Below are 101,049 nucleotides of genomic sequence, written 5' to 3'. Positions count from 1 at the left end.
TGAAAATCGAATTGGAGGGGAATTTGGCCACACAGTCATAGGTGTATAAGGAGTATAATAGGGGGCTGAGAACACAGACTTGTGGGGCACCGGTGTTGAGGATGATCGTGGAGGAGGTGTTGTTGCCTATCCTTACCGATTGTGGTCTGTGAGTTAGGAAGTTCAGGAGCCAGTCACAGAAAGAGGTGCCAAGGCGCAGGCCACGGAGTTTGGAGATGAGTTTTGTGGGAATAATAGTGTTGAAGGCTGAGCTGTAGTCAATAAATAGGCGTCTGACATAGGTGTCCTTGTTATTTAGGTGTTCCAGGGTTGAGTGCAGGGCCAGGGAGATGGTGTCTGCTGTGGACCTGTTGCGGCGATAGGCAAACTGTAGTGGATCTAGGTAGTCTGGGAGGCTGGAATTGATTCGTGCCATGACTAGCCTTTCCAAGCACTTCATAATGATGGATGTCAGAGCCACCGGCTGATAGTCATTAAGGCACGCTGCTTGGTTTTTCTTAGGTACCGGGATGATGGTTGTCTTCTTGAAGCAGATAGGGACCTCAGATTGTTGTAAAGAGAGGTTGAAGATGTCTGTGAATACTCCCGCCAGCTGATCTGAATAGGATCTGAGTGCTCATCTGGGTACCCCATCCAGGCCAGTCGCTTTCCGTGGGTTGACCTTCGAGAAAGCTACTCTGACATCTGCAATGGTGACCCCAGATACAGGTTCATCCAGGACTACCAGGGTGGAGGGCATGCTCTCGTTGACCTCTTGCTCAAAACAGGCGTAGAATGCATTGAGCTCGTCAGGGAGAGGTGCGTTGGAGCCGGTGATTTTACATGTCTTCATCTTGTAGCCTGTTATGTCTTGCAGACCTTGCCATAGTCGGTGTGGCTACCCTGGGACTCTAGCTTGGTCCGGTACTGTCTTTTGGCATCTTTGATGGATCTCCTTAGATCGTATCTGGCTTTCTTGTATAGGTCAGTGTCACCTGACTTGAACGCCTCAGACCTGGACTTCAGCAAGCAGTGGATATCCCGGTTCATCCATGGTTTCCGGTTGGGGAACACACGGATTCGGGTGATTCTGAGCATCCTCTGCCATACCCACATTTCAAAAGCTGCTCGCATCTTCTTTCCTCAGAGCCCAACTTTCACATTCAGAGTGCAACACTCCACATTTGTGACTGTATTAGATGTTTTTTCAGCTTTGTGCTTACACTTTTGAACTTCCAAATGCTAGTTAAGTCACTGGTCACGCTGCTTGTCAGAACTAATCCAACCTGTATTTCATTCTTTGATGCAACCTCGATGTTTATCATCCAGCCAAGGTTGAAATCATCCACTGGTTCCATCTCGATGCTTCCAATCATGACTTTTCCATTACCATTTAGAGCCATAACTTTGGCCTTTGCCTCATTTATGTTCAACCCAGAAGACTCTCAAAAAACACTTTTTTTTAAAAAAACTGTCTCATCAATGGAAAAGCAGCAACATAACCAATTTTTAAAATTACGTTCAATCCAGAAGACTCACTATAGTCTCATGCTTTTTGTCCAAAATGTTTTTGAAGTTATTAAAATATGAAACAGAACAAATAGCAGACTATTTACGATTGTTGAAGAGTCAAGAATGGGAAGCTTTAGATATATGATTAAATATAGAGCAGAGTGGGCAGGTGACATTCCCCAAAGGAGAAAGTAAAGAGACTTATGAGGTTGGAATTCACTTAAAGGGCTACTGAATATGGCAGACAACATACCAATGCTCAATGAACAGGCGTGTGAAATAAGTGGTTGAAAGGATATGGGAACATTGTGGGTCAATGTGACAAAGAGTATTTGCTCAAGCAGAACATCAACACCAATATAGACTAGTTGGGTTTAATAATCTGCCTATAACTTTGATGTGAGTGTAAGGCCACCATCCTCCCACTCCAGACAAGCATATTCCATGGGAGTTAGAGGCACAAAACGTTAGCAACTGCTGCTTGCTTGCCTGCAACCCAATGACGGTAGGCGCCAAGGCTCATACACAAGTGTGTGCTTACACTCAGTCTTCAGTTTCCAGCAGCTGCCACATGTCCGTGTGCTCATATCAGCTATACAATGGACATCTGCTTTTAATGTGCTGGTGATCCTTTGCAGGTCAACTTCTCCTACTCGAAAGCTCTTTCTCCACAACTGGGCATTATTTCATTTGATGTGCATAGAATTTCATAGAATCCCTATACTGCAGGAGGCCATTCAGCCTATCGGGTCTGTGCCAACATTTCGACAGAACATTTTACCCACACCCTATCTCAGTAACTGCACGTATTTACCCCACTAATCCCCTAACCTACACATCTTGGGACACAGAGGCAATTTAGCATGGCCAATCCACCTAAACTGCACCTCTTTTCCAATTTCTTTTTGAAAGTCACTGTTAAACTTTTTTACCACCTCCCCACCACCCCTTAAAGACTGTTCATTCCAGATCATAAAATTACTTACTGCTTACAAATATTGTTTCTCCTCAGTGGTTTTTTCCTAATCTTAAATATGTGCTCGCTGATTGCTGATCTATCTGCCACTAAAGTTTTAAAGCTTCTTTATTAGTCACAAGTAGGCTTACATTAACACTGTAATGAAGTTACTGTGAAAATCCCTTAGTTGCCACACACAGGCACCTGTTTGGGTACACTGAGGGAGAATTTAGCATGGCCAATTCACCTAACCTGCACATCTTTGGACTGTGGGAGGAAATTGGAGGAAACCCACGCAGATACAGGGAGAATGTGCAAACTCCACACAGTGACCCAAGCTGGGAATTGAACCCGGGTTCCTGGCGCTGAAAATTAGTCTCTTCCTATTTACTCTTATCAAAATCCCGAGTTGTTAGGCATTTTATTAGAAGTCATTTGCTGAGTACAATAGATTTCTCTAGTTTGCCAAATATGCTCATGGTTAAGATGTGCAGCCTATCCAAGGTTCTATTCTATAGAAGGCCCACAATACATGTAATGTAGTTAAGGTCTCGGAATAAGATGTCAACTGATATGGGTCAAAATTAAATCCGTTAGGAAATAACTTAGAATAACATAGATTTCAAAGCTCTAAGGCCTCAAAATGAGAAATTCCCAAGAATTAAAAAATTGTGCTTATATACATGGATCTATGGTGTTAAAATTCTTTGTACAATCCAATGAAAATTAAGTAGACCTCTCTTCTATTAGCTGTTACATTTTCCTGTATCGATAGTAGGTGACATTCAAATATGAACTCCAGTTATAATTTTATGACACTTCTAATGGTTCTCTGATGCCCATTACCAAAACTGCTAATGCTTGAGGCGCCATCTGCTCCTGTATTGGAATTAAAAATTTTTAATTGTTAAATTTAAAAGTTCATCAATTTAATGCATCCTTGTTGAGAGCCCTAGCCATAACTTTTTTAAAAATATCTGCAACAGACCAAGGGCCTCCACTGCGTCCTGTCCAGTAACTCTCTAATGGCTCAATTCTGACTCTGATAATTGTAGGTCACGCTCCTGGATTGTCTACGTCTGACTACATGACCCAACCCCAAATATTTGCATTTTAAAAAACTATTTCGCAGGATATGGGTTTCACTGCCGAGGCCAGCATTTATTACCCATCCCTAATTGCCCTCGAGAGGATGGTGGTGAGATTCAAGTTAGGATGGTGTGTGGCTTGGAGGGGAAACTGCAGGTGGTAGTGCTGCTGCTGTTGTCCTTCCAGGTGGTAGAGGTTGCAGTTTGAAAGGTGTTGGTGAAAAAGCCGAGTTTACTGCAGCGTATCTTGTAGATGGTACACATTGCTGCCACTGTATCTCAGTGGTGAAGGGATTGAATGTCTGAAAGTGGTGGAGAGTGCGCCAATCAAGCAGGCTGCTTTGCCCTGGATGGCGTTGAGCTTCTTGAGTGTTGTTGGAGCTGCACTTACTTAGGCAAGTGGAGAATATTTAATCACATTTGGGGAATCAGGAGAGGAGTTACTTATCGTAGAATTTGCAGTCTCTGAGCTGCTCTTGTAGCTACAGTATTTATACAGCTGGTCCAGTTCAGTTCATGGTCAATGATAACCACCAGGAAGTAGATTGTGGGGGATGCACTGATGGTAATGCCATTGAATACCAAAGGGCGATGGTTGGACTCTCTCCTGTTAGAGATGGTCATTACCTGGCACCTGTGTGGCATTAATGTAACTTGCCACTTATAAGCTCAAGTTGGGTCTTGCTACACACGGACATAATCTGCTTCAGTATCTGAGGAGTCGCAAATTTGCAAGCCATCAGCACACATCCCCACTTCTGACCAGCTGAAGATGATTGGGCCCAGAACACGATCTTGAGGAACACCTGCAATGATGTCCTGGGACTAAAACGATTGAGCTCCAATCACCACAACCATCTTCCCTTGCACTAGATATGACTCTAATCAGTAGAGAATGTTCCTCCCAGATGCCCATTGATTCGAGTTTTGCTGGGGCACCTTGACGCCACACTTGGTCAAATGCTGCCTTGATGTTGAGGGCAATCACTTTCACTTCATGTCTTGAATTTAGCTAATTTTTCCATATCTGGACAAAGGCCATAACTTTCAAGGCCAAGAGCAAGTGTTGGAAATGGAATGTGTAGATTTAGAGCATTTTTGTTGGTGCAGACTTGATGAGCAGAAGGGACTCTTCTGTACTGGATGATTAACCCCTGCTTGATGGTAATGGTAGAGTGGGGATTGCTGGGCCAGGAGGTCTGTAGCTGCTGCTGGTGCACAGCCCCTCAAGGCTCAGTTCAAAATCTAACCCATTAAACACAGTGCCTATGCCTTACAACACTATGGAAGGAATGCTCAACTTGAAGACTTTGGCTCTACAAAGACTGCGTGGTGGTCACTCCTTTCAATAGTTATGGACAGATGCATCTGCTTCAGATAGATTGGTGAGGATGAAGCTTTTCCTTTCTTTTGGCTCCTGCCCGTATGCTGCTGGTGATTATGGGTCCACGAGGTAGGATTTTGTGAGTATGCATATATCAGGCTGTTACTCGACTAGTCTCTGGGACATCTCTACCACTTTTGTCACAAGCCCCCATGTCAGTAAGAACTTTACAGGGTCAACAGGTCTAGATGTACCGTTGTCATTTCCAGTGCCTAATTTGAAGCTGGGTGGTCTATCCAGTTTCTTTTTCTTTTCAGCTTCATAGCTGCTTGTCAAAACTGAATGGCTTATGTGTCAGAGGGATGTAAGAGTCAACCACTTTTTAGTTGGTGTGGAATCACATGTAGGCCTGACCAGGTGAGGACAGCAGATTTCCTTCCCTAAAGAACATTAGTGAACCAGATGGGTTCTTACAATAATTGATGATAGTCTCGAATTTATCTTTATAATTCCAGATTTCTTAATCAAATTTAAATTCTACCAGCTGCCATGTTGGATTTGTGAATGTCACCAAAGCAATAGTCTGGCCTCAGGATTACTGGCCCAGTGACATTACCATTAATCCACCACCTCCCCTCGAAGCTCCATTGGCCAATTTTCCACCTAATAGTCAAACTTCTATGACCCACCCACCCACCAGCAGTCTCTTCATGAACAATGGCCTCCCTGTGGACAGCTACAGATGAAGTGGGAAGAAACTAGGAGTCTCAGTCAACACAGTGCTCAGTATGTCTAACCAAGACACAGCAATAAAGCTAAATTAATGTTGAACTACATAGGTTGTAGTACATAGTATAACAGTTCAATATAACTTAGAAATCAATGATCAAGCTGTGCAGTGTTATGATCACACCACAGGGTCATGGCCTCCAGACAAACAAGGCTAGATCTTGGTATAGGAGGTCTAAAATGAAAACATATGAAATAGTAGGCCATTCAGCCCCTCAAGCTTGATTCATGGCTGATTTGTTTTTGTTTTGAATTCCACACCCATCTATCCCCAATATCAAAAAGTGATTCACGCAGGTGTTTCAGCCTGGAAAGGAGTCATCAGCAAAGAGATGCGCAAAATAGTATTTATTTATCCATTTACGGGATGCGAGCGTCACTGGCTGGCCAGCATTTATTCCCCATCCATTTCAGAGTCAACCACATTGCTGTGGGTCTGGAGTCACATGTAGGCCAGACCAAATAAGGACAGCAGATTTCCTTCCCTAAAGGACATTCGTGAACCAGATGGGTTTTTACAACAAACAACAGTACAAAGAACAAAGAACAGTACAGCACAGGAAACAGGCCCTTCAGCCCTCCAAGCCTGTGCCGCTCCTTGGTCCAACTGGACCAATCGTTCGTATCCCTCCATTCCCAGGCTGCTCATGTGACAATCCAGGTAAGTCTTAAACGATGTCAGCGTGTCTGCCTCCACCACCCTACTTGGCAGCGCATTCCAGGCCCCCACCACCCTCTATGTAAAAGACATCCCTCTAATATCTGAGTTATACTTCGCCCCTCTCACCTTGAGCCCGTGACCCCTCATGAACGTCACTTCTGATCTGGGAAAAAAACTTCCCACTGTCCACCCTATCTATACCCTTCATAATCTTGTACATCTCTATTAGATCTCCCCTCATTCTTCGTCTTTCCAGGGAGAACAAGTCCAGTTTACCCAATCTCTCCTCATAGCTAAGACTCTCCATACCAGGCAACATCCTGGTAAACCTTCTCTGCACTCTCTCCAACGCCTCCATGTCCTTCTGGTAGTGCGGCGACCAGAACTGGACGCAGTACTCCAAATGTGGCCTAACCAGCGTTCTATACAGCTGCAAAATCAGACTCCAGCTTTTATACTCCATACCCCGTCCTATAAAGGCAAGCATACCATGCCTTCTTCACCACCTGCGTTGCCACCTTCAAGGATTTGTGGACTTGCACACCTAGGTCCCTCTGTGTTTCTATACTCTTGATGGCTCTGCCATTTATTGTATAACTCCTCCCTACATTATTTCTTCCAAAATGCATCACTTCGCATTTATCTGGATTAAATTCCATCTGCCACCTCTGCCTAATTTTCCAGCCTATCTATATCCTGCTGTATTGCCCGACAATGCTCATCGCTATCCGCAAGTCCAGCCATCTTTGTGTCATCCGCAAACTTGCTGATAACACCAGTTACACCTTCTTCCAAATCATTTATTATATCACAAATAGCAGAGGTCCCAGTACAGTGCCCTGTGGAACACCACTGGTCACAGACCTCCAGCCGGAAAAAGACCCTTCGACCGCTACCCTCTGTCTCCTATGGCCAAGCCAGTTCTCCACCCATCTAGCCACTTCTCCTTGTATCCCATGAGCCTTAACCTTCTTAACCAACCTGCCATGTGGGACTTTGTCAAATGCCTTACTGAAATCCATATAGACGACATCCACGGCCTTTCCTTCGTCAACCGTTTTTGTCACTTCCTCAAAAAACTCCACCAAATTTGTAAGGCACGACCTCCCTCTTACAAAACCATGCTGTCTGCCACTAATGAGATTGTTCCATTCTAAATGCACATACATCCTGTCTCTAAGAATCCTCTAGTTTCATAGTCATCATTAGACTTTTAATTCCAGATTTTTATTCAATTCAAATTTCACCAAATGCCACGTTGGGATTCGAACTCGCATCTCCAAAGCATTCCCATGGGTCTCTGGATTATTAGTTCAGCGATACTACCACTATATCACTGCCTTTCGAAGGCATATTTGGAACGCTCAACATAAATTGTGGAAGTAAGTTTAAGGTATAATATCTGAAAGTACATTGACCAATATATGAAACAGATTCCCAGTTAGTGGAATTGAACATCTGAAATGCACGGATGCTGTAACAAGGGCACTTTTAGATTTTTTTGGATGGATTTATTTTATTCAATGGATGTGGGCATCAGTGACTGGGCCAGCATTTATTTCCCATCCCTAATTATCGTTTGAACCGAGTGGCTTGCTAGACCATTTCAGTCAACCATATTGATGTGGATCTGGAGCCATGATGTGGAGATGCCGGCGTTGGACTGGGGTAAGCACAGTAAGTAGTCTCACAACACCAGGTTAAAGTCCAACAGCTTTATTTGGCAGCTAGTGCTGCCAAATAAACCTATTGGACTTTAACCTGGTGTTATGAGACTTCTTCCTGATCTGGAGTCACACACAGGCCAGAGCAGGTAGGACAGCAGGTTCCCTTCCTTAAAAGTAATTCGTGAACCAGTTTCTAAATGACAGTCGACAATGGTTTAATGATCATTAGATTTTTAATTCCAGATTTTATTGGATTCAAATCTCACCATCTGCCATTGTGGGATTCAAACCTAGGTCCTCAGAACATTAGATTACAAGAGTCCAGTGACATATCACTTCACCACCGCCTCCCTTGGATTAATTGATTTGAGCCAAGTTGTCCTCAATAATTATGATCTTGTAAAAAGTAATTTGAAAACAGCTTCCTGGCTTTTGCTAGAAGCCGGGTTTTGAAAATGAGTAGGAGGAATGACCTAAAAATGCTTCCCTGTGACATGGGAAATCTCTTATTAGGCATTTCACCCAAGAACACTCTTTAGGGTACCTCAAACCTTCCAATATCAAAAGCAGGTTTCTGCTGAAGGCTTCTAACTAGTTTTAGAATTAATATGGAACCTCCTTGGTCCTAAATCTGAAACGAGTGCTCCCCTGCAAACAGGCTAATGTTCCCAATTCCATACACTGGGTACCCACTTTCACATTCCTCACCCTTTTCCCTGTCATCTCAGTCCCAAACACCAGTGCTTTCATATTCTTTCTCCAGCTGCTGGCTGATAAGAGCACACTACTTATCATTTCACTGCAAACATCTGTACCTTGTGCACCCTGTCCAACTGAGCAAATAGACGGCCTTAGTGTTAAGGTCTCAGCCTAAGGATAGCTCAGAATGCAACAGCTGCTCTGTACTCAACTGAAATTAGCTTCAAAAGAAAATCAAACCTGTTTAGGTAGCATAAATCTTCCTCCTTCTCCTCTGCAGTTTGTTCAGTTATACTTTCCATTGGATCAATGCCAGAAATATTAATCTGTCTGCTTCCCTTGTGTAATGCCAGTAGCTCCGATTTTATTGATGATTTCTGAATGTCTCATTTTCTTTTCTTTATTATTCAAGCTACTTTAAACCATTCAAAAAAGAATCATCTCGAGCAAGGTTTACATTGTATCGAGCTATCAACAGTGGTACAGATGGAGGCTAACTATAATATCAGCTTCTTTTAAACAATGAAGTATAATACAAAATAAAGTATTGAACAATATTGATCAATGGCATTTAGGTTTAGAGATGAAATTGGAAGTTTGGATTCTCAACTTTTAGAATAATCAAATTTATTTCATGAACCGAATAACAAATACGTTAAACTGCAATAAGGCCAGGCATAGGTAAACCACAGCACTATTTAGAACAAGTTCTCCTCTTGCTTGCTATTGCAGTGAAGCTGCACCACCGTTTAAAAGGAATTCAAAATGTTTATACATTTCCCATATTTCTGGAGATAAACTGCAATTACACAAGCTTTTAAATATCACAAAATCTCAATTGCACAACTTGTAATGTTCTTACCAAGGACTGCTCCAATGAATTGAAGGATGATTTGAAGCTCTGGACAGTCAACAGAAAAGCTTCAGAATGTTGGATAACTGCATGACACAAATGGAAAATCTGGCAAACAAGAACTGTAGTCCGTGAAGAAATTTAAACCCAACATAAGTATGAAAGTCACATTCAACAAATGAACAAAATTACTAGCAATCAGAACAATGGCTGCATTTTGGCACAAGTCTGTTAGTTTTCACCATGTTTCTGGAACATTTCAACAATAGTTTGTTGTTTTTTACCGCTTCTCAGTTCATTGACAGGAATCAATGCTGCAGAGTTAGCATCCATATCATTAAGTGGCCCCTGACGAAGAGTTATTTGACTTTTAACTTGTCCTGTTGGGTGCTGCCAGATTCTGCTTTTCTGTTTGTTTGTAGTAAATGAAGGAGCTCTGAGTACTCTATCCTTTCTACCTCGTGCAGAACGGCTAGGCTGTGATCTCTGCAACTTTCCAGAAGTTCGACTGCCGTTTCGTGTTCCCGCTGATGATTGGTTTTTGGCATGCACCCTTTTCTCACAATTTATGGGAGTTGATCTATTGGTCCGAAGCAGATATTCGTCAGGTGATCCTCTCTTTCTATCAACCACCAGCATCTCCTTGTCAAGTTGCCTCTGTAAGCGTAATGCTAACAATCTGTCCTGCTCTTCCATTCTGAGTTTTTCAGATTGCTTTTTCTCCCAATTGGAGAGTTGCTCTTCATGGAAGATTCCATGGGAAGTGCTTTCACACGATTCATTAGGGCAGACTTTTCTCTTTTTAACAGAAGAGTACATTTCTCCTACTGCTTCAGAGGAGTTCCATGTTTTTCTTTTCAGAACAGGTTTCAATTGAATGGGAGCTTGAGTCGCAATCTGACCTTTTGTACCTTGATCTTGGCTTGGTTTTTGTTTTAATGTAATGCCGTCATCAGAGTGTATTGTTGCACGGTCTATATTATCTAAACCACAACAGCTTGCACTATTGTGTGCATAATCATCAGGTTTGTGACCTAAAATTGGCAGAGTCGCAAACTCTAACTGATCATCTTCACCATTGCTATTGATGGCATTTAGCTCCAATTCTGCAAGTGGTACATCTTCCTTACGCCTCTCTCTGCCCTTCCATACACCACTGCAAACTCCCACCATCTCATTTTCATTGTCTCCAGTATCGTCGCCTTCTTGCTGATAATCTGTGATGTTTGCAACAGGAGTTTCTTCAGTATATTGGGCTAACTCTGACTGGGCTGAACTGCAGACTGGCTCCTGCTCATCTTCGTAATGAAAAGGAGAAATACCTTCAGTTGAATCACTGTTTGAAATTATGTCATCTGCATCAGTCGATTTGCTTTCCTGAATAAAAACATAAAAGAAATTCAGAAGTTTGCAGACCGTTCAGAAGCTTTCAGAGTGAATCGTATTAATTCAGTTGTATGCAAAACATCTTTTGCAAGGTAGATGAATTACCACTGGATTTATTTCTACATCTAGAATCATAGAATTCCTACAGTGCAGAAGAGGCCATTCAGCCCATAGATAGGATCCAGATAAGATCTATTTTAAAATATGGTTCAAGTCAAACATTCCTCAAAAACAAATTAAATTCTTAGGAGAGCCCACTGCTGTTCAAATCTAAAAATCAGCATATTAACCACCCTTTAGCTGCTTGCCTCAGACACCTAACAAATCAGTAGCATGTCTTGGTAAGAACCTTGTACCCTCTGTGTTTGTTCAATGAAGAGATCAAAATCCTCCAATCAGAAATATAACAGGACAGGGGGACCAAGGAGGCTGTACAGTTTTTGTAAAGTAAGCTCCATTGGTAATAAAATACTGCAGAGTAATTCTGCTCCAGGACAGGACAGAACAGAATGCAGAAATTGCTCTGTTTAAATAAGTCAACTCAAATAAGCATCACATTTTCTTTTCTCAGTCACAAAATAAATATAACTTCTACTACTTGAATTAATCTATTCTGATCATATCAATTGTTCTGTACTTTGGAATAAACCAGTTTATAAGGTTGAATCAGAATAAAAAAACCATAATTGCCTGAACTTTAATATGGCTCACGGTGACAATGAAGGAATATTTATTGAAAAGTCAGATCTGGTTCAGATCATAATGGATTTTCATTGTTACACTCGAGTTCTGCTACCATTTTAGTGGCTAGAGGGCAGTTCAAGCCAACTTGTAACAGTAGGAGACTTGGACCCAAATCATTAAATCCAACAAGGTTTATTTTTGTATTCTTTCGTGGCATTTGTTGCTCATCCCTAATTGCCCTTGAAACTATGGTGATGTACATTCCTGAACTCCTGTACTCCATCTGGTGTAAATACACCTACAGTGCTGTTAAGAAGGGAGTTCCAGGATCTTGGCCCAGTGACAGTGAAGGAATAGTGATATATTTCCAAGTGAGAATCATGTATGGTTTGGAGGACAACTTGCAGATGGAGATGTTACCAAGTATCTGCCGTCTTCCTCTTCACAGTGGTAGAAGTCACAGGTTTGGAAGGTTTTGACGATGGAGATGGTACTACTGCCATTGTTGGAGATATAGGAAGTGAATGTTTAAGCTGATGGATGGGGTGCCAATAAAGTGAGCTACTTTGGCGGTCCTGGATGGTGTCAGGCATCCAAGTGCTGTTGGAGCTGCACTCATCCAGGCAAGCGGAGAACATGCCATCACACTGTAGGCTGTGCCTTGTAGATGGTGGACAGGCTTTGTGGAGTTATATGGCTGGTCCAGCTAGGATTCTGGCTCATAGCATCCCTCAAGATGTTGATAATGGGGGATTCAGCAATGGTAACGTCACTGAATATCAAGAGGAGCTGGCTAGATTCTCTCCTATTGGAGATAGTTATTGCCTGGTACTTGTGGGGCATAAATGTTAATTGCCACTTATCAGTCCAAGCCTGAATATTGTCCATATGGGCATGGACTGTTTCAGTATCTGAGCAGTCATCAATGGTATTGAATATTCTGTAATCATCAACGAACATTCCAATTCCTGACCTTATGATGGAGCGAAGGTCATTGATGAAGCAGCTGAAGATGGCTGAGCCCAAGACACTACCCTGGGGAACTCCTGCAGTGGTGTCCTGGGGCTGAGATGCTTGACCTCTAACAAACTCAACCATCATCCTTTTCACTCGGCATGACCCCAACCAATGGTTTTCCTTCTGATTTCCACTGATTTCAATTTTGCCAGGACTCCTTGATGCCAAATTTGGTCAGATGCTGCCCCAATGTCAGGGGCAGTGACTCTCACCAAATTCAGCACTTTGGTCTAAGTTTGAATCAGGGCTGAAATGTCAGAAGCCAAGTGGCCCTGGTGGAAACCAAAGTGAGCATCAGTGACCAGGTTATTGCTGTGAAAATGGTGCTCGATAGCACTAATGGCACTTGATGGTGATTATGGGGCAGTAATCAGTCAGATTGACTTTGCTTTGCTTTTTGTGATTAGGACATACCTGGGCAATTTTCCATATTATTGGGTAAATTCAAGTTGTTGCTGTACTGGAACAGCTTGGCTAGAGGGGTAGCTAGTTCTGGGTCACAAATCTTCTGTATTGCTGCTGGGATGTTGGATTTTTTGCTGAATCCATTCGCGGGAACTAAAACAGGTAACTGCAACAGACTTGAAATTGTATCAATAGAAAACTACTGCAATTTTGGATCCACATCTAACATGGGAGTTTTCCCTTCCTTTAAAATAAAATAATAGTGTAGCTTTTGCACGCATGTAAATGTTAAAACTAAACTTTCTCAAAAACACTCACTGTAGCAGATGCATCACTTCGCCGTCCACTGGTTTCAACTATTTGATGCTTTTGTGAAGTGGGAGATAAGTACCTAAAAAGAAAGCTAAAGTGAAATAACATCTCAAATAACTCAAGCCGAGTAGTAGTTGTAGAAATGGCAGCAATGTAAACCTATAGCAGAATCAATGTCCATGTAAACATCCTATATAACTGCAGAAGGTGCTGCCACCAAAGCAAGATTTCGTGAAACAAATAAATGTGGTATCTACATGCAAAAGATACACTTCAGATATAAGCAACTTCATTTTATACAAGAATTTTATTACAACACCTATAAAAGAGATTCAGGGATACATGTACAGAAATCTATGAAGGTGGTAGGACAAGTTAAAAACAAAAAGGGGATTTTGGATCCTTGTCTTTATTAAGGGAGACAAAGTGCTGAACCTTTATAAAACACTGGTTTGGTCTCAGCTGGAGTATTGTATCAATTCTGGGCACCACATTTAGAAAGTATGTGAAAACCTTGGAGAGGGTGCAGAAAAGATTTTCTAGAATAGTACTAGGGTTAATAGGCAAAAACAGAAAATGCTATCAATATTCAGGAGCTCAAGCAGCATCTGTGGAAAAAAGTTAGCATTTCAGGTTGATGGTTTGCATCTGATTTGAGGTCATGGAGCTGAAACATTTCGACTCTGACTCCCTCTCCACAGATGCTACCTCATCAGCTGAGTATTTCCAATATGTTATTTTTAAAAATTCAGATTTCCAGAGGGACCAGTTATTTCCTTTTTGCACATAAAAGAGCTGTGTTTGTATCGGGCCTTTCATGACTACTGATGTCAAGAGTTACAGCCAATCAAATATTTTATAACAATGACAACACTTCAAAATGGAGGAAATTTTGCATAAAGCAAGCTCCCACGAACAACACTGATAATGACCTGTGAGGTTGCCTGAGGGATAAAAATTGAACAGGACACCAGAGATAATTACTCTTGCTCTGCTTCAAAATAGTACTATGGGATATTTTCCACACATCTGAGTGGGCAGAAGAGGTTTCAGTTTAACTCTCATCCAAAAGATGGCACATCCAAACAACACAGCAGTCCCTCAGTACTGCACTGGAGCTTCAGCCCAAATGGCTGCATTCAGGTGATCTTGGGACAGGACTTGAACACACAATCTTCTGATTCAGAAGAGAGAGTGCTACCAACTGAACCTTTGCCAACATTGTAGAAACTGTGATTGTTCTCTTTTTTAAAAGAGATGTTCAAAATCACAAACTATCAATGGTAAATAAGAAGCTGTTTCCAGTGACAAAAGAGTTAGCACTGGAGGGCACAGATTTAAGGTGATTGGCAAAGAATCAGAGGTGACAATAAACATTTTTTTAAACATAGCAAGTTATAATGATCTGGAATCCACTGTCTGAAAGGATGATAGAAGCTGATTGAATAGTATCTTTCAAAGGGGAAAGGATGAATGATTGAAAGGAAATTCCAAAAACCTGACATGCAAGTTCAGCTTGCAATAGGAAAGGTAAATGGGATGTTAACCTTTATTTCAACTGCCATGGTGGGATTTGAACCCATGTCCCCAGAGCTCCCCCTGTGGTATAATTTCTTTTAGTTAAAACTGGAACTATGGAACTTTGAATTTCCTTTTCAAATTTAATGGTCACCCTCAAGATAATAACAGTCGCAGCAACTCAGCCAGCTGTCTAGTGACAGCATCTTTAAACCAGTGACCTCTACCACCGAGGTGGTTAGGGCAGCAGATATATGGGAATACCACCACCTGTAAGTTCCTTTCCAAACCACACAACACCCTGATGTTAGCCTAGCTAGCGATATGCACATCCCAAGAATGAAGAAAACAAAATTACCTCAGCAGTCCATCAAGAATCCACTCTTGCTGCTTCCTTCTCTTCCTCATTTACATTCTGCCACATGGCCACAACAACCAAAGCCACGGTACACTGATTGCATCTGGTTCTACCACTCCATCACCCCTTTCTCTCACTCTCCACTGTTTCTTACCCTTAACCAACATGCAGTCCTAGTTGAGGCACAATTTTCTTAGTTCAACATTGTCAAGACCAACATCACCTTTGGCCATTGCCACAAACCTGATACCATCGCCATTCATTCCAAACCCCTCCCTGGTCAGTCTCTGGGTGAAGATGATTGCTTACAACCATGGCATCCAAGTCCATATTTTCCCCAATCACAATGTTTTACTTCCACCTCTATGGCATTACTTACCTCAATGCAGTTGCTGTTGAAATCTGCACTGATATACCTACACTAGCTCCCAACTGCACATGCCGTTGACACCATTGATTGAAAAATTACATTTAAATATATCCATGGCCTTGCTCCTCCCTATCTAACCCTCCCAGCACTACAAATTTGCTCTTCTCCAATTCTGACCTTTTGTGCAACCCCTACTCCTTTCAACAAATTAATGGCATCTATGTCTTCATGCTTCCACAATAAGCTCTGGAATACAGTGGTTCGCACTGCTGCCTCAGCGCCTGGGACCTTGGATCAATTCTGGCCTCGGGTGACCAATTGTGTGGAGTTTGCACATTCTCCCCATGCCCGTGAGGTTTCCTCTGGGTGCTCCGGTTTCTTCTCTCAGTCCAAAGATGTGCAGGTTAGGTGCATTGGCCATGCAAAATTGCCCCTTAGTATCTAAAGATGTGTAAATTAAATGGATTAGCCATGGCAAAAGCGCTGAGTTATGGGGATGGGGTTGGGGGGGGGAAGACAGTTTGTTGGAGTGTCAATGCAAACTCGATAGGCCAAATGGCATCCTTCTGCACTATTGGGTTACTATGATTCTAAACCTCTCTGCCTCCCTTTCCTCTTTTAAAGCTCTCCTTAAATGTAATCTCTATATCCCAAGATTCATTATCTTCCTGTTGTGGGGGAATTAAAGTGATGGACACAAAATGGTTACCTGGGAAGGGACATGAACAGGCACTGGCTTTTAGCACAGACAGTTACACAAAAAGTTAAAACATGCAGGATCCGAAATGCTGCAGGAAGCTGGTCAGAGCTTGAGGCACTTTAGATAAGGGCAGACCCAGAACAATGAGTCTGATAATAAGGTCAGCCACAGGTGGGGTCATAAATACATAAATGTAACAAGATCAGCCACTGAATGTATAGATCGAAGCCAGTCATTGATAGAAGACATAACTGCATAAATGTATCCATTCTATGAACAGTGATATGTTAACTGTCCATGTCCGTACCTGTCTGCTTGTAACGATGTGTTAACTATCGATGTCCGTATCTGTCTACTCAACTTGTAACGATGTGTTAACGGCTAATGTCCATACTACCTATTGTCCAAAAGGTATAAAAATGATCAACTACCATTGTGTAATTGAGAAGGTAGCTGCCAAGTACTGCGGAGTGCCAGTGCTTTCTCCCAAAGCTTTGTCCGAAATAAAACTATATTGTTGAAACCTCCAAGTCTGACTCCGAAGTGGTAAATTTCCCACAACATTCCCAAGCCCCAACTATTTCCTTCCATCTCCTCAACTGTTCAAGGCCCCAAACACTCCTTCCAAGTGTAGCAGTAACTTACGTATACTTCATTCAATCTGGTGTACTGTATACACTGTTCAAAACGTGATCTGCTCTACAATAGGGAGAACAAACACAGATCAAGAGACTGCTTTGCGGAATACCTCTGCTCAGTCCGCAAGCATGACCGCAAGTTTTCCAGTGGCGTGTCATTTTAATTCTTCAACTTGCTTTCATACAAACATCTCTATCCTCAGCCTACTGCAACGTTCCAGTGAAGTTCAATGGGAGCTTAAGGAATAACAATTCATCTTTTGATTAGACACTTTACAGCCTTCCAGACTCAACACTGAGTTCAACAATTTCAGATTATTATCTGTTCTATGTTGTTTCCTTTGCTAGTTTGCACATCTTTTGTTTCTTGTCCCATCACCATTTCCCTTCACTCCTAACTTCCACCCCATCACAGACCTTCCTTTCTGCCATGTCCTGCCACCCGTGTTCAAAACATATTTACATTTCATTCTGATGAAAGGTCTTGGGTCTGAAACATTGTTTTTCTCCTTAGATGCTGCCATAAATAACCTGCTGAATATTTCCAGCATTTTCTGCTTTTATTTCCTTTTATGTCTTACTGCATAACTGCAATTGGACAGAACTCTATGAAGTCCCTTGATATCATTTTCTACATTGAAAGGCATAAATGCAAGCTGTTGCCATTTTATAGCCACAGATATAAACAGAATTCTGTACCAGACAACACTGTCTTCTTTGTGTCAACTACTGTTGTCACAAGCAAATCGAAAGGACGCCCAAACAAGTATGTTGATCGTCGACCATCGATCTTATTCTCAAACTTAGCCCTATGTCCAAGTTGGAAAAGGTTAAGCAACGATACTTTGCACTATATCTGCCATGACCTGAACATTTCATCAACCCAAAAGGTTTGAACATCACTTATAAATAACAAAATAAACTACCAATTACATGAAACATGAAGCTACATCTTAAAACATAACCTATAGTAATTTCCTCATTCAGAATCCAAGTTTATTCTTGCTTTATGTAGAAGATACAGGAACGAATAAGAGTGATCCCTTCAATAACCACATATAGCTGGATTAGGGAACCCCTTTGTAACTCCACTTACTTCTGTATATTTCCTGCATGGCTGGGACTGTGTGCAGTCAGTTTGATTCCCCGGTTGACTGATGAAGAATTGGATTTTGAGGAAGTCCGTCTTGTATGAACGTTCAGGTTTTCTGGAAAAGTCTTGGATATTGAATTCTGCAGAGAAAACAGACAGCTATAAAATAAACACGATATAACAAAAATATTTACAGGTATGCACTGCATTTCATTACCTATTTGTGGGAATAAATACTTTATTTATTTAAACAGCTCACCATAATTGCATCCACTCAGTCACTGACCTACTGCAGAATTAAGGCCTTCAGCTGGCCACAATGCTCGAGGATCAAAGTTGATTACATCATAAAATACATTGAGATTCATGTCGCTTGGGTTAATACATTAAGAACTAAGGCAGACGGTTCTGGAGTTTGCAAATCAAATTTACTCTATCATTTAGCCTTTATCATTTGAGACCATAATATACTGGTTCAAACAGAACATCTCAAGATCAACCTTGCAAGAGATATAGCTGCAACCAATTGAAGGAATTTTGTATCAAGAACAATATAACTGCTGACAATCAATCCTAGGATCCAAGAATAGGGTTGCAGTGTAAGTTCACCATTTTAAGAGCCATCACTGATGGTTAAATGATAGCGAGAAGTGTCTGGGATCACGCAATAAAAAGGAAACCCTGCAGCAGCTTTTGTTATGGCCATCAGAGAATGCTTCCAGTCTGGGGCAACGACATTGATTGAAAGCCTTTACATGACTTTTCAGAGGGAGGTGTCACTGGCTGGAGCCCTGATGGCTTGTGTTACAGACTCCACGTTACAACATTATATTGGCAGTCCATAAGCAGCACCAGTTTTCAGTTAGCAGTCAGGGAGAGAACTTGACAGCCAACAGATAGGGCTGTCAGCATTTTAAGGTAGTCAGATTAACAAGCAATTCTGATTGTGGCTTTGACAGTTCAGACACTACGGTGGTGATTCTCCCAGCCTGGTATGTTGCTCTAGCAGCACAGCGAGCCCCCTCAGGAGTGTTTTACAACAGCTCCCCACTAACGGGAAGCTGGCAGCCTGACCCCGCTGGAGTGAAGGGGGGGGCCATAGAGGCACAGATATGTAAGAAATTGTCAAAGCAACTTTGGTGAATTGTAGTGTATCTTATAGATAGTATGCACTGCAGATCACACTCTTTATTAATACACGGAGTGAATGCTTAAGGTGGTGGACGGGGTTTCAATCAAGTGTGACTAAGCACGATTTCCTTATTTTTTATTCAATGCCCTTACTCACAAAGCTACAAGTATTCTATACATTTTCATAACCACCTCAACTTGTGCTTCCACCTTCAAAGTTCTGTAAACATGCATCCAAATTCCTTTGCTTTTGCATCCCCCTGAAAATTATACAATTTAGATTTCTCGTGCCCTTCCATGTTGTTCCTCCATAATGTCATTTATCCACATTAAATTTCACCTCACATGTCTGCCCATTTCAGAGTTTACGTTCTCCTGTAATCTCCTTCCGTCCTGTACATTAATTACATTGGCAAGTGCTGTATCATCCACAAACTTCAAAACCGTACTCCTGGACCCAACTCCAGGTCATTTAGAGATAATAAGATCCTATGTAATGATATCTGGGTTCTATTTGTGAGAGAAATGACAACTGGAGCCTTAAGGTGACCGGGGAAACTGTGCAAGTAAACAGGGAAATAGTTAGCAGGACTCAGTACAGAATAGTACATGGATAATATAGTTTGATGAGCTGAGGTATGGTAGTGGAAGTAGTCCTTCGGATAGAAAGGATATGGAAATTGAACTCAGTTTGGAGGTCAAATAAGATAGGCTCTGAATGGTGTAATTCAGTCTGATATGGTGGCCAAGGGAGTCATTAGGACAGGAATTGGGTTTGTGGCTGGGGCTGAAGATACTGATTTTGGTCCTCACAATGTTTAATTGTCAAAAACTCTGATCATCCAAGTCCTTTTTTTAAAAAAAACTTTCTTTCACAGAGTGGGGCATCACCAGCAAGATCAGCATTTGTCTGTCCCAAGTTGTCCTTAGACAGTGATGATGGGCTGTCTTCTTCAACCACTGCAATTGTTGTAGCAATTTCATACAATTGAACGAGTGCTAGAAGCCTTCACAGTCACATTACGTGACTGAATCACACATACAGATCTTCTAAAAATGGCAGGTTTCCTCTGCTAAAAGACATACTGAACCAGTTTTGTTTTTAAGACAATCTAACAGCTTCATGGTTACTTTCACTGACGCCAGCTTTTTAGTTAAATTTTTTTGAATATAATAACTAAATTCAAATTCTTAAACTATCAGCCAAATGCCCAGGTATACGTGAAAGCTGGCCCCATATTTGTGTTTTCAATGCCAAGTCAAAGCATTTGGAAGAGGAATAGGAAGGGGCTAAGGATGGACGCTGTGGAAGTCCCAGGGTGAAGTTGCAGGTTTAGGTGATACCATTGGAGATGATTTTCCACTATACATGGATTTGACAGAGAAAGATGGTGGGGTTGATGGTGCATGGTAACACAATCCAACTGCAGTTGCAGAGAATGTCTTTTGTTATTTCAGTTAGATCTATTTTGGGGGACAATTTCAATGTTTACAGATGACGCAAAACTTGGAAGTATCGTAAACTGTGAAGAGGACAGTGTAGAACTTCAAAGGACAGACAAGTTGGTGGAGTGGGCAGATAGGTGGCAGATGAAGTTCAATGCGGAGAAGTGTGAGGTGATACATTTTGGTAGGCAGAACATGGAATGACAATGTAAAATAAGGGGTAAAATTCTTATAAGGGTTCAGCAGCAGAGAAACTTGGGTGTTAGAGGTCACGAAAGTGGCAAGAACATATAGTATTCTGGACTTCAATAATAGGGGCATAGAGTACAAGAGCAAGGAGATTATGCTGAACTTTCACAAGAAACCAGTTAGACCCGAGCTGGAATATTGTGTACAGTTCTGGGCACTACATTATAGGAAGGATGTGAAAGCACTGGAGTGCAGGAACAATTTACAAAAATGGCTCCAGGGATGAGAAACTTCAGTTATGAAGACAGATTGGAGAGGTTGGGACTGTCCCCCTTAGAGAGAAGGCGGCTAAGTGGAGATTTGATAGAGATGCTCAAAATCATGAGGCAGCTGGACAGAGTAGATGGGGAGAAACTGTTCCGACTCGTAAAAGGATCAAGAATGAGAGGACACAGATTGAAATGATATGCAGAAGAAGCAAATGTGACGTGAGAAAAAACTTTTTCACAAAGTGAGTGGTTGGCGTCTGGCCTGGTAGTGTCGTGGAGCCAGGTTCAATCAAGGCATTCAAGAGTGATTTCAAGTAGGTGATTACTTGAACACAAACAATGTGCAGGGGTACAGGGAAAAGGTACTAAGTCATGATGCTCGTTTGGAGAGTTGGTGCAGACATGATGGTCCAAAAGGCCTCCTTCTGTATCATTCTGTGGGAGGGATGAAAATCTGAGTCTGAAATAGGGAGTTAAGAAAGATTTAGTTGGAAATACTTTAAAGGGTGAGAAGGATGAGAGGTAAAATATTCAGCTATTCAAAAATTCTAACTGACATTGACCAAGAGAAAATTGACAAAATCATTACTGACTGAAGCAACACTGCAATTAAAACAAGCTTGAACCCTAAAAAAAAATGAACTGGAATTCTGCCAAAGTCAAAATTTTAAAAGAACATATCGCTTCTCGGCCTTTTGGCTAAGATCAAGTGTAGTATGGACAGGCTGCACTTGGTTGAGGTCATTAGGTTACATTTAAGCTTCATTTGAAGCAACTTTTAAAAGCGGCATCTCGGCCTTTTGGCTAAGATGCAAATGAGATCAAGCCTTGGAGGTGGAGAGTCTGCACCTACTCCAATCAGCTTGGCTCATGTAGATCAGGCCCAAGACAGGAGTGTAGGCCCTGTTTTGTCAGCTTGGATCGGGAATGTCTCAACTTGTTGAGACTCTGAATTGGGCTTGAAAACACCTATCTTTTGAATGCCACAATATTAACAATACCCATAAACGTATCCAGTTCCCATTTAATTATTTACAGCAAATCTGCACTTGGTGTGCAAGCCAAACATTTATTCCAAAGGTTCCCGGCTCTTCAACAAAAGTTCTGAAGAGAAACCTTAAAATACATAATAAAGGCTCATATAAATCAACTACTTCTCTTGAGCAATATTGTGTTCCTTTAATGAAAAGCTCTGAATTAATTGAGGTTCATCAGCTCACAGCTTGAAAGCATCCAAGGTCATCAGTGGACAGTTACTTACCATCTCCTCGCTTAACATTTTAGCTAGTTTTTCATCTTTTTTTAATTGTTCATCCAGTTGTTTCCTCTGCTGTTCTTCATATACGAGTTGCTCCTTTTCCTCTGCCAATATCTTCTGAATTAAGTCTTCACTGGCTCGGAATTCTTCCTCTTCACGAGCATGGCGTTCTGCCTTCAACTGTGAAGTAATTCCAGCATGATCATCTCATTATCTATGGCTGAAGAAACTGTATTCAGATTCTAATCTTGCCATTAATCTGGTCAACCACAGGCAATTCTGAACCCCATTTTAAAGCAGTCCTTTCATAACTCTCACTGGTGCCATTTACCAAGAGGGCCAATATACTTATTATAGAGCATCTTTAATAATTTCCACACAAATTATTCTCCCGATTAATTCTAAACAGACCAACAAGCACACACATTTCTGAGATGGCCGTACAGAAATTTGCAGCAATACTTGGAAACTTCTACTGCAGCTTGCAGAAACCAGTATTCTCAGGTAAACAAAATCTCAACGTTGACGGACAGCCAAAATAAAAGAATAAATACTGAAAAAATCAGATACATTGTGCTGGCTACAGTCCATTTTTTTCCCATCCAAATACAATATCACATGAAAAATCTCCAAGTACTATATTCACTTTCAATTCAGCAACACCTTGAAATTACCAGTTAATGAAATAATTCTTTGGAAAGGATATACTCTGTCACAAAACTCAGTTGGCAATGTATACCAAGCTTTATAATAGCCTGAATTTCTCAGGTAATTCATCAGAATCACTGTACAGTGGTAGTGTAGTTGCAAGCTTCTCTGGGGAAGGATCTTGCATGCTTGTAGACATATTCAACATTACAGCAGAAGCGATGTAAAATTCAACATGTTCCAATGTAATGGCTCTTTGCATGATTAACAATCACTAAACATTAACCAAACTCAATAGCCCAAGTACGGTTAAATACCTATTGTTGAGCAGGATCAATATCACATGTGAAAGCATCTGTTTGGAACCACCGTGACTCCATAAATACACAAATGCCTCTCTAGAGCATCAAAAACCTATTATTGCCTTGTTTCAAAGATGATTAATGATCTTGTATTGGAGAGGCAAATCAAGAGGGAAAATATCCCAGAAACCTTCAAGAATTTTCCAAAAACAGATTCAACATTGTTCATTAAGAGAATCCAATTCCTCATTGGCCATTAGAAAGTGTTTAATATTTTTAAAACAACGTTAAATGGGGATTCTTTAACAACGTTAAATGGGAAAAGAGTACTTTTATAAGAACTTAAGTACTTTTTCCAACTTTTATAAAATGGCAGAAGTGAAAAGCTTCAAGAATTTCTTTTTCATTTACAGGATATGGGTGTTGCTGGCTCGGCCAATATTTATTGTCCATCCCCAATTGCCCTCGAGAGGTGGTGGTGAGTCGCTTTCTTGAACCACTGCAGTCCCTGTGGTGTAGGTACATGTACAGTGCTGTAGGGAGGGAGCTCCAAGATTTTGACCCAGTGACAGTGAAGGAACTGCAATGTATTTCCAAGTCAAGGTTGTGAGTGACTAGGAAGGGAACTTCCAAGTGGTGGTGTTCCCATGTGTCAGCTACTCATGTCCTTCGAAATGATGTAAGAAGTTTAACAACACCAAGTTAAAGTCCAACAGGTTTATTTGGTAGCAAAAGCCACACAAGCTTTCAGAGCTCCAAGTCCCTTCTTCAGGTGAGTGGGAATTCTGTTCACAAACAGGGCATATAAAGACACAGACTCAATTTACATGAATAATGGTTGGAATGGGAATACTTACAGCTAATCAAGTCTTTAAGATACAAACAATGTGAGTGGAGAGAGCATCAAGACAGGCTAAAAAGATGTGTATTGTCTCCAGACAATCCAGTATTCGCATTCCAACCATTATTCATGTAAATTGAGTCTGTGTCTTTATATGCCCTGTTTGTGAAGGGGCTTGGAGCTCCGAAAGCTTGTGTGGCTTTTGCTACCAAATAAACCTGTTGGACTTTAACCTGGTGTTGTTAAACTTCTTACTGTGTTTACCCCAGTCCAACGCCGGCATCTCCACATCACTTCTAAATGATAGCAGCCATGAGTTTAGAAGGTCCTCTCTTAAGAGCCTTCACCCAGGAAATTGGAGGGCGATTTCCTCCAATGCTTCCTGTAGATGGTACACACTACTGTGATTGTTTGCTGGTGGTGGAGAGTGTGAATGTATGTGGAACGGGTAGCAATCAAGTGGACTGCTTTGTCCTGGATGGTGTGGAGTTACTTAAGTGTTGTTGGAGCTGCACTTATCCAGGCAAGTTGAGAGTATTCCTTCACACTCCTGACTTGCACCTTGCAGATGGTGGACAAGAGTCAGGAGATGGGTTACTCGCTGCAAGATTCCCAGCTTCTGACCAGCTCTTGTATCCACAGTAATTATATGGTTAGTCCAGTACAGTTTCTGGTCAATTGTAGCCCCAGGTTGTTGATAGTGGGGGATTCAGCAATGGTAATGCCATTGAATGTCAAGAAACGATAGTTAGATTCTCTCTTGTTGGAGATGGTCATTGCCTGGCACTTACATGGCACAAATGTTACTTGCCACTTATCAGCCCAAACCTGGATATTGTCCACAGAATTGCTACAGTGCAGAAGGAGGCCATTTGACCCATTATGTCTGCATCAGCTCTCCAAATGACCATTATGACTGAGTGCCATTCTCTTGCCCTTTCCCCATACCTTTGCATATTGTTTCTATTCAAATAATTATCTAATGCCCTTTTGAATGCTTCAATTGAACCTGCCTCCACTAGTTCCAGGCAGTGTATTGCAGACCCTCAGTGTGTGCAAGTTTTCTCCTCAATCACATTTGCTTCTTTTGCAGATGACTAGATCTGGCATGAATGTTACCTACCGCTTAAAAGCCCAAACCTGGACAATGTTCAGATCTTGCTGCATTTGGACTTGGACAAATTAGTATCTCATCTTCTATAGATGCTAAATAATCTTCTATAGATGCTAAAATTGGCTTTCACAAATGTATCATAACTGGGCACATACATGGATTAAATGCTGCTATTAGGCATAACTAATATTTAGTGGGTTTTACCGATCAGTTTCAGCTTAGTGAAATCTTTTGATAAAAGGGAAAGAGGTAAAATACCTAAAGATTAAATTTACATGTAATAGGATTGCATGGGCTTACCTCTCCTCACTGAACAATACTCAGAACAGGCAATATAGTTAGATTTACGTTTAACTTTTAGACATTTTCTCTTAATTATTTTTTAATTAAAAAATTCAGGAATTGAAAACTAGTCTCCGTAACAGTGACAATGAGAACTATGATCAATTGTTGTAATCCATCTAGTTCATTAATGCCCTTTAGGGAAGGAAATCTGCCATCCTTACCTGGTCTATATGCGACTCCAGACCCACAGCAATGTGGCTGACCATTATCTGCACTTAGGGGCACTTGGAGAGGCCAACAAATGCTGACCTTGTCAACAACACCCACATCCCATAAACAAATTTTAAAAATGTCTTCCAGTGGGCTTTAACTAAATATTTTATTCACCATAAACATTCTGAATGGTGTTTAGACAAATTAGCAACAGCTTGAATTCCTGATTTGCTGCTGGAACTACGCAGCCATCACCTTTAGATGTAATAATCACTTGGAGCATGTCCAAATTGCAGTGTATCTATCCAGTGAAGTACTGGACCCGTATTCTTTTGCGCATATATAGAATTGAAAACCAGGCAAACAGGTGGCCATTTTGCTCTCTCTCCTGCTCATGGCATTGACTTTTTCTGAAATACAATTTCACAAGAGTGGGCACTCACCTAAATAACAACTTTGTGTGAACCTGTTAATGTAAAGACTAACTTAATAACCAACATATTATTTCACTCTGTTCTATCGCTGCCTGTATTTTACTTGGGAAAATGACTAATTGTAGAGCTTACCTTAACTTGGCTCTTAGCCATGACAGAAGTTCATTTTAAATAAATAAACCTTTGAAGAAAAACAAACTTAACAGAGTGAACACCACAGGCATTCAACTGCACGTAACAATGGCCAAAATCATCTTATCCCCAAATGTGTGCTCTTCACAAGCGTCACTGGATACTGATTAAGAGATATAATTCTCTCCAATTCTTTTCAGCTCCTTTATTATTGGTATGACTGGTCAGCTAAGCACAGATTGGGAATTGAATTTAAGATCTTCGTAATCTATAGAGCTCAACTACACAGAGCCTTAATCAGCTAAATCAATGAAAGTTAATTTTGCAGATGTGACGAGGATTGCCAGCTATTTAGTCAGTGTACACTTTCTGAACGACATTTCTAACATCTATGCCTATTGAATGCAGAACATCACAGAAATGTTTAATTTCTCTATTGTATGTTGAGCCAATATGGTAAACTGACACACTCCTCTGCTTCAATGCGAGGAGCGTAACGGGTAAGACAGATGAACTTGGGGCCTTAATGCTTACGCGGAATTTGGATGTGGTTGCGGTGACGGAGACATGGTTAAAAGGACAGGACTGGCAGCTGAATATTCCGGGGTATGTGTTTTAGGCGAGACAGAGGAGGGGCTAAAAAAGGTGGGGGAGTGGCAGTAACAGTTAGGGAGCATATTACAGCAGTGCAGAGGGTGGACAATTTAGAGGGGTCATGTAATGAGTCGCTGTGGGTGGAGCTCAGAAACAGGAAAGGTGCAATCACTATGCTGGGGGTATACTACAGGCCACCCAACAGCCCACGGGAAGTGGAGGAACGGATATGTCAGGAGATTCTGGATATGTGCAGAAAAAATAGGGTTGTTGTAGTGGGAGACTTCAATTTCCCTGGTATTTCCCTGGGGGTCTGGACAGGGAGGAATTTGTAAAATGCATACTGGAAGGTTCTTTGGAACAGTATGTAGATAGCCCAACTAGAGAGGGGGCTATACTGGATCTAGTTCTGGGAAATGAGCCCGGTCAGGTCGTCAAAGTTTCGGTAGGAGAACATGTGGCAAATAGTGACCACAACTCTGTTAACTTTAGGATAGTAATGGACAAGGACGAGTGTTGTCCTAAGGGTAGGGTGCTAAATTGGGGGAAGGCTAACTATAGCTGGATTAGGCAGGAATTGGTGGCCGTTGATTGGGAGAGGCTGTTCGGGAGTAAGTCCACGTCTGGCATGTGGGAGTCTTTTAAGGAACAGTTGATAAGGCTGCAGGACAGGCATGTGCCTGTTAAAAGTAAGGATAGGAAAGGTAGGATTCGAGAGCCGTGGATAACCAGGGAAATTGAGGATCTGATCAAAAAGAAAAGAGAGGCGTACGTTAGGTCCAGGCAACTGAAAACAGATGGAGCTCTGGAGGAATACAGAGAGAGTAGGAAAGAACTCAAACGGGGAGTTAGACGGGCAAAAAGAGGTCACGAAATGTTCTTGGCAGACAGGATTAAGGAGAATCCTAAGGCATTTTATTCATATGTTAGGAACAAAAGAGTTGTCAGGGAAAAAGTCAGACCTCTCAGGGACAAAGGAGGGGAATTATGCTTAGAACCCAAGGGAATAGGGGAGATCCTAAATGAATACTTTGCATCGGTATTCACAAAGGAGAGGGACTTGTTGACTGGGAGTGTCTCAGAGGGAGGCGTTGACCCGTTAGAGAGAATCTCCATTACAAGGGAGGAAATGTTAGGTTTTTTAGGTACCATTAAAACTGACAAATCCCCAGGGCCTGATGGCATCTATCCTAGACTGCTCAGGGAGACAAGAGATGTAGTTGCTGGGCCTCTGACGGAAATCTTTGTCTCTTCATTGGACACAGGTGAGGTCCCTGAGGATTGGGGGATAGCGAATGTGGTACCGTTATTTAAGAAGGGTAGCAGGGATAACCCAGATAATTATAGGCCAGTGAGCTTGACGTCCGTGGTAGGGAACTTGTTGGAGAGGATTCTTAGAGACAGGATGTATGCGCATTTAGAACGGAACAATCTCATTAGTGACAGACAGCATGGTTTTGTAAGAAGGAGGTCGTGCCTTACAAATTTGGTGGAGTTTTTTGAGGAAGTGACAAGAACGGTTGACGAAGGAAGTGCTGTGGATGTCGTCTACAGTAAGGCATTTGACAAAGTCCCTTATGGCAGGTTGGTTAAGAAGGTTAAGGCTCATGGGATACAAGGAGAAGTGGCTAGATGGGTAGAGAACTGGCTTGGCCACAGGAGACAGAGGGTAGCAGTCGAAGGGTCTTTTTCCGGCTGGAGGTCTGTGACCAGTGGTGTTCCACAGGGCTCTGTACTGATTTGTGATATATATAAATGATTTGGAAGAAGGTGTAACTGGTGTTATCAGCAAGTTTGCGGATGACACAAAGATGGCTGGACTTGCGGATAGTGATGAACATTGTTGGACAATACAGCAGGATATAGATAAGCTGGAAAATTGGGCAGAGAAATGGCAGATGGAATTTAATCCAGATAAATGCGAAGTGATGCATTTTGGAAGAACTAATGTAAGGGGGAGTTATACAATAAATGGCAGAGCCATCAAGAGTATAGAAACACAGAGGGACCTAGGTGTGCAAGTCCACAAATCTTTGAAGGTGGCAGCACAGGTGGAGAAGGTGGTGAAGAAGGCATATGGTATGCTTGCCTTTATAGGACGGGGTATGGAGTACAAAAGCTGGAGTCTGATGTTGCAGCTGTATAGAACGCTGGTTAGGCCACATTTGGAGTACTGCGTCCAGTTCTGGTCGCCGCACTACCAGAAGGACGTGGAGGCTTTGGAGAGAGTGCAGAGAAGGTTTACCAGGATGTTGCCTGGTATGGAGGGTCTTAGCTATGAGGAGAGATTGGGTAAACTGGACTTGTTCTCCCTGGAAAGACGAAGAATGAGGGGAGACCTAATAGAGGTGTACAAAATTATGAAGGGTATAGATAGGGTGAACAGTGGGAAGCTTTTTCCCAGGTCGGAGGTGACGATCACGAGGGGTCACGGGCTCAAGGTGAGAGGGGCGAGGTATAACTCAGATATCAGAGGGACGTTTTTTACACAGAGAGTGGTGGGGGCCTGGAATGCACTGCCAAGTAGGGTGGTGGAGGCAGACACGCTGGCATCGTTTAAGACTTACCTGGATAGTCACATGAGCAGTCTGGGAATGGAGGGATACAAACGAATGGTCTAATTGGACCAATGAGCGGCACAGGCTTGGAGGGCTGAAGGGCCTGTTTCCTGTGCTGTACTGTTCTTTGTTCTAGTTGTTGTGATGTAATTGGTGTAAAGGTTTTGCCTGTGTCTTCGTTTCTATAAAATCTGACAACAATGCAGTAGTTTTCCTTTGGTTGAATTAGACCTCCCCTTGAAGAAAGATAGCTACACTCCACAGAGTTGCCCCTGTACCAGGTAACAAAGACTAAGAGGAGGAGCCTGTTCATTTGTCAGATAAAGCTTTGAGAAAGCAACCCACCAACCTTTCCCAAGATCAAGATGTTAAAGGAAAGGCACAGACTTATGAAAGGGAAAACATGTCTGACAAACCTATTAGAGTTTTTTGAGGCTGTAATTAGTAGAATAGAGAAGGGAGAACCAGTGAATGTGGTGTATTGAGATTTTCAGAAAGCTTTTGATAAAGCACCATACAAGAGAGACTAGGATGTATTGTGAAAATGGGACTCGGGTTTCTTCTGATTAGTAAGAAACTGATGAAAAGTGTAAATGTCATTCAAGTCTTTTGGAAGAGATTAAGGACCTCAATGAATCTTACTATATCTATGTTATTAACTAAATATCACTTTTATGTACCTTTGATGCACTGTGATTTAGTGGTAGTATATATGGAATGTAGCAATCAAGCAAAACGGTGGTATAAAAGTTTGCATATATGTTGGGTTGTGTAACACGATGTATCAGTACTTGTGCTCGATTTAGAATGTGTCGGAGCTGAGCACTTTATGTTGTATTGTGTAATGTGAGCTCAGTAAAGACTCATATACGTACATCAGAAGTGCGATGTGCCTGACAGAACCTGTAATGTACTACTTCATTAAAGACCAAATTATGTTTGGTATAACTGATGCCTGTGTACTCCAGTATTTGAATTAAAACTAATTACAGAATCATAGAATCCCTACAGTGCAGAAAGAGGCCATTCAGCCCATCAAGTCTGCACCAACAACAATCCCACCCAGGCCCTATTTCCATTACCCCACATGTGTACCCGGCTAGCCCCCTGACACTAAGGGGCAATTTAATATGGCCAATCCACCTAACCTGCACACCTTTGGACTGAGAGGGGAAACCAGAGCACCTGGAGGAAACCCACGTAGGCACAGGAAAACGTGCAAATTCCGCACACAGTCACCCAAGGCCAGAATCAAACCCGGGTCCCTGGTGCTGCAAGGTAGCAGTGCCAGCCACCATGCCACCATGCTGCCTACAGAGAGGAGAGGAAACTTAATGTACAAATCTTACATCAACTGCATAAGCACAGACCATATTGTTATAGTTAAATGTTTTCTGCATGGAATAGAAACCCAAACAATCTACTTCTCACCTTACTGATCTGTTCTTCATATTCCTGTCGAACCTCACCAGGTTTGGATAATTGAGGTCGTAAGCGCAATCTGTCAACTTTAAAAAAACGGATTGGTCAGTTTTCCAGTGCATTACTCATTCCCTGACATTTCCACCAAATCCTAGGATCCCTGTGTTTCCAGAGAGGTAAAAAGGATATTTGGGGGGGGAAGGGAAGGGAGGAGGAGGAGAGAAAATCGGGGAAATCAGTCTACTGAGTTGAATGATTGGCCATGATCATAATGAGTGGCAGAGCAGGCTTGAAGGGCCAAATGGCCTACTCCTGCTATTTTCTATGTTTCCATTCATGTTCCTTAATACAGAAGTGACCCTGCTACTAAAAATATCATAGCACCACCAATGGCTAACTCACGTTATGGATCTAACAAGCAGCGAAAAAAAAAGCTTAACCCTGAACAATTATTATGCATCTAAATTCTATATGCTAAACTTAAAATAAACTAAATTTGGCTCAATTTATGATTTAGGCTTGATATACACATTTTGCAGAGTTATGTCATTTGATAAATTAGCAGTTACATAATCCCCTCCACTTATGCATACCGGCCATTTGCCTGTTGTACACAACAGCTCGGTAATATCACTTCAATTCTGAAGAACGGCCCGTGAACTGCAACATTAACTCTATTTCTCTCTCCACAGATGCTGCCAGATCTGCTGAGTATTTCCATCATTTTCTGATTTCATTTCAGATTTCCAACTTCTGCAGTATTTTGCTTTTTGATGGCCAGTTATTATTACATTTATCATTTTATGACAAATGAGCACAACTTCTAACACACCCGATAGGTGTTTAAAGTCTTGAACCAGATGTTGTCACAGCTGGCACAGCTTTTTAATTTGACTCAAAAAGCTGAGAAATATGTCTAGCAGATAGCAATTAAAAGGAACAGCACTTAGCTTTGTGCGAATTATACAGAAAATGCCAGCCAGCTACATGGAGAGCATGATATCAATTGACATGGCTGAACTAATTGGTGAAAGATTTACATTTCTGGAACGATCTCCGATTGAATGAAAAAACTACATTCAGACCAGCGTAAAGCAAACAACCAGCATTCTGGTTATCCTTGATAAGTCCAGCCTCGGTGATTGATGATCACTCCTGTGCAGAATATCTACGATTTTACATTAGCCTGTACCAGTGCATTGCTATTAGGCACAGATGTTGCACACACTTGACATATTTTTGCTACTAAGATTTCATTACAACTGCTACAACATAAGGATGGCGTTTTATTTTTAATATTGTATACCGTAAAGACAGCTGTTTCTGCCTAAAATGAACACCACGTAAGGTGCTATAAGGCAATTAGATAAGTATTTAAAAGTGGAAAAAACTTGGAGGGCCTCGGGGAAATGGTAGGGGAGTGTGACTAATTGGATAGCTCTTTCAAAGAGCAAACATAGGCACAAGTAGTTTGAATGGGCTCCTTCCGCTTCTCTACAACGACACGAAAAACTTGCTTGCATCACAAGTGGTTGAAATTGGGAATACACTGCCCGAATATGGTAGAGACAGATACAATCATGACCTTCAAAAAATAATTTGATTATGCAAAGAGAACAAATTTACAGGGTTATGGGAAAGTGGTACGTGGTGAATTGCTCTTGCAGAGAGTGATTACAGACATGACAGGCCTAAGACCACCTTTTGTGCTGCAACCATTCTCTGACTCTGTGTTGCATCATCCTATGATTCTAAATTGGATTTTTGGTTTATATAAATGACTGTCCCTTGTGAGTAGTGGGAATTGTACATTATGGACAAAAAAGGTTTGTGGTTACTTGTGGCAAAAAGTAGACCTCAAACATATATGCTCTACTGAAATAAATGAAGCAAAAACAGTAAACATCAGTATGACCAAGTATAACCATAACTCAGGAAAATGGGTTATAAACTTGAAATAGGGAGTATCACAAGTTGAGAAAAGCTACCATCACAAAAAGTACCTAAAAATACATATACACCCACAAAAGATCACTAGTTTGGTTTAACAAAGTTCTGCAAATTTGTATGACATGGAGACCTCAGGGTTCAGGGGGGTTGGTGAAGATCCCAACATGTGAGACTGGCGTGAGTGGTTCCTCTCACAGAAAATAGGAGCAGGAGTATGCTATTTGGCCCTCCGTGTCTGCTCTGCCATTCAACATGATCCTGTGGGACCGCACTCATCACCACCTATCACTTTCTGGTGTGTCTGCGAACCAATTCTCAATCCACACCAACATCTGCCATTGTGCTGTTGCTAATTTGATTTGCCCAATCTCCAACTAGATTGAAGTTGACCATGATTACTGTCGCACCCTTGTCCTCTTTTTAGGTCAAACCAAACCAAGTAAACAAACTCAGAATAAATCAGGACAAAGTAAAAGGGGCAGCTCCCCAAAAAGGAGGGGGAACAGCCCGAACAGAAATCAAAGTACAAAGGAAACTTAAAAACATCAAATTAAAATGTGATTATTAGGGTCAATAATGCACCCCAACCCCTACGGTGCCCAGCGGGCGCGGAAAGCGTCAACCGCGCCCGTGGACACCGCATGCTCCCTCTCCAGGGACACCTGGCCGCGAAAGAGGGGAAGACAGTCAGGATGGACGGCCCCCTCGATCGCCCGCTGCCTGGACCGGTAAATGGCGCGTTTCGCCAGGCCCAGGAGCAGGTTCACGAGGAGGTCGCCATCCCGACCCTCCCCTCTCCACACCGGGTGTCCGTAGATCAGGAGCGTAGGACTGAAGTGCAGACAAAACATCAACAAAAGGTTCTTTAGGAAAACATAAAGGGAGTGCAGCCTAAGACACACAACATAGACATGGTCCACGGACTCCACAAGGCCGCAGAAAGGGCAGTCTTCAGAGCCCGTGAACCAGTGAATCCTACGGTTGTGCGGAACTGCTGCATGCATCACCCTCCACCCCAGGTCCCCGACGTAATTGGGGGAGATCCCTCCGTAGAGGGACCTCCAGCGGGGACCTCCGCCGCCCGGCGGCAACAAGGCCTACCAAGGTGCATCCGGGCGACAGGCGAGGAGGCAGTAGTGGAAGGTGTGCAGCAGCAGCCCGCACAGGAAACGCCTCCGCGCGGTAGAAAAAGGCACAGAGGGCATTTCCGCGAGGCGGCTCAGGCTGTGGGGCACCTCACCCAGGGAGGGGGGCTGAGGCTTTGGGCCAATGTGGAATTCCGCCCGAACAGGGGAACGCTCGGGCGGGATCCCACCGCACGCCTGCGCCGTCTCGAGTTTGCGTGCAGTTTCGGGGCCGAGCACGACCGTCCTAAGGTCTAGGATGGCTTTGGTCGCGTGCCGGACGGACGTCCCCGCGCACTCAGCCAGCACGCGGGGACTCATCCAGCCCGCTCCTCCGCCATCGAGCACGTCCCCAATTCTGGTCACCCCGGCGTCCACAGCCCTCCTCTCCGCCAGCCACCTGAAGTTATACGGCTGGAGGAGCGGATTCCTGAGCAGCGGCTCTCGCACGAGAGCCGCTACTCCTGACGGGGGAGAGCTGCGTCGCGAGGCGACCTTGTTCCAGACAGTGAGGAGGTCCTGGTAAAAGACGGGCAACTCCTGCAGGGCGGTCGAAGCACGCCCCAGTTCGATATGCAGGAGCTGCACGTCATAATTGAGGCCGTGCCAGTGGCGGAAGAAATACGTCGCCATGGCACACCACTGTGGAGGGGGCTCAACGTAAAGATACCTCTGCAGGGCCTGGAGGCGGAAGGTCGCTATCTGAGTGCGGAGGCACACCAGACCTTGTCCGCCCTCCTCAAGCGGGAGATACAGGACCACAGCAGGGACCCAGTGCAGTCGATTGTCCCAGAAGAACTGCAGGAGGGTTCTCTGGATATCGGCGACAAAGCCAGGGGGAGGGGTCAAAGGGACCAGCCGGTACCACAGCATGGAGGCGACCATCTGGTTTATGACGCGACAGGACAGCACTCAGAGCAGTCCTGTCCAGCGACTCAGGCGGGCGGAGACTTTGGCCTCCAGCTCCCGCCAGTTTGGCGGCCAGGATTCCTCGGCTGGGCAGAGATGGGCCCCCAAGTAGAGGAGGTTGGTCCTGCTCCAGGTGAAAGGCCTGAGCTCCTCCGGAAGGGGGTCCGTCTCCCAAGGACCGACAAGGAGTCCGGAGCACTTGGCCCAGTTGATCCTGGCGACGGAGTACACCGCCTGGCATTCTCGCATCCTCCGCAGGTCAGCCGGGTCCGTGAACATGAGGAGCACGTCGTCGGCGTAAGCTGACAGGACCACACCTACGTCCGGTCCGCGCAGGGCCAAACCTGACAACCTCCTCCGCAAGAGGCGCAGGAATGGCTCCACGCATACGGAATACAGTTGGCCGAACAAGGGGCAGCCCTGCCGTACTCCTCTCCCAAAGCGAAGGGGCGCCGTCGGGGACCCGTTAACCTTAATCAGACACTCTGCGGCAGAGTACAGTAATCGGATCCGGGCGACAAAATGCGTCCCGAATCCGAATGCCCGCAGAGTCCCGAGTAAATACTCGTGCTCCACCCTGTCGAACGCCTTCTCCTGATCTAATGACAAGAAGGCGCTCGACAGACCAGTCCTCTGGGTGTGATGTATTAGGTCCCGGACCAGGTGGAGATTATCATGTATACAACGGCCCGGGACCGTGTAGGACTGGTCAGGGTGGATCATGTGGTCCAGCACGGATCCAAGGCGTGAAGCTGTAGCCCTGGCAAAGATTTTATAATCCGTGCTGAGGAGGGAGACCGGGCGCCAGTTCTTCAGCAGGTGGAGATCCCCCTTCTTGGGCAACAGGGCAATGACGGCCCTGCGTCACGAAAGGGGCATCTCCCCGGTAGCGACGCTCTCCCCCAGGACCCCCGCGTAGTCGCTCCCCAGGACGTCCCAGAACGCCCTGAAGAACTCTACTGTCAGCCCGTCCAGCCCAGGGGCCTTGCCCCGGCTGAGGCCATTTAGGGCGCCGGTCAGCTCGGCCATGGTGGTAGGGGCCTCGAACCTGCCGACGCCCTCCGGGCTGACCTGCGGCAGGTCCTCCCACAGAAGGTCTGCGGGCATCCTCGCTGGACGGATCCGGAGAGAAGAGCGAGGTGTAATACTCCCGGGCAATGGCCCGGATGCCCTCCGGATCCGAGACGGGGGAACCGTCGTCGGCCAGCAGCGTAAGGAGCTGCTGACGGTTAGCCCGCCCTCTTTCCAGCGAGTAGAAGAAGGGGGAGCCGTGGTCCAGGTCCACCTGGAACTGGAGCCGCGACCTCACGTACGTGCCGCGAGACCTGGCAAGCTGCAGGTCCCGCAGCGCGCCCTTCTTCTCCCTGTACTCCGAACGCAGGGCCGGGTCCGCGTCAGGCTGACTGAGACGTGCCTCCAGGTCGAGCACCTCCTTCTCCAACTCCTCGAGCCTGGATTTCCGCCTCTTTGTCGACCCCCTCGCGTACCCCTGACAGAAGGTACAGACGTGAGTCTTGCCCACATCCCACCAGAGCCTCAAGGAGGGGAAGCCTCCCCGCTTCCTTCTCCAGCCGGCCCAGAATCGACGGAACGAGTCCAGGAAGCGCTCGTCCTCCAGCAGCGTGTTGTTAAAGTGCCAGTACGCGGACCCCTGCCGGATGCGAGACGGCGCAAAGTCCGCCCACACCAGGTTGTGGTCCGTGCACGACACCGACCGCATGGAGACCGAAGACACGCCGGACACGTGCGCCTTCGAAATGTAAAGGCGGTCGAGCCTGGACGCTCCGACTCCAGGCCTCACGTAAGTGAAGGCGCTGGAGCCAGGATGGAGATGTCTCCAGACGTCCACCAAGTCGTGGGACCCGAGCAGGTCCCGCAACTTCACCACCGCCGGAGTGCGCAGCCAGGGGCCGGTGCGGTCCCGTGCCTCGAGGATGCAGTTGAAATCTCCCCCGAGGATAATGCATTCGCCCCCTGCGATGGTGTCGATGTGAGCGGACACTTTCTCGTAGAAAGTCGTTTGCTGCGGTCCGCCGCCCGGGGCGTAGACATTCAGCAAGTGAATGACCACGCCCCCCTCACGGACCGTCAAGTGCAGCAACCGGCTCCTTGACCCCCAAGATCTCCGGCTTATAACGCGGGGCCAACAAGATAGCCACCCCGCTAGAAGCGAGCGTGAGGTGGCTCATGTAGACCCCCCCTCGCCACTCCAGGAGCCATTGGGCTTCGTCTCCCGGAACGGTGTGGGTTTCCTGCAGGAAACACCGCATACTTCCCGTCACGGAGGACCGAGAAGTTCTGGAACCTGCGGTGTGGCTCACTGCTGCCGTTGATGTTGAGGCTGGCTATGGTCACCTTCATGTCAGCAGCTTTGTGCCACCGTCACCACTTAACTAGGTGTGTGGGGGGGCGCTGGCGCAATTTTCGCCAGTCCGCCCCCCACCTTTTCGAGCCCGTGGAGGAACCGCAGTACCCAGCGCCGCTCTATTTTCTCCAGGCCCGGGGAGGCATGCGAGCATGCCCTCACGGACCGGACGAGCCACGCCAGGTCCGGCCAGCGGCCGAGGGCTAGCCGGATTATGTCGGAGCGACCAGAATGGTTACGGACAAAGACCTTGAGGTCCTTGGAGGGGATGACGGACGACTCGGTGGGGGGCACGAGGGAGGCCCCCGCCTCGCTCTGGGCAGACTCCAAAAGTGTCCCCGTGCCCTCCACCGAGCCGCTGACCTTCTCAGGGCGGTCGCCCCTCGACTCAGAGTCCCCCGCCGCAGGACGTACGGCAGGCGGCATGGAGCCGCCAACTAGCCCCTCCCCGATCCCACCCCCAGGATCGGTGGAGGAGGGGTTCCCCCGGGCTCACCCTTCCCGGTTTGCGGGCCCCCGTGCGACGGCGGCCCAGTCGCCCCTCTGCCCCAGACGCTTGGACACCCCCCAGGTCCGGTGCAACCTTCGGACTGAGGTTGGGGATGTCCAGCGTCCAAGGTCGGGACGGAGAGGACGAGTGGATCGTCTCCTCGCCGCCGCCGCACGGGGACACGAACATTGGGGTGTCGCCCCAGTCCCCCAACATACTAAAAAAGAATTCCGGGTTGTAACCGGCCGGGTGGAACGGAGCCGCGGGGGCCCCGCTGCCACCCGGCCCCGGGGACTCCTCGCCGGGGGACTGAGGCAGCACATGTTTCGATTTATAGGGTGCCTTGCCCCCTTTTTTCAGGGGACAAGGCACAAAGACAGGTGGGGGCACGGCAGGAGATGATTCACAAGGAGGGAGGGGCACGCAGACCTCGAACTCCACAGTGCCTGAGGGGCCCCGTCTCTTTTTGTTAACCTGCCCTCGGGCAGGCGAGGCCCCTCACCCCTCTTCGCCTTGCCGCACCCCCCCTGCTCCCCCGTCACGTCCCCCCTAGGTGGCGGCGTCGCCAGTGTTGCCGGCTCGGGGTCGCTAACCCCCCCATGCTCGGGCCCATGATCCCGGGCATCCGCGGCGCCGGACCCAGCACTAGGCCCCGGAGAGCCCACGGGCCCGGCAGGTGGGGGGGGGGGGGGGGGGCAGCTGAGGTGACAGCTGCTGCCGGCGTGGCCTCCCCTCGCGGGGGGGCAGATGGTACTCGTTTGGGGGGAGAGGGGGCTGCGGTGCCAGCTGCGGCCGCCTTGGGTTGGCGGTCGGTGGCCTTGGAGACGGGGCAGTTTTTCCTCACGTGCCCCGCCTCCTTACAGGCATGGCACCGCACACCGTCCGCGGACCAAAAGACCGGGTAAGTGGTCCCCTCATGGGGGATATTGAACCCTCCCTCCAGTTCCTCCTCCCGGGCCAGGCGGACAAAAACCTGGCGCCGGAAGGAGTATATATGGCGGAGGGAGGGGTCCCGAAGGCCGAGCGGGATCGGCTGCACCCGGACCTGACCTCCCCCAGTAGATGGAGGTGGGGGAGGAGGAGCTCACTCGGTAGGAAAGGCGGGACGTTCGATAACACGATCTTATGGGCGGTGGCCTCCAATGGGTCCACCGCCAGGAACGTCCCGCCAACCGTGAGCCCCCTCTCCAGGGCGAGGTGGACCGCCCGCTCGGCCTTCAGGAAAAATACGGCCTGGCCATACATCTTCGAGGCCGCGACAATGGCTGAGGGGCCGACAACCCCAGCCATTGCCTTTACGCAGGCCTCGATAGACATGTCGGGGTGGGCGTAGCACTTTACCCCGAGCTGCCGCGTGATTAGGGAAAATGGCGGCAGGGCCTTGGGAGCGGCGGGGGCTCTGGCAGCCGCCACGCCCGCATAGGTGGGCCGAGAAGGCCCTGCCACCGGCGACGCTGGCGATGTCACCATCCTTTCAAGGGAGTGCTACGCCCACCCCAAGACTGCCCAGATGTACAGCAGGGCGTATGCGAGTAGGGGAAAATAAGGGAGGGTGGGGTAGGTGGGGAGGGTCGCACCCTTGTTACATGCATCTAATTTCCCGTTTAATGTCTACCTTAACACTACCGTTTGGAGCATTGCGCTGATTTTATCCTTAACTAACAACACCACCATCTCCTTTCCCTTTCTTCCTATCTGGACCATTTGTTTCAAATTTCCATCCCTCTCTTAGTTTCACAAGGTCCATCTCTTGACATTTCCCTTCCCAGATCTCTCTGTCTCCATTTCTGGTGAAAGATTGACCACCAATATTCAAATCCACCGGCTCCTACAGCTACCTCAACTCCAGCTCCTCACATCCTGGTTCCTGTCAGGTCTCCATCCCGTTCTCCCATTCTCTCCACCACCATCACATCTGTTCTAATGATGTCACCTTTGAAAATGGTACCTTTGACATGTCTGCCCTTCTCCCTAACCAGTTTCCCCCTACCTGTGGTTGACGGCACACTCAACCAGGTTCAACCCATTTCCTGCACCTCTGCCCTTACCCCTTCCCCTCACTCCCAGAGCCATGATAGAGCCTCCCTGTCTTCACTTTCCAGCCCACTGGCCTCTGCATTCAAAGGATCATCCTCCACCAATTCCAGCATGATACTACCACAAATCAATCATATGTAATCTAATCATTATGAAGTGCTTCGAAGGGCATGCATCAACTCTGGTCTACCAGGTTGCCTGGATCCACAACAGTTTGCCTATCGCCGTAACAGATCCACAGCAGACATCATCTCTCTGGCCCTACACTCAATCCTAGAACACCTGAATAACCTGGGTGGCACAGTAATACAGTAGTTAGCACTGCTGCTTCACAGCACCAGGGACACGTGTTCGATTCCCGGCTTGGGTCACTGTCCGTGTGGAGTTTGCACATTCTCCTCGTGTCTGCGTGGGTTTCCTCCGGGTGCTCCAGTTTCTTCCCACATTCTGAAGACGTGCTGGTTAGGTGCATTGACCCAAACAGGCACCAGACTGTGGCGACTAGGGGAATTTCACAGTAACTTCATTGCAGTGTTAATGTAAGCCTTACTTGTGAATAATAAATAAACTTAACAAGGGCACTTATGTCAGCTCCTATTTATTGACTATAGCTCAGCCTTCAACACCATTATCCCAACAAAACTCATCTTCAAACTCTGTGGCCTAGGGCTCGGCTTCTCCCTCTGCAACTGGATCCTAGACTTCTTAACCCACAGACTGCAATCAGGAAGGATAGGCAACGACACCTCTTCCACAATCATCCTCAATACCAGTGCCCTGCAAGGCTATGTTCTCAGCCCCTTCCTATACTCGTTATACACTTATGACACTTCTGGCCAAATTCTGCTCCAACTCCATTTTCAAGTTTGCTGATGACACTACCATAGTGGGTCAGATCTCAAACAATGATGAAACGGAGTCGAGAAAAGAGATAGAGGATCCGGTGAAATGGTACAATGACAATAATCTCTCCCTCAATATTAGTAAAACGTATAGATAGTCATCAACTTCAGGAAGCGTAGTGGGGGACATGCCCCGTCTACATCAATGGCGATGAAGTGGAAATGGTCAAGTTTCAAGGTGTTCAGATTACCAACCTGTCCTGGTCCCTCCAGATTGGCACTATAGTTAACAAAGCCCACCAACGCCTCTACTTTCTCAGGGGACCAAGGCAATTCAACATGTTTGTTACAACTCTCATCATTTTTTACTGATGCAACCATAGAAAGGATCCTTTCCGGATGTATCACAGCTTGGTATGGCTCCTGCTCTGACCAAGATCACAAGAAACTACAAAAAACTGTGAACGTAGCCCAGTCCATCAGCAAACCAGCCTCCCTTCCATTGACTCGGTCTACACTTCCCGCTGCCTCGGAAAAACAATCAGCATAAATAAGGACCCAACGCATCCCAGACATACTCTTTTCCACCTTCTTCCCTCAGGAAAAAAGGTAGAAAATCTGAGATCATGAATCAACAGACTCAAGAACAGCTTCTTCCCTGCTGCCGTCAGACTTTTGAATGGACCAACCATATATTAAGTTGATCTTGCTCTATACCCTAGCTATGACTGTAACACAATATCCTACACCCTATCCTTCTTCCCTATGTACTCTATGAACGGTATGTTTTGTCTGTATCGCATGCAAGAAACAACACTCTTTACTGTATTCCAATACTTGTGACAATAATATATTATATTGTACCCTTGAATACTATTTTGCGCTGTTAATTTGTCTACCTTATTGCAAATTTTCCATGCATCAACACCTAGCATAGATTCAAGTTAAACGGCAGAAGCATCAAAGGATCATGAGGAAGAGCTTTTTTATGTAGAGGGTGGTGGGTGTCTGGAATTCACTGCCTTAGTTGGAGGAGGAGGAAGAAACCCTAAACCCTTTTTAAAAAAAAAAGTACCTGGATCTGCACCTTAAATGCTGGAAGCTGTGGGACTATGGGCCGTGTGCGGGAAGGTATGATTAAAAGGGCATCCGGGTGTTAGTAGGTCGGCATGGACAATATGGGCCGAATATTGTATCATTTCTGTACCTTTACTTGTCTTTTTAATGTTTTTACACATGATGTTTTGCTCCCCGCCTGTGACTCACCCTCTTGGTCACTGGGTTCCTCATTCCTCTGCTGCGGAAACTGCTGCCGGATCTGTTCCTGAAGTTCGGTGTTTACCAGGCTGCCGCCTCGGGCCTTGGTCCTCGCCCAGTTGGACAGGCGGCGGCGACACAGCGGACAGTTCAGGTTACTGATCTCTACCGTCTGCTGGAAGCAGCTCAGGCACAGCGAGTGTCCGCACGGCGGCGTCACCGGCTCCGCCAGCAGCTCCTGGCAAACCGGGCACAGGCACTCGGCCAGGCTGAGGGCCGGAGGCTGGAGCGGGGCCTCGGGTTCGGCCAGGCCGCTCCGTCTCTTTCGCCCCATTGTGGCCGCTCCAGTCCAGATTGGGAGTGGCTCTGCGTTCCCTCACCTTCTCGGTGCAATTCTGAAGGGGGTAGAGAGGCTGCCAAGCCCTCCTCCCCTCCCCCCAGCCTGGCTGAGGGAAAACTCCCCACAACCGCCGCCTTTCTTCAAATCACTGCCATTTCCCGCTCGAGCACAAACGACCGCACTGCGGCTGCGCGCGTTCTCCCCGGCAACCGCCGCACTGCGGCTGCGCATCCTGGCAACCGCTCGATCCCACTGCGACTACGCGTGTTCTCCCCTGGCAACCAAACTAGTGCAGTGCGGCTGCGCCGGGCTGTCTGGACACTGAAGCAACTCTTGTGCAAATGGAGCAAGGTTTGGATCTGGGAGCGGTATTGGCATCCTTGCTTTTCCTGATATCTGTTAATGAGCTACATTTTGTGTGCAGTGGTCACTTTCAAAGTTTGTGGATGTTATGAAACTTGGAAGAGTTGTAAACTGTGAGTCCACCTGAAAAGAACATGGACGAATTGGTGAAATGAGCAGATAGATGGCAGCTTAAGTTGAACACAGTAAGAAGTCTTACAACACCAGGTTAAAGTCCAACAGGTTTATTTGGTAGCAAATACCATACACTTTCGGAGCGTGCTGCTCCTTCGTCAGATGGAGTGGAAATGTGCTCTCAAACAGTGCACAGAGACACAGAAATCAAGTTACAGAATACTAATTAGAATGCGAATCCCTACAGCCAGCCAGGTCTTAAAGGTACAGACAATGTGGGTGGAGGGAGCATTAAACACAGGTTAAAGAGATGTCTATTGTCTCCAGACGGAACAGCTCCACATCAAGATTAACACTTACATTAACTCCACATCAAGATTAAGTTGAATGCAGAGAAGTGTGAGGTGATGCATTTTGTTAGGAAGAACATGGAGAGACAACATAAAATAAGGGTACAATTGTTAATGGAGTGCAAGAGAAGAGGGGCCTGGGTGTATATGTGCATAGATTTTATTCTTTTTTTTTCATTCGTGAGGCATGGGCATCACTGGCTGACATGATGTGGAGATGCCGGCGCTGGACTGGGGTAAACACAGTAAGAAGTCTCACAACACCAGGTTGAACTGGCTGGCAGCATTTATTGCTGTCCCTCGTTGCCCAAGGGCAGCTGAGAGTCCAGCACTTTGCTGTGGCTCTGGAGTCACACAGTAAGAAGTTTAACAACACCAGGTTAAAGTCCAACAGGTTTATTTGGTAGCAAAAGCCACACAAGCTTTCGGAGCTGCAAGCCCCTTCTTCAGGTGAGTGGGAATTCTGTTCACAAACAGAGCATATAAAGACACAAACTCAATTTACATGAATAATGGTTGGAATGCGAATACTTACAGCTAATCAAGTCTTTAAGAAACAAATCAACGTGAGTGGAGAGAGCATCAAGACAGGCTAAAAAGATGTGTATTGTCTCCAGACAAGACAGCCAGTGAAACTCTGGGGGTTACAAATAGTGTGACATGAACCCAATATCCCGGTTGAGGCCGTCCTCGTGTGTGCGGAACTTGGCTATCAGTTTCTGCTCAGCGACTCTGCGCCGTCGTGTGTCGCGAAGGCCGCCTTGGAGAACGCTTACCCGAATATCAGAGGCCGAATGCCAACGTTGTCTACCTGATACGCTGCAAGAAAGGATGTCCCGAGGCATGGTACATCGGGGAAACTATGCAGACGCTGCGACAACGGATGAATGAACACCGCTCGACAATCACCAGGCAAGACTGTTCTCTTCCTGTTGGGGAGCACTTTAGCGGTCACGGGCATTCGGCCTCTGATATTCGGGTAAGCATTCTCCAAGGCGGCCTTCACGACACACGACGGCGCAGAGTCGCTGAGCAGAAACTGATAGCCAAGTTCCGCACACACGAGGACGGCCTAAACCGGGATATTGGGTTCATGTCACACTAATGGGGTGGTCAATAGGACTTTAAACTAGAGATTGGGGGGGAAGGGAAAGTCAGGGAACCAAGAGGTGAAGGAATCAGTGGGAAGCGTAGCTGCTTAGGATTACAAAAAATCACGAAAAGACAGCACTCAGGAGAGGTTACGATAGTCCCCATCTCACAAAATATGACACAGTGTCTGGAAAGGCTCAGTAGACCAAGGTCCACCACACTACGAAAACAAAAAGGGACGGTCAATAGGGAATTAAAGGTGCTATATTTAAATGCCCGCAGTGTCCGGAACAAGATAGATGAGCTTGTGGCCCAGATTGTGACTGGCAGGTATGATGTGGTAGGCATCACAGAGACGTGGTTGCAGGGGGTTCAGGACTGGCAGTTAAACATCCAGGGATTCACAACCTATCGAAAAGACAGAGGGGTGGGTAGAGGGGGCGGGGTTGCCTTGTTAATTAGAAATGAAATTAAATCAATAGCACTAAACGACATAGGGTCAGACGATGTGGAGTCTGTGTGGGTAGAGTTGAGGAACCACAAAGGCAAAAAAACCATAATGGGAGTTATGTACAGGCCTCCTGACAGTGGTCAGGACCAGGGGCACAAAATGCACCACGAAATAGAAAGGGCATGTCAGAAAGGCAAGGTCACAGTGATCATGGGGGATTTCAATATGCAGGTGGACTGGGTAAATAATGTTGCCAGTGGACCCAAAGAAAGGGAATTCATTGAATGTTTACAGGATGGCTTTTTGGAACAGCTTGTGATGGAGCCCACAAGGGAACAGGCTATTCTGGACTTAGTGTTATGTAATGAGCCAGACGTGATAAAAGATCTTAAAGTAAGGGAACACTTAGGAAGCAGTGATCATAATATGGTAGAATTCAGTCTGCAATTTGAAAGAAGGAAGGCAGAATCAGATGTGAAGGTTCTACAGTTAAATAAAGGTAATTACAGGCGCATGAGGGAGGAACTGACAAAAATCGACTGGAAGCAGAGCCTAGTGGGAAAGACAGTAGAACAGCAATGGCAGGAGTTTCTGGGAGTAATTGAGGACACAGTGCAGAGGTTCATCCCAAACAAAAGAAAGGTTATCAGAGGGGGGATTAGGCAGCCATGGCTGACAAAGGAAGTCAGGGAATGCATCAAGGCAAAAGAGAGAGCCTATAATGTGGCAAAGAGTAGTGGGAAGTCAGAAGATTGGGAAGGCTATAAAAACAAACAGAGGATAACAAAGAGAGAAATAAGGAAGGAGAGGATCAAATATGAAGGTAGGCTAGCCAGTAACATTAGGAATGATAGTAAAAGTTTCTTTAAATACATTAAAAACAAACGGGAGGCAAAAGTAGACATTGGGCCGCTCCAAAATGACGCTGGTAATCTAGTGATGGGAGACAAGGAAATAGCTGAGGAACTTAATAAGTACTTTGCGTCAGTCTTCACAGTAGAAGACATGAGTAATATCCCAACAATTCAGGAAAGTCAGGGGGCAGAGTTGAATATGGTTGCCATCACAAAGGAGAAAGTGCTAGAGAAACTAAAAGGTCTGAAAATTGATAAATCTCCGGGCCCAGATGGGCTACATCCTAGAGTTCTAAAGGAGATAGCTGAAGAAATAGTGGAGGCGTTAGTTATGATCTTTCAAAAGTCACTGGAGTCAGGGAAAGTCCCAGAGGATTGGAAAATCGCTGTTGTAACCCCACTGTTCAAGAAGGGAACAAGAAAAAAGATGGAAAATTATAGGCCAATTAGCCTAACCTCAGTTGTTGGCAAAATTCTAGAATCCATCGTTAAGGATGAGATTTCTAAATTCTTGGAAGTGCAGGGTCGGATTAAGACAAGTCAGCATGGATTTAGTAAGGGGAGGTCGTGCCTGACAAACCTGTTAGAGTTCTTTGAAGAGATAACAAATAGGTTAGACCAAGGAGAGCCAATGGATGTTATCTATCTTGACTTCCAAAAGGCCTTTGACAAGGTGCCTCACGGGAGACTGCTGAGTAAAATAAGGGCCCATGGTATTCGAGGCAAGGTACTAACATGGATTGACGATTGGCTGTCAGACAGAAGGCAGAGAGTTGGGATAAAAGGTTCTTTCTCAGAATGGCAACCGGTGACAAGTGGTGTCCCGCAGGGTTCAGTGTTGGGGCCACAGCTGTTCTCTTTATATATTAACGATCTAGATGACGGGACTGGGAGCATTCTGGCCAAGTTTGCCGATGATACAAAGATAGGTGGAGGGGCAGGTAGTATTGAGGAGGTGGGGAGGCTGCAGAAAGATTTAGACAGTTTAGGAGAGTGGTCCAAGAAGTGGCTGATGAAATTCAACGTGGGCAAGTGCGAGGTCGTACACTTTGGAAAAAAGAATAGAGGCATGGACTATTTTCTAAACGGTGACAAAATTCATAATGCTAAAGTGCAAAGGGACTTGGGAGTCCTAGTCCAGGATTCTCTAAAGGTAAACTTGCAGGTTGAGTCCGTAATTAAGAAAGCAAATGTAATGTTGTCATTTATCTCAAGAGGCTTGGAATACAAAAGCAGGGATGTACTTCTGAGGCTTTATAAAGCACTGGTTAGGCCCCATTTGGAGTACTGTGAGCAATTTTGGGCCCCACACCTCAGGAAGGACATACTGGCACTGGAGCGGGTCCAGCGGAGATTCACACGGATGATCCCAGGAATGGTAGGCCTGACATACGATGAACGTCTGAGGATCGTGGGATTATATTCATTGGAGTTTAGGAGGTTGAGGGGAGATCTGATAGAAACTTACAAGATAATGAACGGCTTAGATAGGATGGACGTAGGGAAGTTGTTTCCATTAACAGGGGAGACTAGGACGCGGGGGCACAGCCTTAGAATAAAAGGGAGTCACTTTAGAACAGAGATGAGGAGAAATTTCTTCAGCCAGAGAGTGGTGGGTCTGTGGAATTCATTGCCACAGAGGGCTGTGGAGGCCGAGACGTTGAGCGTCTTCAAGACAGAAATTGATAAATTCTTGATTTCTCGAGGAATTAAGGGCTATGGGGAGAGAGCGGGTAAATGGAGTTGAAATCAACCATGATTGAATGGTGGAGTGGACTCGATGGGCCGAATGGCCTTACTTCCGCTCCTATGTCTTATGGTCTTATGGTCTTATTTGTAACCCCCACAGAGTTTCACTGGCTGTCTTGTCTGGAGACAATACACATCTTTTTAGCCTGTCTTGATGCTCTCTCCACTCACGTTGTTTTGTTTTTTAAAGACTTGATTAGTTGTAAGTATTCGCATTCCAACCATTATTCATGTAAATTGAGTTTGTGTCTTTATATGCTCTGTTTGTGAACAGAATTCCCACTCACCTGAAGAAGGGGCTTGCAGCTCCGAAAGCTTGTGTGGCTTTTGCTACCAAATAAACCTGTTGGACTTTAACCTGGTGTTGTTAAACTTCTTACTGTGTTTACCCCAGTCCAACGCCGGCATCTCCACATCTGGAGTCACATGCAGGCCAGACCAGGTAAGGATGGCAGATTTCCTTCCCTAAAGGACATTAGTGAACCAGATAGGTTTTTCCAATAATCGACAATGGTTTCATGGGCATCAGTATATTCTTAATTCCAGATATTTTTATTGAATTCAAATTCCACCATCTGCCGTGTAGGATTTGAACCCGGTCCCCAGAACATTAGCTGATAACAGCATTAGGCCATCACCTTCCCAAGATCATTGAAGGGCAACACTGGTGCAGTGGGTGGATTGCTGCCTCATAGCGCCAGGGACCTAGGTTCAATTCCAGCCTTGGGTGATTGTGTAGAGTTTACAAAGATGTGCGGGTAGATGGATTCACCATGATAAAGGCACGGTGGCACAGTGGTTAGCACTGCTGCTTCACAGCGTCAGGGACCTGGGTTCGATTTCTGGCTTGGGTCACTGTCTGTGTGGAGTTTGCATGTTCTCCCCGTGTCTGCGTGGGTTTCCTCCGGGTGCTCCGGTTTCCTCCCACATTCTGAAAGACGTGCTGGTTAGGTGCATTGACCCAAACAGGTGCTGGACTGTGGCAACTAGGGGAAATTTCACAGTAACTTCATTGTAGTGTTAATGTAAGCCTTACTTGTGACTAATAAATAACTTTAAAAAAAAACTTTGTGTCCAAAGATGTGTAGGTCAGGTGGCGTAGATAGGGAGAAACTGTCCTTCTCATAAAAGGATTGAGTGTATGAGGGCAGGGTTTAAAGTGATTTGCTAAAGATGCAAATGTGATGGGAGAAAAACTTTTTCAGAAAGAGTGGTTTGGATCTGGAATGCACTGCCTTGAAGTATGTTGGAGACAGGTTCAATTGAACTATTCCAGAAGGTATTAGATGATTATTTGTTTATAAACAATGTGCAAGGTTGTGGGGAAAAGGCAGAGGAATGGCATTAAATCATGATGCTGATTTGAAGAGCCAGTGTTAACACGATGGGCCGAATGTTCTCCTCCTGCATCATAAGAGTTCTGTGATTCTGTGGATAATATCCAGGCTTGCGCTGATAGAGGGCAAGTAATATTCATGTCATACGAGTGTCAGCCAATGACCATCTCCATCAAGAGAGAATCTAACCATCACCCCTAGATATTCAATAGCATTACCATCGCTGAATTCCCCCACTATCAACATCCTCTGGGTCACCATTGACCAGAAACTAAATTGGACTGGCTAGATAAATACTGTGGCCAGAAGAGCAGGTCAGAGGTTAGGAATCCTATAACACGTAACTCACCTCCTAACTCCCAGTAAGAAGTCTCACAACACCAGGTTAAAGTCCAATAGATTTATTTGGTGGCACGAGCTTTCGGAGCGCTGCCCTTCATCAGGTGAGCACCCCGGAAGCTTCTGCTGTTGGATTTTAACCTGGTGTTGTGAGACTTCTTACTGTGCCTACCCCAGTCCAACGCTGGCATCTCCACATCACTTCTTACTCCCCAAAGCTTGTCCACTATCTACAAGTCAGGAGTGTGGTGGAATACTCTCCAGTTGCCTGATTGAGTGCAGCTCCCAAAATACACAAGAAACTCGACACCATCCAGAACAAAACAAGCTGCTTGATTGGCACCCCATCCACAAACATTCACTCCCTCCACTACCAATGCACAGTGGCAACAGTGTATACCATTTACAAGATACATTGCAGCAATTCATCAAGGCTCCTTCGACAACACCTTCCAAACCCACAGTTGTGACCACCACACAGCAGCAAACACATGAGAACACTCCAACCTGGAAGTTCCCTTCCAAGCCATTCACCATTCTGACTTGAAAATATATCACTATCACTGGATCAAAATTCTGGAACTACGTTCGTGACAGCATTGTGGGTGTACCTACACCCTACAGACTGCAGCAGTTCAAGAAGGAAGCTCAACATCACCTTCTCAAGCGCAACTAGGGATGGCCGATTAATGCTAGCCTAGCCAGTGATTCCCACAGTCCTGGAAAGAATTTTTAAAAATGCCCCACACCCACTATGGCTGCACAGTTTGTGCTAGGAGATGATTCCATGTTTAACCATCTCCTGGAAATGTTTCTGGAAACCTCTAATAGAAAAGGCAGGGGATACTTAAGATTTGAAATAGAAACATAAAATGCTGACAGCTGCAGAGTAAGGAATAGAGTTGACATGTCAGGTGGATGACCTTTCATCAGAAATCTACTGGAACTTCCCAGCTGTCCAGATTTACCCCAGTTTTCAGCCAGTGTCAAATCACCTGTTTATGAGTTATCCTTAAATAATGATCCTGAATTAATTTGCCCATAAAATACAGTGATTGACTTCTTCCGTCTGCGGATTCAGGTGTCTTAGCATTTATTTACTGAAGGTGGTGGTGGGCCACCCTCCTGAACTGCTATGATTCTAGTAGCGAAGATGCAGTCATGGTGTTCATAGGGAGAGAATTAGTGATGGGGAGAGATCTCCAGAATTCTGACCCAGCAACAGTGAACAATTGGTGATATCTGTCCAAATCAGGATGGTGTATGACCAGGAGGTGTGGGTGTTCCCATGTATCAGTGACCCTGATCTGGCTTAGGCTTAGTGCCAGAGGTCATGGGGCTGGAGCTTGCTGTTGACAGGCTGCAGTGTACCCTGCAGATAGCACACACTGCAGAGACTGCGTGTTGGTGGTGGAAGAGGGAGGGAATGTTTAAATTATTATGCTGCACATAAGTTACTATGACCTGTAGAAAGAGTTCAGCCAGAAACCAGGAAAGCTATATTAGGTGCTGTCCACAGACCGGGTGTGATAGGCCTGTGAGCTGATAGCACTTGGTGCTGCAATTCAATCTCTGCTGTCTAGTGTAATGAGGACATGTCCTCATCAAATGCACACAGACCATGGTCTGAAGCTAATTGGCAGCTTACTTGTTTCAATCGATGTGAAATTCACAGGAGCAATTTATTGCATAATGAATTTGCAATTTATTGAGAATATTACAATTTAGTCAATTTTAAAAATAAATGATTTTTATTGATGAGCTGTTCCTGGCTTGCAAGACAAAAGAACATGATTAACTCTAGCCAGGACAATTTATTCTTTCCACCATCATGACAGCAGCCAAACCAGCACCTTATTTTCCAGCGCAGACTGTTTCTGGATCACATTGGTCCGAGTTTCTGAAAGAACATTTGAGGATTTTGTTCTTCATGATGAGACATTTACTCAAGTTCATTTTACTGTAGCAATGAACTGTGACATTTCTAGTCCAGGGAGACTGCAATAAGGGGAGACGGGTGGTGGTATTGGCTTCATAAGAGTTTTACAGCACAGAGAGAGTGTTGCCACAGGACAAGTAATCCAGAGACCCAGGGTAATGCTCTGGCTGACCCGGGTTCGAATCCCACCATGGCAAATGGTGGAATTTTAATTCAATAATCTGGAATTAAAAGTCTAATGATGACCATGGAACCATTGTTGTAAAAACCCACCTGGTTAACTAATATTCTTTGGAAATTATTGTTGGCCTATATGTGACTCCAGACCCACAGCAATGTGGTTGATTCTTAACAGCTCTCTGAAATGGCCAACAAGTTAATAAAAATAACTGAAACCAAACAGACCACCTAGTGTTGACCTAGGCACCGGAAACAACAAAGGCAAACCCAGCCCTGTCAACCCTGCAATGTCCTACTTACTAACACCTCGGGGCTTGTGCCAAAATTGGGAGAGACTTTTACTCTCTCATTTGAAACAAAATCTAAATCCAATCATCATATGGTCATATATGAAGGGTCATGTGGACTCGAAACATTACCATCTTCTCTCTTCACAGATGCTGCCAGACCTGCTGAGTATATCCAGCGTTTTATGTTTTTATTTCAATCGTCTGATGGGCACTGACTCCTTAATGCTAAATTAAGCGAATCCATGGGATAAATCAAACAAAAATAATGTTGTTCTGATGACCCTGGGAGTCATCAATATCAACTCTGGACCCCATGAAATTTGGGAGGGTTGTATCACAGACGAGACAAGCAACAGCCTGAGATAGTCAAATCCACTTTAGTGTTCATGGGAACACTACCACCTGCAAGTTCCCATCCAAGTCACTCACCATCCTGACGTGGGAATATATTATTGCTGGGTCAAAGTCCTGGAACTTCCTCCCTAACAGTACACTGGGTGTACCTGTACCACACAGACTGCAGCAGTCCAAGAAGGCAGCTGACCACCACCACCTCGAGGGCAATTAGGGATGGGCAATAAACGCTGGTCTAGCCAGCGATGGCCACATCCCATGAATTAATTAAAAATCGCATGACTCAGTATAATTTGTTAATTCTTCCCCTTCCTTGACTCAGGGTGCTGGGTAATTAAGGTTGTAAGAGATGCATGTATTTCACTGCATCATAACATGTGCAAGAACACATGATATATCTTGGGCACTTTAAGCATTTTGTTGATCATGGCTCTGCATCACCCCAATCGACCCATTTACACATGACTGCACTGAACAGGAAAGATTGACAGAGGAAATGATGTCCATGTTAGTTTGCTTTTTAGGGACACATTAATTTACTTCTATACCATTCTGAAAAAACTTCACCATGGCTCTTATGTAATATTCACTCTCTTCTGGTGTCAGCACTGGCTCAGTGGTAGTACCCTTGCACCTGAGTGAGATGGCTGTTGGTCCAGGATCTAGTCCAGAGACCTGAGCACAAAATCCAGGCTAACACTCCAATGGTGCATCGTAGGAGTGCTGCACAGTCAGAAGTGCAATATTTTGTGAAACCAAGGCCTCTTCTGCCATTTTAGGTGGATGTAACAGATCCCTTGGCAATATTTTGAAGTCCTAACCAGCATCTAAAACATGACCTCGTTCATCATTTACTTCATTGCACTTTGTGGGAGCTTATGGAGCACAAACTGGCTATAATATTTCCTACACTACAACAGTGAGAACACTTCAAAAGTACTTCACTGGCAATAAATAAAGTGTTTTCAGGTGTCCTGGCATCATGGAAAGCGCAAAATGAATTTCAATTCTTCATTAAGATAAATCCGTTTACTGCAGCATGGAGACATCTGCAACATGGAGTATGTAAGAAATAGGAACAGGAGTAGGCCATTTGGCCTTCAAGCCTGCTCCACCATTTAATAAGATCATGATCCTGGCCTCAACTCTATGCCTGCAACCCCATAACCTTTGACTCCCTTGTAGAACAGAAATGTGTCCAGCTCTGTAGAGTTATATTGGACTCAAAACATTGACTTTCTTTCTCTCACCAAAGATGCGCCAAATCCACCGAGTTTTTCAAGCACTTTGTTTCCATTTCAGATCTCCAGCATCCGTCTTATTTTGCTTTTGTAACAATCTAAGTCAGCCCTGAATATAGAATAGAATAGAACTTTATTATCCAATAACCAATATATTCAATCAGCCAGGCACCACTGCTCAATTGGGAAGAGAATTCCAAAAGTTAACAACCCTCTGAGAGAAGAAATTCCTCCTCATCTCCGCCTTAAATGGGAGATTTGTTATTTTAAACTGTGCCCCAGTTCTTGATTTCCCCCATGAAGGGAAACATTCTCTCGTCATCCATCCTGTCAAACCTCTTCAGAATCTTATACATTTCAATGAGATCACCTCTCATTCTTCTAAACTTCAGTGACTCTTGCCCCAAGTTGCTCAACCATTCCTCATTAGACAACGACTTCATCCAAAGAATCAGCCTAGTTTACTTTCTTTGAACTGCTTCAAATACAAGTATATCCTTCCAAAACTGTACGCAGTTCTCAAGGTGTGGTGGACCAATGTTCTGTACAATCGTATCGAGAATTCCATACTTTTAAACTCCAACCAACCCCCCCCCCCTCCCCCCCCCCCTCCACCCCATTGCAATAAAGGACAGCATTCCATTTGCTTCCCCAATTATTTTTTGTGATTGATATACAAGGATACCCACGTTCCTCTGTACAGCAGCATTCTGAAGTCTTTCTCCATTTAAATAACATTTTGCTTTTCTATTTTTCCTGCCAAACTGAATGATCTCACATTTTCCCACACTATACTCCATCGGCCAAGTATTTGCCCACTCACTTACTATCAATATCCTTTTGCAGACTCTGTCCTCAAAACTTGCTTTCCTACCTATCTTTGTACTGTCATCAAATTTTGCTACAATACAATACAGTCAACTCCTTCATCCAATATAGATTGTAAATAGTCAAGACCCCAACACTGGTCCCTAAGACACCCCACTAGTTATGGTCTGCCAGCCTGAAAATGACCCATTCATACCAGCACTCTGTTTCCCGTTAATTAGCCAACCCTCTGTCCTGTGCATTGTTCTATGTGTCTGGGATAACGGCACTTGTAGCAAATCACTCCAAACTCTTGGGCTCAGGCGTACTGTTTTCCAATGCAGCGGGTGACATTCCATTACGTTTGGGAGCATGTTAGGAAGGAGAGTAGGACAAGAGTCCAAGTATCCCATGAGAATGCTGAATTTACAACGATACCGATAACTAAAGGCAACAAATTGGCGCAGGCAAGCAATAAGTAAAACCAATGCAAAGTTGCCAAAAGAGTGACTTGCAGAAACACTGCAGTCATGGAGGATTCCACTATTAAAGATACAGACTTGTTATTTTTTTAAAAATCTGAAATGAAAACTGAAAATGGTGGAAATATTCAACAGGCTCGGCAGCAATGTTTTAACTCGATGACCTTTCATCAAAACAACATGTTATTTTTGTTTGATTTATCCCATGGATTCACTTAATTTAGCATTAAGGAGTCAGTGCCCATCACACAATTGAAATAGAAACAGAAAATGCTGGATAAGTACTCAGCAAGTCTGGCAGCATCTGTGAAGAGAAAAACAGGCAACGTTTCCAGTCCACATGACCCTTCATATATGACCATATGATGCTTGGATTTAGATTTTGTTTCAAATGAGTGTAAAAGTCTGGAATTTAACCTCTCTTGGATTAGGACTTCACACTCTTGTGATGGAAAAACCTCCCCTTGTGTCCTAACTTTTAATTGCATACAGGTCTCAATTGTAACACAAATGAAACTGCCTGTTGAAAGCACAAAGTGAGCTGATTGATCATTGGTATGTAGGACTAAGTCACAGGCTGCGTCAAAATACATTCAAATCAACCCCACCTGGAATAGCTTCATACACTGCACGCTCTCAGGCAAGTCTCAGCAGGCTGAGCTTTATCACAGAAGTCAGAAAATAGTGGCTGCTGGAATCTGAAGCAAAATAAAATTTTAAAATGGCTGGAAACACTCAACAGGTCAGATCACATCTATTGATAGGATACTCAATGTGTCAGTTATGGGACCGTTCCTTAAAACTGAAGGTATCACAGGTGAGTATTTGAGACTCAAGTTGTGAATGCCAAAGTGCCTTTCCATTCCCCTGACTGTGGAATCTTTTATCACTACAGTGCTTCTGAACTTCACTTCCCACTTTCTTGGCAACCCCTTGCTGAGCAGCATTGTGGTTTTGCTGACTGTTTCCTTCCATGTGTGTTGGGTACTGATTAACTGTTTGTCAATTTAGCATTCTTGGCGGATGCTGCTTCTGAGATTCCAGAGGGAAATTCACTGCCCGATATCTTACATAATCCAAGCTTGCTTATTTTGCAAAGAATCTGTGACATGTTTTATTAACTGGAAGCAAAGGATATTACAATGTGGAACAATGAAGTCAATCTCCAGACACAGAGCTTTGAATTGAGCATGTGTCCTGTTCTTCACTTTGGTCTTGGTCTCCTTCGTGTGCTTGCTCTTGTGACTTGCTGTTGCTCTGTTGCCACCTTACTATTTTCTTTCTCTGCCAACTGCACGAGATGGAGGAGACAGTGATGTAGAATGCGACTGGGCACAGCTTTGTCCAAGACTTCTTGGATGTTCTGACTGTGCATCTGTCTTTCCTTCAGTGGGTAATAGTCAGCCTCATTGCAGTGGGTCACAAAGAATGCGCACAGAGCCTTTACATCGGATTCGTTCAGACCAAACTCTGGGAGCACACTTACCCAAATGGCCTCTAGTTCCATGTCCCAAACTTTCCTTCTCAGGATAGAAGACAGCGTGGGCAGAATGCCGGTAAAGCCTGGCTGTTTCTCCAACACACAAAGATGCAAAGACTTAAGCATGTCAACAACATAACTGAAGAATATGTTGACTTCCACATGTGTGAGCCTATTAGGCACAGAAGAAAGCACAGAGTAAGTTGTGGTACTGATGGATATAAAGTGGTTTAGAAAATCAACATTATTTAATAAACTTTAAAAATTAGGTTTAAAGCATCAACCTTCATGCCTAGATACCTAGGTTCAAATCTAGCTCAATTTTAGACATATGACCTCAGAAATTTGATCGCATAGTGCCTGCTTTTCATGGCACTAAGTAGCTTCCTAAGCCTTCAATATGGCAGATAGGAAGTGCACATTCATCACAAGCTCAAAGTGTGCTGCCCACCAGATTGTAGGCAGCACCATTGGAATCAGGAAATTGTGCTAACAGGTTTTGACAATGGGTAGTGTGTAAAAAAGGGGATATTTATTGCTGTATTCACAGGGAGCTGTGATGAATACCCATTAAGAAGTTTAACAACACCAGGTTAAAGTCCAACAGGTTTATTTGGTAGCAAATGCCACTAGCAAGTGGCATTTGCTACCAAATAAACCTGTTGGACTTTAACCTGGTGTTGTTAAACTTCTTACTGTGTTTACCCCAGTCCAACGCCGGCATCTCCACATCATGAATACCCCTGTCAGAGAGTGATGATTAACACTGAGTGTTAGTGCCACAGCAGCAGCAGTATGTTCATGTACCTGATGTACTCATCCTCTTCTCATGAGGTCATTGAATTTCTCATGTCACTGCAGTCAACTGCTTTACACACTATGGACCTGATCAGTGGCTGCTGCTACTTCCTGCTGACTGTTTTATCCCTCATCTTCTCCACTCCTGCAGTGCTTAGTACTTATCTTCATCGATGAGGGTTGGTGGGCAGTGGGTGGCTCTGAGGCAGGGCGAGGGTCATGGATTTGAAATCCATCTCTAGCAGGCGTCAGTATTTTTGCCCATATTCCTCAGGGTTAAAGAAGTTTACTTGTGACACTAATAAGTAAAATAAATAAGTCTTACAGTCACAAATAAACCAATGTAGTGGAAGTCAGAATTTCAATGCCATAATGCTCATCAACATTCCTTACTCCTCCCCACAGCATACAGCATCACTTTAATGGCTGGAATTCCCCAACAATTTATACTAACCATACCTTTAACGAGGGTTGGTCATATTCCTGGACCTGTCATTCCATAACCTCCCATTTCAACCCTGGCATCTCTACACCCCTGCCTCAAGTTAACACTCCCACTCAGTGCATCATCAAACAGTATTTTATCTCCAGGCCCAAACTTTATGAACAAACAAATTAGGACCACTTGGCCCCTGGCACCTACTCCTCCATTCAATAAGGTCATGGCTGATCTGAATGTAATTTCAATCCCACATTCCTGCCTATCCCCGATAAGCTAGGGGGTTAAAGGGTTATCAAGAATCTATCTACCTCTGCCTCAAAAATATTCAAAGATTCTGCTTCCACTGCCTTTGGAGGAAGAGAGAGTTTTAGAGATTCTCAACCCTCTGAAAGAAAAAGTTTCTCCTCATCTCTGCCTTAAATGGGCAACCCCTTATTTTTAAACAGTAATGCCTAATTTTAGAATCTCCAACAAGAAACATCCTCTCCATATCAGCTCTATAAAGACCCCTCAGGATCTTATATGTTCCAAGTTTTATAAATAGTAACCAAAAGTATTTTTTAAAATTTAGATTTATTGGTACTATGAATACAAGATTATAGGAATAGGAGTAGACCTCCTGGCCCATCAAACCTGCTGTGACATTCAATACGATCATGACTGATATTTGGCTTAAACTCCATTTTTCCACCTGATCTCCATATCCCTTAATTCCCTGAGACCAAAAATCTATCTATCCCAACTTTAAATGTATTCAACAATGGAGCATCTACAGCCCTCTGAGGCAGAGAATTCCAAAGACTTACAACCCTCTGAGTGAAGCAATTTTTCTCAGCTCAGTCCTAAGTGATTGGTCCCTTATCCTGAGACTGTGCCTCCATATTTTAGACTGGGTTTTTGCCTCTCATGCACAAGGACCCCCAGGTCCCTCTGCACAGCAGCATGTTGTAATTTCTTTCCATTTAGATAATCCAATTTGCTATTATTTCTTCCAAAGTGAATAACCTCGCATTTGTTAACGTTATACTCCATCTGCCAGATCCTCGCCCACTCACTCAGCCTGTCCAAATCTCTCTGCAGACTTTCTACGCCCTCCACACGATCTGTGTCCTCCACCCTATTGAGCCCCTTCAGAATTTTGTAGGTTCAATAAGATCGCCTCTCATTATTTTAAACCCCAGAGAATATAAGCCCAGTTTACTCATGGAGATGAAAAGTGCACACAGTATTCCAGCCGCGGTCTCTCCTAGGTCCTGTACAACTGTAGCAAAACTTATTTATTCTTCCACTCTAATCCCCTTTCATTAAAGGCCAACATGTCAATTGCCTTCAAAATTGCTTGCTGCACCTGGGTGCTATCTTTGTGTTCCTTATACAAGTATTTCCAAGTCTCTTTAAACATCAATACCCACATGTTTGTCACCTTTTAAAAAAATATTCTTTTTTATTCTTACAACCAAAGTGAATAACTTCCCTGTATTATACTCCATCTGCCATCTTGTTGCCCACTCACCTAACCTGTCTACATCTCTTTGCAGCTTCTCTGTGTCCTCCCCATAGCTCACTTTTCCATCGAGCTTGGTATCATCACAGACATAGATATAATACTCATCTAAGATCCGGTTCAATTCTGGCCTTGGGTCACTGTCTGTGTAGAGCTTGCACATTCTCCTCATGTCTGCGTGGGTTTCCTCTGGGTGCTCTAGTTTTCCCCCCATAATCCAAAGATGCGGGTTAGGTTGAGCGGCTATGCTAAATTGACCCTTAGTGTCAGGGGGATTAGCAGGGTAAATACATGTGGTAATGGGGATAGGGCGTGGGTTGGATTGCTGTTGGTGCAGGCTCGATGGGCCAAATGGCCTCCTTCTGTACTGTAGGGATTCTATGAAAACAGATTGTAAGTAGCTAAAGACCCAACATTGATCCACTATTCACTACCTGCCAATGTAAAAAAGCTCTGATTACACTCACTCTGTTTTCTATTCATTATGTGGAGATGCCTAAGAATTCTATTCATTAACCAACCCGTTATCCATGCTAATATATTACCCCCAACTCCATGAGCCCTTATCTTGCCTATTAACGTTTTGTGCAGCACCTTATTGAATGCCATTTGGAAATCCAGGTATACCAAATCTACCCGTTCCTATTCTACTTGTTACATCCTCAAAAACTAATAAATTTGTCAAACAGAATTGCCCTTCAGTAAAACCACGTTGACTTGTTCAAATCACGGTATGCCTTTCTAAGTGTTTTAAGACTTCCTTAATTATAGATTCCATCATTTTTCCAATAATTTAATGTTAGACTAATTGACCTAACTGGAACGTTCCTTGGTTGCTTGCAGCAGTGTCTTTTAAGGCACCAAAGAAATCCTGGAATGCTGGAACCCTAAGTAGAATCCTAATTCTCCCTCTCACACTGGCATTAACCCTCACCCTAACTTCGAGCTCAACTGTAACCTTCAGTTCCAATCATAAATCCAACCCTAGCTATTATCCCAACTCTTAATTTAATTCCAGCCTTAACCCTAATCTGTGAGCTGTATCAGGAATCTTTATTTCTGGGGCAGCTTCTTTTAGTGAGATGGCCAACATCAATGTGGGGATTGGGGGAGTGGGGCGGAGTGGGGTGGGGGTGATGAGTTGGCAGAAGCAGAAAGCTTAACGAGGACAGATATACCTGAATAAAAGGATAAAAGAGTAAACCAACTTATCCCTTTTGCAGGAAATCACTGGTAGTATGAAGCTGAAGGACAGTGCATAATAAAAGGTTAACATAGGTAAAGAATCTCATGTGTTAGTATAGGGAACTACAGTTTACACATTGAGAGTATGGAGACCAGCAAGAGGGACGAACTGAATTCTGCTGAGCATACAGAACAGGCTGCTTCAGCGAGAATAAATACAACAACCAAACTAAAAACAATTGGTACAGATACAATTAAATGCAACATTGGCGAAAACCATATATCAATAATTGGAGTGCATTATTTAGATAGAACATATTACATGAGTTTGATAGTGAATAGGTTAAAGTATGGTCCTGTACCGAGTGCCCTATCCTTATGGAAAAGGACCAAAATGAGCTTAAGGAGAAAGCAGTATGCATCAACCTTGAGAAATGGAAAAACACTGGGCCTCATGTAACTATTACACTCCAAAATACAGTCATGAGATGTTAATAGGATCCATGTCGGTTGGTGAAAGTATCAACACTCCTCACATAAATCCAGTATCCCAGCCACCCCTTTTTTATACGTGTTCAATACCTATCACCTGTTTCCCTTAGCAGCGTAATTGACATTAACAAACTTTAACAATATAATTGATAAGACATTGACATGTGATGTATGCAGGACTGGACAGAATGAGTTTAAATCAGATTGAGAGAGATTGAGCACATCCTAAAAGTAGGTGCATTATTGTAAAAGCAGAAGTGTAGATTATAATGTATCTTTGGGGGATACTTGTGACCTACTTGAGAGTCTCATAGGCCTAATTGCAATCATTATATATTCATATATATTGAAATTTATCATGCATTGAGTCTGAGACTTATGGGATTGGACTGGAATTTCTCTGTGGCATTAGTCAAACAGTGGCCATAAGCCTGGAGAATTGAGAATAAAGTAAAAGGCTTTTAAAAATCTTATAGAATCTTACAACCAATGAAAAAGTTTTAATAATCATGCAAGCTAATCAAGAATTTGTACATGTCGATTCAGAAATTCTCAGGTGCCTGCTACATCACTGGTTTGAGAATGGATCTCTTGCTTCTCTGATCGGAAGCCAGAATTCCTATTGCTTGACCTTAGTGCTGGGGTCACCAGTGATGTCTATTCTGACCTGACCTATGCAACCTTGTGAGGTGCAGCAGTGACTTGTTATTCTTGAGGCCCAAATTTTTTCTTCATATCCCTCTTTGGCTCTTACGAGTCTGTGATGATCCTGTGCCTTTAAGAAATGTATTTTAATCATGTTCTCTGCAGTTTTTTTAAGCAGGCCTGATATTTTTGTTTTTTTCACCGTGTTGTCTGTACCAGTGCCCTCTAATTGATGCTGAAGCAATATAATGCTCTTCTTGATTATTTTTAATTTGGACTAATGTAGTGTCCTGGAGTTTTATGACCCTTTTTGAATTGTTGGGTGAACAATGATTGACAGGTCAGGTGGTATTTTGGGAAAGTGTTTTTTCTCACAGGAGAAATCCAACGGTTTTTACTTTCATTTTGGCAGAAGTTGTTGGGACTGCAGATTGAAAGCAGTGTTCTCTGTCTCTCTCTGGAGTAAAAATTCTGCTGCCTGTGAGGTGCAGCTAGAGGTAAGCAGTATCTGTGTGTCTCAAGGTGTGCAAAATGTTCCAGGACTGAGAAAGCCTCAGCGTCTTCAATTCAATATCCATAGCAGGGGTTGGAAAGCTGCAAGGTCCAGCATCACTTGAGCATACTTGCTCTGTGCTAAGCCTAGAACTGGGTGTATTTTAGCTTGGAACAGAAAACTTAGCTGTTAAGGTTTATATAATGTTATATTTGTATTTTTGTAATTGGTAAAAGTTATTGCTGATTTTTCTTATTATAGCTCAACTGTATTTTTAAATAAACTTTGTTTGATAAGTTATCCCGAGTGGGACATTTGAGTCATACCTGGAATGAAATATCTTATGCTTACCCGCACTTAGTTCAAAGTGCAAAACCTATGGTCTGGGCTGACTTCATAAAACACTTTGGAGTTTCTGACCTGGATTATGACAAGTCCAACACCAGGGATAAAAGAATTCTCACAGGACCAGTTACCTCTGAAAAGCAAAGGATTGGGGCCTACAGAAGACCAGAAGTTGATTTGTAAACTAGTGTGACTTTTCATAAGTACAAAGGAGGAATTTCTGAGGGAGATCCCAAACGCCCCTAAACACGCCCATTAGAGATGATAGGCAGAAGATCCACAAATGGCTCTTTGCTCCTGGCTAGAACTTAAAAATTCAGTCCAATTAAAGCAGTGTTCCAGAGGAATCAGGTCCAATTTAAATTTAGGTGGAAATAGGAGTTATACTTTCTCCCATGTCAGGAATTTTGAAACCTTAGTTACTTGAGCAGTAATATAAGCTATAAACAGATGAGTGGGATCCCAATAATGTATATACTATAAACACTCTAAGCTAATGGTCTTGCACTGTCATCGACACAACTTATTGAGAAACAAAATGCTTAGGCCTGGGCCTGTGTATAGCCTGCAGAGGAGCAGGAGTGGAACTCCCAATTAAGCCGTCAAGGCCAGATGCTCCAGTACAGATTCTGGGGAGGTGATCATGTGCTTAGTCAAAGTTGAGCTCTGATGCTTGCAAGGGTACGTCAAAAGTAACCATCCCATGTCAAGTTGATCCATTCTTTCATGGCAGAATGGAGTCCTCTTGTCCTTGCACAGCTATTTCTATCGGTACATCACCTGTCTTCCAGGAGCGATGACCATAGCTCATCTTCTCCGGCTTCCTGAGCAATGTTTGCACATTGCGGTTCGAATGATTGAATGAGTTCCTTTGCATTCTGATCCAGTTCCTGGTATTCAGCTTTCAATTCTTCTATTCTCTTCTCCAATCTAAAAGTTGAATCAAAAGAACTGCAGACTTAAAAGCGCACAAAATTCCTTGTCATGCATTCCCAGTGAAAATCTATGGTTAAGAACTAATGTTGATCCTTCCAGAATGGCAAACTGCCCACTCATCTCATTGATTTTTGTACATTTGGGGTGGGTGTAGGGGGCTTACTAGTTGTGACAGCAAAACAAAAATGCTTGTAAGAGAAATTTAAAGGGATTAGAACAATTAAAGGGGATGATGCCATAGAGTTCAGAAGGAAGCCATTCAATCCACCAAGTTGATTCTGGCTCTATGTGGAGCAATCCAGCCAGTCCAGTTCCCCCTGTCTATCCCTGTGGACTTGCAGATTTATTTCCCTTAAGCGCCCATCCGATTTCCTTTTGAAATTGTAAATGAACTCCATTTCTACCTCCCTTGTAGATAAAGAGTTCCAGGTCATTAAAACTCACAGTGTAAAAATATTCTTCCTCACGTATCCACAGTATCTCTTGCCCAAAACCTTGGTTAGAACTTTCTGATGGCAAAGGGTGCATTCAACAGTAAACCCCATTGACAACAGCGGGACCAGAAGATCCCGTGAAATATGTGGCGTGTTGCATGGTAAATTCTGCCCCTTAAATCCATGTCCCCCAGTCCTTGTACCATCAGCTAATAGTTTTCTTTCTTTACCTTAGTTAAAACCATCATAATGTTGTACACCTCTATCAAATCTCCCCTCAACCTTCTTTGCTGTAAGGATACTATCTCCAGCTTAATTCTCTAACATATCCTTATAGCTAAAATGCCTCAATCCTGGAACCATTCTAGTAAGTCTACTCTACTCTCTCAAGGACACTAAAATTCTTCATAAGGTGTGGTGACGAGAACTAGATGCAATACTCTGGCTGTGGCCTCACCAAGACTTTATAAAGGTTGAACAGAACTTTCCTACTATTACACTCAATACCTATATTTATGAAGCCCCAAATCCCATTTGCTTTGCTTACTACTCTCTCAATATGTCCTGATGTCTTTAAAAAGTGCACATGGATCTTAAGGTCCCTCTCTCCCTGCACGTTCTTTAGGAATGCCATTAAATCTTAATTTGTGTGATAGGACCACAATCAGCTGATCTTTCTCTTCACCCCATCAGTAACTGCAACACTATATTCTAGGATATACAATTGGAGTAATCACCCAATCCTTCTCCCGTATGTACTCTATGAACAGTATGTTTTGTCTGTAACAGCTCACAAGAAACAATACTTTTCACTGTATCCCAATGCATGTGACAATAATAAATCAATTCAATTCAAGTCTGTAATGCTTCTCCTTACGTCTTCTGCTGAAATGGCTCACCTCACACTTCTGTGTTAAAGTCCACCATGCCACTTGTCTGCCCAATCTGCTGCTACCTATGTATGTCCTGTTGAAGTCAATTTCATGTCATCCGACATACTGCATCCAAACATTGCAATAATAACCCAATAAATTCAACTGATTACTCCAATTGTATACCAATAGATCCAGTTGATGACTGCAGTGATCCAGCAAATTATTGCAAATGTTATCACAGTAGATCTTGTAGGTTATCATATTGCTATCCTGTTGCTTTCAAGAAGCTTAACAGTTTTAAGATTTATTATCTACCTGCTATCAGAGTCTTGAACCTTATCTCTGTACAACTTGAGCTCAGAATAAACAGCCTCAAAGTAGTCATTGGAGCTTTTTGAAAGTTCACACATGCCCTGATTTGTCTGAAAAGTAGTGACCTTTAGCTGGAAATGTATCCATCTCACTTAGTGATTACATCACTCTATGATTGTGACACCTCCTCACCAACCTGACATAACTTACCACATAGTTTTCAACTGGGATTTTTAAATGTAAATGATAGCTGGGTTTCACTTCAGTCTGCAAATTTAATATAATGAATATTAGGATGGGGGAATAAGATGGGGGAGCAGCTGGCTCTAAATTGGATCATGAAGCTGTTTGATTGTCATAAAAACCCAACTGGTTCACTGAAGGCCTGTAGAAAACATATCATTTTTCTAGGATAGTGTCTATATGTGATCCCAGTCCCACACTAGTGAGGTTGATTCTTTACTAACTCACTGAAATTATCTAGCAAGCCACTGAGTTACATCATACCGTGAAAATAAAAGGAAAGCAGAAATAAAACTGGATGGGCTACCTGGCATCAGATTCAGAAACAACACAGGCATATCCAGCCCAGTCAACTCTCAAAATCTTTCTCACTAATATCTGTGAACTAGTACCAGAGTTAGGAGAGTTGTCGCACAGACTCGACAAGCATCAGCCTGATTCCTCCATCACCTCCTGGTTGTTGTCCTGCAACAGCAACACAGACCTACCAGAGGTGGGGCATGGTGGTATATACAGATAAGCACAGTTGGAGGGTCCCTGATATTGACACTGGATCCCACAAAGTCTCATAGTTTCAGGTCAAACATGGGCTAGGAAATCTTCTGATTACCAATCAGCACTCTTGCTCAGCTCATGAATCCTCCATGTTGAACACCATTTGGAAAAGCGTCAAGAAGAGCAACGGCACAGAATATATTATTGGTGGAGGGGAGGCTTCAATGTCCATCCCAAGAATGACGGACTGAGCTCACCAAATCCTGAAGGACAGAGCTGTCAGAATTAACGTGTCAGGATATTGTATAGGTTTTGCTGCATTTGGACATGGATTGCTTCAGTATCTGAGGAGTCATGAATGGTGCTGAACATTGTGCAATCAGTGAACATCCCCACTTCTGACCTTATGATGGAAGGAAGGTCATTGATGAAGCAGCTGAAGATGATTGGGCCTACCCTCAGGAACTCCTGCAGTAATGTTCTGGAGCTGAGTTGAGAGCTTCCCCCCCAATTCTTATTGACTCCGGTTTTGCTAGTGCTCCTTGATGCCACAATCAATCTGCCCTTGATCTCAAGATCTCTCCTCCAAAGTTCAACTCCTTTGTCCATATTTAAACTGAGACTGTAATGAGGTCAGGAGTTGAGTGGCCCTGACAGAACCAAAACTGAGCGTCAGCCAGCAGGTTATTGTTGTGCAAGTGACATTTGATAGTGCTGTGGATGATATGTGCCATCATGTTACTGATGATCAAGAATAGACTGCTGGGGCGATAATTCGCTGGGTTGGATTTGTCCTTGCACAGGACATATCCGGGCAATTTTCCACATTGCCGGGTAGATGCTAGCGTGGCAGCTTTGTTGAAAATTATGTTCTAATTCTTTAAATATTTTTCTCTTTATTCTTTCAATTGATGTGGGCTTCGCTGGAAAGGCTGGCATTTGTTGCCTATCCTAATTGAGTGGCTTGCTGGGCCATTTTACAGGGCAGTTGCTGTGGGTCTGGAGATACATGTAGGTCAGACCAGGTAAGAAAGGCAGATTTCCTTCCCTAAATGGCATTAGTGAACCAGATGATGATGGTTTGATAGTGACCATTACTTAGACTAGCTTTCAATTCCACCAGCTGATGTAATGGGATTTGGATACATGTCCCCAGTGCATTAGCCTGGGCCACTGGATTATTAGTCCAGCTACATTACCTCTATACCTCCGTCTCCCCAATGCAATTCCTTGTCTCCTATCGTTCCTTGCAATGTAGTTTTCCAATCTTGCCCCTCATACCTACATAGTTTGCTTTGTTTAGATTTATGACCCTAGTTTTGGACTTGACTAAGTCACTTTTAAACTCATTGTAATTTTTCTCTCAAGGCACCTGCTCATTTCTCCATGCCTTGCTGTCTTGTCCTTTACTTTCCAATTGCTTGCAGGAGCTGCCCATCTTTAATTTCATTGAGTGACCAGGAAAAAAATACATGGTGTAGTTTCCCATTGCCATTCTCATGTCTGTTTAAAGAAAATACAAATCCTTGTCCTCGAGGATCCTCCACTTGTAAGCAGCAGTCGCTTCTCAAGGTTCTCGTTCTTCTGCTATCACCATTGAAAACTCCATGGTTCGGCTGTTGGCCTTGGCTTGCAACCCTGAGATATAAGCCTTACCTTGGCCTACAGTGACTCACAAAAGGGCAACAAGGACTTCCTTGTGCTCTCAGTAGGGTAGACAGTGCTTTACAAAAAAACAAAAAGAGCTTTTAATATCTGAGCCGCACTATAATAATATTAGTAGGCTGGATGGCCAATTTTCTCAATGTAGGTCAATTGTCCACCATGCAGTTTCTGGTGGCAGCCCTGCTGCAGGGTATTTGAAGGCTCCAGGCTTCTATTAAAAGCTTGTGGGATGCACTGATATTCATATTCTTTCCATCTCCATTTCTTCTTGCATTAGTTGGTGAATAATGCTGGCAGGAATGGATGAGTTGTTTCCCAGATCACCTCCCTAGAGGCATTACTGGTTACAGTCAGGATCAAGGAGTGTTAAAAAAGGTGCAAACAGCCAGGTCATAGGTGGCAGAGGAATGGAGTTGCAGATCATCACCCCAAGTATCTGAATCCAATGTAGAAAGAGACTGGATGATTTCATAGACACACCTTTGTTGATCTAGATTCTTCTTTCCCCATTCTTTGCATCACATCTGTTCATTGTGTCTCCCTCCCTTAGAATCATAGACTCCTACAGTGCAAAAGAGGCCATTCAGCCCAAGTCTGCACCAACCACAACCTCACCCAGGCCCCAACCCCGTAATCCCATGCATTTACCCTAGCTAGTCCCCCGACACTAAGGGGCAATTTAGCATGGCCAATCTACCTAAACCCACACATTTTTGGGCTGTGGGAGGAAACCGGAGCACCCGGAGGAAACCCACGTAGACACAGGGAGAACATGCAAACTCCATACAGACAGTGACCCAAGCTGGGAATCGAACCGGGGTCCCTGGCGCTATGAGGCAGCAGTGCTAACCACTGTGACACTGTGCCACCCTTCTTCAGTGATCACCCCTGCATTACATCCCTCATTATCAATCATAAGAATGCACGGCACCAGCTCTCCTGCTCACTCCCAACAATCATCTTCTGCTATTGTTTCACTTATTTCACTAACCACGCGTTCTTCTCAACTTCTGTCAATTGTTGAATCTACAGCTTCCCTGCCTTTGTGATTAACTTGGGTTACCTATTTCCCACCCAAGATATCTCCATTCTCCTAGTATCTTGCTTTGTTCCCCTCTCTTCTTATACACATGTAGTGGGGCCACGCACGCATTAACTTTCTTCCCTGCCCCTTCTGCAGCAGAACAAACCATACAGCATGAAGGAAGGAAGTAAAGACAGGAGTCAGATGGAGGAGCAGCTCACATGATGACCTTCACCTTGTTCACATGACAAGTGAGCAGCAGCAAGTACTATTGGTGGGACAGCTTAGGAGCCAACTCGTCAAAAGGTGGCTGTGGTACCCCACTTGGGGTCCTCATAAATAGGCAATTTTCCAACTCCCCCACACCACCGAGCTCAATAATACGCAGCCACTGTTCTAGGTACCTGCAGCATCTGAGCACTTTCCCTGCTGAAAGTTGCTCACTCTGAACCTATCCCACTGGTTCGTGATTGGTCGGACTTCAAATTTTTTCTACTTAAAACTGTGTTGGGCTGCAGATTGAGTAACAAAGGTTGGATTCACGAGGCTTCTTACTGGCTTCTAGCTGGACCCTTGGCTGCTTAGAAAGGGCATAGAATTAAAAGGACACTGTGGATGGGAACAGAATGGCATTGAGAAACACTAACTAGACTTGAACTTCTCGCATAATATCCAGCAAAGCAACTGTCACAACCTGGACCTTACCTGCCAACCCTGTGGCTGAGAAGCTCCATTGAAATTCTCTCGGAGGAAGCTTTCAACTCTCGTCTCTCAGTTTTTATCTTCTCTTTCTCCACCTTTATCTCCCGTCGCTCTGATTTAATTCCCCATCTCTTCATCTTCACCTCCAGCCAAGCCGCTAGCTTGCAGTGTGCAAACGATGTAGGGATCAGAGTGGATGAAAGAGCTGTGTTGGCGATGAGCTGACCATGGCACAAGGCAATGACTCAATAGCATCTATTTTAAACGATGGCAAAAAATAGAAAGGGCAACTTGGGCACAGGGATCAGTCCACTGACTGCAAGCTACCATCATACCATATTTTGTCCAAAGTTCTTTACCTGGAAGGAGTGGGTTTATTTAATAATTTGATGGCCCTCATTTCATAAAATGCCAGCAAATAAATAATGACAATTTTAAAGTTGGGTTGTTGGCAACAGCCAGTCCAGAAACCTGAGCCTGCTGTTTATCAAGTTGAAATGATTCTAAATATAAAAGGGACAACACGTGACAAGATACCAATAAGTTTTCAGCTGCACAGGTGCATTGCTCAGTGACTGAGGAGCAATGGCGATTGATTCCACATCGACCTAGCCTTGGTTTTACAGCAGAGTTACTGGAAACAGTGCAATCGATTTGAGATTATTCTGCAGTGTGTTTATAACATCACAAAGTGACTGGAGGAGCAGTGCCAGCAATTCTGGACCAACCTTCTATCTGTTTCTGACTGTACAGTGTTACTGGGAGCAGTACGATTGATTCTATATGAACCTACAGGATACAGTTACTGAATGAAGAGCAATAGATTTTAGGCTGAGTTACAATTTGTTTAGAACTTCAATGAAACAGTGCAAATGATTCAAGACTGATCTACAATTGTGACTGGAAGCAGTGTGATCGATTGTAAATTGATCTACAGTGTGTTTATAACGCCATACAGTTACTGGAAGCAGTGTGATTGATTCTATATCCATCTACAGTGTGTCAATAACACATTCAATTACTGGAAGTGGTGTTATTGATTCTATACCCATCTACAGTGTGTCAATAACACTATACAGTTAATGGAAACGTTGTGATTGATTCTATATCAATCTACAGTGTGTCTAGAAGACTATACAGTTACTGGAAGCAGTGTGATCAATTCAATACCAATTTACAGTGTGTTTATAACATCACTCGGTCGCTGTTGTCATTAGTAATTTGAACTTTGTGTTAGATTGCTTGTCATTGAAGCAGAATGATTTTCAGGAACATTTTGCATATCTGTCGTGGTTCTGAGGTAATGGACTCTCGTGTGATTCTGGGTAAAAGACATGCTATCGATAGCGTTGTTCCAGTAACGCACAGTACAGGTCATATCTACAGCAGCAATGTCCACTTTGCTAAGAAAGCTGTTTCAACTGTCAAGAATTCCGTGTTTGCCAGGAGCAAGAACCCTGTCCATCACTCTGTTCGTGTGACTGGCAGCCGTATGATTGACTATAAAAAGTGTCCTGTTTATAAGTTGTTTCGGGAAACTTGGCAAATCAGCTGTACTAACGTATTACTGACTTATAACGCTCGGAACTCTGTGATTATTAGTTAAGTAGAGGGTGCAGGCTAAAACTGTAGTTCATGTAGATTTCTAAAGTAACTGGAGAGAATCTTGGATTTGTAGAGGTTAAACCGTGCCTAGTAGAGAAAAACTAGCGTTTATTCTGAATTAAGACTTGATACTTTTTTAAGTTAGTGGTTTTCTTTAGTGTCAGTTTACTTGACAAAGCAAAGAGGCAGCTAGAAAGTACAAGAGTAGCATGTGTCTATTGGATGGAATCTTCTACTAATCGTTTATCTTCAGAAGTTGAGACTATTTCCAGGCCCTGAACCTGTCCGGTTTTGCTGTGTGCACTCCAACATGAATTTCTTTAAGGGTCACGGCGAGTCTTTCCTATCCTTGGGCCCATATTAGGGGTAAGTACTCCACCTCTGATGGTTACCCATCCCACCACCTGGGGGCCACCTCCAGAAAACCACCTGGCTCCATACTCATTGACCAGTTTCTCGTGTTCTCGCTGGTGGTGAGCTTGGAAGTGAGAAAGGTCTGTACTTAGGCAGGAGAGTGGCCGGTTGGAACCCTGCACCTTCCTAACTCTGCTAGAATTATGTTCTAGGCGGAAAGGCCCATGGACAACCTTCCCACCCCGTTGCCAACTGAGGCCCTTAAGTGGCCAATTAATGACCACTTAAAAGCCTCATCCTGCTGTCACTGATATTAAACCAGTTGCAGGTGAGCCTGCAGTGTGCATGAAAAGTACAACTGTGTGGCCAGCTTGTCACCTCAGAGTTGGGGGTTGTGGGGGGATGGATCCTCAATCAAAGGCATTTAGAATCATAGAAACCCTACAATGCAGAAAGATGCCATCTGGCCCATCGAGTCTGCACCGACCACAATCCCACCCAGGCCCTACCCCCATATCCCTACACATTTACCTGCTAATCCCTCTAACTAACGCATCTCAGGACACCCAAGGGGCAATTTTGTTTAGCATGGCCAATCAACCTAACCCGCACATCTTTGGACTGTGGGAGAAAACCGGAGCACTTAATGGACATTGGGAAGGGGCCCTCTGAGAGCCATCCCCCTGCCTTTGCTGCCCACCTCCCCTGTCCTTCTCCCCATGACCTTAGTCCATGAAACCCCACTCCCCACATGAACTGTGACCTGGCTCAATCCTGGGATTCTGTGGGGATGTCCTTCCATAAGTAGCCACAGCCTCTCCAATGATGCTGCTAAACGCAGGAGCTACTGATTTTCTAATTGGCTGGCAGCTCTCAGTATTGCCTCCCCCAATGTCTTGATCCCAAGGGAGAGTCGACCACTTGCCTCGCTACTGACTGGTGTAGGGTTGGATGGGTCTTCCCGAAGAAACATCACAGGCCTCTAACCAGCTGTCCAACTGGTAGGTGAGACCCCCAATACCTCAACAAGACTCCACCCATTGGACATCTGCTGCAGTTGGCAGCATCCTCCTCATCCCCCTTGTTAGTCCCTTAATTGCTTATTATTTGCTAACTGCTACTGTTTGGAGAACAGTCACCAACAATGTTCAACTGCCTCTGGCAAGATTGCTGGGAAGTGGGAATACATGAGACGCTGACTCCATTATCTCCCATTTTACCTCCAGTCCCACCCTCACACAAACCTGCCTCCTCAGAATTGGGAAGATTCCACTCACTGTCTCAGAGTAAACTTACTATATTCAACCGTGATGATTATCCTGGAAATAGTTGCAATGTAGTCTAGCCTGGACACAATGGGCTGTACTGTACAATGATTTCTGACAGAAATTCAGGTGCTGAGTAGGAGGAATGGCCTCTCTAGAAACATCTGATTTGATTTGATTTATTATTGTCACATGTATTAACATACAGTGAAAAGTATTGTTTCTTGCGCGCTATACAGACAAAACATACCATTCATAGAGAACAAAAGGAGAGAGTGCAGAATGTAGTGTTACAGTCATAGCTAGGGTATAGAGAAAGATCAACTTAATGCAAGGTAAGTCCATTCAAAAGTCTGACAGCAGCAGGGAAGAAGCTGTTCTTGAGTCAGTTGGTACATGACCTCAGACTTTTGTATCTTTTTCCCGAAGGAAGAAGGTAGAAGAGAGGATGTCCAGAGTGCTTGGGTCCTTAATTATGCTGGCTGCTTTGCCGAGGCAGCGGGAAGTGTAGACAGAGTCAATGGATGGGAGGCTGGTTTGCGTGATGGATTGGGCTACATTCACGACCTTTTGTAGTTCCTTGCGGTCTTGGGCAGAGCAGGAGCCATACCAAGCTGTGATACAACCAGAAAGAATGCTTTCTATGGTGCATCTGTAAAAGTAGGTGAGAGTCTGAGTAAGCAGAGAGGCATTGGTCTCTGAGAAACTAAATGAACCAAACTCACTTCCCGCTCTTAAACTTCGTTAATGGGAGGTTTCACTTTTCTTGGGCTTTGTGTCAGCTTGAACCAGTGGCCCAGGCTGGGTACTTTCTTGATTGGGTTAAACTGGTTACTGTTGCTTCTGCAAACTGCAAAAAAACACATTTTGTCATCCAATAGAGATGGAGCTTAAATCAGGAAGGTTCTGATATGTGTGTGACAATATTGTCCCACCTAACTGGCATTTCAGTGCTCACTATTCCTGGATATTCAGTTGAAGTGGGAGCATCATGTGGGCTAGTTCCTGGGACATTTATGAAGGCTGCTGTATAGCATGGGTAAGAGCGTCAGTGCCTGTGACTCCTGTAACAAGATAATCCTATTATGAAAATAGCAAGCACAGAATTTCCTGTCATCTTGGCCAGCTTCCTGAGCAGGTAAAGAAGGACAATGAGATATGGATCTATTCATCTGATCCCATTGCTGGGAATTCCCTTTGAGTGGCTCAGTATGTAAACAAACACATTTTCCCAAATACAGGGTGATTGTATAATGAAAGGATGCAAATGACGTTATAAAAGGTACAAGGAACTCAGGATTTCAAATCTAAATGTCCCTGTGTATTTGGTCACAGAGTAATCAATCACACAAGACAACTTTCAAGTTATGAAATCGGACATTTACATGTTTCATCTACATAAGTAAGGTGGAGGGTTTGTGATGATGATGGATGAAAGTAGGGGGTGTGGGATGATGACGTGGGGAGTGGGGAGCTGTGACTTGCCTTCTCCCCTCGCCCCTGCCTGAAGCTATTGAGAATTGGGGTAACTCAAATAGGAGCAAATAAAAGTTTGCTCAAGCTCACCTGAGAAGTGAGGTTTACCGACAGGATTGGCAGTTTTAATAACTTTGATACTGGGGACGGGGACACTCCCCTCCTCTTCATGTAGGTGTGAGATCCTTCAAATGTAGAGCTTGGAGTGATTTTACATGCATGTGTTAACCAAGACATCAGAATGTTACAATGGGGATGATTTTCCACAAGTGTGTTAATGTTAGAGCTCTATGAAATTTTATGCATGTGTATTAACTGAGGTGTTAAATATGGAATTCAGAATGCTGACTAAGGTAATAAATATTATTTGAGTGACATTTTTAAACTTTAATGAAGTTTTTTGTTTGATACAACAGCGTCTTGACACACAGTCTAAATTTATAACAAGGAAGTACAGATACAGTGAAGGGTATCTAAGAATCCTGATTCGTACCTTTAAACTCTGGACTCCCTTTTGCTGGTCAGAGATTTATTGTCAATTAGAGTTAGCCAGTTTTTCTCCAGTCTATCATTAACAAAACTTATCCGTCTGTTCCTGTTTATTTGACTGCAGTGTTACTCTACAGATTCTTTCAAAGCAAGAGAGAGGAAATTATACACATCTCTTTGTTGCTTTTCTCGCTCTGCTTCTGTATCTTTCCTCAACCCCGTTCTCTATTTACACTGCATCTCAGTTTCTTTCTCACAGTGACTCTGTCTGTCCCTATATACCCTGCTGAAGTCCCTGTGATTCTTTAGCTTTGATTCTGTCTGTTCTTTGACTCATCCTCTTTTTTGGCTTTTTCCCATTGGTCAAAGAAACAGAAAATAGGAGCAGGAGTAGGCCATTCAAGCCTGCTCTGCCATTCATTACGATCATGACCGATCATCCAACCTGTTCGTGCACCCCGCCCCCCCCCCAAATCCTTTGATCCCTCTTCGCCCCAAAAACTGTATCTAACACCTTCTTGAAAACAAAATATATTTGGGCCTCAGCTACTTTCTGTGGTAACATTTTGGAAGGTCTAATACAGATAGGAAATATACAGTAAATGGCAGAACCCTTAAGAGTATTGATAGGCAAAGGGATTTGGGTGTACAGGTACATAGGTCACTGAAAGTGGCAATGCAGGTGGAGAAGGTAGTCAAGAAGGCATACGGCATGCTTGCCTTCATCGGCCGGGGTATTGAGTTTAAAAATTGGCAAGTCATGTTGCAGCTTTATAGAACCTTAGTTAGGCTGCACTTGGAATATAGTGTTTAATTCTGGTCGCCACACTACCAGAAGGATGTGGAGGCTTTGGAGAGGGTACAGAAAAGATTACCACGATGTTGCCTGGTATGGAGGGCATTAGCTATGAGGAGAGGTTGGAGAAACTTGGTTTGTTCGCACTGGAGCGACGGAGGTTGAGGGGAGACCTGATAGAAGTCTACAAGATTATGAGAAGCATGGACAGAGTGGATAGTCAGAAGCTTTTTCCCAGGGTGGAAGAGTCAATTACTAGGGGGCATAGGTTTAAGGTGCGAAGGGCAAGGTTTAAAGGAGATGTACGAGGCAGATTTTTTACACAGAGAGTAGTGGGTGCCTGGAACTTGTTGCCGGGGGAGGTAGTGGAAGCGGATACGTAGAGACTTTTAAGGGGCGTCTTGACAAGTACATGAATAGGATGGGAATAGAGGGATATGATCCCCTGAAGGGTAGGGGGTTTTAGTTAAGTCGGGCAGCATGGTCGGTGCAGACTTGGAGGGCTGAAGGGTCTGTTCCTGTGCAGTAATTTTCTTTATTCTGTGTAACAAATTCCACAGGGTTACCACTCTCTAAGTGAAGAAATTTGTCCTCCTCTCAATACTAAAAGGTTTACCCCGTACCCTTGGATTGTGACCCCTGGTTCTGTACTCCCAGGCCATCGGGAATATGCTTCCAGCATCTACCCTGTCTAGGTCTGTTAGAATTTTAAAGGTTTCTAAACTACAGCAAATATAAGGCTAACCGACTCTATCTCTCCTCATACATCAGTTCTGCCATCCCAGGAATCAGTCTGGTAAAATCTGTGCTGCACTCCCTCGAGAGCAAGAGCATCCTTCCTCAGACAAGGAGACCAAAACTGTACACAATATTCCAGGTATGGTCTCATCAAGGCCCTGTATAATTGCAGCAATACATCCCTGCTCCTGTATTTGAATCCTCTCACTAGGAAGACCGACAAACGATTTGCCTTCTACAGCGCCTGCCTGGTAAAGGCATGATATATTAATAACTTATAAAACGAAGTATACTCCATGAGATCATTTGTAGGAGCAGAAATAGGCATTCGGCCCATTGAGTCTGCTCCGTCATTCAATGAGATCATGACTGATCTGATATAATTCTCAAGTCCACTATCTTATCCAGACCAACACCCCACACTCCCCGCCCAATCCCCGTAACCCCTAATCCACCTTACCTACATAACTTGGGACACTAAGGGGCAATTTAGCTTGGCCAATCCACCTAACCTGCACATCTTTGGACTGTTGGAGGGAACTGGAGCACCCAGAGGAAACCCACAGGGACAGCATGCAAACTCCACATAGACAGTCACCCAAGGCCAGAATTGAAATCAAGTCCCGAGCGCTGTGAGAAAGCAATGCTAACCACTGTGCTATCGTGCCGCCCTGACGGTGATTTTCTCAAACCCCCAGGACGACAGTCCTCAACAATAATCTAGCTGGTGGCTAAACAATGGAAGCCATATTTGAAAGGGAATTGTGAGAACTATATTGTAAAACTGCCTGTTAGTTTCCCTATTTATTTTCAAGTGCTGTCTGCACAACACAACAACTGCAGAAAGCACAGCCATACCTTTGCTTCAGAGCTGGGATCTGTAACATTATAAGGTCTCCTAGCGTGTTCATTTTCAAGCCGCCAAACAGAGTAAACCAACCTCCTGGTAACAAGACTACAAATAACTAACTGTGACCTGCAGAAAGTTGAACTCCTCAAGAGAATTCTGCAACGACACTGGCATACAACTTTGGTTACTGATTTCACATAACTATACTTTAGGAGTGAAAAACAGCTTCCTCATCAGACCTGCGCCGTATCTTCTCCAAGATGAGCCAATCAGGTGAATCACAGACTATTCTTTTGTTTTTACACTTGTAAAAGTACACTGTTCTCTTGAACTGTATTTTCCTCGAGTGAGTGTGTGTATGTGTGAGAGAGACAGAGAGAGAGAGACTGGATGAATCAGTGGTGTAGTGTTAGATTTTCAGGGTGACTATTTGAATAAATAATCCTCTTTATCCAATCTTGCTGGGTATTCATATTGTCCACACACTCAGCGGTTACAAAAAAACACATTGATTACAGACAGTAAAAGGGAATGGGGTTTCAGTTCTCTCTCATCCCTGTCCATAGCACCATGTTACATGGGGTCGCCACAATGCTAATCAATCACATGTCTCCAGCTCAATTCATATCAGCCATGATTTTTGGATTTGGTGAGTTGCTTTACGGACAAATGCCCTTCCTGCCTCTAACCTTCCCCATTTATCTGGGATGGTGACTGGCACTGATATATACTGGGGCTTGCCTGAACCAGTGACTGAGATCGCCCATGGTTAACAAATGCCCGAGTGGGACTTGAACCCAGAGTGTTCTGACTCCGAGACAGAGGTGCTACCATCTGAGCCATAAGACCCAGGTTCATCTTTGACTCACCCTGTTTCCCTTAATCTCTTGATCACGGTGAATCATGCACATTAACTGATAGCGAAAATCCATAACTCATTAATGAAACTGCAAGTATTAGCATACAGCTAACGAGTAAAACATTGAAAGTAATCCCTTTGTTCTCAGGATGTGGTTGATACTAGCAGGTTCTATTTATTCTCATCCTGTAGGCAATAATATTACACCTGAGTGGTTTGTGTAGTTATGTCAGAGGGCAGTAAGAGCTAACTTCACTGTGTTGGATTGGACTAAAATGCAAGTCAGACCAGTAAGGAGCAGGTCTCTTCCATGAAGGTCTTCATTATAGCAGTTAGATTTTTATGATATACTTATATATCATGGCCGTTTAATTGGCTTTAATTCTGGACTATTCCAGGTTGGCCTTCTACTTTCTACCTTTTGATCATCCAAAACCCTGCTGCCCATGTTTTTACTCACACCAACTCCAGGTCCAATATCACCCCCAGTCATGCATTTTAAAATTCTTGTTTCCAAATTGCTCCATGGCCTTGTTTCTCTCTCTCTGTAACTCCATCCAACTCCACAAAGTTCTGGGACCTCTCCACTCCTCTGATTCTTGCCTCTTACATATCCCCAATTTAAATTGGTGGAAATATCTTCGACTGCATAGATCCTAAATTCTGGATTTCGCTCCCTGCACTGCTCAGCTTCTGTACCTCACTTTATTTCCTTAAGCTGTTGTTTAAAACTACCCCTTTGACCAGCCTTTCATTCCAATATTGCCTGTATTAGATTTTGTTTTGTGGAGCATCTTGGGCATTTTGATAGTTTAAAGGTGTTGTTGTTGGTGCTGCCAGATGTGTTGAATTCAATTTGAACTCATGACCGCTGGGGGACAGTGTGCCGGAGCTAACACTTTTACAGGTGGAGAGTGGTACAGTGGGGGTGATCCTCTTTATTCTTTCATGGATGTCCAGCATTTGCTGCCTATCTGTAATTGCCCTTGAACTGAGTGTCTTGCCAGGCCATTTCAGAGAGCAATTACGAGTCAACCACATTGCTGTGGGTCTGGAGTCAGTTTAGGATGGCAGATTTCCTTCCTTAAGGGGACATGAGTGAACCAGATGTGTTTTTATAACAATCAATGATCGTTGTCATGGTTACTATTACTGAGACTAGCTTTCAAGTCCAAATTTATTAATTGAATTTAAATTTTCACCAGCTGTTGTTGTGGGATTTGGACCCTTGCATTGTACTGGGTCTCTGGATTAGTGACATTGCCACCACACACCACCCATGGGGGAGATCAGTGGGGAACTGAATTGGTTTATAATCCAAAACTTCTGGGAAGCTGAATAATGTTTAGTCAAGAGAATGGACTATTCACATTGGTATTCGCTGGGTTAGGGAGGACAAACACATATAAGATATCCAGTGGTCCCAGCTGCAAGATCCCTGCAATGGCGGGGGTTGAATTGGAGACAACTCAATGGACAAGGAGTTGTTGATGTTGAGACCACTTGTGACTTGGTGAAGCATCTTTGTTATTAGAACATCATAAGGTGGTTTTCTGGCCTCTGCTTCCTCTTGTAACAGGGCTGGGGGTCTGGCCAGGATGGGGACAGAAGGGAGGGATAGAAAGACTGGAACATGAAAGGAGAGAAAAATTCAAAAACAGCCAACCTCAGGTTCCTATCCTTGTAGAATGATGCCACGAGCCTGTGAAATGATGATTATGTTTATTTTTTTCTCTGGTACCAGTCAATGCCAGTGACCAAAATACCAATGGCCCACAGAATAGGAAATATATTGCAGGACGTAGATCCCTTATTTGCAATTTCATATGCATAAGCAAGTATTTCTTATGTATGGCACTGGGTTTGGCTCAAAGGAAATGAGGAGCATGGAGAAATCATGCTTACCTAGCCTGTTTCTCTCCTATCTCAGTCCACAATCGGTGAACAGAGGCTGCAAATCCTAGCTTCAAAGTCTAGGCACACAGAGAATGCCAGCTTAATTGACGTACATAGTGACCATCGATCACAATGAGCTGCCACTGGCATATTCCAACAATCTATGCCATTACCATCATTACAAAGCTGAGCCAGTAACCATGACCTCACCTGACTTTGGACAAGAATTAGAGAGCTTGGGTCACAAACTGGTAGGATGCCACTGAAGTAACTTCACTGCAGTGTTAATGTAAGCCTGACTAATGAATAAACTTTAGAATCAGAGAATACGGACAGTCCAAATTATTAAATGTATAATCAGTGTGACATGACAGGCCATCTTTAAAGGTTCAGGATACAGAGAAAGATCCTTCTCCGGGTCCTCATTAAAGAATTCTAGCAAGTTAAAGAGACATTATTTACCCTTTAACAAATCCATGTTGGTTCTCCTTGATTAACCTATGGCCTAAATGAAAGATATTGGCCCCAATAATGCTTCCAATAACTGTAGATTTGCTGGTCTGAAATTTCCTGATTCATCCCTCATCCCTATTGTGAAATGCAGTATAACATTAGCAATCCTCCAGTCCTCTGGCACCACGACTGTACCCAATGAAAATTGAAAGATTGTGGCCAACACCTCTACTATTTTCTACTTTCAGAAGCCAAGGATGCATTCCATCTGGACCAGGACAGCTGACTTACCAACTTTCAAGAATGCCAATCTTTTCTGGACATCTTAATTAAGCTTGATCTTGGTTTCAGATAAAGCTCGGCACAACATCGTGGGCTGAAGGGCCTGTTCTGTGCTGTACTGTTCTATGTTCTATCTGTGTGTTTAACTGTGTTCTGTTGTTTCATGCCACAACTGGCTCCAATCTTTTTCACAGAATGAGAACGGTTCAACACTCTGCAATCTCTGTTATTGATGTTAGGAGTAGTGTAAGCATTTTAAATCGCTACATCTTCTACAAGGTTATACTGTCTAAATTTTCTTAATTTGCTTTTTGGCCTGAATCAAATAGGAGTAATTGAGGTTAAGTAACTGGAATTCACAGACTGACGAATCAAATTATTCAATTATGAATACTGGTAGCTTTAAGAAACTGGTTATGACATGCATGTGAACAATCTCCTGTTCACGACATGGGGCTGTCATGTAACAATTAACACTTATGAGTTCATGAGCCATTATCAACAATTTCGACCTCAAACAATCATTGAGAGTACATAGGTAACTGGAGCTATGTGAATATTGGAAAAAGTGGCTACAGTCAACAGCTAAGAAAGTCTAGTGGAACACGACATCAATTGTGTCCAATTTAAGATTGTGCCCCCAAAGCCTTAGGACATTTAAAGTAGTCCTATTTTGTCTCATTGTTTTTTCTTGAATAGAAGAAAACCAGTGGTTAATTTAGAACTAAAAACAGAAAATGCTGGATAAACACAGCAAGTCTGGTGACATGTGGAGAGAGAAACAGTGTTAATGTTTCAAGTCCATGATTCCTACAGAACTGAAGAGGGATAGAAATCACAGACTCCCTACAGTGCAGAAGGAGGCCATTCGGCCGATCAAGTCTGCATCAACCACAATCCCACCCAGGCCCTATTCCTGTAACCCCACATATTTACCCTGCTAATCCCCCCGACACCAGGGTCAATTTAGCATGGGCAATCTACCTAACCCGCACATCTTTGGACTGTGGGAGGTAACTGGAGCACCCGGAGGAAACCCACGCAGAGGAGAATGTGCAAACTCCACACAGACAGTGACCCAAGGCCAGAATTGAACCCAGGTCCCTGGTGCTGTGAGGCAGCAGTGCTAATCACTGTGCTACCTTGCCATCCCAAATGTAATGAATTATATAGTTGGAGGGGAGAAGGCAGAGCAGAATAGAAAGTCAGGGACAGGACAGAGCTAAGGAGAGATTTCCAAAGATGTCATGGATACAAGACAAAGGGAATGTTAATAGTGGCATTCAGGACTAAAGAGGAACTAATAGTGCATAAAGGTAAGACAATGGAATGTGTTAATAGGAGAACAAAGCTCCTATTCTCTTTCTAGAATCCAGGGAATTTTGCAATATTATAACCAATGTCCTGCTCTGCCCAAGACAGCAAGGATCTACAAAAGGTCGTGAATGTAGCCCAATCCATCACGCAAACCAGCCTCTCATCCATTGACTCTGTCTACACTTCCCACTGCCTCGGCAAAGCAGCCAGCATAATTAAGGACCCCACGCACCCGGAAATTCTCTCTTCCACCTTCTTCCTTCAGGAAAAAGTTACAAGTCTGAGGTCACATACCAACCGACTCAAGAACAGCTTCATCCCTGCTGCTGTCAGACTTTTGAATGGACTTCCCTTGCATTAAGTTGATCTTTCTCTACACCCTAGCTATGACTGTAACACTACATTCTGCACTCTCTCATTTCCTTCTCCATGAATGGTATGTTTTGTCTGTATAGCATGCAAGAAACAATACTTTTTGCTGTATAATACATGTGACAATAATAAATCAAATGCCTCCACTATTTCTGCTGCCACTCCCTTTAAGACCTCAGGATGTAGGCCATCAAACCCTGGGGACTTGACTGCCTTTAATCCCAATAATTTGCTCAGTACTTTTTCACCTAGTGATGGGGACTGTTTTAAGTTCCTCCTTTTTAACAACCTCTGCATTACCTGTTATTATTGGGGTGGCTCTAGCATCCTTCACCATTAAAACCAATGCAAAATTTTGATTTAGTGTCTCTGCCACTTGTGTTCCCCATTGTTAACTCCCGGTCTCATTCTCCAAGGAACCAATGTTGACTTTAGATACTCTATTTTTATATAATATAGAATCTTTTGCTATCCATTTTATATTTTGTGCTAGATTTCTTTCACAATCTTATTACTTTTTTAGTAACCCTTTATTGGTCTTTAAGTGTTCACCAATCTTCCAGCCTGCCACTGACTTTGCAATATGATGTGCCTTAGTTTTTGCCTTTATGCTATCTTTAACCTTGCTTAGCCACAGATATATTTTCCCCCTCTTACAGTCTTTCTTCCTCTCTGGAATATATTTTAGTTGGGTGAAGTTGAATATCTCCTTAAATGACTGCCACTATTCATCAACTGTCCTACTTTTGTGCCCAGTCCATTAGGACCAAATCTGCCCTCACGCCTAATAGTATGTGACTCAGGTTTATTGCCCTCAAGCTGAATTTGAAATTCAAGCATGCATGCAATGATCACTCTTCCCTAGAGAATCCTTTACTACACGATTAATTAATCGCATCTCATTACACAATACTAAATCCAAGATAGCATGCTCCCTGGTTGGTTTGAGAATATATTGTTCCAAGAAACAATCTGTAATATATCCTATGAACTCTCCCTTAAGGCTATCCTTGCCAATTTGATTAATCCAGTCTATATGCACTTTAAAAATACCCATGATTATTGTCGTACCTTTCTTACAAGATTCTAGCATTTCCCCACTGTGGTATTACTGTTTGGGGATCTATAGATTACTCCGACCAGAGACTTTTTTCTTTTGCTATTTCTTCCCAGACTGATTCCACGTCTTGATCTCCAGTGCCTACATTATTTCGCACTACAATAGTGATCCTTTCCTTTACTAGCAAAGCTGCACCACCTCCTTTTCCTTTCTGTCTATCCTTGTGAAACACTGACCAAGGAAAGAATGATTGGACCACAATTTGCTGCTAGGTGTTAGTCGGTTGAATTCTTGCCTCAGTCAGGGTATGGATTCAGGTTCCATTCTATACAGTGGAGCACAAAAATCTAGGCTGACAATCCAGTACTGAGGGAGCATATGTCTTTCAGGTTATACATTAAACTGCAGCCTCCCCTGGCCTCTGAAGCAAATGTGAAAGATCCCATGATACAATATCCAGGAACATCAGGATATCCCAAATCCATGAGCTGTCAATCAACATCACAAAAGCATTATCTAGTCATTGCTGGTTATGGGACTTTTGTGCACAAATTGGATTATTTTATCCTACTTTAAAACAATGACGACACTTCAAAAGAATCTCACTGGCTGGAAAATGTTTGGTGATATGCTGAGGTCATTTATAAATGCAAGGTCTTTTATTACTTTGTGATCTTCTGCTCTGTGACTGTGGCTTTATACTGTGTTTGTACAGAAAATGGGTCATATTATTTCAGCAGCCTTTTTCAACTAAATAGCCAAACAAATATATCTTTATCTTGTGTCTTGATGGCAAGATTCTGGTTGTTGTGAAACTGGTCAGAGTGAGGAAAACATTAGTTTTGTTGGACTTTAGGTTAGTGTTACTTAACCAGTCTAGTCCTGCTAAGGCTAGTTTAGTCTGACTGAAAGGATGGTAGAAATTAGTCAGAAACTATTTATCCAAACACTATTTCATCACATCGGCCAGGCATTAATAAAAGTTTGTATTTTATTGAGCTTTTTATATCACTATCATTGCCATCAAGACAGCTGACCGTCTATGGTTCAGTAGGAAAGCACACAGAAGAAGCTCCAGGCATACCTGACAGAAAATGATGTACCAAACTGGTGAAGCTACAACACAGCATTGCAGGTGTGCTAAACTGTGGAAGCTATATGCTATAAACAATTTAACAACTATTGGATCAGATTGAAGCTCTGCAATCTTTCCACATTCAGTCATGAAAGATAGTGGGCAATAAACAAATGGGTGAGGGCAGCTCCAGAGACATCTATGAGGGGGGAGCCCAGCACCTTAGTGCAAAAGACAAGGCTAACGCATTTGTAACCATCTTCAGCCACAAGTGTCAAATGGATGATCTATTGCGGCATCCTCTGCTGGTCCCGACATCACAAATGTTGTCAGCCAATTCGATTCACTCCATGTGATATCAAGATTTGGCTGAAGACTCTGGATCTGCAAAGACTAATGGCCCCAACAACTTTCTGGCAGTAGCATTGAAGACATTCTCCAGAACTAGCCACACCCCTAGGTGTACAGCTACAACACTGGCATCTACCTAGCCTTGTGGAAAATTGCCCAGGTATTTTCTGTCCACAAAGATGAGGATAAGGATGTTATCAACAGTGCTATCAAGTGGCACTTCCACAGTAATAACTTACATCACTTTGGATTCTGTCAGGGTCACCCAGCTCCTGACTTCATTACAACCTTGGTCCAAACATGGACAAAAGAGCTGAACCCAGGTGAGCTGAGAGTGACTTCCCTGGAAGATAGCATTTGACCAAGTGTGGCATCAAGGAATTGAAGTTAGTAGAATCAGGGGGACAAATCTCAACCGATACCTGGCACAAAGGAAGATGTGGTGGTTGGAGGTTAGTCATCTCAGTCCTGGAATGTCACTGCAGGGGTTCGCCAGGGTATTGTCTTAGGCCCAGCCATCTTCAACTGCTTCATCAATGATCTTCCCTCCATCATAAAACTCAGTAGTAGGGATGTTCAATGATGGTTGCACAATTCCTCAAATAACAAGACAAGCTATGCCTCCTAGACAACATTCAGGTTTGGGCTGATGTGTGGCAGAAATGTTAGTTGCCACTTAAGTGCTAGACAATGACCATTGCCAACAAGAGAGAATGCTCCTTTTGACTCACCAGAACCTGTCCACCATCTACAGAGCACAGCTCATGAATGTGATGAAATACTCTCCACTTGCCTAGATGAATGAAGCTTTCAGAACACTCAAGAAGCTCAACACCATCCAGAACAAAGCAACCCACTTGATTAGCACCACATTGACCACTAAGTATTCATTCCTTTCACCACCCAAGCACAAAACAACTCATTGCAATTCCTTCAATAGCACCTTCCGACCTGTGATCTCTACTGCTGGAAGAACAAGGGCAACAGACACATGGCAAAACACCATCCTAACTTGTTATTTCTTCATTGTCACTGGTTCAAAATCCTGGAACTCCCTCCCAATGGCAACGCACAGACTGTAGCTCACCACTAACCTCTCAAGAATTAGGGATGCACAGTAAACACTGGCCTTGTCACTAAAATTAATTTGTGAGATTTGAATGTCAAAGACAGAAAATTGCCGTATACAGGATTTATCAAAAGGAAAATGGATGCTAAACTCGGGAGATACTAGATGCGAGCAAATAAATGGATTCAGAGGTACTTAGGAACAGGAGTAGGCCATTCAGCCCATCCTGCCATTTAATGAGATCATGGATGACATGTGATCTAACTCCTTTGGTCCATATCCCTTAATACCTTTGCTGAACAAAGTAGTATCTCAGATTTAAAATTAGCAACTGATCTAGCCTCAACTGCCATTTGTGAAAGAGAGTTCCAAACCTCTACCACTGTGTGTGTAGAAGTGTTTCCTAATATCTCTGGATAAAAGGAGAAGCCAGTGCAGAGACAGAGTGGGTTAGGGAGAGAATTCCAGAACATAGGACCTAGATGGCTAAAGGCATAGCTATCAGTGCTGGGTCACAGAGATATATCTGTACAAGAGACAGGAGTTGGAGGACTGGAGAGATGGGAAGGTTTGTAGTGTTTAAAAAGAGGTTAAACAGAAATGGGTGGAATCAAGGGCACACAGGCATTAAAAGACCAGGATATGAAGCAGGTAGCAGGCTTGATATACTGTGTGCATGATGGGGTATTATTTCAATTTGCTGGAGATCAGTTTTGGTGATGAATCAAAAAAAATGTTCATCATCTAACTTGTTCAAATCATCCATAGGGCTGATTTTCAAATCACGTGTGCGTGTAACTTCACTACCATAAAACAAATGTAGAGAGAAATTTTAGTCAACAGAAAATATACAGCATAAAAATTGTCATTTCTTTATTTACTGTGGGTTACTATTCTAGGGGATGGGTTCAGCTGCCAAACTATTTTAAACCCACTCAAAACACAAGATCTACTTCAGGATCTTGTGCTTGCTCAAACTCCCAGTGACGGTGTTACTTTTCTTCATAAAATAAGCAAACCTATCTTTGCATAGCACATGGGGCAAGACCAGCAGCTTCAGCCTTCCCCTTCCAGCAGATGATATAAAATTGCACATTGCACTCCTCCTCCCACAGGGAAAGCTAATGCTGCAGCTGAAACCTCAAACTCCCTGCTGCCTCCCTACAAGTTCCAGAACACTGTATTTACAGATAATGGATCACTAGCTGAATTCACTGTCTACCTACTGCCCAGAACTATAGATGCCCTTTTCTCCCAGGAACCTGACAAATCTCCTTTTTAAAATACATCAGTGGCACAGATGTTGGAAGATATTTGTTCAAGAGACCTGGCTTTCTGGAAGGACAAGTATCTCCTAGCATTTAATCTTTTTCATTTTGACCATCTGAAGAGGTACTTGATTATTGTGGGAAGGTGGTTCATCATCTGGCACTTGGATGGTATGTCCATTGTCACTCATCATACCAGGTCTGAATGTTGTCCAGGTTTTGTTATTTTATGTGAAAGCTAAAAGGAGCTAAACACTTGGCAATTATTACAAACTTCCCCATTTTGGCTCTTACAATGAGGGAAAGCCCATTGATTTCAAATAACCGACCTGACCAGACAACAGATATTAAGTGCAGGAAATGGGGCATATGAATGGAAGTCCTTTTTCTCCCCCTTCACCTCTGGCTCAAATCTCTTATATGCAGAGTAAAATAATCATTGACAACCAACTGGATCTTGACCTGCTCTGCAGTTTTCTCTGCAATGTTGGATTGCTAATTTAAATCCCCCATGGTATCAACCCCTATTCGCCAACTCTTCCAATTTGTTCATCTGATTCTGCTTGTTGCTCAGGAGGCATACAACACATATCAAGGGTCAGTCTCACGCCAACCCCAGATTTCAGTGCACCTAATACATTTCAACCACTCCTTCCTGCTCATCAAGTAGCTGCTGGCTACGGCTTCCATCATCTTTAAGAGATTGCAGTATGACATCACCAGGAAGAAAGTCATACAATCCAGTTTGTTTCAGCTGTGCTTTTTAGCAGAGAGCAGCACAGACCGCTCTGCTGATGATGCCTTCAAGCTTTCTATCCATGAATATCTGTTATCTGCCTGGTCTTAATAAATGAACCTACAACATGTTTACCCGATCCCTTATGAGTGATTGGTGCTTTTATATTATAGAAAACATGATATTAACAAATACACATCCTTTCCTTGGAGGCTCAATCAATCTTTATAACAATAAATTTACTTGTATTCCCAATCCATCAGGATCAACCAGGTTCCTGAGACATACATTTCGGTATGTCTGAAACATTTGCACTTTATTCCTGATTTTTCCAGTTGCAGCATTAAAACATTTCAAGGAATTCCATTCATGTCTAATGGAGTTCACCTTATGTAAAGCACCTTAGGGTACAAATTCCTTGTGTGCTTCCAATATGGCAAAATTACAGCCTGGTAATGCCAATAGCATGGTAACAGTCTCACTCAGTCTTCCTGCTGGAGAGTATGCTTCACAATGGACTCAACACTCACTTCTGGCTGAATGTAAATTACTGCTCACAGTTTGAGAATGGTTTTGGAGTGATTGAAATGGATTATTGTAAAACTGGGAAGTGAAAAGAGGCAGTGAGCTCAAAACAGGAAATGACTTGGGGAAATTGTAATCATCAAAATAGGTCAACTCTAGGATTTTCAAATGGTACTTTCAACATTAAGCCAGCAATTCAGTCCTACAATGCAATTGATAATTTAGTGCCATGGATGTAACCAGTCCCAAAAATAATGTTGCTCTCACTTGCATCATTTCCAATCTTTGTGAATGGATTTCCTTATCTCTTGTATTGTAATAGTTCAATCTGTGCAATTGGGTTGTCCCCAACAGAGTTCGATGTGATTGGAGTGGCCCTATTTCTTACTCTAAGTCAATGTGATTAGGGTGACCCCATCTTTTGCATTTAATTCAATCTGTGCAGAATCCTTTACTATATCAAAAAGTCACCTTGTATTGATGTCACTGCTGCCAAGACAACATTTTAAGGACTGGATTTAGGATGACAGCAGAATCACAGCGAGTGTTAGAGTGGCCAGAGTTCTATGAGCCTGGTAAAGAAAAAAAGTGTCTTTGCTCTGGGCCCTGCAAGGAATCCTTGGGAAATTTACAGCACAGGAGGCAGCTTTTTGGCCCATTGTAACTGTACTGACCACAACTGAGCTACAGAAGGAAATCAACCAAACTTTAAAAGCAGTCTAGAAAATAATGTTGACACAATTAATTTTAAAATTCTTTATTCTTAATCAGAGTGTTTTGCCATTTTGTGTGCAGTGGTTGAACCTGGTATTGTCAGTGATATGAGGCAATCAGGGTTACATCCATTTGGAAAAATCAGGACACCTCTTATCAGCACCACATTATCCCATTACCAATCCTCCCAGTTATATATTCTGAACATGTGAAGAGGGTTTAAGGGAGTTTCCAATTTCCAGTGCTGTATGAAAGGTGAGACACCCAGACAATAGGGATGTAGACATTCCATAAAGTGTGTACACACGCGAATGAGCTCCAATACAGGATGTTGAAGCTCCACTCAAATACCAATTAAAGAATCTTACAGTACTAGAGAAGACCATTCACCCCATTGTTTGTATGCCAGCTCTTTAAACAAGCTATTCAATTATCCCCTTTTGCACAATGTTTTTCCAAGTATACATCTAATTCCCTTTAGAAAACCACGGTTGGATCTTTTTCCGCTTTTAAGCAGCGCACTCCAGATTAGAATAAATAAAACGTATGGTTTACACAGACTCAAATCAAATCTCTCTGATCTCATCTTTTTCTGCTTGAGCGATCATCTTCGAGCCCCTCTTCCTGGAATCTCCTTTCCCTGCCTGTCGACTGCCTTGTTCTCTTCCTGATCCAGTCCAGATTTTCCTTTGGGAATTTTGTACTTTGTTCTGTGTGCATAGAGAAGGTTCTTGCAGAAAAGCAGAGGGATGTTTCCATTGAACAGAAAGATGGCCAGAATTGTTGCTGTAACAAAGGAGACTAGTATCAATTGGAGACTTAATAGCACCATGGGTACATTTGGGAACAGTTCGCCTCAGAAATAATCACAAAAAGCCTATCAGGCAGACCAATTGACTTGAGGTATCCATTATCCACTAGAGGTTCAGCAATCTAACCTCAATTATCAACAATTGAGAGGTAGGGGGGATGGAGTGATAGCATAGAGGTATTGTAACTGGAACTAGCAATCCAGAGACCCAGGGTAATGGACCCATCATGGTGACATTTGAATCCAATAAACATCTGGAATTAAAAGTTTAATGAAACAATTGTCGATTGTTCACTAATCCCTTCTAGGGAAGGAAATCCTTACCTGATCTAGCCTACATGTGACTCCTGACACCCAGCAGCGTGGTCTAGCATTCAAATTTGGGAAGTGCAACAAATGCTGGCCTTGCCAGTGATGCCCACATCCCATGAAAGAATAAGTGGCATTTCCTTGTGAATCAATATTTCCCACCAATCAGTTCATGCTCCAAAGCTATCCCACAAAAAACACTTGAAATTATTTTTCCACGTTTTCTGACTACACCCTCCCGTCTCCAGGTGTCGACTGCCTGGTGGCACAGGTCAAAGAGATCCAGGCAATTCCAAGTACATAATCTAAGACCCATTGTTCATGTCTTGGTCCAGTCAGTTGCTTGGATGGATGCTCACCCAGGCACACACATACCGGACATGGAATACGAACACTGAATAATTTTCCCTTCCCTAACCAGAGACACTATGGCCAATTGTAACATCATTCCCTTTATTCCAACAGAGATTAGCAAACAAAGAAACATAGAAGATCGGAGCAGGAGGCGGCCTTTCGGCATGCTCCGCCATTTATTACGATCATGGCTGATCATCCAACTCAAAAGCCTAATCCTGCTTTTCCCCCCCATTATCTTTGATCCCATTCGCCCCAAGTGCTATATCCAGCCACCTCTTCAATACATTCAATGTTTTGGCATCAACTACTTCCTGTGGTAGCGAATTCCACAGGCTCAACACTCTGGGTGAAGAAATGTCTCCTCACCTCCATCCTAAACGGTCTATCCCGAATCCTCAAACTGTGACCCTTGGTCCTGGACTCCCCCAGCATCAGGAATATCCTCCCTGCATCTACCCTGTCTAGTCCTGTTAGAATTTTATAAGTCTCTATGAGATTCCCCCCCTCATTTGTCTGAACTCCAGCGAAAATAATCCTAACCTAGCCAACCTCTCCTCATACATCAATCCCGCCATCCCTGGAATCAGCCTGGTAAACCTTTGCTGCATTCCCTCGAGAGCAAGAACATCCTTCCTCAAAAGGAGGCCAAAACCGCACACAATACTCTAGGTGCAGCAACACATCCCTGCTCCTGTACTCGAAACCTGTTGCAATGAAGGCCAACATACCATTTGCCTTCTTTACTGTCTGCTGCACCTCCATGCTTACCTTCAGTGACTGATGCACAAGGACACCCAGGTCCAGCTGCACACTCCCCTCTCCCAATTTACAACCATTCAGGTAGTAATCTGCCTTCTTGTTTTTGCTTCCAAAATGAATAACCTTACATTTATCCAAATTATACTCACTCACCCAACCTGTCCAGATCTTTCTGAAGGATCTCTGCATCCGCGTCACAGTTCACCCTCCCACCCAACTTGGTACCATCTGCAAACTTTGAGATGTTACATTTTGTTCCCTCATCCAAATCATTAATATATATTGTGAACAGTTGGAGTCCCAGCACCGATCCCCATGGCACCCCACTAGTTACTGCCTGCCAATTTGAAAAGCACCCATTAATTCCTACTGTTTCCTCTCTGCCTCAATACATTTCCCCCAGTCCCATGTGCTTTAATCTTGTACGATAATCTCGTGCGGGACTTTGTCAAACACTTTCTGAAAGTCTAAATATACCACATCTACTGGTTCCCCCTCGTCAACTCTGCTAGTTACACCTTCAAAGAATTCCAACAGATTTGTCAAGCATGATTTCCCCTTCATAAATCCATGCTGACTCTATCTGATCCTGCCACTGCTTTCTAAATGCTCTGCTATAAAGTCCTTAATAATGGATTTGAGAATTTTCCCCACTACCGACGTTAAGTTTACTGGTCTACAATTCCCTGCTTTCTCTCCACCTCCCTTTTTGAATATTGGAGTGACATTAGCTACCCTCCAGTCTGCAAGAACTGTTTCAGAGTGTATAGAATTCTGGCAGATAACCACCAATGAAATGCATCCACTATTTCTAGAGCCACTTCTTTAAGTACTCTGGGATGTAGATTATCAGGCCCTGGGGATTTATCCTCCTTCAATCCGATCAATTTTCCCAGCACCATTTCTCTACTAATATTGATTGCCCTCAGTTCTTCCCTCTCACTAAATCTTGCATTCTCCAACATTTCTGGCATCTGATTTGAGGCTGTACAAGGCTCTGGTCAGACCCCATTTGGAGTACTCTAAGCAGTTTTGGGCCCCCTAAGGAAGGATGTGCTGGCCTTGGAAAGGGTCCAGAAGAGGTTCTCAAGAATGATCCCTGGAATGAAGAGCTTGTTGTATGAGGAGCTTGTGAGGACTCTGGGTCTGTACTCATTGGAGTTTAATAGGATGAGAGGAGGATCTTATTGAAACTTAAAGGATACTGCGAGGCCTGGATAGAATGGACGTGGAGAGGATGTTTCCACTAGCAGGAAAAACTAGAACCAGAGGACAACCTCAGACTAAAAGGATGGTCCTTTAAAACAGAGATGAGGAGGAATTTCTTCAGCCAGAGAATGGTGAATCTGTGGAACTCTTTGCCGCAGAAGGCTGTGGAAGCCAGGTCATTGAATGTCTTTAAGACAGAGATAGATAGGTTCTTGATTAATAAGGGATCAGGAGTTATGGGGAAAAGGCAGGAGAACGGGGATGAGAAAAACATCAGGCATGATTAAATGGCAGAGCAGACTCGATGGGCCGAGTGGCCTAATTCTGCTCCTATGTCTTATGGTCTTATATGTTCCTTATCATTTCTATAGTAATGCAAAAAGTGTGGGTAACATACATATACATGCAGTTATAATAAGAGTATGTAGAGTGCCAGTCTGAAGTGTTAGCTATGCAGCAGTAAGTTTTCAGGTACAAGTGCATCAAGCTACACATCAATACATGGATGAAGTCAGAGATAGAATGTTGGTCACTGCTGCACATAAAACTGAAGCAGCATCAACACACAGGACACATGAATGATGCACAATGTTAAAGTCACCATCTCACAAACCAACAGTCTGGATGGATTCATTGCAATGAACGCAGCGCTGACAAGCTGAATTCTAGTACTGAGCCCCTCAGTCTTTATGACCAAGGAAGGGGATTTGCTTACTCACCAATGAATGGACTGAGCCAGTAGACTACCATGTATTCTGACAAAGTGTTTCCAGAACATTGGAATGTGGCTGAGAATGCAAGTGCTGGGTTAAACAGACCTGTGGTGTATGGGCCAGCTGCAGGGGAGATCAAAGCAATAGATTAGACACCAGACTCAGCTATAAATTCAACTCTTGCGTGCAGTCCATCGTCAGACATGGTCAACACTGCACGTCAATAAATCCAGCTCCAGAATATATTGCACACACAAAGAACAAAGAAAATTACAGCACAGGAACAGGCCCTCCGGCCCTCCAAGCCTGCACTGACAATGCTGCCCGACTTAACTAAAACCTCCTACCCTTCTGGGGACCGTACACAACCAATTTCTCCGATTTATACCTCACCACAGACAGAGGGAAACTTGAAGCACTGAAAGTCTGAAATAAAAGTAGAAATTATGGAGAAACAGGGGCAGCAGCATCTATAAAAGGAACAGATAGATTAATGTTGGAGGTGGGATCAGAAAACATAGGAATACAAGAATTGCTACACTAAAAGAGAGCAAGGTACATCTTACTCCATCAACCAAATTGGAAGACAAATAATAATGATGTCGGGAACAGTAACGATGAACTCATTCAATTAATTCACAACAGTGAATTACTGTGACATGGCATGAGGGAAACCCTAGTGATAGAGAACTTTGGGAATTGGCTGTCCTCTGAAACCTGCTACACTTGTCAAACATCACGTATCCAATTACTCAGCGGAATAGATTCTATCATCTTCTGTATATATCTTATAGGAGCAGATTTCGGGAGGTGTAGTTCACTGAGTCGGAGAATATGCTGCTGAAAGGCTAGAGTACTGAAATGTGGAAGTGAGGAAGATGGAAGAGAAACACATCCTCAAAATTAATTTAGAAAGATGTTTCTAAGAATTCTTGCTTAAAAACTACCAAGTTAATTAGAACCATTATTTCAAAGGCCTTTTGCCCAATCTCCCAAATTACATTCATCCACCTGGGCAAGGGTTGCCAATCTCTCCAGTCTCAAGGAATTGAAGATCAGTGTTCAGGATAGAGTTGTGCATAAACCTGGAGAAAAATCACTGCCATTAAAAAGAGTTTTTGTGTCATTTTCTTTGAACATTTCCCTTCACCAGATATAAAAACATTGAAAATCAGGGGCAGGGGAAGGGGAAAAAGGCTGTTTGGCTGACAGTCTCGTATCAGCCAGTTGGATAATGAGTCATTTTGCTTTTCAATTGGCATCACAAGGACGGATGGGTTGAACAACTAATAGTTGGGGCGTGGGGCCATGTCATGTGATGAAACCTCCAAGAATACGTTCAATCAGAATTGGCAACCCTAACATGGGACTGCCTTCTATCTTGGATCTCTCTCTTTCTCCAGTGGCCTCACTACTCCTGCCACTCGCAGGAATGCAGGCTCCTAAAGAATGACAACAGAGTATACATTTTAGATAATCTCACTGATGGAGATGTGGACACAAACCCAATCCCTACATCTCCCCTGCGCTTCCCCTCTCCATCCTCTAACTCACTATGAGAAATTCAATAGGTAATCGTACATAACATTGTGACTCACCTATATACACCAGAGCAGTGATGGTTAGGGCTTTGGACAGGATCCTGGATCCAAAAGCTGCTCCCTCGAACTTCATTAAAATCAGATGGAAAAGGAAAGCGCAAGTTGCTTCAACAAAGGCCCCGTGGCTGACGGATGTCTGGATGGCCGAGCTGCAGTCTCTTGCCATCATATTCTGGATGAGATGGAACTCAGTCAGCTCCCAGGACCAGTATAGCTTGGTGATTGTATTGGCCAACTGCATCCCCCCAAACTGAGCCAATATCTTCAGTGCGCTGGCCACCACAGGAGAGCTGGCACAGAGCAGTTTGTGAGTGGTGATAAGCGGGTTGGCCTCAGCTCCATCAAACGTGGCTTCGTGAATCAGAAAGAGGAGAAAGAATAGAGTCATAACCACATCCATTCCAAAGCCACCTCCCCAGGGGCCGATGATCACCAACATGTTGAGCTCAAACCAGCAGGCAGCCAGCTGGAAGCCGGCGACCAGCTCCACCAGTAAATTGGAATAGATCCGAAGGGGCAAAAGTTTTTTGCAAATCCTCCTGATCACCTCACAGAAAGCCACAATGGCAAAGAAATACCCGAAGGAGATGTTGAGACCAGCCATAATTTGCCTGAAACCTGAGTCCGTGTGGCTCTAAACACCTTGTCACTTTTAAAAAGAGATAATATTGTAATGTGTACATTCACCATGAAGTCAAGGACACTACGAATTAATACACGTGTACAAAGCAGAACCAAGCAAGAGCTGGTCAATTATCAACTGAATGCTTACACCTGGCCCCAAAAAGAATGAGTGCTTCCAACTGCAAGCAGAGGATTTTCTTTCATCTCCAAATGTAGATTGCGTTTTTAAAAAAATCAAAAACTTAAAGTTTAACAAGGGTGCTACAATTTACAAATAGTATTGAAATATTCACCAGACAGCTCCAGGATATTAATGGGGCTACAGTAGGTGTAATAGAATGGACTGAGAAAGATAGCAGGGTTGAGAATCAGGGTGTCCTATGGCACATGGAAAGGGGGAAAACATGCAACGATAGAATAACTTGAATGTTAATAACTGTTGATACAGTAAATGCCCTCACAGGAGGACAAAAAGAAATTTGACAGAGCCACATACAAGGAGATACAAAAGCAGAATTCTGCTGGAAATGTGGAAGAAAACACAAAATGGTGGAAATATTCAGCCATCTGGCAGCTTCTATGAAAAGAGAAACAGAATTAAAGATTCAGGTTAAGAGTTCAAGAGGCTTGGGCAGAATAGAAGTGGGGCGATTAGGGTTTTTTCACAGTAACTTCATTGCAGTGTTAATGTAAGCCTATTTGTGATGAATAAACTTTAAAACTTGGTTTTGCAGAATATTTCCATTCAGTCTGCGAGTGACATCAAACTTCCAGTCAGCTGCTCTTTTAATTATCAGTCTCACTCGGATCTGACTGTCCTCAATCTGAACTGTTCCAATGAAGCTCATCAAGCAGTTTAGTCTTCCAGACTCAAAATTGAATTGAACTCAAGGTCACAACTACTGTTCCCAATTTGTTTCCCCAAACAGCCGCTGTTATTGATTCTGCTATTGCCATCTATACCCCAGCTCAAGACAGCTTTTGTTTCTTTACTTGACTTGTTACCACAACTTTTCACCTTGCACCATCACCCCTTGTCATTTAATCTCTCCTGGTCTTCCGCCTGATCATGCCTGACCCTTTCCCCTGTTCACCATCTCTTGTGTAAAACCGGTCACATTGCTAACTTTTCCATGTTCTGTGGAAAGTCATTTATCTGAAATGTTAACTCATTTCTCCTTCCACAGATGCTGCCTGACCTGCTGAGTATTTCCAGCATTTTCTGTTTTTATTTGAGATATTAGGGCTCGTTTGTTTGTCGTTTTAAAATAAATGTTACGTCTTTATATAGAGATATCTGCCTCGTGAGTTTTACATTGTCTAGGTCAAGACATAATTGGCCATCTCAAACGATCCCACAACACTGACCAATGACTCAACCACACTATCTGACTTGGTAGAAGACACTGTTTTTGAAACACGTTTCTTAATCCTTCCTGTGCTGTAGACAGAGGGAACGGTCTGTATGTGACATAGGTGGTGACAATTTTTGCTACTTACTGCCATCTCACAATATCGAGATCACTTTTTGCCTTCACTGAATAAGTAGTCATGCTCACGATGAATTTCAATTTGGGAAGTGGGAATTACAATAAACCAGTCTTTATCTGGAATCAAAGATTATATGGAATGTCAAATTTACAGCAAACATTTACCCCAGCTGGTCTATTCCAGCACTTACGTTCCACAGAAGCCTCATCTCACTCTACTTCACCCTGCTTTTTCAACATATTGTCATGATGTGACATGGAGAATATTAATCTTGAATTTCATCATCTGATTAAATATGTACTGAACTTCTTTAAAAGGACTTTTTAAAAACAAGAAAATTCACTGACAAGATGGCTGCCACAGGTCACCTGACATCTGGTATTACAAGTTGGTCAGTTTCTAGAAGTTTCTAATGTGGATTACTATTAGAGCATGCCAAGGCAAACCACCAATGGAATTTCCCACCTGCTGACATAAAGAATTCTCACAAAGATAGAGACAAAGTCTACCAGGACAATGGCTATATAGGTGCTCATGATCTTCCTAGCTCATCACAGGAAAGACCGGTACATTCAGTAGAGATGGTAGAGACATTAAAGATACAAATAGCCTGGGTCATAACACAATAGTCAAGGTTTGTCCTTGAGCTAATGAATTACATGAGCTAACCAACATTCTGTGGAACACCCGACTCCCTATAAGGTGTGGTCATGGGACCAGGATAACTATTTTTGAAATGTATTTTATTACAATATTCTGGTTACTTTGGGTAGCCTACAACAGGTTTGTACCCTTCTCCCTATTATTCTCTCTCAAGTTCAGAGCCCAACTTCTGTTCTAATCCACCAAAGAAAGGTAATTTCAATTGAACAGCACTTCAGAAACAATAGCATCGACTTTGAGAAGATGGATTATGGGTTCAAAGAGACTGCGGACATTATAGTTTACAGTAGCATCAATCCCAGTGAAATTTCAAGACCATTGTGGAAAAATCTGCCTCAGCCACAGTGAAGGACCCAAACAATGGACCATTTTTTAAAAACCTTTTATCGTTGAATCTCAATTTTACCAAAGAAGTTAACTCACTACTGGATAATTTATAATCGCATGTGTGTGCCTCCCCCCTCCCCAAGCCCTTCAGGGACTGAGATAACTTCCCTGAAATGCATCTGTTATCCACCTCAACCAGTCCTCGTGGTAGTGAGCTCTACATTTTCAACAAATACCAGATAAAGAGGCTGCTCCTGAATTCCCCTTTTAGCAACATTATTATATTATTAGATCCTCACTGAGTGGAAATATTTCCTCTGAATCTACTCAATCAAATCTTTTCGCAACCTTAAAACGTAACTAATGGATCATCCCTCAGTCTTCTCTCCTCTGGAGAGCTCCAGCAGCTTGTTCAGCTTTTCCTGATATAACATCTCAATTCTATTATCCTTGTCCATACTTTCTGCACCTTCCTCAGTGTCAATATCCTTTTTATATGGAACTCAGAATTGTGTGCAATGCTCATGTGGTCTAACCAAGATTCGATACAAGATTAACATAACTTCTTTTCAATTCTCTTTAGAAATCAGGGTTGTCAATGCTGATTGGGCATTTCCCTGGGAGGTGTTGTCCTATCGCCTTCCACCCCAACTACCTTGCCAGAACTCTCCCATGATTGGCTTGCTAAGGCCTGTCGGGTGCCCAATCAGAAAGCAAGCAGACTAATTATCCGATTGGCCATTTCCTCATTTTCACATTACCTATACCCCATCTCCAATATTTTCGTAGCTAAAAACAACATTGTGCTAAGAATTTCATTAACTACTAATTTAAGATCTGTGGGACTTGCAACATGGCTTACTTACACTTGCTAGAAGCGACATCAATTCATACACAGGGACCTATCCTCTGCAAACAAAAGGCACATGTCCAGGCATTGCACCTTTAAATTGGTGCATTCCCCATGGCAAGGTCTCAACCAGAGTTGACTTGCTAACCAATCAGCATCCTTTTCTCATGCACTACAAATTGTTGTATTCTGAATTTGGCATTCATGCATCTGCCCTGATGAAAAGTTTTGACAGCAAAGAAACAAAACCGTTCAGAAAAAATGAAGAGCAACATTTTTTATGCCTTTCTTCAAAGGTTTTTGCTCACAACAGTGGGCGAGAGATCAAACACACAAAAAAATTAATGCAACCAAAGAGCAACTAGTGTGTGTGGTACTGCCACTGCAAGACGGCTTCCCTTTAAGTTAAGCCAGGAGTGCCTGCGACTTCCTGGAGGCCTTGCAAAAAATACTCTCTCAATATGGCTACTCCTGCTCCCAGACCAGTGCTGACTCCCTCTCCATCCTTCCATGTGCTGGAACTGCTCCAGATTCACACTTGTCATGTGCATACAGGCAAAACGCAGCAGAGACGGATAGCTGATTGGCTGCCACACAATTTAAAATCCTCGGCACCCCTTCAAATAATGTGCAGCAAAAGGTAGGTCACCTCCAAAGGAGCCATTCTCCCAAGTCTCCTGTGGAAATGCTCAGAATACGAATGTTTGTATCGGGAGATATCTGTTCAAATCATGAGACTTGGGAACTAACAAGAAATGAATGAATGTTTGGCTGATGCTTTTAAAAATGGCCATATAATCCCATGATCCTTCTGCTCCCCTACCCCCACTTGAATCTTGTTAGCAATACTTGACCTCTTTATTCTTCCTACTAAAATCTAGAATCTTGCACTTCATCCTGAGAGTTTATCATTGGCTGTTAAACACAACTTAATTTTTATTACTATCAAACCTCCCATGGCATTGCCCAGGAGGATCGGGAATTTCCCAGCGGATTAGTGATGCTGAAATGCCACCCAGTGATTGAAGTGAGAGACTGCAGGCAGGATTGCAAATGGAGAAAGCCTTATCGATCGTCAGAAGTTTAACAGAATGCTGAAGTCCAAATAAGGAAATGTAGTATGCTTCTCTATAAATAGATTGATTGTGATTTCTCTGCTGAGCTCTGCATGGTGTTAGCAGTCAATCTCCTTCCTTCTAAAATTCATAATAATGCACTTCAAGCAAGCACAAAATACTTATTAATATATGGGACAAAATTTATTGACTGGCAGAATGATCAACTCAATCCAGATGAGAATGGCTCTTGGCTTCAAGTTCTAATCTTTCGGACCCTCTGTACAAATGTTGAAGACCCTGCTCTTTTATAGATGGTATTCTGCCTCCAAAGGTACATGTCACAGCTAGAACTTATTGATGTAAACAGTTGAGTTCTTGACTCTAAAACTATCAAACAAGACTTCCTGATTTTACGGTTCTTGACCTTTTTAAAGAACAGGCTTTGCTCACCATTATCTTTCTATGCTATTGTTAATGAACCCCTAAATCTAAATTTACTACGCAGTCACGGAAGTCACACCTTAAATCATGACTGATTTCATTATTGGTACTTATTCCTTAGCACCAAGTACTTTTCATCGATAACACTCGGGCACAAAGCAGAATGCAGGCTATGCTTTCTTCCTCATGATGCTTCAAATTCAACCTGTTAATCTTAAGAGTCTGTTGTTACACAAGACAAAGGAATTTGATTCTTTAAATCCCCAAGTCAGCCAACATACGAGTCTTCATGCTGATATCGTTTAGCCTAACATTCTGAAAAGACTTATCTCAGACAGAATAATGCTGAGTCGCATGTCACTCCCATCTTCCCATTCCACATTAATGGCAGAAGCTGGAAACCATAAGAGTCAAACCAGGAACAATAACTAAACCATGAGGAAACATAAATCACAGCAGTCCAGAAATCACACTGTCCAGTTTCATGACAAAATGGAAGTTTCTAATGAAAGCATACTCATTAGACAAAGAAAACTGATGGGAGAGCAAAACGGCAGTAGGACCATTGTGCACTTGAGTATCTTGACGTCACATCAAACTCCTGGGAGGGGAGAAGGCACCAGGATGAAAATCCTATGGAAACCATCAAGACAATATTGGTGCATTCCCCGTGAGCCTTTCAACATTGCAGGATCTCATCTAAACCTATACCCTACTCTATAGCCAAGCACAAAATCCGATCTTATTGATGCCTCAGTGGTCAATATCTAATGATAAAAACCACACTATTTAAATGGAGAGACTGCAGAATGGTGCGATAAAAAGAGAGAAGTGGATGTCTTTGTACATGAATTACAAAAAGTCAACATACAGTTACAGCAAGTCATTAGGAATGCAAATAGAGTGAGAGCTTTTATTGCAAAGAGGGTTAATTATAAAAGTAGATAAACCTTCCTATAACTGTATGTAGCATTGGTGAGACCACATCTGGAGTACTGTGCGTGGTTTCGGTATCCTTACAAAAGGATGGATATACTTGCATTGGAAGCAGTTCATAGGATGTTCACTAGGCTGATTATTGGGACGAGTGGCTTGAGGATGAATATAGGCGTAAGGATATCTTGCTACAGTTAGCAGCCTCACAACACCAGGTTAAAGTACAACAGGTTTATTTGGTGGCACAAGCCACAAGCTTTCAGAACGCTGCTCCTTCATCAGGTGAGTGGGAATTCTGTTCACAAACAGGGCATATAAAGACACAAACTCAATTTACAAAATAATGGTTGGAATGAGAGTCTTTACAGGTAATCAAGTCTTAAAGGTACAGACAATGTGAGTGGAGAGAGGGTTAAGCACAGGTATTGTCTCCAGCCAGGACAGTTAGTGAGATTTTGCAAGCCCAGGCAAGTCGTGGGGGTTACAGATAGTGTGACATGAACCCAAGATCCCGGTTGAGGCCGTCCTCATGTGTGTGGAACTTGGCTATCAGTTTCTGCTCAGCAATTCTGCGTTGTCGTGTGTCATGAAGGCCACCTTGGAGAACGCTTACCCAAAGATCAGAGGCTGAATGCCCATGACTGCTGAAGTGTTTCCCCATAAGAGTTTTAACAACACCAAGTTAAAGTCAACAGGTTTATTTGGTAGCAAATGCTACGGATTTGGTAGCGAGTGTTCCCCAACAGGAAGAGAACACTCCTGCCTGGTGTTTGTCGAGCGGTGTTCATTTACCCGTTGTCGTAGCGTCTGCATGGTCTCCCCAATGTACCATGCCTCGGGACATCCTTTCCTGCAGCCTATCAGGTAGACAACGTTGGCCGAGTTGCAAGAGTATGTACCGTGTACCTGGTGGATGGCGTTCTCATGCGAGATGATGGCATCCGTGTCGATGATCCGGCACGTCTTGCAGAGGTTGCTGTGGCAGGGTTGTATGGTGTCGTGGTCACTGTTCTCCTGAAGGCTGGGTAGTTTGCTGTGGACAATGGTCTGTTTGAGGTTGTGTGGTTGTTTGAAGGCAAGAAGTAGGGGTGTGGGGATGGCCTTGGCGAGATGTTCGATGGCCATCTCGCCAAGGCCATACCCACACCCTCACTTCTTGCCTTCAAACAACCGCACA

At 43.7% G+C, this 101,049-nt stretch overlaps 3 protein-coding genes and 1 pseudogene across 6 annotated transcripts; 1 reads left to right on the top strand and 3 right to left on the bottom strand.

Moving 5' to 3' along the window:
* Positions 1–8,195: 8,195 nt before the first annotated feature.
* Positions 8,196–42,375, bottom strand: LOC144491424 (E3 ubiquitin-protein ligase RNF168-like). 4 transcript variants are annotated; one of them, XM_078209232.1, is made up of 6 exons: positions 41,831–42,375; positions 30,857–30,933; positions 22,308–22,484; positions 18,015–18,151; positions 13,341–13,413; positions 8,196–10,907 (listed from the first exon to the last, which is right to left on the bottom strand). In XM_078209232.1, the coding sequence occupies exons 1-6, from the start codon at positions 42,153–42,155 to the stop codon at positions 9,762–9,764; spliced, it is 1,935 nt and encodes a 644-aa protein (XP_078065358.1). In that variant the 5' UTR covers positions 42,156–42,375; the 3' UTR covers positions 8,196–9,761. The 4 variants fall into 4 exon arrangements, with proteins under 4 accessions (XP_078065358.1, XP_078065360.1, XP_078065357.1 ...); XM_078209234.1 differs by having other exon boundaries at positions 41,772–42,341; XM_078209231.1 differs by having other exon boundaries at positions 8,202–10,907; positions 13,341–13,425.
* Positions 21,726–21,826, top strand: LOC144491911 (U2 spliceosomal RNA; annotated as a pseudogene).
* Positions 42,376–55,189: 12,814 nt separating the features above from the next.
* On the bottom strand, positions 55,190–68,633 carry LOC144491423 (single-pass membrane and coiled-coil domain-containing protein 1-like). The gene is made up of 3 exons (XM_078209230.1): positions 68,177–68,633; positions 62,268–62,417; positions 55,190–55,755 (listed from the first exon to the last, which is right to left on the bottom strand). Exons 1-3 carry the CDS (start codon positions 68,308–68,310, stop codon positions 55,308–55,310), a joined length of 732 nt encoding a protein of 243 aa, XP_078065356.1. The 5' UTR covers positions 68,311–68,633; the 3' UTR covers positions 55,190–55,307.
* Positions 68,634–88,293: 19,660 nt separating this feature from the next.
* Positions 88,294–94,086, bottom strand: aqp12 (aquaporin 12). Its single transcript, XM_078210128.1, has 3 exons — positions 93,480–94,086; positions 91,888–92,004; positions 88,294–88,509 (listed from the first exon to the last, which is right to left on the bottom strand). Exons 1-3 carry the CDS (start codon positions 94,084–94,086, stop codon positions 88,328–88,330), a joined length of 906 nt encoding a protein of 301 aa, XP_078066254.1. The 3' UTR covers positions 88,294–88,327.
* Positions 94,087–101,049: the final 6,963 nt, after the last annotated feature.

Source organism: Mustelus asterias, chromosome 3, assembly GCF_964213995.1.
Source record: "Mustelus asterias chromosome 3, sMusAst1.hap1.1, whole genome shotgun sequence".
In the NCBI taxonomy this organism is placed as follows: Eukaryota; Metazoa; Chordata; class Chondrichthyes; order Carcharhiniformes; family Triakidae; genus Mustelus; species Mustelus asterias.
Note: the sequence above shows the minus strand (reverse complement) of the source record. Positions and strands in the feature narration are given on the sequence as shown.

What these genes read in the sequence shown, in the direction of transcription:
- LOC144491424 (XM_078209231.1), bottom strand. Translation starts at nt 42,155, where the DNA reads ATGGGGCGAAAGAGACGGAGCGGCCTGGCCGAACCCGAGGCCCCGCTC. An exon ending in GGAACCCAGTGACCAAGAGG is followed by an intron (nt 30,934 to 41,830) that starts GTGAGTCACAGG and finishes GTTTTTTTAAAG; the next exon opens with TTGACAGATTGCGCTTACGA. An exon ending in AAATGTTAAGCGAGGAGATG is followed by an intron (nt 18,152 to 22,307) that starts GTAAGTAACTGT and finishes TTTTCTCTGCAG; the next exon opens with AATTCAATATCCAAGACTTT.
- aqp12 (XM_078210128.1), bottom strand. Translation starts at nt 94,086, where the DNA reads ATGGCTGGTCTCAACATCTCCTTCGGGTATTTCTTTGCCATTGTGGCT. An exon ending in CACTGCTCTGGTGTATATAG is followed by an intron (nt 92,005 to 93,479) that starts GTGAGTCACAAT and finishes TCTCCCCTGCAG; the next exon opens with CTGGCCCATACACCACAGGT. An exon ending in CTGGCTCAGTCCATTCATTG is followed by an intron (nt 88,510 to 91,887) that starts GTGAGTAAGCAA and finishes CCTTTGTTACAG; the next exon opens with CAACAATTCTGGCCATCTTT.
- LOC144491423 (XM_078209230.1), bottom strand. Translation starts at nt 68,310, where the DNA reads ATGAAGAGATGGGGAATTAAATCAGAGCGACGGGAGATAAAGGTGGAG. An exon ending in CTCAGCCACAGGGTTGGCAG is followed by an intron (nt 62,418 to 68,176) that starts GTAAGGTCCAGG and finishes TTCAACTTTTAG; the next exon opens with ATTGGAGAAGAGAATAGAAG. An exon ending in TCATCGCTCCTGGAAGACAG is followed by an intron (nt 55,756 to 62,267) that starts GTGATGTACCGA and finishes TGTGCCTAATAG; the next exon opens with GCTCACACATGTGGAAGTCA.